The 144,179-nt window shown below is 45.1% G+C and overlaps 1 protein-coding gene across 1 annotated transcript; it reads right to left on the bottom strand.

The window, feature by feature from the left end:
• Positions 1-10,198: 10,198 nt before the first annotated feature.
• On the bottom strand, positions 10,199-111,997 carry CHST1 (carbohydrate sulfotransferase 1). The gene is made up of 2 exons (XM_073658835.1): positions 111,604-111,997; positions 10,199-12,243 (listed from the first exon to the last, which is right to left on the bottom strand). Exon 2 carries the CDS (start codon positions 12,190-12,192, stop codon positions 10,930-10,932), a length of 1,263 nt encoding a protein of 420 aa, XP_073514936.1. The 5' UTR covers positions 12,193-12,243; positions 111,604-111,997; the 3' UTR covers positions 10,199-10,929.
• Positions 111,998-144,179: the final 32,182 nt, after the last annotated feature.

Genomic DNA, 144,179 nt, shown 5'->3' on the forward strand with positions numbered 1-144,179 from the left:
GGTGTGTCAATGGGTTGTTGTCCGTGTACACGGTGAACTTGGAAGAGGCAAGGTAATGTTTAAAGCGCTCAGTCACTGCCCATATCACCGCAAGGAACTCTAGCTTGAAGGAGCTGTAATTTTCAGGATTCCTTTCTGTGGGCCGGAGCTTCCTGCTGGCATAAGCGATTACCCGTTCTCTGCCCTGTTGGATCTGGGACAGCACCGCCCCTAGCCCGATGTTGCTTGCGTCCGTGTGGAGAATAAAAGGCTGGCCGTAATCAGGGTACGCCAGGATTTCATCCCCTGTGAGGGCCATCTTCAACCGGCGGAAAGACTCATCCTCCAGCTTGTCTCATTTGAAGGGCGGCTTCTGGTTTTTGGCCTTCCCGGACTGGCCTATCAGGAGGTCCTGCATAAGAGCTGCCATTTTGGTGAACCCGGAGATGAATCTTCGGTAGTAGCCTACGAACCCGAGGAACTGTCGCACTTCCTTTATGCTGGAGGGTCTTGGCCAGTCCTTAATCACTGTGATCTTATCAAGGTCTGGAGCTACTCCGTCAGCACTCACCACGTGTCCCAGGTACTGTACCTTCGGCTTCAGTAGATGACACTTGGAGGGTTTCACCTTTAGGTCGTAGCCTGCCAGGGCGTCAAACACTTCTGCCAGGTGTTTCAGATGGTCCTCATATGTTTTGGAATACACGATAACAACGTCCAGGTATAGCAGGACCGTCTCGAAATTCCTGTGCCCCAGACAGCACTCCATCAACCGCTGGAAGGTTCCTGGTGCGTTGCAGAGCCCGAATGGCATACAGTTGAATTCACTGAGACCCATCGGGGTGGTGAAGGCGGTCTTCTCCTTGTCTGACTCTGCTACAGGAACCTGCCAGTACCCGCTAGTAAGATCCAAAGTGGAGAAGAAGTTAGCAGACTTTAATGCAGCTAAAGATTCCTCTATCCTAGGTAACGGGTACGCATCTTTGTGTGTGATACGGTTGACCTTTCTGTAATCTACACACATTCTCATGGTGCCATCTTTCTTTTTCACAAGAACTAGAGGAGCTGCCCAGGGGCTACAGCTATCCCTGATCACCCCTGCCTCCTTCATTTCTCGCAACATTCCCTTGGCATTCTGATAGTGTGCAGGGGGTACAGGTCGGTATCTTTCCTTTATGGGTGAATGGTCTCCCATGGGCATGTGGTGTTCTACCCCATTTACTTGCCCAAAGTCTAGTGGGTGTTTGCTAAAGACTCTTTCGTACTCCTGCACCACCCGGTAGACTCCCTGTTTTCGGTGTGAGGGAGTGGAGTCGGTGCCCACATGCAGCTTCTGACACCAGTCCTCCATTTGTTTCTTGGAGCCGTTACCCTCCTCTGGTTGAGATGGAGGCAATGGTTCCACAGCCTTTACAGAGTTTTGGTTAACGGTGAACAATTTGGCTAGAGTGGCATACCGGGGCAAATATACTTCTCTCTCCTCAATGTTTAGGATACGGACGGGTACCCTCCCATGGCGTACATTGACCACCCCCCGTGCTGTGAAAATGGTGGGCCTACTGTCTGAGTAGACGGGTTCTACAATGGCTTGGTAGTCCCTTCCTCTTAACCCGATTGCAGTCCGGCACCAGATCATCATCTCACTTTTTGGGGGCATGGCGATAGGGAACGGGTCACTCATCCTTACACTACCAATCTCACCACCAGACAGTTCTACCTGTTGCCGCTTCATCAGGGCTCTGATCTCTTTTTGTAGGACACGCTGCTGGCTGGAGCTGGCATTCACCGCAACCTGCTGTAATATGAGAATTATCTTTGCAAGACAATTTTCAATAACATTAGTACCCAAGGTTATCTTAGGGTGGCTTTCACGACGGTCAATGTCCACAATAATCAGTCCCTGCGCCGGCAGTTCAACTTTACCGATATTTATGGTCACCTCCTTGAATCCCACCTGCGGTACGGGCTGACCATTGCTGGCGATGATGCTCAAATCGTCATCTAGGTAGCGGGTAATATCCAAGTCATTCCAGTACCGCTTAAAAAGCACATAGGGGATGGTGGTTACCTGTGACCCGGTGTCCAGTAGTGCACTCATAGGAATGCCATCCAGCACCACAGGCAAGACCGGTCGTCCCCCTACGTACTTATCACGCCAGCTCGATGGGCCTGATGATCTTATGCCTGGGGGTCGGCCCTTTGCCTCAGGTTGTGCCCGTTTAAATGACAGTACTTTGCCATATGTCCTGGTTGGTTGTAGCGGCGGCAGATGGGTTGTCAGTCCTGGTTGTAGCGGTCGCTGGGCCTTCCTCTGGACGATGGGATCCTCCTCTGTCGACTCCAAGGGACGTCCTCCGGACTGGAAGCCAGCTGGATCTTTCCTGGGGGGGGCACCTGTAAAGACTGCACAGTTCTGGTTAGCGCGGCAACGCTTTTGGTCAGTTCTTGGACCTGATGGTGCAGGTCTGCAGCCGGGTCTTTGTCCAAAGCCTGTGCATCAGCTCCCACAGGCTCTGCAGACAAGGGCGCCTCCTCCTGGTGATAGGTGATAGCTGGGCGCCGGTGGGTTACAGCGCCACCTGGTGCCGGTTCTCGGAGCACCCGGATGGCCCTGTCTTTGAACTGCGCAAAGTCCAAATCAGGGTTCTGCAAGGCCATTACACGCAACTGGGTTCGGTGGGCGCTGGACTGTAGACCCTCAATGAACTGTTCAGTCAATAGCTTATCCTCATTCCACACGCTGTCCGGGTCTGCCTGCTTAATGGCTCTCAGGGCCTCCTGCAAATTCAAAGCATAGTCCCGTATACTGTCTTGCGCCCACTGTTTGCATCCATAAAATTTTAGTTTAATCTCTGCTGATGTGCGGGTATCAAAAGTGTCCTTTAGACGGGCCAGTATTTCCTTTACAGTCCCCTTTTCCCTGGCTGACCAGGACTTCATTTCTCTTTGGGCTGCTCCGATTAACTGACCTATCAGGATGCTCACTTTTTGTTCCTCGGACAGGGGGTATACTTTGAATAGGCTATACACACTTTCTTTAAAGTCGCTCAGGATATGGGACTACCCTGAGTACTGGGGTAACCATGCCGCTCCGGGGATATACGGCATCGTGAACGGCATCACTGCGGAAGCAGCCGCGCTGGCGGTGGGAGCTCCCTCCATTCCTGGTGTCTTCCTCCCCCCTAGTTAACCGTGGCCTACCTTCCGTTGCTTCTTCTCCGTAGGCCGCGGCTCCGCAGGCGATCGTCGGGGTCGAGGACCTTGCGTTGCGCGCTTGTGACATCGGCGTCCGCTGGGCTCCTTCCAGGACCTTACACAGCGTCAGTGCGTAAGGCGGGGCTTCAGCTCTCGCGCGCTTTTGGCATCCACGCCCCTCTTCTTCCCGCGCGGCGTCCCAGAAATGGCGCCCAATGGCGGGAAAATGGCTGCGGATGGCGGGAAAACGGCTGCGGATGGCGGGAAACTTCAGCACGGTAAGTATCACAGTCTTTCTTCAGGCATACAGTACCCCGTGGTTGCGGGCACGAAATCCTGCCGACTACGCCAAAGTTGACGCGCCCCCTGGGCCGTGTGTGTAGGGGAATACCCGGAGCCGGGTCTCTGTGTAATGCTGGGGGTTGTAGTCTCCGTGGCGGCGACCCGGTCCCGTGGCTCAGGGTGGTCAAACCAGTGGCGGATCTGTTTACTTGGTTTTTACTGTTTAAATGTCCGACTACGCCACCCGTGGATTGCGGTCACTGAGAGCCGCCGCTGCGGGGCAGACCGCCGAGGCTGATGTTGTGTGCGCAGCAGAGGGTAGTATAACTCCCCACGGGAGGAGTATAGCCTCAGGGCAGCGTCTATAGATGGTGAGGGTTGTGGTGCGTGGGCGCAGCAGAAATGACTCAGAGTCCGTGCAGTACAGTTCAGGGTCTTTACTGTTGGTAATGAAGAAGGCCCTGCCGGGAGTACTGACTAACATTAGAGGCCTGGTCAGTCTGTGAGCGAACAAGAGTCCCCCTGGCCAGGTGGAAGTATAGGCCTTCCCGTCTGACTGCACTCTTCCTGGCTACCCTGCTGTAGTCGTGTAGTAGCCCACGTCCCTGAGTGTACCGTGTGGTGCTCACCCGTATGGCTGGTGACTTGGGGCCTTTGGTTCCTTCCGCTCCTCGATGGCGGTGCCGGTCCCTGGCGTGTGACTGAGCCTCCGGGCTTTCTATGGCCAGAGGACCTGAAATCCCCTGCCAGGTGGTTTCTGGTGCTGGATGTTAATATTCTCACAGCCTCGGACTCCAGTGTCCGGTTCTCTGCGTCTTCTGCCAGGACGAGCTCTGCTGCTCCAGTCCCTGGTCTTCAGCTCCTGGCTGCTACAGAGCTCCTTGCTGCTGCTCTGTCCCTTCCTCTGGAACTCAACCGTCTAACCCCGCCCCAGATCCAGTTTATAAAGGGCAGGTTCCTCCCCTACCTGGATTGGGCAGGAGGTGTGGCATGCAATAATGCTCCTGACCAGGAAAACCCTTGCTCGCTCTCAGACATGGTATTTCTACCACTCTGGCAACCAGACCCCTGGGGTGCCACATTTCCATACCCCGGCAGAATTTTTGCTTTTTTGCCCTTGTTTCAGAGAATATGAATGATAACAAAAAAACATTTTCTCCACTCATGGTTATTGGTTGGGTGAAGCCATTTATTGTCAAACTACTGTGTTTTCTCTTTTTAAATCTTAACGACAACCAAAAACATCCAAATGACCCTGATCAAAAGTTCACATACCCTGGTGATTTTGGCCTGATAACATGCACAGAATTTGACACAAATGGGTTTGAATGGCTACTAAAGGTAACATCCTCACCTCTGACCTGTTTGCTTGTAATCAGTGTGTGTGCATAAAAGCTGAGTGAGTTTCTGGGATCCAGACAGACTCTTGCCTCTTTCATCCAGCCACTGACGTTTCTGGATTGTGAGTCATGTGGAAAGCAAAAGAATTGTCAACGGATCTAAGGGAAAAGGTAGTTGAACTGTATAACACAGGAAAGGGATACAAAAAGATATCCAAGGAATTGATAATGCCAGTCATCAGCATTCAAACTGTGATTAACAAATGGAAAATCAGGGGCTCTGTAAAAACCAAACCACGGTCAGGTAGACCAACAAAAATTTCGGCCACAACTGCCAGGAAAATTGTTCGGGATGCAAAGAAAAACCCACAAATAACATCAGCTGAAATTCAGGACTCTGAAAACTAGCGGTGTGGCTGTTTCAAGATGCACAATAAGGAGGCACTTGAAGAAAAATGGGCTGCATGGTCGAGTCATAGTAACATAGTTTTTAAGGTTGAAGGAAGACTAAGTCCATCTAGTTCAACCCATAGCCTAACATGTTGATCCAGAGGAAGGCAAAAAATCCCATGTGGCAAACACTAAGCTCCACATTGGGGAAAAAAATTCCTTCCCGACTCCATACGACAATCAGACTAGTTCCCAGGATAAACGCCCTATCAAGGAATCTAGTATATATAACCTGTAATATTATACTTTTCAAGAAAGGCATCCATGCCCTTCTTAAATTTTAGTAGTGAATCCCTCATTACAACATCAGGCGGCAGAGAGCTCCATAGTCTCACTGCTCTTACAGTAAAGAATCCCCGTCTGTGATTATGATTAAACCTTCTTTCCTCCAGACGTAGAAGATGCCCCCTTGTCCCCGTCTCAGGCCTCAGAGTAAAAAGATCAGTAGACAGGTCTTTGTACTGTCCCCTCATATACTTGTACATAGTAATAAGATCACCCCTAAGCCTTTGTTTTAACAAACTAAATAACCCCAAGTGTAATAACCTGTCTTGGTATTGCAGACCCCCCAGTCCTCTAATAACCTTGGTCGCTCTTCTCTGCACCCGCTCTAGTTCAGCTATGTCTTTCTTATACACCAGAGACCAGAACTGTACACAGTATTCTAAGTGTGGTCGCACTAATCACTTGTATAGAGGTAAAATTATCTTCTCCTCATGAGCATCTATGCCTCTTTTAATGCATCCCATTATTTTATTTGCCTTTGCAGCAGCAGCCTGACACTGGCCACTAAACGTGAGTGTAGTGCCGGCGTCCCTGCCCTCTGCTAGGCAGGGACGCTGCTCCCCTCACCGCTCTGCTCCGTGCCCGGCATCCTCCCCCCGCTCTGCTGTCAGCGCGCGCTCCGTCCCGGCGTCCTCCTCCTGCTCTGCTCTCAGCGCGCGCTCCTTCCCGGCCCCTGTGCTTAGGGCGCGCGCGCGCGCGCTCCCCTCCTCTTAAAGGGGCCGCGCGCGCCGCCCTAAAGAGTCCCCGGCCAATGGCCGGAGGACTTCATCATATATAAGGCACCTCCTCCAAAATGGAGGTGCCCGAGCAATGTTGTTTGCACCTGTGTCTCACCTGTGCTTCAGCCCTCAGGTCCCGCTGCCAGTTACCTGCCAGTTTCCTGCCAGTTACCTGCCTGATTCCTGCCTGAATACTTGTTACCTGTCTGCCAGTCTGAGGTCTGACGGTCTGCCTTACTACTCCTGTCAGTCTGTCTAAAGGACCAGCCTGCCCGCTCACCTGGGAGCGCACATCAGCTACCTGCCTGCTTTCCTGAGGTCCGACGGTCTGCCTTACAACTCCGGTCAGTCTGTCTATGGACCAGCTTGCCCGCTCACCTGGGAGCGCTTCTCTGTTACCTGCCTGCTTGCCAGCCCGGAGGCTCCGTTGTCACGTGCTGTGACCACCAGCTATTCCAGACTCTTGCCCGCTCACCTGGGAGCGCTTCTCTGTTACCTGCCTGCTTGCCAGCCCGGAGGCTCCGTTGTCACGTGCTGTGACCACCAGCTATTCCAGACTCTTGCCCGCTCACCTGGGAGCGCTTCTCCGTTACCTGCCTGCTTGCCTACCTGGAGGCTCCGCCGTCACGTGCTGTGACCACCAGCTATTCCAGACTCTTGCCCGCTCACCTGGGAGCGCTTCTCCGTTACCTGCCTGCTTGCCAGCCCGGAGGTTCCGCCATCACGTGCCGTGACCACCTGCTATTCCAGAGACTCTCGCTTGCTCACCTGGGAGCACACATCTACCATCTGCCTGCTAGCCTACCCGGAGGCTCTGCCATCACAGGTCGTACCTACCCTTTACCCAGAGACTGCCCTGATCACTTGCCGTATCTCCCTGTCCGTTCATCCAGAGACTGCCACCCGCTCCCTTACAAGGGCCGCCCCCTTGTATAGTAGCTCAGAGGTTCCGCCTCCCAGACCCGTTACAGTGAGCTTGTTGTCCACCAATACACCCAGGTCTTTTTCAGTTACAGTTTTGCCCAGTGTTTTACAATTAAGCATATAATTATACATTTTATTTCCTCTGCCCAAGTGCATTACCTTACATTTATCCCCATTAAAGCTCATTTGCCATTTATCAGCCCAAGCTTCTAGTTTACATAGATCCTCCTGTAATATAAAATTGTCCTCCTCTGTATTGATTACCCTGCAGAGTTTAGTGTCATCTGAAAATATTGAAATATTACTCTGTATGCCCCCTACAAGGTCATTAATAAATAAGTTAAAAAGAAGCCGGCCCAATACTGACCCCTGTGGTACCCCACTGTTAACTGAGACCCAGTCTGACTGTTTTCCATTAATTACCACCCTTTGTTTCTTATCACTGAGCCAGTTCTTAACCCACATACATATATTTTCCCCTATCCCCATTGTTCTCATTTTATGTATCAACCTTTTGTGTGGAACCGTATCAAAAGCTTTTGAAAAGTCCATATACACAACATCCACTGCATTTCCTTGGTCCAGTCCAGAACTTGCCTCCTCATAAAACCTGATCAGATTAGTTTGACAGGAACGGTCCCTCGTAAACCCATGTTGATATTGGGTCATGAGGTTATTCTTCTTCAGATACTCTACCATAGCATCTCTTAGGAAACTCTCCAGGATTTTACCCACAGTAGAGGTTAAGCTTACTGGCCTATAATTTCCAAGTTCGGTTTTTGTCCCCTTTTTGAATATTGGCACCACATTTGCTATACGCCAGTCCTGGGGTACAGACCCTGTTATTATGGAATCTTTAAAGATTAAAAATAATGGTCTATCTATGACGTTACTTAATTCCTGCAGTACTCGCGGGTGTATCCCATCCGGGCCCGGGGATTTGTCAACTTTAGTGATTTTTAGATGCCGCCGTACTTCCTGCTGGGTTAAGCAAGTGACATTTAATGGAGAATTTTTGTTATCACTAATCATGTTTTCTGTCATGCGATTTTCTTGTGTAAATACGGTTGAAAAAAAATCACTTAGCATATTGGCTTTTTCCTCATCCTCATCCACCATTTCACCCAGACTATTTTTAAGGGGCCAACACTATCATTTTTTAGTTTCTTACTATTTGGGTAGTTAAAGAATATTTTGGGATTATTTTTACTTTCTCTGGCAATGAGTCTCTCTGCCTCAATCTTTGCTGCCTTGATTTTGTTTTTACAGAATTTATTTAATTTTCTGTATTTATTTAATGCCTCATCACTACCTACTTGCTTTAGTTCTCTAAATGCTTTCTTTTTGTCACTTATTGCGCCCCTTACAGCTCTATTTAGCCATAGTGGTTTCCTCCTATTGCTAGCATGTTTATTCCCTTAGGGTTTATATTGTGCACAGGTCCTATTCAGGATGCTAATAAATGTCTCCCATTTGCTTTGTGTAGTTTTATTGTAGTAGAGTTGCCAGAAGAAAGTCATTGCTGCGCAAATGCCACAAAGTATCTCTCCTACAATACACTAAACAGCACAGAGACAAGCCTCAAAACTTCTGGAACAAGGTAATTTGGAGTGATGAGACCAAAATTGAACTTTTTGGCCACAACCATAAATGTTACATTTGGAGAGAGGTCAACAAGGCCTATGATGAAAGGAACACCATTCCTACAGTAAAGCATGGAGGTGGATCGCTGATATTTTGGGGATGTGTGAGCTACAAAGGCACAGGAAACTTGGTTAAAGTTGAAGGAAAGATGAATGCAGCACGTTATCAGCAAATACTGGAGGCAAATTTGCACTCATCAGCCCGGAAGCTGCGGATGAGACGTACTTGGACACTCCAACATGACAACGATCCAAAACAGAAGGCCAAGTCGACCTGTCATTGGCTACAGCAGAACAAAGTGAAGGTTCTGGAGTGGCCATCTCAGTCTCCTGACCTCAATATTATTGAGCCACTCTGGGGAGATCTCAAGCGCGCAGTTCATGCTAGACAGCCCAGGAATTTACAGGAACTGGAGGCTTTTTGCCAAGAAGAATGGGCAGCTTTACCATCTGAGAAAATAACCTCGTCCACAACTACCACAAAAGACTTCAAGTTGTCACTGATATTAGAGGGGGCAATGCATAGTATTAAGAACTGGGGTATGTGAACTTTTGATCAGGGTCATTTGGTTGTTTTTGGTTGTCATTAAGATTTAAAAAGAGAAAACACAGTAGTCTGACAATAAATGGCTTCACCCAACCAATAACCATGAGTGGAGAAAAAGGTTTTTTGTTATCATTCATATTCTCTGAAACAAGGCCAAGAAAGCAAAAATTCTGCCGGGGTATGTAAACTTTTGAGCACAACTGTACACTACACTGACATTTAGGTGAACTGTTTTGTCTATTTTACAATAGAGGCAAAAATATAAATCAATTCTGAAGAGATCATGCAATTTATCAGCCGCATACTTTTTGTTTCCAACACACTTTTCAGAGCTCAAATTTGTGTAGTCCCTCTGTCACTGCCCATTGCTGAATGGTGATAGAGCGCAGTGCACACACTGTCACAATTCCTCCGTTTTCCCAGCGTAGTGATCACAAGTATGAGTTATGGTCACATGCCCACTAGAGTCTCAGACACTTCTCTGAGTAGCTCACTGCAAGAAGTGGTAGAGAATCTAGTCGGCATTTGACCACAACTATCCCATCATTACTCCGGCTTTATCTTTTTAAAGTCTTGTAACCTCTGCTCCCTTTATGAAGTAGCCATAGGTAAATACAAAAAAGATAGGCCGATGCTTATGGGCCACTGCGTTATGCTTGTCCCCTAGGCCAAAATTTGCCAGCCAGCCCCTGCCCGTCATCATCCGGACTTCCAATGATAACCCCTTTTTAATGTATTTTACCATATGAAGATGAAACACCCAAGAACGTGAAAGTCTCTGGCCACCCAAATCTAATTTTTTTTCCACTTGTTACCATTAACGGAAACATCATATTTATTGCTGACTTCCTTTTTATTTTCGAAATGTCACAGATAGAAATCCAACACAATTTTTGTTTATATTTTTCTACCGATCCAGAGCATTAAAAGACACAATAATCATCTTCAATGCATCTTTATAAACATTTATAAATAATACAACATGATCGCAAAAATTTGTGCAAATTCCTTCATCCAGAGTCCTATACAGTATAGACCAGACAGTCAGAGCCACCGCACGCGTCAGAGGAATATACCTTGTGTTTTGGTTTATGTAAACATTGTAACACCCTCTGCAACCATAGAAGAAAGAAGAAACTATTGTGACCATTGGGGGGGGGGGCGAGGAACCGACTAAATCTACGGAAGTTAGCTTGATAGGGTTATGGCACTGGCCAATCAACCAATGGCTTTCCATAAAATGCCTTCCTTCGCGTTGCTTTGTGTTGTGGAGAACAGTATGGGCCTTTTTTTTATGATACTTTTTGTATTGAACTGAATTACTAAAACATTTTCAAGTTTCGCAGAGATATAATCCCCCCCCCATTATGTTTTATGTGCTTTATTACCTCTCCCTTGGTAGTGCAATTTTTTTTTTTTTATTATTATTATTATTATTATTTCTTCCCTCAGAAGCAAGAAACCAAGATGAAGAAGGGAAATCTCTTATAAAAATATACTTTCCAACATAATTGTTTCTCTCGTTGGCAATTTCTCGAAGTCTTTCGTTACCATTAAATTAACCGTCACAAAAAAGGGGTAAAAGATCTGTCCTCGATGAGGCTGTAGGAAAGGTTCCTTAAGTCCTGGGAAGAAGTCACAGTTTTGTAACCCAGTTGGACCAGAACTTGTCGACAGGCATTCTGGGTGAATTCTACAATGTCATAGGACAATGTTAGCCTCCAGCTTTCAGCTGTGGCGGCAGAGTTCCTTAATGTGCCATATTTGTGTCTGGCGGAGGACTGATCTGCTCGGGTGTTATTTAGGATCCATCTTTCAACATTGGCATCCAGTGGAATCCCCACAAAGTCATAGATCTCCTCCATCTTTTTCATGGGGTTCCTAGCCAGATCTTCGTATCTCAAAAGCATGTATCGACCCTTTAACCAAAGAGGCCGGCTTAACCCTGTAGACACTGAATTTAAGAAGTCCTCACAGACTGTTGTCAGCTGGGTTGAGTCTAAATTATATGGTCTACGACCAGTGGCCCTCCAGATCCTCCACAACCTATATGTGTCCCTGAATGTCTCACTACGAGAAGCTAATATGCCTCTTGGGTCCCTGACCAACTGGATCACCTTTAAGTTAAGCCTGGGATCTTCCACCAATGCTCGTAGGTCACTGACCTCTGGAACACGCACTGTTTTGATGGCCACATGTCCATGCTCTTTGCAGGACTCCATTGCCAGAGTCAGATTTAAGTTACCACATTTCTTAACACAGTCTCCCTCTTCGAGGTAAATATCGGTGGGTCCCAGTGCGTCACAGACCGGGGGGGAGCACAAAGCTTTGCTGGATCCTCTTCTAAATAACCTGTCTGTACTATGGTTTGCTGGCTGCGGCTTTATATAGTTCTCCATAAAATACAAGTCACAGTCGTAAAGACTTCGTAAAAGGTCTCTGCTTGCACCCAACATCACTCGCCTATCCGTGGCACTCTTACTAGGAGTCATTTTGGGTATAAGTGTATACTGAACGTGGTAAAGTGGCTCAAACAAGTAGAAGACATCTGTGTGTTGATTAAACAGTTGCCCGACAAAGGAAGATCCACTCCGAGTGGTCGCCAAGATGAGGATGTGAGTCTTTCTCGAAATATTCAAAGTTATCAACTGCCCATCTTCACAGAGACGATCAGGAGATTCTGTTGGGTCTTGTCCAGGGCTACAATTATTTGGATTGGGGATTGGGCACATGTGAAAGGATTTGGTGGTAAATGTCCGAATGGCTGTGTACTGGATAGCAATTGAGGCTAGCGCTAGTAAGAGGACAGCCTTCCAAGAACATTGCATGGCTGGAAACCGTCATTGAGCCTCATCAAGGGATTCAGTTGATTACTTTACCTATAGAAGACACAAAAATATTTAATTACATAAAGGAAATACAACTCAACTATTACATAATTCATCAATATGGCAGCTTAGTAGTAAGAAGTCTCCGCATGGGTGTGGAAATCCCATGTAGTCAGTCTGCTGACTGTGACAGGGCAATCCTCGTAGAAATCAAAGTTTAAAAAACTTTTCAACAGTTGACAACCTTTTTCTGTATATTCTATTAGAGAGTGGTCCCAAATTAGGATCCTCCTCTGTCACCCAAAGAGCAAATGTAGAGCCCCTACAAACTAGAACAGTGCACCCCCATGCATTAAACAGAGGTTTGAGCATTGGTACAAATGTCAGGGTAAAAGAGAATATATATATTTGTAACTTTTATACTTTTGTAACTTTTATATGCTTTTTTGCTAATGTACTAACCACCATTTTGTGTCATATAACAATAAGCTTTCCTTGCTACGTAATACTCAAATCGAAACTTAAACTAAGACAGTTCCAGTGTTGCCAAGACTTATTTCAGAGAAACGAAACAAGATTATAAGCTGACGGCTGCAATATCTGCCCAGAGACTGAGATAAGGAGATGTGGACCAATCAGGAGTGGCCAGACACTGGACTTTCATGGCTTACCCCGCCCCGGACAACCCCTTTCCCCTCCCCATTATGTAGTGTATTTAGTTTTGTGTATGTAGGAATAAACACAGAACATTGCTGAGGACGTTGTCTGTAATAGCCTTCTGAGCATGCTCTGAGTTTGAACCAGCTTGTTGTCTGACTCATTCTTTGAATGGTTGACCCATGCTCATAGTTTGAATTTGGAGTGACTGGAGGACGAGTGGAATGTCATCACGACCCCCACAAATGGCGCCCAATGTGGGGCGTGGTTAGCGGTACGCCGCCCTCCCGGACCCATATTGCTGATTTCCCTGGTGGTGACCGCGGTGGCTGAATTTGAGGCCTGATCAACCTCCATCGAACACAGTAAGTTGAGATGTATTTTATATGTCTCACTTGCCTGTGTGTCAGCCGCAGCGGTTCCTGTTGGGTTGTCAGGTTGGATCTGGGTGGGTGATCGGTCGAGTGGTGAGACCTCAGGCGTCCCGCACCACGTCCTGAACCAGCAAGTGTTAAAACGAGTGACGTCGCATGCCTGCGCGTGCTCGTGTGAACACCACCTCCTCCTCCCCCGGTCACTGTACTTTTCTTAGATAGCTGCCTCCCGTAACTGATAGTCGAAGTTTCAAAGCATTCCTGAATTGTAGTGTAAGGGAGAAAGAATCTGTGACGAATTGAGGAGTGCTCTTCGTCTAACACAGAGACTGCTGTAAAGTCAAGGTCAGGAAACAGTGTATTGAGGTGTCTCTACACTGTCGGGTGGTGCTGTGGTAGGAAAGGAGATAGATTGAGAGGTGTCTCTCTATCTCAACAGTGTATTGAGGTGTCTCTACACTGTCGGGTGGTGCTGTGGTAGGAAAGGAGATAGATTGAGGTGTCTCTCTATCTCAACAGTGTATTGAGGTGTCTCTACACTGTCGGGTGGTGCCGTGGTAGGAAAGGAGATAGATTGAGGTGTCTCTCTATCTCAACAGTGTATTGAGGTGTCTCTACACTGTCGGGTGGTGCTGTGGTAGGAAAGGAGATAGATTGAGGTGTCTCTCTATCTCATCAGTGTATTGAGGTGTCTCTACACTGACGGGTGGTGACCTGTAGTCAGGGTGCCGTGGTGAGTCGCACTGTAAAGTCGCCATTCAAGGCTAGGAAAGGAGTTAGATTGAGGTGTCTCTCTATCTCATCAGTGTATTGAGGTGTGCTCTACACTGAGGAGTGGCGACCTGTGGACTGCACCAGTGATCTGAGTCGCGACAGATCATTGCATTCTATAAGAAAATGTTGCGTATATTCAAATTTGAAAGATCTCGTAAGTTGCGGAATGCTGCTGTAGGAGTTAAGCCAATTAGTGGAGTTACGGGAAGGCAAGAAGGCAAGAAGAATGTTAGGAATTTGTATAACATGATAAGCTTATCCAGTACAGGCAGGCTTTAGTTTTCAGTGTAGAAAGAATGTGTTACACAGAGAAAGGGAAAGTTGAGTGATTTAGGACTTCTGCACCAGGCTCAAGCACATTTTAGAGTAGCGAGTGATTTGAAGTCTGAAGGCTGGAAAAAGGTAGATGGTGTAGGGGGGAACAGAGAATGCCGAGCCTTTGTTTGGATACATGAAAGCTGCAGAATGTGATTTGTTATGTGACCCTAAATTGGCCGTAACCCCGTTGATGCCTGTCACTACACCGAGCCCTCAGCCACCACCCTATAATGGCGCCGACGCTAAATCATCGGAAGGATGGACGTGTCGTATGTGCTGACAGCAAAACCCGCCCTGGGCGAAGTTCTGCTGTGTCTGTGGGGGGGGGGCCGCCCATGGCACGATGCCCAGCCTGCCTCCAAGAACAATCCCACTCCACCTCCTCCCTCCAACGGCCATCTTGCTACACCTCTTACTTGTTGTGGGAGGCCCGGAAAGCCCCAATCCGGCCTATATCCACTACTAGATCTGTCCGGTGTATATTACCAGCCACCAGCACAGGTGGAAAAGCCCGCAGTCCCAGAGCACCCATCTGAAACTAATGTGACACCCTCTGCTCCAGTCCACGATGCTGAGGCGCTCCCTCTGTTTCCTATGGGAGTCACTCACAACCCTGGGGATATCCTCCTCAACTCCCCAGAATTTCAGGCCAGACTGCTCTCCCTCCGCCAACATACTGTTACTCAAGACGATACGGAGCCAGATGAGGGATGGGCTCAAAATACTCCAGCCCCCCCCTCCTTTACCCCATACGTCTCCTATGGCATCCTCCACCCCACATCCATTACCCGTACTCCGGCCCTTGCTCCAAGCAACTGCTGAAAGAACACCACCCCCCAGCCTCTCAGAAGTTTGGGACCCCTGCCGCTCCCGTAATCTAGTAGACCCATCAGGACGCCCTGTCACTCTGTCAATAGGCTATGGTGACATCCTTACATATCGGGTGGGGGCCATAGTCAACCCTGCAAACACCTGTATGAGCCATGTTGGAGGATTGGCTCGCAAAATTTCCCTTGCTGCTGGTTCTACTCTGGCTGCAGAATGCCAGGCTCACTTAGCCGAAAACGGAGAGCTTTCAAAAGGCCATGGATTCCACAAAAGCAGGATCTCTTAGTACGTATGAATCCGGCCTAGAATACATGAAACAGTTAAAGGCCTGGGCTCAGGATCGCTTGTCAGATCAATCTGGGTCTGTACAAGATGTTCAACAAGACCCTGATGAATCTGTGGAAAGATATGCTGCAAGACTCAGCATGCATTTTGAGGATCTCGGATACAGTCCTCACGTCAAGACGCAGGCCGTCCTGTTGGTTCAGGCCCTAGTAGATGGCCTACAAGACGTTTTCAGAGATGAAGTCCTGAGAGTACGGCCCGAGATTCGTTCTTCTTCCTTCAACGACGTGGTGGACATCGTTAAAGTTTTCCAAAAATCAATGCTAAAAATGGAAAAGGATACTAAGCCAAAAAAGAAAACCGCTCCGGGAGAGCCTCCAAGATACCGGTTGGTTCAGGATCTCAAAGCCGTCAATGCAGCTACCATTTTAGGAACTCCAGTGGTACCCAACCCAAACACCCTCTTGTCTCAGCTGCCTCCAACGGCCACCTTGTTTACGGTGTTAGATCTGGCCAACGCCTTTTTCAGTATACCCTTACATGAAGATTCGTGGTTTCTTTCTGCCTTCACCTTTCAAGGAGCACAGCTTACATGGACCAGGACTCCACAAGGAGCCCAGAACTCTCCTAACCAATTCACTCATTCTATGAAGTCTATTCTGGAGCCATGGGTTCAAGAGAACCCTCAGGTCACCCTTCTACAGTATGTGGATGATCTTTTACTCTGTGGCACTGAAGAAAATTTGCCAGAGATGTCAGCATCCCTTCTCTGGTTTCTTCACTCAGCTAACTGTAAAGTCTCAAAAGGCAAAGTCCAATGGTGTCTGCCCAAGGTCATTTTCCTCGGATATTGTTTATCACAAGGTACTAAACATCTGACTGAAGAAAGAAAACAAGCCATCATGGATATCACCTTCCCAACCACCTACTCCGCTATGCAGACTTTCCTTGGCCTCATCACTTACTGCAGGCAATGGATCCCTGATGCCTCAAAGCTCATGCAATCTCTGTACGACTGTCTCAAGAATGAAGGCTCAGTTTGGCTTCATGCTGAAGATCCACGTGTTTCTCATCAACACAGACTATGTTTTGACCGTCTTAAACAGGCTGTTGTCTCTGCCCCGGCCTTGGGCTTACCAGACTATACTCAGCCATTTCACTTTTTTTGTCTCGGAATCGGAAGGTCATGCCTCTGGAGTTCTAGCACAACGCTATGATCTTAAGTATCGGCCTTTGGGCTACTACTCAGCCCGCCTGGACCCTGTTGCCCGAACTGCCCCCACGTGCCTTAAGGCGGTCCACGCTGCTCACATTCTCCTTGACAAGTCAGCTGATATCATCCTTGGACATGATCTAGTTATACAGGCCGGCCATGATCTCTCAGCTGTTCTGCAACAAACATCTCCGAAACATCTAACCAACCAAAGACACCTGCGGCTGCAGTGTTCCCTATTGTTGCCCTCCAATATAACATTTACCAGATGTCTGACTATCAATCCTGCCACTTTGCTTCCACCTTCTAGGGGGGAAGGTGAAGAGGGTGAAGGTCCATTGGTGGAACCTCATGATTGTATAAAAATTTTGCAGGAAGAGACTTCTGCTCCAGAGAATATGGTGGCACATCCGCTCGCACACCCTGCCATGCACCTATGGACTGATGGATCCCGTTTCGCAGACCCTCAAGGGAAGTTCCACACGGGATATGCTGTCACAACAGACCTAACAGTTCTGAAGGCTGAAGCTCTACCACCATACATGTCTGCACAAGAAGCTGAACTTGTGGCTCTCACAGAGGCCTGCCACCTGGCAGCAGGAACAAAGGCGAATATATATATATACCGATTCCAGGTATGGACATGGAATTTGCAATGATTCTGGATTCTTGTGGAAGTCTAGAGGATTCATCACAGCTGCAGGTACACCAGTGAAACATGTCTCATGGATTAAGGCCCTAATGAAGGCCCTGGAACTACCCATTCAGGTTGCTGTTATCAAGGTCAAAGCTCATGGAAGACTAGAATCCAGAGAAGCCAGGGACAACCACCTAGCTGACCAAGCAGCCAAGACTGCAGCAGTGGAGAATGTGTCATCAAAGTGGCAGGAAAAGGAAGAAGAGATGGGAGAAACCCTGCAAACCGTAGCTGTGGCGCTCACTAGAGCAAGAGCCAAAAAACAGCCGGCGGAAGACCATACAAGTCCAGCGGAGACACGAGTGGAATCCAGGGGGGTCAGGATGCCTGAAGAAAAATTGTGTGAGGAACAAAGGAAGACCCCCACTGAAGAAGTCAAGCAATGGAAAGCGGCAGGAGCTGTGCTGGCAGGTCGCAAAGATTCAAAGGTCAACTCGACTCTTTACCAAGTGGATGGGAAGCCTTGCTTGCCTAGACGCATGTACTCAGCTGTGGCAGCATGGGCTCACGGGCCTACACACAGAGGAAAGAATCAAGCCTTGGCATGTATCAAGAAACTGTACTTTGCACCCGGAATCTCTTCCACTGTGACTGCATACTCAAAATCCTGCTCTGTCTGCGCTATCTGCAACCCAACGTGTACGGCACGGGTCCCTCTCCAACACCTGGCTAAACCAGACTCCCCTTGGCAGAGAATACAAGTCGACCATATCCAAATGCCTAAAGCAGGAAAATAGGAGTACGTTTTGGTAGCCGTGGATATGTTCTCAGCCTGGCCCGAGGCCTACCCGTTTGTCAACATGACTGCTAAAGTCACAGCCAAGAAACTGATCACCGAAATTGCCTGCAGATTTGGAGTTCCCCAAGTCATAGAATCGGATCAAGGACCAGCTTTCACAGCAAATATCTACAAAGAACTCTGGAACATGTTGGGAACAGATTTGGGCCTCCACACTCCATACCATCCTGCCAGTTCAGGCAAAGTGGAAAGGATGAATTCCACACTCAAGACCCAGCTCTTGAAAATGACCTAAGATCATCCCCTCCCCTGGCCCGACCTACTCCCTATAGTATTGTATCATATCACACATATTCCTCAGGCCAAACATGGGCTGACTCCCTATAAAATTTTGTTTAGGACCCCACCCAAGATAGGAGAGATTAGGCCCCAAGAGTTGTCTGAAACATATGATAGAGTAGTAAAATTTGTGATTGCTCTGTCTAAAGAATTGACTAACACCCGCTCTCCAGTATCTGCTTCTCTCCCAAAATCTACAGGTGATGCAGTACATGATTTCATCCCAGGCGATCTAGTGTATGTGAAGAAGTTTGTCCGGAAAGACTGCCTCCAGCCGCGGTTCGAGGGACCGTACACTGTGCTTCTCACCACCCCGACGGCTCTGAAGCTTGAGGGCAAGAGCACCTGGATTCACGCCTCCCACTGCAAGAAAGACAGAACGAGTCTATAAAAGATGACTACCTTCTTCTATATCCTTTCCATATGCTTACTGTCTGTCCCAAGGTGGACAGCTACCACACAGGGGTAGATACCTCCTTCTTCTCAGGTTGGTCGGGAGGGCTCAAGGGATTCCTCCAACAAGTTTGTCTAGTAATGGGAGGTCTACTAGTATTGGGCCTGGTGGTCCTGTGCTGCATAGTCCCCTTATACAGGAAAGCTATAACCAATGCTGTCCCAACCTCCGGGACCTTTCTGAATCAAAGGAAGATATGGAGAAATACACTCCTTTGAACAAGCCTGACCAGACCCCCCATGACAGAGTCCAACTGAAAGATTTAGTTTAGGGACAGTTGGGAGAACTCCATGTGTCACCCAGGATAGGGCTCGATTGTCTGGGGGCGTCCCATAAGGGGGCAGCTTCTAAGATGATTGGGTGAAGAAATCCACCTCCCCTCTCCCCACACATGGACAGTCTCAAAGGCCCCGAAGCAAAGGAAAGCTTAGTGTTTAGGGGGGAATGTCAGGGTAAAAGAGAATATATATATTTGTAACTTTTATACTTTTGTAACTTTTATATGCTTTTTTGCTAATGTACTAACCACCATTTTGTGTCATATAACAATAAGCTTTCCTTGCTACGTAATACTCAAATCGAAACTTAAACTAAGACAGTTCCAGTGTTGCCAAGACTTATTTCAGAGAAACGAAACAAGATTATAAGCTGACGGCTGCAATATCTGCCCAGAGACTGAGATAAGGAGATGTGGACCAATCAGGAGTGGCCAGACACTGGACTTTCATGGCTTACCCCGCCCAGGACAACCCCTTTCCCCTCCCCATTATGTAGTGTATTTAGTTTTGTGTATGTAGGAATAAACACAGAACATTGCTGAGAACGTTGTCTGTAGTAGTCTTTTGAGCATGCTCTGAGTTTGAACCAGCTTGTTGTCTGACTCATTCTTTGAATGGTTGACCCATGCTCATAGTTTGAATTTGGAGTGACTGGAGGACGAGTGGAATGTCATCACGACCCCCACACAATCATCTCCAGTGGTCAGCCAGTGGCCATCTGACAGGCATCCACATCCTTGCTTGAAAAGTCTACCTGCGACAAAACAAACTTTCGTGCATCATTTTTATGCTGTATAATCATTATTACAGGAAATACATGTGAATGTGTTTGATTCAGTCACTATGCTTTGGGGTATACTCTGTACTGTGAGAACGCTGATTGATTGACCACCATGAGTGGTCGAGAGCTCAAAAAGGAGGAATCTGCTAAGAACGAACTATGGAAAGTGTGAAGTGTCTCTGGAATAAGAGATGAGCCCTTACTTGTTAACAGTTGGTGATTCCAGAAGTGGAGAAAAACTTTGACTAAAATGATTAACTCTGGCCAAGTACTATAATAAAGTGACCGAAAGTGATCAACCACACCAACATGCCTGCCCTGAGACCAGATTTGATGAAATTGTGAAACTGTGAAGAACTATGACCTGTGACGAGTTCAGCAATGGCCTCAGACAACTTCCATGCCCCGTTGTGTCCTGCATCTGTGAGTATTCAGTATGGACTGTGTCAGGAATATTATAAAATATTAATATCAGGAAAATGTCCCTCCATCTGCGTGACGCACATGTTCACCCCCCTCCCTTATATTCCCTTTCTGCTCAGCACAAAAGCCCCAATTAACGCACGACTGATAAATAGTTATTCACACACGGCCAGGGAAGAAGTGTGAAAACTTCATAGGGAACCAAGCCTCTTGTCTCTGAGAGCAGGGGGTAATTACTATGCGGGCTTGCGCTAATTTACATGTAACTGTTGAAGACCAGTTCCCCTGCTTCAAAGGGGAATTTGCAGACATGATGACTCCTATATTAGATATGAAATAATATGAGTTCCATAGGTCCGACAATGACGGGACCCATATGTGGAGTAACCAAATCGGCCCCGGAATATGCAGGTATTTTTCCACGGCCGTACCCAACATCGGGGGGCCGTAGTGCAAAAACACCCGAATAGTAGACTGCAGCTCTGTGATACGTGATATCAAAAGAAACATAAAATCATGAGGGAAAATATGGAGTATGTTGCGAGCTTCTGCGATTAACGGGCGATGAGTTATCGCAAAAGTCAGCATTTCTAATAAAAATCTACAGGCTGAAGACCGGCCCACATGATGTCACCGCAAGGGGCGTGTGGCCAGGTCTCTCCTTAGGTATAAAGTAATCTAGGGGGAAGACAGAAGCACTCATTGCTGGGGGGAATACGAATTATACGCAAAGGGTCCTGTTCAATAACAGCAATCTGGAGAACCCCCCCTCCCACTATATTGAATCGTCTCCGCGGTCGTGTAGTGTAAGTAATTTTCACTCTTTCCTCCTGTTTATTTTATGTATCTGCGTATGTATTTTAATGCCCACTTTGTAACATCCTTATGTATATATTTTTCCTAAACACTGCCTCCCTTTTGGATTAAATATAAAATTTAATAGTTCTGTTTCTTTTGTTCTGTAATCGTTCTCCTCCCCGAAGCCATAAACGCTAACGGGTTGGTTCCTGACCCGATACAAGTCCATTAATACCGGGCTGTATCAAACCAGAACTGGTGGCAGCATACCATCTGGGGGATTTGAGGAAGGCTGGCAGTGACGGTCGGAGGTGTGGATATATATTACTGGCGCAGCCAGGGAAATATATATATACCGCCCTCACTGCAGAGGGCCTCAAATACCCAGTGGGCTACAGGACAGCCTCTCCGGCGACCACTCGCTCTAGGTGCAGTACCTTGACTGACCTGAGAGGCGAGGGGGCGCCAGAGAGTTGTGCCTGTATTGTGGCGTCACGGATTGGTGACGTGTAAGGGATAACACACCACCGTGTTTTCCCCCGCTGGTAGCGGCTTCCTGGCACTACTTACTCTAGGTGCAGTACCTTGACTGACCTGAGAGGCAAGGGGGCGCCAGAGAGCTGCACCCACCGGCCGGCAAGTTTTCCTGACAAATTGGTGGCAGCGGTGGGATTCCTGACAAATTGGTGGCAGCGGTGGGATATTACAGAACATCAGTGGCTGGATTGAGCAATCATTCCTGTCACTGAAAACTTGCACGGTTCTTGCGAGAATTCTGTGCAGAGTTTTAAGAAATCAGACTCAGTGTTGTAATAATTTTTTTATCTGGGATTACTATACGTGTAGCAGTTGCATCCCCTCCCTTCTCTTGTTTTTCTATCCTATCTTTTATTTGGCAATAATGGCTACACGAGGAGAGAACTGGTATAACCAGCAGACGAAGCCCACTCTCATCGCCCTCTGTGAGCTGAGGCAGATTGACCCCACGGGCAAAAACAAGGCCCAAATGATTGCTGAACTATTGCAAGGTGATGCAGAGCCCGTCCGACAGCAGAGTCCTGATGATGGGGCGGCCAGCCAAGGCCCGGATGGCGCTGCTGCAGGGGTCCCACCTGTGATGGCCAGCCATACCCGCAACCAGGGTAGTGTGGACCCCCACCTGCAGATGGACTTGGAGCAGCTCGCCGCAGACGATCGTGACGGACGACTGCAGCTGATCCTGAAATTCCAGGAGCGAGCAGAGCGCCAGGCCCAAGCTGACCGAGAGGAGCGACAAGCTGACCGAGAGGCTGCTGAGCGACAAGCTGACCGACAACACCAGCTGGAGCTAGCCCAGATTCAGAAGGAGTCATCCTCTACGCAGACCCGTGAGTCCAACAGTGCCAGCTGCATTAAACCTCGTCCTGAGCACTTCCCTGTGATGGAAAAGGATGGGGACTTGGACACATTTTTGCGAGGCTTTGAAAAGGCCTGCAGGCAGTATCAGCTGCCCACCGACCAGTGGGCAAAATATTTAACTCCAGGGCTCCGAGGAAAAGCCTTGGAGGTGTTTGCTTCCCTCCCTCGAGAACAAGATGGAGACTATGAGGCCGTCAAGCAGGCCCTGATAAAAAAGTACCTTGACTGACCTGAGAGGCAAGGGGGCGCCAGAGAGCTGCACCCACCGGCCGGCAAGTATTCCTGACAAATTGGTGGCAGCGGTGGGATTCCTGACAGACTGCTTCTGTGATAGAACAATTGTGGACTGATGTGAGTGTGATATGCTGCAAGGTGTGCAGTGATGCCCTCCTAAACCATGTTGTGTTTGTTGACGAAGGAAACCACCTTCTGTTTGTGTAGTAATTATTAATAACTATAATAAGACTCCTGTAAATTACTGACTGTGCTTCAACCTCCATGCCACAGTATAGTAGTGTAACCGTCAAGCACTGTGCCATAACGTAGTAGTGGAACTGCCAAGCTCTGCAACACAGTAGTGTAACTTCGAATTTCTGCATCACAGTATAGTAGTGTAACGGCCAAGCTCCGTGCCACAGCATAGTAAGGAACGGCCAAGCTCTGCGCCACAGTATAGTAAGGAACGGCCAAGCTCTGTGCCACAGTATAGTAAGGAACGGCCAAGCTCTGTGCCACAGTATAGTAAGGAACGGCCAAGCTCTGCGCCACAGCATAGTAAGGAACGGCCAAGCTCTGTGCCACAGTATAGTAAGGAACGGCCAAGCTCTGTGCCACAGTATAGTAAGGAACGGCCAAGCTCTGTGCCACAGTATAGTAAGGAACGGCCAAGCTCTGTGCCACAGTATAGTAAGGAACGGCCAAGCTCTGTGCCACAGTATAGTAAGGAACGGCCAAGTTCTGTGCCACAGTATAGTAAGGAACGGCCAAGCTCTGTGCCACAGTATAGTAAGGAACGGCCAAGCTCTGTGCCACAGTATAGTAAGGAACGGCCAAGCTCTGTGCCACAGCATAGTAAGGAAAGGCCAAGCTCTGCGCCACAGTATAGTAAGGAACGGCCAAGCTCTGTGCCACAGTATAGTAAGGAACGGCCAAGCTCTGTGCCACAGCATAGTAAGGAACGGCCAAGCTCTGCGCCACAGCATAGTAAGCAACGGCCAAGCTCTGTGCCACAGTATAGTAAGGAACGGCCAAGCTGTGTGCCACAGTATAGTAAGGAACAGCCAAGCTCTGTGCCACAGTATAGTAAGGAACGGCCAAGCTCTGTGCCACAGTATAGTAGTGTAACTTCCAAACCCTGTGCCACAGTATAGTAAGGAACGGCCAAGCTCCGTGCCACAGTATAGTAGTGTAACTTCCAAGCCCTGTGCCACAGTATAGTAAGGAACGGCCAAGCTCCGTGCCACAGTATAGTAGTGTAACTTCCAATCTCTGTGCCACAGTATAGTAAGGAACGACCAAGCTCTGTGCCACAGTATAGTAAGGAACAGCCAAGCTCTGTGCCACAGTATAGTAAGGAACGGCCAAGCTCTGTGCCACAGTATAGTAGTGTAACTTCCAAGCCCTGTGCCACAGTATAGTAGTGTAACTTCCAAGCTCTGTGCCACAGTATAGTAAGGAACGACCAAGCTCTGTGCCACAGTATAGTAATATAATCACCCAGCTCATTGCCACAGCAGAACAGTTTAACTGCCAAGTTCCATGCTACAGTTCAGTGGTGTAACGTCCAAGCTCTGCGCCACAGTACAGTAAGGAATGGCCAAGCTCTGTGCCATTATGTAGTAGTGTAACGGCCGACCTCTGTGATGTGGCACAGAACTTAGTAATGTAATCACATTGGCTTAGTAATGTAATCACTCAGCTCATTGCCACAGTACAACAGTTTAACTGCCAAGTTCCATGCTACAGTACAGTAGTCTAACTTTCAAGCTCTGCACCACTGTATAGTAAGGAACGGCCAAGCTCTGTGCCACAGTATATTAATATAATCAGACAGCTCATTGCCACAGCAGAATAGTTTAACTGCCAAGTTCCATGCTACAGTTCAGTGGTGTAATGGCCAAGCTCTGCGCCACAGTATAGTAGTGTAACAGCCAAGATCTGCGCCACAGTATAGTAGTGTAACTTCCAAGCTCTGCGCCACAGTATAGTAGTGTAACAGCCAACCTCTGCGCCAGAGTATAGTAGTGTAACAGCCAAGCTCTATGCCACAATATAGTAGTGTAAAAGCCAAGCTCTGAGCCACAGTATAGTAGTGTAACTTCCAAGCTCTGCGCCACAGTATAGTAGTGTAACAGCCAAGCTCTGCGCCACAGTATAGTAGTGTAACTTCCAAGCGCTGCGCCACAGTATAGTAGTGTAACAGCCAAGCTCTGCGCCACAGTATAGTAGTGTAACAGCCAAGCTCTGCGCCACAGTATAGTAGTGTAACGGCCAAGCTCTGCGTCACATTATAGTAGTGTAACAGCCAAGCTCTGTGCCACAGTATAGTAGTGTAACAGCCAAGCTCTATGCCACAATATAGTACTGTAACTGCCAAGCTCTGCGCCACAGTATAATAGTGTAATGGCCAAGCTCTGCGCCACAGTATAGTAGTGTAACAACCAAGCTCTGCACCACAGTATAGTAGTGTAACTTCCAAGCTCTGCACCACAGTATAGTAGGGTAACGGCCAAGCTCTGTGCCACAGTATAGTAGTGTAACAGCCAAGCTCTGCGCCACAGTATAGTAGTGTAACAACCAAGCTCTGCGCCACAGTATAGTAGTGTAACATCCAAGCTCTGCACCACAGTATAGTAGTGTAACAGCCAAGCTCTGCGCCACAGTATAGTAGTGTAAGAGCCAAGCTCTGCGCCACAGTATAGTAGTGTAACATCCAAGCTCAGCACCACAGTATAGTAGTGTTACAGCCAAGCTCTGTGCCACAGTAAAGTAGTGCAATAGCCAAGCTCTGCGCCACAGTATAGTAGTGTAAAAGCCAAGCTCTGCGTCACAGTATAGTAGTGTAACGGCCAAGCTCTGCGACACAGTATAGTAGTGTAATGGCCAAGCTCTGCGCCACAGTATAGTAGTGTAACGGCCAAGCTCTGCGCCACAGTATAGTAGTGTAACGGCCAAGCTCTGCGCCACAGTATAGTAGTGTAACGGCCAAGCTCTGCACCACAGTATAGTAGTGTAACAGCCAAGCTCTGTGCCACAGTATAGTAGTGTAATAGCCAAGCTCTGCGCCACAGTATAGTAGTGTAACGGCCAAGCTCTGACCCACAGTATAGTAGTGTAATGGCCAAGCTCTGCGCCCTAGTATAGTAGTATAACGGCCAAGCTCTGCGCCACAGCATCGTAGTGTAACAACCAAGCTCTGCACCACAGTATAGTAGTATAACTTCCAAGCTCTGCGCCACAGTACAGTAGAGTAACGGCCAAGCTCTGCACCACAGTATAGTAGTGTAACTTCCAAGCTCTGCACCACAGTATAGTAGTGTAACAGCCAAGCTCTGTGCCCCAGTATAGTAGTATAATAGCCAAGCTCTGCTCCACAGTATAGTAGTGTAACTTACAAGCTCTGCACCACAGTATAGTAGGGCAACAGCCAAAGCTCTGCTCCACAGTATAGTAGTGTAACAGCCAAGCTCTGCGCCACAGTATAGTAGTGTAACAGCCAAGCTCTGCAACACAGTATAGTAGTGTAATGGCCAAGCTCTGTGCCACAGTATAGTAGTGTAACAGCCAAGCTCTGCGCCACAGTATAGTAGTGTAACAGCCAAGCTCTGCGCCACAGTATAGTAGTGTAACGGCCAAGCTCTGCACCACAGTATAGTAGTGTAATGGCCAAGCTCTATGCCACAGTATAGTAGTGTATCGGCCAAGCTCTGCGCCACAGTATAGTAGTGTAACGGCCAAGCTCTGCGCCACAGTATAGTAGTGTAACAGCCAAGCTCTGCACCACAGTATAGTAGTGTAACGGCCAAGCTCTGCACCACAGTATAGTAGTGTAACGGCCAAGCTCTGCGCCACTGTATAGTAGTGTAACGGCCAAGCTCTGCGCCACAGTATAGTAGTGTAACAGCCAAGCTCTGCGCCACATTATAGTAGTGTAACGGCCAAGCTCTATGCCACAGTACAGTAGTTAATGGCCAAGCTCTATGCCACAGTACAGTAGTGTAACGGCCAAGCTCTGCGCCACAGTATAGTAGTGTAACGGCCAAGCTCTGCGCCACAGTATAGTAGTGTAACGGCCAAGCACTATGCCACAGTACAGTAGTGTAACGGCCAAGCTCTGCGCCACAGTATAGTAGTGTAACGGCGAAGCTCTATGCCACAGTACAGTAGTGTAACGGCCAAGCTCTGTGCCACAGTATAGTAGTGTAACGGCCAAGCTCTGCGCCACAGTATAGTAGTGTAACTGCCAAGCTCTGCGCCACAGTATAGTAGTGTAACAGCCAAGCTCTGCACCACAGTATAGTAGTGTAACTTCCAAGCTCTGCACCACAGTATAGTAGTGTAACAGCCAAGCTCTGTGCCCCAGTATAGTAGTGTAATAGCCAAGCTCTGCGCCACAGTATAGTAGTGTAACTTACAAGCTCTGCACCACAGTATAGTAGGGTAACAGCCAAGCTCTGCTCCACAGTATAGTAGTGTAACAGCCAAGCTCTGCGCCACAGTATAGTAGTGTAACAGCCAAGCTCTGCAACACAGTATAGTAGTGTAATGGCCAAGCTCTGCGCCACAGTATAGTAGTGTAACAGTCAAGCTCTGGGCCACAGTATAGTAGTGTAACGGCCAAGCTGTGCGCCACAGTTTAGTAGTGTAACAGCCAAGCTCTGCGCCACAGTATAGTAGTGTAACGGCCAAGCTCTGCACCACAGTATAGTAGTGTAACGGCCAAGCTCTGCACCACAGTATAGTAGTGTAACAGCCAAGCTCTGCGCCACAGTATAGTAGTGTAACAGCCAAGCTCTACGCCACAGTATAGCAGTGTAACGGCCAAGCTCTGCGCCACATTATAGTAGTGTAACGGCCAAGCTCTATGCCACAGTACAGTGGTTAATGGCCAAGCTCTGCGCCACAGTACAGTAGTGTAACGACCAAGCTCTGCGCCACAGTATAGTAGTGTAACGGCCAAGCTCTGCGCCACAGTATAGTAGTGTAACGGCCAAGCTCTGCGCCACAGTACAGTAGTGTAACAGCCAAGCTCTATGTCACAGTACAGTAGTGTAACGGCCAAGCTCTGCGCCACACTATAGTAGTGTAACGTCCAAGCTCTGCTCCACAGTATAGTAGTGTAACAGCCAAGTTCTGCGCCACAGTATAGTAGTGTAACGGCCAAGCTCTGCTCCACAGTATAGTAGTGTAACGGCCAAGCTCTGCGCCACAATATAGTAGTGTAACGGCCAAGCTCTGAGCCACAGTATAGTAGTGTAACTTACAATCTCTGCGCCACAGTATAGTAGTGTAATGGCCAAGCTCTGTGCCACAGTATAGTAGTGTAACAGCCAAGTTCTGTGCCACAGTATAGTAGTGTAACGGCCAAGCTCTGTGCCACAGTATAGTAGTGTAACTTCCAAGCTCTGCGCCACAGTATAGTGGTGTAACTTCCAAGCTCTGCGTCACAGTATAGTAGTGTAACTTCCAAGCTCTGTGCCACAGTATAGTAGTGTAACTTCCAAGCTCTGCGCCATAACATAGTTCTGTATCCACCAAGTTCCTTTTATTGTTTTACTTCCAAGTTTCGAGACTTAACATTGACATTTGACTATCAAGAACTGTGTCTTTGCGGCTGTGTAACCGTGAAGCTGGTGCCCTCATTGAAAGACTCTAACCATTAGATTTGCCTTTCTAACTTTGAGTAAAAGTTTGATTTCAACTCTGCCATGTCTCCGTCTTTCTTGAGCTCGGAGCCGCGCCAAGGGTCAAATGGCCGCACCTATCGTCTGACCCACGTAAAGTAGCCTCATTGAATGTGTTGGTGACTTATGTAGGAAGGAACCTATATACATATATAGAGTAGCTATCAGACGGGGCCGTGGGGCACGTGCTAAAGGGGGCACCAGCAAGCCACTTCATCATAGGCAGAGTATAGGGCTGGGGCGGTGAACTAAACCTTTGCACCAGGTAATGGAAGTTTGTGGTTTCAATTTTGCACTTCGGGCAGGAGACTTTCTTTGCGGATGGTATTTTTTAAACCCACCCCACTAGTTTTGTTATTGACTTATTGAGAGGACACAATTGCACTTGTGACAACAGAACTAAGGGGGACACCACACATTGCATTTGGCCGCGCAGCCAGAAAATCCTAGATGCGCGGTGGCCAACGGCTGCAGATTTTTAAGGAAAATTCGACGCCTCACAAGACCCCTGTATAGAGGGAAGCTTGATGTTTTCCTCCACCAATAATTGCCTCTGGAGCCTCCTGCTCCTTGTTACAAGATATTTTGTGACTTTTCGACAAAATTTGATGTAATGATCTAATTGATAACATTTTACTTTAGAGTCTTCAACTCAGCAACAAAGAACAGAAGGCACCTTGTGCCGCGGCCGCTGCTTCTACGGCCTTGTTAAATTCCTCCATGAGACTCGGACATAAAAAGATTTCAGTTTTATGGATTAAGAGCCGTGGAGAAGACTCATTTAATGGGTAGAAGAAAAAAAATAAAAATCTTTTCCTCCCTGCAAAGGAATCAAATTCTCCATCACCTTGGAGGTAATGAGATGCTCTTCTCACTCTTTACTTGCACCTTTCATATGAAGGAATATTCAGTCTGCACCAGATCTTATCCAGAATATCAAGCGGCCGCACGTTCTATCCGGACCGTCACTATCAGTTTTGGAGCATTGCCATATATTTGTAGCATATTTCTGCATTGAAATCACTAAACTGAAAATTTTGATTTGATTTTCGGTCTGGAATTGAAGGTGTGAACACGTTCGTTCTGCCTCTACCTGCGGCTCTGCTGCGCCGCCCTGCTGGAAGGACGACGCGCATAAGGAACAAGACCGATCGACACCGAAAAACATGCACATTACTGAAATATGCCTGTACAAACGCTGAGCGTTATACAAGTGTCACTTGATTAAAAGGACTCGTACGTGTTGTTTTTTATGAGTAGCCCAGAAAGAAGAGTCAGAGCTCGAGCACTTAAAGCAGAAGCATCACAACGTCGACGCACAAGTCACTGACCCAACGCCCAAGGCACAGGTCCCGAAGCAACACACTAGGTATGCCCCTGCCTTATTATAACCTCTGCAGAGGTATTAAAACATTAACAAACACAGGAGAGATGATAAATGCACAAGTGCTTCTCACAAAATTAGAATATCATCAAAAAGTTAATTTATTTCAGTTCTTCAATACTAAAAGTGAAACTCCTATATTATATAGAGTCATTACACACAGAGGGATCTATTTCAAGTGTTTATTTCTGTTAATGTTGATGATTATGGCTTACAGTCAATGAAAACAGTAAAGTCGTTATCTCAGTAAATTAGAATAATTAACAAAAAACACCTGCAAAGGCTTCCTAAGCGTTTAAAAAAGGTCCCTTAGTCTGTTTCTGTAGGCTCCACAATGATGGAGAAGACTGCTGACTTGACAGATGTCCAGAAGGCAGTCATTGACACAATTCACAAGGAGGGTAAGAAACAAAAGGTCATTGCTAAAGAAGCCGGCTGTTCACAGAGTGCTGTATCCAAGAATATTAATGGAAAGTTGACTGGAAGGAAAAAGTGTGGTAGAAAAAGGTGCGCAAGCAACCGGGATAACCGCAGCCTTGAAAGGATTGTTAAGAAAAGGCCATTCAAGCATTTGGGTTAGATTCACAAGGAGTGGACTGCTGCTGGAGTCATTGCTTCAAGAGCCACCACACAGACGTATCCAGGACATGGGCTACAAGTGTCACATTCCTTGTGTCAAGCCACTCATGACCAATAGACAACGCCAGAAACGTCTTACCTGGGCCAAGGAGAAGAAGACCTGGACTGTTCTCAGTGCTCCAAGGTGTTGTTTTCAGATGAAAGTAAATTTTGCATTTCATTTGGAAATCAAGATCCCAGAGTCTGGAGGAAGAGTGGAGAGGCCACAATCCAAGCTGCTGGAGGTCTAGTGTGAAGTCTCCACAATCAGTGATGGTTTGGGGGGCCATGTCATCTGCTGGTGGAGGTCCACTGTGTTTCATCAAGACCAAAGTCAGCGCAGCCGTCTACCAGGACATTTTACAGCACTTCATGCTTCCCTCTGCCGACAAGCTTTATGGAGATGGAAATGTCATTCTCCAGCAGGACTTGGCCCCTGTCCACACTGCCAAAAGTACCAATACCTGGTTTACACACAACAGTATCACTGTGCTTGATTGGCAGCAAACTCGCCTGACCTTAACCCCATAGAGAATCTATTATAGAGAATCTATGGGGTATTGTCAAGAGGAAGATGAGAGACCCCAGACCCAACAATGCAGACGAGCTGAAGGCTGCTATCAAAGCCACCTGGGCTTCCATAACCCCTCAGCAGGGCCACAGGCTGATCCCTCCATGCCACAGGCTGATCCCTCCATGCCACATTGATGCAAGATGAGCCCGATCAAGTATTGAGGCATTTACTGAACAGACATTTCACTAGGACAACATTTCGGATTTTAAAAACATTTTTCAAGCTGATATAAAGTATTCTAATTTACTGAGATAATGACTTTTGTGTTTTCATAGGCTGTAAGCCATAATCATCAACATTAACAGAAATAAACATGTGAAATAGATCCCTCTGTGTGTAATGACTCTATATAATAGATCCCTCTGTGTGTAATGACTCTATATAATAGATCACTCTATGTGTAATGACTCTATATAATAGATCCCTGTGTGTAATGACTCTATATAATAGATCACTCTGTGTGTAATGACTCTATATAATAGATCCCTCTGTGTGTAATGACTCTATATAATAGATCCCTCTGTGTGTAATGGCTCTATATAATACATCCCTCTGTGTGTAATGGCTCTATATAATAGATCCCTCTGTGTGTAATGACTCTATATAATAGATCCCTCTGTGTGTAATGACTATATAATAGATCCCTCTGTGTGTAATGACTCTATATAATAGATCACTCTGTGTGTAATGACTCTATATAATAGATCCCTCTGTGTGTAATGACTATATAATAGATCACTCTGTGTGTAATGACTCTATATAATAGATCACTCTGTGTGTAATGACTCTATATAATAGATCCCTCTGTGTGTAATGACTCTATATAATAGAACACTGTGTGTAATGACTCTATATAATAGATCCCTCTGTGTGTAATGGCTCTATATAATAGATCCCTCTGTGTGTAATGACTCTATATAATAGATCCCTCTGTGCGTAACGACTCTATATAATAGATTCCTCTGTGTGTAATGACTCTATATAATAGATCCCTCTGTATGTAACGACTCTATATAATAGATCCCTCTGTGTGTAATGACTCTATATAATAGATCCCTCTGTGTGTAATGACTCTATATAATAGACGCCTCTGTGTGTAATGACTCTATATAATAGATCCCTCTGTGTGTAATGACTCTATATAATAGATCCCTCTGTGTGTAATGACTCTATATAATAGATCGCTCTGTGTGTAATGACTCTATATAATAGATCCCTCTGTGTGTAATGACTCTATATAACAGATCCCTCTGTGTGTAATGACTCTATATAATAGATCGCTCTGTGTGTAATGACTCTATATAATAGATCCCTCTGTGTGTAATGACTCTATATAAAAGATCCCTCTGCGTGTAATGACTCTATATAATAGATCCCTCTGTGTGTAATGACTCTATATAATAGATCCCTCTGTGTGTAATGGCTCTATATAATAGATCCCGCTGTGTGTAATGGCTCTATATAATAGATCGCTATGTGTGTAATGACTCTATATAATAGATACCTCTGTGTGTAATGACTCTATATAATAGATCGCTCTGTGTGTAATGTCTCTATATAATAGATCCCACTGTGTGTAATGACTCTATATAATAGATCCCTCTGTGTGTAATGACTCTATATAATAGATAGCTCTGTGTGTAATGTCTCTATATAATAGATCCCTCTGTGTGTAATGACTCTATATAATAGATAGCTCTGTGTGTAATGACTCTATATAATAGATACCTCTGTGTGTAATGACTCTATATAATAGATCCCTCTGTGTGTAATGACTCTATGTAATAGATAGCTCTGTGTGTAATGTCTCTATATAATAGATCACTCTGTGTGTAATGACTCTATATAATAGATCCCTGTGTGCAATGACTCTATATAATAGATCCCTCTGTGTGTAATGACTCTATATAATAGATCACTCTGTGTGTAATGACCCTATGTAATAGATCACTCTGTGTGTAATGACTCTGTATAATAGATCCTTCTGTGTGTAATGATTCCATATAATAGATCACTGTGTGTAATGACTCTATATAATAGATCCCTCTGTGTATAATGACTCTATATAATAGATCCCTCTGTATGTAATGACTCTATATAATAGATCCCTCTGTGTGTAATGACTCTATATAATAGATCCCTCTGTCTGTAATGACTCTATATAATAGATCCCTCTGTGTGTAATGACTCTATATAATAGATCCCTCTGTGTGTAATGACTCTATATAATAGATCGCTCTGTGTGTAATGACTCTATATAATAGATCGCTCTGTGTGTAATGACTCTATATAATAGATCGCTTTGTGTGTAATGACTCTATATAATAGATCGCTCTGTGTGTAATGACTCTATATAATAGATCCCTCTGTGTGTAATGACTCTATATAATAGATCCCTCTGCGTGTGATGACTGTATATAATAGATCCCTCTGTGTGTAATGACTCTATATAATAGATCATTCTGCGTGTAATGATTCTATATAATAGATCCCTCTGTGTGTAATGACTCTATATAATAGTTCCCTATGTGTGTAATGACTCTATATAATAGATCCCTCTGTGTGTAATGACTCTATATAATAGATCCCTCTGTGTGTAATGGCTCTATATAATAGATTCCTCTGTGTGTAATGGCTCTATATAATAGATCCCTCTGTGTGTAATGACTCTATATAATAGATCCCTTTGTGTGTAATGGCTCTATATAATAGATCCCTCTGTGTGTAATGGCTCTATATAATAGATCCCTCTGTGTGTAAAGGCTCTATATAATAGATCCCTCTGTGTGTAATGACTCTATATAATAGATCCCTCTGTGTGTAATGACTCTATATAATAGATCACTCTGTGTGTAATGACTCTATATAATAGATCCCTCTGTGTGTAATGACTCTATATAATAGATCACTCTGTGTGTAATGACTCTATATAATAGATCCCTCTGTGTGTAATGACTCTATATAATAGATCCCTCTGTGTGTAATGACTCTATATAATAGATCCCTCTGTGTGTAATGACTCTATATAATAGATCCCTCTGTGTGTAATGACTCTATATAATAGATCCCTCTGTGTGTAATGACTCTATATAATAGATCCCTCTGTGTGTAACAACTCTATATAATAGATCCTTCTGTGTGTAACGACTCTATATAATAGATCCCTCTGTGTGTAATGACTCTATATAATAGATCCCTCTGTGTGTAACGACTCTATATAATAGATCGCTCTGTGTGCAATGACTCTATATGATAGATCCCTCAGTGTAATGACTATAATAGATCCCTCTGTGTGTAATGACTCTATATAATAGATCCCTCCATGTGTAATGACTCTATATAATAGATCCCTGTGTGTGTAATGACTCTATATAATAGATCCCTCCGTGTGAAATGACTCTATATAATAGATCCCTCCGTGTGTAATGACTCTATATAATAGATCCCTCTGTGTGTAATGACTCTATATAATAGATCCCTCTGTGTGTAATGACTCTATATAATAGATCCCTCTGTGTGTAATGACTCTATATAATAGATCCCTCTGTGTGTAATGACTCTATATAATAGATCCCTCTGTGTGTAATGACTCTATATAATAGATCGCTCTGTGTGTAATGACTCTATATAATAGATCCCTCTGTGTGTAATGACTCTATATAATAGATCCCTCTGTGTGTAATGACTCTAGATAATAGATCGCTCTGTGTGTAATGACTCTATATAATAAATCCCTCTGTGTGTAATGACTCTATATAATAGATCCCTCTGTGTGTAATGACTCTATATAATAGATCCCTCTGTGTGTAATGACTCTATATAATAGATCGCTGTGTATAATGACTCTATATAATAGATCCCTGTGTGCAATGACTCTATATAATAGATCCCTCAGTGTAATGACTATAATAGATCCCTCTGTGTGTAATGACTCTATATAAAAGATCCCTCTGTGTGTAATGACTCTATATAATAGATCCCTCCGTGTGTAATGACTCTATATAATAGATCCCTGTGTGCAATGACTCTATATAATAGATCCCTCTGTGTGTAATGACTCTATATAATAGATCGCTCTGTGTGTAATGACTCTATATAATAGATCCCTGTGTGCAATGACTCTATATAATAGATCCCTCAGTGTAATGACTATAATAGATCCCTTTGTGTGTAATGACTCTATATAATAGATCCCTCTGTGTGTAATGGCTCTATATAATAGATCCCTCTGTGTGTAATGGCTCTATATAATAGATAGCTCTGTGTGTAATGTCTCTATATAATAGATCCCTCTGTGTGTAATGACTCTATATAATAGATCCCTCTGTGTGTAATGACTCTATATAATAGATAGCTCTGTGTGTAATGTCTCTATATAATAGATCCCTCTGTGTGTAATGACTCTATATAATAGATCGCTCTGTGTGTAATGACTCTATATAATAGATCCCTCTGTGTGTAATGACTCTATATAATAGTTCCCTCTGTGTGTAATGACTCTATATAATAGATAGCTCTGTGTGTAATGTCTCTATATAATAGATCACTGTGTGTAATGACTCTATATAATAGATCCCTGTGTGCAATGACTCTATATAATAGATCCCTCTGTGTATAATGACTCTATATAATAGATCACTCTGTGTGTAATGACCCTATGTAATAGATCACTCTGTGTGTAATGACTCTATATAATAGATCACTCTGCGTGTAATGACTCTATATAATAGATCCCTCTGTGTGTAATGACTATATAATAGATCCTTCTGTGTGTAATGATTCTATATAATAGATCACTGTGTGTAATGATTCTATATAATAGATCACTGTGTGTAATGACTCTATATAATAGATCCCTCTGTGTATAATGACTCTATATAATAGATCCCTCTGTGTGTAATGACTCTATATAATAGATCCCTCTGTGTGTAATGACTCTATATAATAGATCCCTCTGTCTGTAATGACTCTATATAATAGATCCCTCTGTGTGTAATGACTCTATATAATAGATCCCTCTGTGTGTAATGACTCTATATAATAGATCGCTCTGTGTGTAATGACTCTATATAATAGATCCCTCTGTGTGTAATGACTCTATATAATAGATCGCTCTGTGTGTAATGACTCTATATAATAGATCGCTCTGTGTGTAATGACTCTATATAATAGATCGCTCTGTGTGTAATGGCTCTATATAATAGATCGCTATGTGTGTAATGACTCTATATAATAGATCGCTCTGTGTGTAATGGCTCTATATAATAGATCCCTCTGTGTGTAATGACTCTATATAATAGATCCCTCTGCATGTGATGACTGTATATATGTTAGAACCTTGCTGTTAGGTTTTTTTTCCTTTGCTGGTCACATGACTTTGTTGGCCTATTTAATCCTGCTCCGCCCTTCTGGCTTTGCTGGACTTCATTGTATATCTACTTTCTAGCTAGCCTGTGCTCTGTATCTAACTCTGTTAGTTTGCTTGGTCTACGGACCTCTATGTTCTATCTATTTTGTTTGTTCGTCTGTCTGCTACTATTTCTGTTAGGAGGTGTCCCATATTCCTCCCAGTCCTTAGTTCTTGTAGGGATTCCCTCCCCACATCTATAGGTCTTCGTACAGACTAGATTAGGACTTTAGCAGGTCTGATCGCAGGATCAGGTTCCCTGTTACATCGTAGGGATTCAGCTGAGTCTTATAGTAGGGACAGATCTCCTCTCTTTCCTTAGCTTTGGTAGCAGAACATAACAGTAAGTCCAGCCTGCAAATTCTCTAAGGAAAGATTTTTCTGTTCCATCATGGTGTCGGTTCAGGATTTGGCTCATCGCCTGCAGGGACTCTCTCTGGAGGTGGCCGAGCTCCGTCAGCACGTGAGTAACTGTCCTGGAGCACATTTCTTGGAGCCTAAGGTATGTTTGCCGGATTTATTTTTTGGTGAACACCGAGAATTTTTTTCATTTAAAAATGCTTGCTTATTGTATTTTCGTTTGAGACCTAAGTCCTCTGGGGATGAATCCCAGCGCGTAGGGTTCATAATGTCTCTTTTGCGCAAAGAGCCTCAGGAGTGGGCCTTTTCTTTGCAACCTAGTGATTCATGCTTCAGATCAGTGGATAGTTTTTTTTCTGCTTTGGGACTATTATATGATGATCCTGACCGTGTCGCATCAGCTGAGACTGAGTTGAGACGTCTAAAACAAGGATCGGGTAATGTGGAAAAATATTGTACTCATTTTCGTCGTTGGTCCACTCAAACAGGGTGGAACGATTCTGCTCTGAAAAGTCTATTTCTTGCTGGGCTCAGTGAAAGGGTTAAAGACCTGCTAATTGCTTATCCTACACCTGAGGATTTGCAACAGGCTATGCAATTAGCTATACGGGTGGATAGAAGACTGCGTGCTAGGGTTAATGACAGCAAATCCTCTGCTATGTCAGTTTCTGGTTATGATAATGTGTGTACTAACAGTGGTGAACCGATGGAGATTGGATCGGTGGCACCTCGCTCTCAAGAAAAAGACCGTCGTTTTTCAGAAGGCTTGTGTTTCTATTGCGGAAAATCTGGTCATTTGATTAAAGGCTGTGAGCTTCGTATGAAGAAAGAAAAAAAAATGGTCAGTCACGCCCGTATTGCCTGTTTAAATTCCAAGGGTATATTTTTAGCTGCTTCCACGATTGCTCAGGAAAAATTAATGGAATTTCGGGTGTTTGTTGATTGCGGGTCTACACTGAATGTAATTGATGGGGGATTCGTGGAAAAACTCAATTTAAAACCTGAACCTTTGTCATCCCCCATTGCTGTGGTTTCTGTGGATGGCTCCCCTTTGAAGAATATTACTCTCAAGGTCTGTGAATTTCCTCTCACTATTAATGGTGTTCACCATGAGAAATTGGATTTGGTAGTGTTGAATAACTTGCCTTCTCCAGTAATATTGGGTTTGCCCTGGTTAAAATTTCACAATCCTGTACTGGATTGGTCTACCAGTGAAATTAAATCCTGGAGCCATAAATGTTATGACAAGTGTTGTAACGGGCGTATTGCAGCTTTGGATAGGGGAGAATTGCCTGTTCCTATTCAGGATTTTTGGAGAGTTTTTTCTGAGAAGGAATCGCAGGTTTTGCCTCCCCATAGAGACTATGATTGTTCTATTGAATTTGTCCCTGGAGCGACTCTTCCTAAGAGTCGTTTATTTAACCTTACTATTCCTGAGAGGAAGGCTTTGGAGGAATACATACAGACAAGTTTGGCCGCCGGTCACATTAGGCCCTCTAAGTCTCCTGTGGCGGTTGGATTTTTTTTTGTAAAAAAAAAGGACGGCGGTTTACGTCCTTGTCTGGATTTTCGTGAGATTAACAAAATTACGGTACGCAATCCTTACCCACTGCCATTGATTCCTGATCTGTTTAACCAGTTATTGGGGGCCAAGTGGTTCTCTAAAATTGACCTTAAGGGGGCATACAATCTGTTGCGCATGAAGGAGGGTGATGAATGGAAGACTGCTTTTAACACTCCTGTGGGTCATTTTGAGAATCTGGTTATGCCTTTTGGTCTTACTAATGCTCCTGCATTTTTTCAGAATCTGATTAATGACATCCTTAGACCTTTGATCGGTAAAAATGTGGTTGTGTATTTGGATGACATTTTGATTTATTCGCCAGATCTGGAGTCTCATTGGCGGAGCGTGCGTGAGGTATTACAGTTATTAATGGACAATTCGCTTTTTGCTAAGCTGGAGAAATGTGAGTTCGCTGTACAGAGAATTAGTTTTTTGGGCTACATTATCTCCAGCAAAGGTTTTGAGATGGATCCGGTTAAGGTTCAGGCTGTGCAGGAATGGCCTAGGCCTATTGGTTTGAAATCGATACAGAGGTTTTTGGGTTTCGCCAATTACTACAGAAAGTTCATAAAAAATTTTTCTAGTATTGTCAAACCTCTGACTGATCTCACCAGGAAAGGTGCTGATGCGGTTCAGTGGTCTTCTGAGGCCATTGAAGCTTTTGTGTATCTCAAGGAGAGGTTCACCTCTGCTCCCATCCTTATGCAGCCTGATGTTACTAGGCCGTTTTTGGTTGAGGTTGATGCTTCCTCTGTGGGGGTTGGCGCAGTATTGTCTCAGGATAACGGGGATGGATTACATCCCTGTGCCTTTTTTTCAAAAAAATTTTCGGAGACTGAACTGAATTACGATATTGGTAATCGGGAATTATTGGCTATTAAACTCGCATTTGAACACTGGCGCCACTTCTTGGAAGGTGCGGAATTTCCCGTTCAGGTTCTTACGGATCATAAAAATCTGATATATCTTGATGCTGCCAAGCGCCTGAATGCCCGTCAGGCTAGGTGGGCACTGTTTTTCTCGCGGTTTAATTTCTCCGTTACTTACATCCCTGGTACTAAGAATGTTAAGGCGGATGCCTTGTCTCGCAGTTTTTCTCCCATAGTCGGTGCTGAGAAAGAGGAAAACATTTTACAAGAAGGTGTTGTGATAGCTGCTTTAGACTCCGTTTTGGAAGATGAGATTCTTAAGGCTCAGGAGAATGCCCCATCTAACACTCCTCATGGGAGGTTGTTTGTGCCTGGGACCTTTAGGAGAGATTTGTTTGTTGAGTGTCACGAATCTCGGTTGGCAGGTCATCCCGGAATCTCTGAGACCAAGAGACTGGTGGGTCGCAGTTTTTGGTGGCCTGGATGGCAGAAGGAAGTCATTAAGTGGGTGCGCCAATGTACTATATGTGCTAGATCTAAGTCCTCACATACTCCTGCTGCGGGGTTGCTTTGTCCTTTGGAGGTCCCCAGTGCTCCTTGGACACATTTGGCTATGGACTTTATAACTGACCTTCCCCCCTCTGAGGGTTTTACTGTCATCTGGGTGGTCGTGGACCGTTTTAGCAAGATGTGTCACTTGGTTCCCTTCGTCAAACTGCCCTGCGCTAAAACTCTCGCTAAGGCCTTTGTCAAGGAAATTGTCAGACTTCATGGCGTTCCTACTGACATTGTTTCTGATAGGGGTCCTCAGTTCGTGGCTCGTTTTTGGCGTGCCTTTTGTGACAGGTTGGGAATTCATTTGTCGTTTTCGTCCGGATATCATCCTGAATCTAATGGCCAGACAGAAAGGAAAAACCAGGATGTTGAGCAGTTCTTGCGTTGTTTTGTGGCAGACAATCAAGAGGGGTGGTCTGAGTTTCTGCCACTTGCCGAATTTGCTCTGAACAATCATACATCTTCTTCTGCTGGTTGTTCGCCTTTTTTTTGTTGTTCTGGGAGACATCCGTCGTTTGGGTCGTTCTCCAAGTTGGGATCTGCCGTGCCTGAGGAGGAGAATTTTTCCGGTGATTTGGAAAGAGTTTGGACGGATGTGCGTGGTAATCTTCAGGAGGCCAACAGAAAATCTAAAGACTACTTTGATAGGAAACGACAGGAGGTTTTGTTCGCTGTTGGTGACATGGTTTGGTTGTCCTCTAGGAATCTGCGGTTGAGGATTCCTTCTAAGAAATTGGGTCCCAAGTTTGTAGGGCCCTTTAAGGTGCTTCAGGTTGTCAACCAATCTGCTGTTAGGTTGGAGGTTCCTACCTCCTGGAGAATTAATCCGGTCTTTCATGTCTCTCTGTTAAAAAAAGCTGTTGTGTCGGATGGTGACGCCTCTGCCTCTGTTCCTCCGGTGGTGGAGGACGGGGAATATGAAATTTCTCGCATCCTTGACTCTAGACGGTATAGAGGTAGTTTGCAGTATCTTGTGGCCTGGAAAGGTTTCGGACCCGAGGATAACTCTTGGGTGAGGTCAGATGATGTTTCCGCGTCCAGACTTATCAGAGCGTTTCACAGGAGATTTCCTGATAAGCCTGGTCCTAGGGGATCCGGAGGATCCTCTTAGAAGGGGGGGTACTGTTAGAACCTTGCTGTTAGTTTTTTTTTCCTTTGCTGGTCACATGACTTTGTTGGCCTATTTAATCCTGCTCCGCCCTTCTGGCTTTGCTGGACTTCATTGTATATCTACTTTCTAGCTAGCCTGTGCTCTGTATCTAACTCTGTTAGTTTGCTTGGTCTACGGACCTCTATGTTCTATCTATTTTGTTTGTTCGTCTGTCTGCTACTATTTCTGTTAGGAGGTGTCCCATATTCCTCCCAGTCCTTAGTTCTTGTAGGGATTCCCTCCCCACATCTATAGGTCTTCGTACAGACTAGATTAGGACTTTAGCAGGTCTGATCGCAGGATCAGGTTCCCTGTTACATCGTAGGGATTCAGCTGAGTCTTATAGTAGGGACAGATCTCCTCTCTTTCCTTAGCTTTGGTAGCAGAACATAACAATATAATAGATCCCTCTGGGTGTAATGACTCTATATAATAGATCACTCTGCGTGTAATGACTCTATATAATAGATCCCTCTGTGTGTAATGACTCTATATAATAGATCCCTCTGTGTGTAATGACTCTATATAATAGATCCCTCTGTGTGTAATGACTCTATATAATAGATCCCTCTGTGTGTAATGGCTCTATATAATAGATCCCTCTGTGTGTAATGGCTCTATATAATAGATCCCTCTGTGTGTAATGACTCTATATAATAGATCCCTCTGTGTGTAATGGCTCTATATAATAGATCCCTCTGTGTGTAATGACTCTATATAATAGATCCCTCTGTGTGTAATGGCTCTATATAAGAGATCCCTCTGTGTGTAATGACTCTATATAATAGATCCCTCTGTGTGTAATGACTCTATATAATAGATCACTCTGTGTTTAATGACTCTATATAATAGATCCCTCTGTGTGTAATGACTCTATATAATAGATCACTGTGTGTAATGACTCTATATAATAGATCCCTCTGTGTGTAATGACTCTATATAATAGATCCCTCTGTGTGTAATGACTCTATATAATAGATCCCTCTGTGTGTAATGACTCTATATAATAGATCCCTCTGTGTGTAATGACTCTATATAATAGATCCCTCTGTGTGCAACGACTCTATATAATAGATCCCTCTGTGTGTAACGACTCTATATAATAGATCCCTCTGTGTGCAATGACTCTATATAATAGATCCCTCTGTGTGTAACGACTCTATATAATAGATCCTTCTGTCTGTAACGACTCTATATAATAGATCCCTCTGTGTGTAATGACTCTATATAATAGATCCCTCTGTGTGTAACGACTCTATATAATAGATCGCTCTGTGTGTAATGACTCTATATAATAGATCCCTCTGTGTGTAATGACTGTATATAATACATCGCTCTGTGTGTAATGACTGTATATAATAGATCCCTCTGTGTGTAATGACTGTATATAATAGATCCCTCTGTGTGTAATGACTCTATATAATAGATCGCTCTGTGTGTAATGACCCTATATAATAGATCCCTCTGTGTGTAATGACTCTATATAATAGATCACTCTGTGTATAATGACTCTATATAATAGATCCCTGTGTGCAATAACTCTATATGATAGATCCCTCAGTGTAATGAATATAATAGATCCCTCTGTGTGTAATGACTCTATATAATAGATCCCTCTGTGTGTAATGACTCTATATAATAGATCCCTCCGTGTGTAATGACTCTATATAATAGATCCCTCTGTGTGTAATGACTCTATATAATAGATTCCTCTGTGTGTAATGACTCTATATAATAGATCCCTCTGTGTGTAATGACTCTATATAATAGATCCCTCTGTGTGTAATGACTCTATATAATAGATCGCTCTGTGTGTAATGACTCTATATAATAAATCCCTCTGTGTGTAATGACTCTATATAATAGATCCCTCTGTGTGTAATGACTCTATTTAATAGATCGCTCTGTATGTAATGACTCTATATAATAAATCCCTCTGTGTGTAATGACTCTATATAATAGATCCCTCTGTGTGTAATGACTCTATATAATAGATCCCTCTGTGTGTAATGACTCTATATAATAGATCGCTGTGTGTAATGACTCTATATAATAGATCCCTGTGTGCAATGACTCTATATAATAGATCCCTTAGTGTAATGACTATAATAGATCCCTCTGTGTGTAATGACTCTATATAATAGATCCCTCTGTGTGCAACGACTCTATATAATAGATCCCTCTGTGTGTAAAGACTCTATATAATAGATCCCTCTGTGTGTAATGACTCTATATAATAGATCCCTCTGTGTGTAACGACTCTATATAATAGATCCTTCTGTGTGTAACGACTCTATATAATAGATCGCTCTGTGTGTAATGACTCTATATAATAGATCCCTCTGTGTGTAACGACTCTATATAATAGATCGCTCTGTGTGTAATGACTCTATATAATAGATCCCTCTGTGTGTAATGACGGTATATAATACATCGCTCTGTGTGTAATGACTGTATATAATAGATCCCTCTGTGTGTAATGACTGTATATAATAGATCCCTCTGTGTGTAATGACTCTATATAATAGATCGCTCTGTGTGTAATGACCCTATATAATAGATCCCTCTGTGTGTAATGACTCTATATAATAGATCACTCTGTGTATAATGACTCTATATAATAGATCCCTGTGTGCAATGACTCTATATGATAGATCCCTCAGTGTAATGACTATAATAGATCCCTCTGTGTGTAATGACTCTATATAATAGATCCCTCTGTGTGTAATGACTCTATATAATAGATCCCTCCATGTGTAATGACTCTATATAATAGATCCCTGTGTGTAATGACTCTATATAATAGATCCCTCCGTGTGTAATGACTCTATATAATAGATCCCTCTGTGTGTAATGACTCTATATAATAGATCCCTCTGTGTGTAATGACTCTATATAATAGATCCCTCTGTGTGTAATGACTCTATATAATAGATCCCTCTGTGTGTAATGACTGTATAATAGATCGCTCTGTGTGTAATGACTCTATATAATAGATCCCTCTGTGTGTAATGACTCTATATAATAGATCCCTCTGTGTGTAATGACTCTATATAATAGACCGCTCTGTGTGTAATGACTCTATATAATAAATCCCTCTGTGTGTAATGACTCTATATAATAGATCCCTCTGTGTGTAATGACTCTATATAATAGATCCCTCTGTGTGTAATGACTCTATATAATAGATCGCTGTGTGTAATGACTCTATATAATAGATCCCTGTGTGCAATGACTCTATATAATAGATCCCTCAGTGTAATGACTATAATAGATCCCTCTGTGTGTAATGACTCTATATAATAGATCCCTCTGTGTGTAATGACTCTATATAATAGATCGCTCTGTGTGTAATGACTCTATATAATAAATCCCTCTGTGTGTAATGACTCTATATAATAGATCCCTCTGTGTGTAATGACTCTATTTAATAGATCGCTCTGTATGTAATGACTCTATATAATAGATCCCTGTGTGTAATGACTCTATATAATAGATCACTCTGTGTGTAATGACTCTATATAATAGATCGCCCTGTGTGTAATGACTCTATATAATAGATCCTTGTGTGCAATGACTCCATATAATAGATCCCTCAGTGTAATGACTATAATAGATCCCTCTGTGTGTAATGACTCTATATAATAGATCCCTCTGTGTGTAATGACTCTATATAATAGATCCCTCCGTGTGTAATGACTTTATATAATAGATCCCTGTGTGCAATGACTCTATATAATAGATCCCTGTGTGTAATGACTCTATATAATAGATCACTCTGTGTGTAATGACTCTATATAATAGATCGCCCTGTGTGTAATGACTCTATATAATAGATCCCTCTGTGTGTAATGACTCTATATAATAGATCACTCTGTGTGTAATGACTCTATATAATAGATCCCTCTGTGTGTAATGACTCTATATAATAGATCCCTCTGTGTGTAATAACTCTATATAATAGATCCCTCTGTGTGTAATGACTCTATATAATAGATCCCTCTGTGTGTAATGACTCTATATAATAGATCCCTCTGTGTGTAATGGCTCTATATAATAGATCCCTCTGTGTGTAATGGCTCTATATAATAGATAGCTCTGTGTGTAATGTCTCTATATAATAGATCCCTCTGTGTATAATGACTCTATATAATAGATCCCTCTGTATGTAATGACTCTATATAATAGATAGCTCTGTGTGTAATGTCTCTATATAATAGATCCCTCTGTGTGTAATGACTCTATATAATAGATCGCTCTGTGTGTAATGACTCTATATAATAGATCCCTCTGTGTGTAATGACTCTATATAATAGTTCCCTCTGTGTGTAATGACTCTATATAATAGATAGCTCTGTGTGTAATGTCTCTATATAATAGATCACTGTGTGTAATGACTCTATATAATAGATCCCTGTGTGCAATGACTCTATATAATAGATCCCTCTGTGTATAATGACTCTATATAATAGATCACTCTGTGTGTAATGACCCTATGTAATAGATCACTCTGTGTGTAATGACTCTATATAATAGATCACTCTGCGTGTAATGACTCTATATAATAGATCCCTCTGTGTGTAATGACTCTATATAATAGATCCTTCTGTGTGTAATGATTCTATATAATAGATCACTGTGTGTAATGATTCTATATAATAGATCACTGTGTGTAATGACTCTATATAATAGATCCCTCTGTGTATAATGACTCTATATAATAGATCCCTCTGTGTGTAATGACTCTATATAATAGATCCCTCTGTGTGTAATGACTCTATATAATAGATCCCTCTGTCTGTAATGACTCTATATAATAGATCCCTCTGTGTGTAATGACTCTATATAATAGATCCCTCTGTGTGTAATGACTCTATATAATAGATCGCTCTGTGTGTAATGACTCTATATAATAGATCCCTCTGTGTGTAACGACTCTATATAATAGATCGCTCTGTGTGTAATGACTCTATATAATAGATCGCTCTGTGTGTAATGACTCTATATAATAGATCGCTCTGTGTGTAATGGCTCTATATAATAGATCGCTATGTGTGTAATGACTCTATATAATAGATCGCTCTGTGTGTAATGGCTCTATATAATAGATCCCTCTGTGTGTAATGACTCTATATAATAGATCCCTCTGCATGTGATGACTGTATATAATAGATCCCTCTGGGTGTAATGACTCTATATAATAGATCACTCTGCGTGTAATGACTCTATATAATAGATCCCTCTGTGTGTAATGACTCTATATAATAGATCCCTCTGTGTGTAATGACTCTATATAATAGATCCCTTTGTGTTTAATGACTCTATATAATAGATCCCTCAGTGTGTAATGGCTCTATATAATAGATCCCTCTGTGTGTAATGGCTCTATATAATAGATCCCTCTGTGTGTAATGACTCTATATAATAGATCCCTCTGTGTGTAATGGCTCTATATAATAGATCCCTCTGTGTGTAATGACTCTATATAATAGATCCCTCTGTGTGTAATGGCTCTATATAAGAGATCCCTCTGTGTGTAATGACTCTATATAATAGATCCCTCTGTGTGTAATGACTCTATATAATAGATCACTCTGTGTTTAATTACTCTATATAATAGATCCCTCTGTGTGTAATGACTCTATATAATAGATCACTGTGTGTAATGACTCTATATAATAGATCCCTCTGTGTGTAATGACTCTATATAATAGATCCCTCTGTGTGTAATGACTCTATATAATAGATCCCTCTGTGTGTAATGACTATATAATAGATCCCTCTGTGTGTAATGACTCTATATAATAGATCCCTCTGTGTGCAACGACTCTATATAATAGATCCCTCTGTGTGTAACGACTCTATATAATAGATCCCTCTGTGTGTAATGACTCTATATAATAGATCCCTCTGTGTGTAACGACTCTATATAATAGATCCTTCTGTCTGTAACGACTCTATATAATAGATCCCTCTGTGTGTAATGACTCTATATAATAGATCCCTCTGTGTGTAACGACTCTATATAATAGATCGCTCTGTGTGTAATGACTCTATATAATAGATCCCTCTGTGTGTAATGACTGTATATAATACATCGCTCTGTGTGTAATGACTGTATATAATAGATCCCTCTGTGTGTAATGACTGTATATAATAGATCCCTCTGTGTGTAATGACTCTATATAATAGATCGCTCTGTGTGTAATGACCCTATATAATAGATCCCTCTGTGTGTAATGACTCTATATAATAGATCACTCTGTGTATAATGACTCTATATAATAGATCCCTGTGTGCAATGACTCTATATGATAGATCACTCTGTGTATAATGACTCTATATAATAGATCCCTGTGTGCAATGACTCTATATAATAGATCCCTCTGTGTGTAATGACTCTATATAATAGATCCCTCCGTGTGTAATGACTCTATATAATAGATCCCTCTGTGTGTAATGACTCTATATAATAGATCCCTCTGTGTGTAATGACTCTATATAATAGATCCCTCTGTGTGTAATGACTCTATATAATAGATCGCTCTGTGTGTAATGACTCTATATAATAGATCCCTCTGTGTGTAATGACTCTATATAATAGATCCCTCTGTGTGTAATGACTCTATTTAATAGATCGCTCTGTATGTAATGACTCTATAATAAATCCCTCTGTGTGTAATGACTCTATATAATAGATCCCTCTGTGTGTAATGACTCTATATAATAGATCCCTCTGTGTGTAATGACTCTATATAATAGATCGCTGTGTGTAATGACTCTATATAATAGATCCCTGTGTGCAATGACTCTATATAATAGATCCCTCAGTGTAATGACTATAATAGATCCCTCTGTGTGTAATGACTCTATATAATAGATCCCTCTGTGTGCAACGACTCTATATAATAGATCCCTCTGTGTGTAACGACTCTATATAATAGATCCCTCTGTGTGTAATGACTCTATATAATAGATCCCTCTGTGTGTAACGACTCTATATAATAGATCGCTCTGTGTGTAATGACTCTATATAATAGATCCCTCTGTGTGTAACGACTCTATATAATAGATCGCTCTGTGTGTAATGACTCTATATAATAGATCCCTCTGTGTGTAATGACGGTATATAATACATCGCTCTGTGTGTAATGACTGTATATAATAGATCCCTCTGTGTGTAATGACTGTATATAATAGATCCCTCTGTGTGTAATGACTCTATATAATAAATCCCTCTGTGTGTAATGACTCTATATAATAGATCCCTCTGTGTGTAATGACTCTATATAATAGATCCCTCTGTGTGTAATGACTCTATATAATAGATCGCTGTGTATAATGACTCTATATAATAGATCCCTGTGTGCAATGACTCTATATAATAGATCCCTCAGTGTAATGACTATAATAGATCCCTCTGTGTGTAATGACTCTATATAAAAGATCCCTCTGTGTGTAATGACTCTATATAATAGATCCCTCCGTGTGTAATGACTCTATATAATAGATCCCTGTGTGCAATGACTCTACATAATACATCCCTCTGTGTGTAATGACTCTATATAATAGATCGCTCTGTGTGTAATGACTCTATATAATAGATCCCTGTGTGCAATGACTCTATATAATAGATCCCTCAGTGTAATGACTATAATAGATCCCTCTGTGTGTAATGACTCTATATAATAGATCCCTCTGTGTGTAATGGCTCTATATAATAGATCCCTCTGTGTGTAATGGCTCTATATAATAGATAGCTCTGTGTGTAATGTCTCTATATAATAGATCCCTCTGTGTGTAATGACTCTATATAATAGATCCTTCTGTGTGCAATGATTCTATATAATAGATCACTGTGTGTAATGACTCTATATAATAGATCGCTCTGCGTATAATGACTCTATATAATAGATCCCTCTGTGTGTAATGACTCTATATAATAGATCACTCTGTGTGTAATGCCTCTATATAATAGATCCCTCTGTGTGTAATGACTCTATATAATAGATCCCTCTGTGTGTAATGACTCTATATAATAGATCACTCTGTGTGTAATGACTCAATATAATAGATCACTCTGTGTGTAATGACTCTATATAATAGATCGCTCTGTGTGTAATGACTGTATATAATAGATCACTCTGTGTGTAATGAGTCTATATAATAGATCCCTCTGTGTGTAATGACTCTATATAATAGATCCTTCTGTGTGTAACGACTCTATATAATAGATCCCTCTGTGTGTAATGACTCTATATAATAGACCCCTCTGTGTGTAATGACTCTATATAATAGATCCCTCTGTGTGTAATGACTCTATATAATAGATCCCTCTGTGTGTACTGACTCTATAGAATAAATCCCTCTGTGTGTAATGACTCTATATAATAGATCCCTGTGTGTAATGTCTCTATATAATAGATCCCTCTGCGTGTAATGACTCTATATAATAGATCCCTCTGTGTGTAATGGCTCTATATAATAGATCCCTCTGTGTGTAATGACTCTATATAATAGATCCCTCTGTGTGTAATGGCTCTATATAATAGATCCCTCTGTGTGTAATGGCTCTATATAATAGATCCCTCTGTGTGCAGTTATTCTATATAATAGATCCCTCTGTGTGTAATGACTCTATATAATAGATCCCTCTGTGTGCAATGACTCTATGTAATAGATCACTGTGTGTAATGACTCTATATAATAGATCACTCTGTGTGTAATGACTCTATATAATAGATCCCTCTGTGTGTAATGACTCTATATAATAGATCACTGTGTGTAATGACTCTATATAATAGATCCCTCTGCGTGTAATGACCCTATGTAATAGATCACTCTGTGTGTAATGACTCTATATAATAGATCCCTCTGTGTATAATGATTCTATATAATAGATCCCTGTGTGTAATGACTCTATATAATAGATCCTTCTGTGTGTAATGATTCTATATAATTGATCACTGTGTGTAATGACTCTATATAATAGATCCTTCTGTGTGTAATGATTCTATATAATAGATCACTGTGTGTAATGACTCTATATAATAGATCCCTCTGCGTATAATGACTCTATATAATAGATCCCTCTGTGTGTAATGACTCTATATAATAGATCACTCTGTGTGTAATGGCTCTATATAATAGATCCCTCTGTGTGTAATGACCCTATGTAATAGATCACTCTGTGTGTAATGACTCTATATAATAGATCCCTCTGTGTGTAATGACTCTATATAATAGATCACTGTGTGTAATGACCCTATGTAATAGATCACTCTGTGTGTAATGACTCTATATAATACATCCTTCTGTGTGCAATGACTCTATATAATAGATCACTGTGTGTTATGACTCTATATAATAGATCCCTCTGCATGTAATGACCCTATGTAATAGATCACTCTGTGTGTAATGACCCTATGTAATAGATCACTCTGTGTGTAATGACTCTATATAATAGATCCCTCTGTGTGTAGTGACTCTATATAATAGATCACTCTGTGTATAATGACCCTATGTAATAGATCACTCTGTGTGTAATGACTCTATATAATACATCCTTCTGTGTGCAATGACTCTATATAATAGATCACTGTGTGTAATGAATCTATATAATAGATCCCTCTGCGTGTAATGACCCTATGTAATAGATCACTCTGTGTGTAATGACTCTATATAATAGATCCCTCTGTGTGTAATGACTCTATATAATAGATCCCTGTGTGTAATGACTCTATATAATAGATCCTTCTGTGTGTAATGATTCTATATAATTGATCACTGTGTGTAATGACTCTATATAATAGATCCTTCTGTGTGTAATGATTCTATATAATAGATCCCTCTGTGTGTAATGACTCTATATAATAGATCCCTCTGTGTGTACTGACTCTATAGAATAGATCCCTCTGTGTGTACTGACTCTATAGAATAGATCCCTCTGTGTGTAATGACTCTATATAATAGATCCCTGTGTGTAATGACTCTATATAATAGATCACTCTGTGTGTAATGACTCTATATAATAGATCCCTCTGTGTGTAATGACTCTATATAATAGATCCCTCTGTGTGTAATGACTCTATATAATAGATCGCTCTGTGTGTAATGACTCTATATAATAGATCACTCTGTGTGTAATGACTATATAATAGAACCCTCTGTGTGTAATGACTATATAATAGATCCCTCTGTGTGTAATGACTCTATATAATAGATCCCTCTGTGTGTAATGACTCTATATAATAGATCACTCTGTGTGTAATGACTCTATATAATAGATCCCTCTGTGTGTAATGACTCTATATAATAGATCACTCTGTGTGTAATGACCCTATGTAATAGATCACTCTGTGTGTAATGACTCTATATAATAGATCCCTCTGTGTGTAATGACTCTGTATAATAGATCACTCTGTGTGTAATGACCCTATGTAATAGATCACTCTGTGTGTAATGACTCTATATAATAGATCCCTCTGTGTGTAATGACTCTATATAATAGATCCCTCTGTGTGTAATGACTCTATATAATACATCCTTCTGTGTGCAATGACTCTATATAATAGATCACTCTGTGTGTAATGACTCAATATAATAGATCTCTCTGTGTGTAATGACTCTATGTAATAGATCGCTCTGTGTGTAATGACTGTATATAATAGATCACTCTGTGTGTAATGACTCTATATAATAGATCCCTCTGTGTGTAATGACTCTATATAATAGATCCTTCTGTGTGTAACGACTCTATATAATAGATCCCTCTGTGTGTAATGACTCTATATAATAGACCCCTCTGTGTGTAATGACTGTATATAATAGATCCCTCTGTGTGTAATGACTCTATATAATAGATCCCTCTGTGTGTACTGACTCTATAGAATAAATCCCTCTGTGTGTAATGACTCTATATAATAGATCCCTGTGTGTAATGACTCTATATAATAGATCCCTCTGCGTGTAATGACTCTATATAATAGATCCCTCTGTGTGTAATGGCTCTATATAATAGATCCCTCTGTGTGTAATGACTCTATATAATAGATCCCTCTGTGTGTAATGGCTCTATATAATAGATCCCTCTGTGTGTAATGGCTCTATATAATAGATCCCTCTGTGTGCAGTTATTCTATATAATAGATCCCTCTGTGTGTAATGACTCTATATAATAGATCCCTCTGTGTGCAATGACTCTATGTAATAGATCACTGTGTGTAATGACTCTATATAATAGATCACTCTGTGTGTAATGACTCTATATAATAGATCCCTCTGTGTGTAATGACTCTATATAATAGATCACTGTGTGTAATGACTCTATATAATAGATCCCTCTGCGTGTAATGACCCTATGTAATAGATCACTCTGTGTGTAATGACTCTATATAATAGATCCCTCTGTGTATAATGATTCTATATAATAGATCCCTGTGTGTAATGACTCTATATAATAGATCCTTCTGTGTGTACTGATTCTATATAATTGATCACTGTGTGTAATGACTCTATATAATAGATCCTTCTGTGTGTAATGACTCTATATAATAGATCGCTCTGTGTGTAATGACTGTATATAATAGATCACTCTGTGTGTAATGACTCTATATAATAGATCCCTCTGTGTGTAATGACTCTATATAATAGATCCTTCTGTGTGTAACGACTCTATATAATAGATCCCTCTGTGTGTAATGACTCTATATAATAGACCCCTCTGTGTGTAATGACTCTATATAATAGATCCCTCTGTGTGTAATGACTCTATATAATAGATCCCTCTGTGTGTACTGACTCTATAGAATAAATCCCTCTGTGTGTAATGACTCTATATAATAGATCCCTGTGTGTAATGACTCTATATAATAGATCCCTCTGCGTGTAATGACTCTATATAATAGATCCCTCTGTGTGTAATGGCTTTATATAATAGATCCCTCTGTGTGTAATGACTCTATATAATAGATCCCTCTGTGTGTAATGGCTCTATATAATAGATCCCTCTGTGTGTAATGGCTCTATATAATAGATCCCTCTGTGTGCAGTTATTCTATATAATAGATCCCTCTGTGTGTAATGACTCTATATAATAGATCCCTCTGTGTGCAATGACTCTATGTAATAGATCACTGTGTGTAATGACTCTATATAATAGATCACTCTGTGTGTAATGACTCTATATAATAGATCCCTCTGTGTGTAATGACTCTATATAATAGATCACTGTGTGTAATGACTCTATATAATAGATCCCTCTGCGTGTAATGACCCTATGTAATAGATCACTCTGTGTGTAATGACTCTATATAATAGATCCCTCTGTGTATAATGATTCTATATAATAGATCCCTGTGTGTAATGACTCTATATAATAGATCCTTCTGTGTGTACTGATTCTATATAATTGATCACTGTGTGTAATGACTCTATATAATAGATCCTTCTGTGTGCAATGATTCTATATAATAGATCACTGTGTGTAATGACTCTATATAATAGATCGCTCTGCGTATAATGACTCTATATAATAGATCCCTCTGTGTGTAATGACTCTATATAATAGATCACTCTGTGTGTAATGCCTCTATATAATAGATCCCTCTGTGTGTAATGACTCTATATAATAGATCCCTCTGTGTGTAATGACTCTATATAATAGATCACTCTGTGTGTAATGACTCAATATAATAGATCACTCTGTGTGTAATGACTCTATATAATAGATCGCTCTGTGTGTAATGACTGTATATAATAGATCACTCTGTGTGTAATGAGTCTATATAATAGATCCCTCTGTGTGTAATGACTCTATATAATAGATCCTTCTGTGTGTAACGACTCTATATAATAGATCCCTCTGTGTGTAATGACTCTATATAATAGACCCCTCTGTGTGTAATGACTCTATATAATAGATCCCTCTGTGTGTAATGACTCTATATAATAGATCCCTCTGTGTGTACTGACTCTATAGAATAAATCCCTCTGTGTGTAATGACTCTATATAATAGATCCCTGTGTGTAATGACTCTATATAATAGATCCCTCTGCGTGTAATGACTCTATATAATAGATCCCTCTGTGTGTAATGGCTCTATATAATAGATCCCTCTGTGTGTAATGACTCTATATAATAGATCCCTCTGTGTGTAATGGCTCTATATAATAGATCCCTCTGTGTGTAATGGCTCTATATAATAGATCCCTCTGTGTGCAGTTATTCTATATAATAGATCCCTCTGTGTGTAATGACTCTATATAATAGATCCCTCTGTGTGCAATGACTCTATGTAATAGATCACTGTGTGTAATGACTCTATATAATAGATCACTCTGTGTGTAATGACTCTATATAATAGATCCCTCTGTGTGTAATGACTCTATATAATAGATCACTGTGTGTAATGACTCTATATAATAGATCCCTCTGCGTGTAATGACCCTATGTAATAGATCACTCTGTGTGTAATGACTCTATATAATAGATCCCTCTGTGTATAATGATTCTATATAATAGATCCCTGTGTGTAATGACTCTATATAATAGATCCTTCTGTGTGTAATGATTCTATATAATTGATCACTGTGTGTAATGACTCTATATAATAGATCCTTCTGTGTGTAATGATTCTATATAATAGATCACTGTGTGTAATGACTCTATATAATAGATCCCTCTGCGTATAATGACTCTATATAATAGATCCCTCTGTGTGTAATGACTCTATATAATAGATCACTCTGTGTGTAATGGCTCTATATAATAGATCCCTCTGTGTGTAATGACCCTATGTAATAGATCACTCTGTGTGTAATGACTCTATATAATAGATCCCTCTGTGTGTAATGACTCTATATAATAGATCACTCTGTGTGTAATGACCCTATGTAATAGATCACTCTGTGTGTAATGACTCTATATAATACATCCTTCTGTGTGCAATGACTCTATATAATAGATCACTGTGTGTAATGACTCTATATAATAGATCCCTCTGCATGTAATGACCCTATGTAATAGATCACTCTGTGTGTAATGACCCTATGTAATAGATCACTCTGTGTGTAATGACTCTATATAATAGATCCCTCTGTGTGTAGTGACTCTATATAATAGATCACTCTGTGTATAATGACCCTATGTAATAGATCACTCTGTGTGTAATGACTCTATATAATACATCCTTCTGTGTGCAATGACTCTATATAATAGATCACTGTGTGTAATGAATCTATATAATAGATCCCTCTGCGTGTAATGACCCTATGTAATAGATCACTCTGTGTGTAATGACTCTATATAATAGATCCCTCTGTGTGTAATGACTCTATATAATAGATCCCTGTGTGTAATGACTCTATATAATAGATCCTTCTGTGTGTAATGATTCTATATAATTGATCACTGTGTGTAATGACTCTATATAATAGATCCTTCTGTGTGTAATGATTCTATATAATAGATCCCTCTGTGTGTAATGACTCTATATAATAGATCCCTCTGTGTGTACTGACTCTATAGAATAGATCCCTCTGTGTGTACTGACTCTATAGAATAGATCCCTCTGTGTGTAATGACTCTATATAATAGATCCCTGTGTGTAATGACTCTATATAATAGATCCCTCTGCGTGTAATGACTCTATATAACAGATCCCTCTGTGTGTAATGGCTCTATATAATAGATCCCTCTGTGTGTAATGGCTCTATATAATAGATCCCTCTGTGTGTAATGATTCTATATAATAGATCCCTCTGTGTGTAATGACTCTATATAATAGATCCCTCTGTGTGTAATGACTCTATGTAATAGATCACTGTGTGTAATGACTCTATATAATAGATCACTCTGTGTGTAATGACTCTATATAATAGATCCCTCTGTGTGTAATGACTCTATATAATAGATCCCTCTGTGTGTAATGACTCTATATAATAGATCCCTCTGTGTGTAATGACTCTATATAATAGATCCCTCTGTGTGTAATGACTCTATATAATAGATCCCTCTGTGTGTAATGACTCTATATAATAGATCGCTCTGTGTGTAATGACTCTATATAATAGATCACTCTGTGTGTAATGACTATATAATAGATCCCTCTGTGTGTAATGACTATATAATAGATCCCTCTGTATGTAATTACTCTATATAATAGATCCCTCTGTGTGTAATGACTCTATATAATAGATCCCTCTGTGTGTAATGACTCTATATAATAGATCACTCTGTGTGTAATGACTCTATATAATAGATCCCTCTGTGTGTAATGACTCTATATAATAGATCACTCTGTGTGTAATGACCCTATGTAATAGATCACTCTGTGTGTAATGACTCTATATAATAGATCCCTCTGTGTGTAATGACTCTATATAATAGATCACTCTGTGTGTAATGACCCTATGTAATAGATCACTCTGTGTGTAATGACTCTATATAATACATCCTTCTGTGTGCAATGACTCTATATAATAGATCACTGTGTGTAATGACTCTATATAATAGATCCCTCTGCGTGTAATGACCCTATGTAATAGATCACTCTGTGTGTAATGACTCTATATAATAGATCCCTCTGTGTGTAATGACTCTATATAATAGATCCCTGTGTGTAATGACTCTATATAATAGATCCTTCTGTGTGTAATGATTCTATATAATTGATCACTGTGTGTAATGACTCTATATAATAGATCCTTCTGTGTGTAATGATTCTATATAATAGATCACTGTGTGTAATGACTCTATATAATAGATCCCTCTGCGTATAATGACTCTATATAATAGATCCCTCTGTGTGTAATGACTCTATATAATAGATCACTCTGTGTGTAATGCCTCTATATAATAGATCCCTCTGTGTGTAATGACTCTATATAATAGATCCCTCTGTGTGTAATGACTCTATATAATAGATCACTCTGTGTGTAATGACTCAATATAATAGATCACTCTGTGTGTAATGACTCTATATAATAGATCGCTCTGTGTGTAATGACTGTATATAATAGATCACTCTGTGTGTAATGAGTCTATATAATAGATCCCTCTGTGTGTAATGACTCTATATAATAGATCCTTCTGTGTGTAATGACGCTATATAATAAATCACTGTGTGTAATGACTCTATATAATAGATCCCTCTGCGTGTAATGACCCTATATAATAGATCACTCTGTGTGTAATGACTCTATATAATAGATCCCTCTGTGTGTAATGACTCTATATAATAGATCCCTCTGTGTGTAATGACTCTATATAATAGATCCTTCTGTGTGTAATGATTCTATATAATAGATCACTGTGTGTAATGACTCTATATAATAGATCCCTCTGTGTGTAATGACTCTATATAATAGATCCCTCTGTGTGTAATGACTCTATATAATAGATCCCTCTGTGTGTAATGACTCTATATAATAGATCCCTCTGTGTGTAATGACTCTATATAATAGATCACTCTGTGTGTAATGACCCTATGTAATAGATCACTCTGTGTGTAATGACTCTATATAATAGATCCCTCTGTGTGTAATGACTCTATATAATAGATCACTCTGTGTGTAATGACCCTATGTAATAGATCACTCTGTGTGTAATGACTCTATATAATAGATCCCTCTGTGTGTAATGACTCTATATAATAGATCCCTCTGTGTGTAATGACTCTATATAATACATCCTTCTGTGTGCAATGACTCTATATAATAGATCACTGTGTGTAATGACTCTATATAATAGATCCCTCTGCGTGTAATGACCCTATGTAATAGATCACTCTGTGTGTAATGACTCTATATAATAGATCCCTCTGTGTGTAATGACTCTATATAATAGATCCCTGTGTGTAATGACTCTATATAATAGATCCTTCTGTGTGTATTGATTCTATATAATAGATCACTGTGTGTAATGACTCTATATAATAGATCTTTCTGTGTGTAATGATTCTATATAATAGATCACTGTGTGTAATGACTCTATATAATAGATCCCTCTGCGTATAATGACTCTATATAATAAATCCCTCTGTGTGTAATGACTCTATATAATAGATCACTCTGTGTGTAATGCCTCTATATAATAGATCCCTCTGTGTGTAATGACTCTATCTAATAGATCCCTCTGTCTGTAATGACTCTATATAATAGATCCCTGTGTGTAATGACTCTATATAATAGATCCCTCTGTGTGTAATGACTCTATATAATAGATCCCTCTGTGTGTAATGACTCTATATAATAGATCCCTCTGTGTGTAATGACTCTATATAATAGATCCCTCTGTGTGTAATGACTCTATATAATAGATCCCTGTGTGTAATGACTCTATATAATAGATCCTTCTGTGTGTAATGATTCTATATAATTGATCACTGTGTGTAATGACTCTATATAATAGATCCTTCTGTGTGTAATGATTCTATATAATAGATCACTGTGTGTAATGACTCTATATAATAGATCCCTCTGCGTATAATGACTCTATATAATAGATCCCTCTGTGTGTAATGACTCTATATAATAGATCACTCTGTGTGTAATGCCTCTATATAATAGATCCCTCTGTGTGTAATGACTCTATATAATAGATCCCTGTGTGTGTAATGACTCTATATAATAGATCACTCTGTGTGTAATGACTCAATATAATAGATCACTCTGTGTGTAATGACTCTATATAATAGATCGCTCTGTGTGTAATGACTGTATATAATAGATCACTCTGTGTGTAATGAGTCTATATAATAGATCCCTCTGTGTGTAATGACTCTATATAATAGATCCCTCTGTGTGTAATGACTCTATATAATAGATCCTTCTGTGTGTAATGATTCTATATAATAGATCACTGTGTGTAATGACTCTATATAATAGATCCCTCTGTGTATAATGACTCTATATAATAGATCCCTCTGTGTGTAATGACTCTATATAATAGATCACTCTGTGTGTAATGTCTCTATATAATAGATCCCTCTGTGTGTAATGACTCTTTATAATAGATCCCTCTGTCTGTAATGACTCTATATAATAGATCCCTGTGTGTAATGACTCTATATAATAGATCCCTCTGCGTGTAATGACTCTATATAATAGATCCCTCTGTGTGTAATGACTCTATATAATAGATCACTCTGTGTGTAATGACTCTATATAATAGATCGCTCTGTCTGTAATGACTCTATATAATAGATTCCTGTGTGTAATGACTCTATATAATAGATCCCTCTGTGTCTAATGTCTCTATATAATAGATCCCTCTGTGTGTAATGACTCTATATAATAGATCCTTCTGTGTGTAATGATTCTATATAATAGGTCACTGTGTGTAATGACTCTATATAATAGATCCTTCTGTGTGTAATGATTCTATATAATAGGTCACTGTGTGTAATGACTCTATATAATAGATCCCTCTGTGTATAATGACTCTATATAATAGATCCCTCTGTGTGTAATGACTCTATATAATAGATCCCTGTGTGTAATGACTCTATATAATAGATCCTTCTGTGTGTAATGACTCTATATAATAGATCACTGTGTGTAATGACTCTATATAATAGATCCCTCTGTGTATAATGACTCTATATAATAGATCCCTCTGTGTGTAATGACTCTATATAATAGATCACTCTGTGTGTAATGCCTCTATATAATAGATCCCTCTGTGTGTAATGACTCTATATAATAGATCCCTCTGTCTGTAATGACTCTATATAATAGATCCCTGTGTGTAATGAATCTATATAATAGATCCCTCTGTGTGTAATGTCTCTATATAATAGATCCCTCTGTGTGTAATGACTCTATATAATAGATCCCTCTGTGTGTAATGACTCTATATAATAGATCTCTCTGTGTGTAATGACTCTATATAATAGATCCCTCTGTGTGTAATGACTCTATATAATAGATCCCTCTGTGTGTAATGACTCTATATAATAGATCCCTCTGTATGTAATGACTCTATATAATAGATCCCTCTGCGTGTAATGACTCTATATAATAGATCCCTCTGTGTGTAATGACTCTCTTTAATAGATCCCTCTGTGTGTAATGACTCTATATAATATATGAGCTTCACTTTTTGTATTGAAGAACTGAAATAAATTAACTTTTTGATGATATTCTAATTTTGTGAGAAGCACCTGTATGATCACTGACAATTCAACTGCTGAGTGCCCTACTATCCTGAGAATGTGGAGCCCAAAGTCCCTAATGTGCATGGAGCGGTAGTGAGCGTGTGCGACCACCACCCCTATATACAGTGACTGGAGCGGTAGTCGCACATGTGCACTACCTCTCCATTCATACAGGAGACTTACGATATGTACACATCGATTTTTTTTTTTTTATGGAGTCATTTGGAGCAAAAGACACCTGAAAAATCGCTCAAAAACGGTTTAATGAGTCTTCTTATTCATTTCTAGTGTAAAATCACTTTGTTGTCTTTTTCAGCCTTTTTTTTTCAGCTTCAGGTTTTGAAAAATGCCTGGTGCGAACACAAGAAAGTGCTCATCACTCTGGATGGATTCTGCCCCAAACTACACATTGTCCAATCAGAAGTCTGCAAAAAATCCTTCAGGAAATTAAAAACTCCTACAAAAAGTTGCCAAAGGAGCCTCAATAAAAAGAAAATAAAACTCTGTGCACATACTCTGAGGCTTTGTGCAGACTGAGGGGTTTTTTTTTAGGAGGTTTCGTAGCGCAAACTCTGCAAAAAGACTCCATGCATGATGTATGAACCATCAACAATATGTCACTTGGAACAATCCCTTTAAGGCCCCCTTCACACGTCCGTTTTTTAAGGACTGCAAATCCAGACTCGCGCACACTCATTGTATTTAATTGTGTTGCGCACATGTCAGGAAGTTCTCACGATGCGAGCGGTGACGTCAGTAAGGTTACCGCAGTTCACAGGCCTGCTCACACTGAGGTTACAGTGAGAACCGCCGCCTGTGACCTGCGGTAACCTTAATTACGTCACCGCTCGTCACTGCAGCCGCGTTCTCACGTTACTGGCAGTGTGTTTTGGCGGCCATGCTGAGCGGTCACATTACTGATGTCACAGCTCAGCACTGCATCCGGATGCAGCAGAGTCAGGGATCAGCGTGAGATGGATTTATGGCGGACCACTTTGGATTATTATTTTTTTGTATGGTAATAAATGGGTAAATGATGGTCGGGGAGTGCTTTTAACAATTAACGGACTTTTCTCTGTGTGTTTGTTTATTACTTTCGACTACATGAGGTTAGTAATGGGTGTGCGCTCCATTACTAACCCCTGGGCTTGGTGTCAGCGGACATTACATAGCTGACATGAACCCCAAAACCATTACCCCACTTGCCAACACACCAGAGCAAGCGGGAAGAGCCAAGGCTAAGCGTCAGAATTGGCGCATTTGATGGACGCGCCATTTCTGGGGGGGGGCTGAGGGCTGGCGTTATTAGTCTGGGAGGGGACCAATATCCATACCCATTTCCCAGCCTATTAATATCAGCCCTCAGCGGTCTACTTAGCCTTTGCTGGTTTTTAAAAATATTGGGGACCCCATGTCATTTTTTGGGGTCATCCCTTTTTAATAACCAGTAAAAGCTACGCAGACAGCTGTGAGCTGTTATTAATAGGCTATGGATATTGGCCCCTTCCCAGAACAATAACACCAGTCCCCCGCTGTCTGCTTTCCCTCAGCTGGGGGCTGGTGTTATTATTCTGGGAAGAGACCAATATCCATAGCCTATTCATAACAGCTCACAACTGTCTTTTTTTTAAATTAATTTATTTTTTTAATTTATTTATTCAAAATACAAGTACAGAAAACTACACTCGCAAAGCACTGATTATACAGGTGCATCTCACCCAATCATCAGGTGTTTTTTTGTTAATTATTCTAATTTACTGAGATAATGACTTTGGTGTTTTCATTGGCTGTAAGCCATAATCATCAACATTAGCAGAAATAAACACGTGAAATAGATCACTCTGTGTGTAATGACTCTATATAATAGATCCCTCTGTGTGTAATGACTCTATATAATAGATCCCTCTGTGTGTAATGACTCTATATAATAGATCACTCTGTGTGTAATGACTCTATATAATAGATCCCTCTGTGTGTAATGACTCTATATAATAGATCCCTCTGTGTGTAATGACTCTATATAATAGATCCCTCTGTGTGTAATGACTCTATATAATAGATCCCTCTGTGTGTAATGACTCTATATAATAGATCCCTCTGTGTGTAATGACTCTATATAATAGATCACTCTGTGTGTAATGACTCTATATAATAGATCCCTCTGTGTGTAATGACTCTATATAATATAGGAGTTTCACTTTTTGTATTGAAGAACTGAAATAAATTCACTTTTTGATGATATTCTAATTTTGTGAGATGCACCTGTATATTACACTGACATATTTCTATCTATCTATGTTCCTCATCTATATCTGTCTTTGAACATCTTTAATACCTAACACTTTAATTTCTATGCTGCATTTCATTCCATACGTGTCACACTGACAGCACACGGATACAGACAGCACACGGATGTCACATACGTACACACGGACATGGACCATGGATCTCACCAGTACCGGAAACACCAGGACATGTGAAGGGGCCTATCTCAGAGGTCAATGCATAGTAGATGACCCAAATTCTCCTGTTCTCGTTGGTTAGGGTAAATGGTCGTGTTCATGTTAATCTTCCCAGTGGATCGCACTCACCTGTATGTATACCTGGCATTTTACAGCCTTACTTTTCCCCTCCACCTCCATAATCTCAGTTTTAGTATATCCCTGCACATTTCACTCCGTGCACGCAGTTTGTGAACACCGGAGTCATTTTGCTGTTCTATATCTGGGTCTTGGCACCTACAACCAGGTGACTGTAATCCTGAATACCCTTCACTTTGGAGACCTCCCTTCCAACAGCAGAGTTTGTGTTCGGACCGCTTCCCCTGGGTGTCTGTCCGAGGTCCATCACAATGCAGACTTTGTACAGCGGCTGCTGCATGTTCACCCTTCCACCTCCTCCGCTAGTGGAATGAAATCAGCCGAAATCAGCAGCACACCTCCCCCAGAGTTTCTCTTAAAATCCTGCATATTATAAAGTACTGAAATGCATGTAGTTATATGAAAAACAATCATCTCAACCCCATAATAAAAAAAAGGAAAAATTATAGGGCACCCGAAAAATGTTACTGACCATCGATCAAATCTCTCCTTATATTCCCGATAATACCCAGTGCCTTGAATCATCCGTGCAGAGAAGAGATATATATCCATTATTGGCACACACCATATGTCAATGGCATAATCAGTCTGTGACCAAACACTTTTAAGAAGCCACGTTCCTCGCCGCCCCACGCTCATTTCATGATCGATTCCTCGCTGCCCCACGTTCATTTCATGACAGTTCCACGCCTATCCATGTTCATTTCATGACGGTTCCTCGGCTCCCCATGCTCATTTCATGACAGTTCCTCGGCTCCCCATGCTCATTTCATGACGGTTCCTCGCCTTCCGACACTCATTTCATGATGGTTCCTTGGCTCCCCACGCTCATTTCATGACGGTTCCTCGGCTCCCCATGCTCATTTCATGATGGTTCCACGCCTATCCACGTTCATTTCATGACGGTTCCTCGGCTCCCCATGCTCATTTCATGACAGTTCCTCGGCTCCCTACGCTCATTTCATGACGGTTCCTTGGCTCCCTATGCTCATTTCATGATGGTTCCACGCCTATCCGCGTTCATTTCATAACAGTTTCTCGGCTCCCCATGCTCATTTCATGACGGTTCCTCGGCTCCCCACACTCATTTCATGACGGTTCCTTGGCTCCCCATGCTCATTTCATGATGGTTCCACGCCTATCCACGTTCATTTCATAACAGTTCCTCGGCTCCCCATGCTCATTTCATGACGGTTCCTCGGCTCCCCACGCTCATTTCATGACGGTTCCTTGGCTCCCCATGCTCATTTCATGATGGTTCCACGCCTATCCACGTTCATTTCATAACAGTTCCTCGGCTCCCCATGCTCATTTCATGACGGTTCCTCGGCTCCCCACGCTCATTTCATGACGGTTCCACGCCTATCCACGTTTATTTCATGACGGTTCCTCGGCTCCCCATGCTCGTTTCATGACAGTTCCTCGGCTCCCCATGCTCATTTCATGACGGTTCCTCGGCTCCCCATGCTCATTTCATGACGGTTCCACGCCTATCCACGTTCATTTCATGACGGTTCCTCGGCTCCCTATTCTCATTTCATGACGGTTCCTCGGCTCCCCACGCTCATTTCATGATGGTTTCTCGGCTCCCAATGCTCATTTCATGACGGTTCCTCGGCTCCCCATGCTCATTTCATGACGGTTCCTCGGCTCCCCATGCCCATTTCATGACGGTTCCTCGGCTCCCCATGCTCATTTCATGACGGTTCCTCGGCTCCCCACGCTCATTTCATGACGGTTCCTCGGCTCCCCATGCTCATTTCATGACGGTTCCACGCCTATCCACGTTCATTTCATGACGGTTCCTCGGCTCCCTATGCTCATTTCATGACGGTTCCTCGGCTCCCCACACTCATTTCATGACGGTTCCTCGGCTCCCCACGCTCATTTCATGATGGTTCCACGCCTATCCATGTTCATTTCATGATGGTTCCTCGGCTCCCCATGCTCATTTCATGACAGTTCCTCGGTTCCCCATGCTCATTTCATGACGGTTCCTTGGCTCCCCATCCTCATTTCATGACGGTTCCACGCCTATCCACGTTCATTTCATGACGGTTCCTCGGCTCCTCATGCTCATTTCATGATGGTTCCTCGGCTCCCCACACTCATTTCATGACGGTTCCTTGGCTCCCCATGCTCATTTAATGACGGTTCCACGCCTATCCACGTCCATTTCATGACGGTTCCTCGGCTCCCCATGCTCTTTTCATGACGGTTCCTCGGCTCCCCATGCTCATTTCATGACGGTTCCTCAGCTCCCCACACTCATTTCATGACGGTTTCTCGGCTCCCCACGCTCATTTCATGACGGTTCCACGCCTATCCACGTTTATTTCATGACGGTTCCTCGGCTCCCCATGCTCGTTTCATGACAGTTCCTCGGCCCCCATGCTCATTTCATGACGGTTCCTCGGCTCCCCATGCTCATTTCATGACGGTTCCACGCCTATCCACGTTCATTTCATGACGGTTCCTCGGCTCCCCATGCTCATTTCATGACGGTTCCTCGGCTCCCCACGCTCATTTCATGACGGTTCCTCGGCTCCCCACGCTCATTTCATGACGGTTTTTCGGCTCCCCATGCTCATTTCATGACGGTTCCTCGGCTCCCAATGCTCATTTCATGACGGTTCCTCGGCTCCCCATGCTCATTTCATGACGGTTCCTCGGCTCCCCATGCTCATTTCATGACGGTTTCTCGGCTCCCCATGCTCATTTCATGACGGTTCCTCGGCTCCCCACGCTCATTTCATGACGGTTTCTCGGCTCCCCATGCTCATTTCATGACGGTTCCTCGGCTCCCCATGCTCATTTCATGACGGTTCCTTGGCTCCCCATGCTCATTTAATGACGGTTCCACGCCTATCCACGTCCATTTCATGACGGTTCCTCGGCTCCCCATGCTCTTTTCATGACGGTTCCTCGGCTCCCCATGCTCATTTCATGACGGTTCCTCAGCTCCCCACACTCATTTCATGACGGTTTCTCGGCTCCCCACGCTCATTTCATGACGGTTCCACGCCTATCCACGTTTATTTCATGACGGTTCCTCGGCTCCCCATGCTCGTTTCATGACAGTTCCTCGGCCCCCATGCTCATTTCATGACGGTTCCTCGGCTCCCCATGCTCATTTCATGACGGTTCCACGCCTATCCACGTTCATTTCATGACGGTTCCTCGGCTCCCCATGCTCATTTCATGACGGTTCCTCGGCTCCCCACGCTCATTTCATGACGGTTCCTCGGCTCCCCACGCTCATTTCATGACGGTTTTTCGGCTCCCCATGCTCATTTCATGACGGTTCCTCGGCTCCCCATGCTCATTTCATGACGGTTCCTCGGCTCCCCATGCTCATTTCATGACGGTTCCTCGGCTCCCCACGCTCATTTCATGACGGTTTCTCGGCTCCCCATGCTCATTTCATGACGGTTCCTCGGCTCCCCACGCTCATTTCATGACGGTTTCTCGGCTCCCCATGCTCATTTCATGACGGTTCCTCGGCTCCCCATGCTCATTTCATGACGGTTCCTCGGCTCCTCATGCTCATTTCATGACGGTTCCTCGGCTCCCAATGCTCATTTCATGACGGTTCCTCGGCTCCCCATGCTCATTTCATGACGGTTCCTCGGCTCCCCATGCTCATTTCATGACGGTTCCTCGGCTCCCCACGCTCATTTCATGACGGTTCCACGCCTATCCACGTTTATTTCATGACGGTTCCTCTGCTCCCCATGCTCGTTTCATGACAGTTCCTCGGCCCCCATGCTCATTTCATGACAGTTCCTCGGCTCCCCATGCTCATTTCATGACGGTTCCACGCCTATCCACGTTCATTTCATGACGGTTCCTCGGCTCCCCATGCTCATTTCATGACGGTTCCTCGGCTCCCCATGCTCATTTCATGATGGTTCCTCGGCTCCCCATGCTCATTTCATGACGGTTCCTTGGCTCCCCACGCTCATTTCATGACGGTTTCTCGGCTCCCCATGCTCATTTCATGACGGTTCCTCGGCTCCCCACGCTCATTTCATGACGGTTTCTCGGCTCCCCATGCTCATTTCATGACGGTTCCTCGGCTCCCCATGCTCATTTCATGACGGTTCCTCGGCTCCCCACGCTCATTTCATGACGGTTCCTCAGCTCCTCATGCTTATTTCGTGACGGTTCCTCGGCTCCCCATGCTCATTTCATGACGGTTCCTCGGCTCCCCATGCTCATTTCATGACTGTTCCTCTCCTCCCCACTCTCCGTTTTCTGTGTCCAAGTGAAGAAACCTTCCAGATTATCATTTTCCATGAGATTTCAGTCAGGTTTTTCGGCTCTGGGCAGTTTCCTTTTATTCTGGAAGCCCCCTCCCAGACATTCCCATAAAGTTATGGGACAATCTTGTACCGCCCCCTTATCCATGATGTAAAGCTGCACATATCTGTTGTCTGACTCCACCATATATATATGTATATATACACTTTAAGCTTGGCATGTAAAACTAAATATTGAGGGTGGGCAAAGAGGGAGTCTGGTGATCTTCAAATGGTATGGCCAATCCTGCTAAAGCTGACGAGCCTCATGCAGTGTGATCCCACAGTCATGATCCTATAGGATGCCTGTTTGCATCTGCAGAGTTTCTAATGCAGTCATCACTGTGTAGGCAGTGTGAAGGGATCTGGCATTGTAGGAGTTAATGGCGCTGAGCTGAGGAGCAATGTACCATATGAGCTGCAATGCCCGGGGGGCTTGTAGTCAGTCGCCCAATATTGACCATGCGATGTATTAGTAAATATTCTTCTTCCTGTATCTGACAGAACAGTCTATTGAAACAGCAGCGCACAAACCTCTGCAAACAGGGAGAAGCTCTGCGGACAGGAGAGGAGGAAATTTCCACATCTTATTAGCAGACAGCGTGTACAAGGAACAGCTGCCTCCCATCCAAAGCCCAATCTGTGTACAGTACGGCCATACAGGCGGCACACAGCGCTCCGTCATTATGTCACCAATCAACCCTGTGCTACAACAGTATCATACAGTCACACATTATAGAATATAACAGTATCATACAGTCACACATTATAGAATATAACAGTATCATACAGTCACACATCCAGGGGGGCCCTTGCCGGGCCGCTAATGATGAGGGTAATCTGGCCTGCTTCTCGGAGCCCCAGGCTCCGGGGGGCCCATGGCCAAATTGCCCTGATCATATGCGGCAGGCAGGGAGCGGAGCTGCAGGGATCCGTCCTCACCTCTGCTTCCTGCCCGGCGCTACCTCCCTGACACAGGCCCGCACTGCTTGCTGACGTCATCATGCAGCGCGGGCCTGTGTCAGGGAGAACGTTACTGGAGACTAGGAGGATGCTGCAGGGGAGCGGGCTGAGAGGTAAGTTGTGTGTGTTTTTTCTCTATACTGAAACAGTGGGAGAGGAACAGGAGAATGAGGGGAGGCGGGCGAGAGCAATGATGGGGCTGGGGTGAGCAATGACGGGGATGGGGAGAGAAATGATGGGGCTGGGGTGAGCATTGACGGGGCTGGAGAGAGCAATGACGGTGCTGGAGAGAGCAATGACGGGACTGGGGTGAGCACAGACGGGGCTGGGGTGAGCAATGATGGGGCTGGGGAGAGCATTGACGGGGCTGGGGTGAGCAATGACGGGGCTGGGGAGAGCAATGATGAGGATGGGGAGAGAAAGTATGGCTCTGGGGTGAGCAATGACAGGGCTGGGGTGAGCAATGACAAGGTTGGGGTGAGCAATGATGGGGATGGGGAGAGAAATTATGGGGCTGGAGTGAGCAGTGATGGGGCTGGGAAGAGCAATGGTGGGGATGGGGAGAGCAATGACGAGGATGGTGGGGATGGGGAGAGCAATGATGAGGATTGGGAGAGCAATGATGGGGATGCTGGGAAAGAGCAATGATGGGGGTGCTGGGACAGAGCAATGATGGGGGTGTTGGGACAGAGCAATGATAGGGGTGCTGGGACAGAGCAATGATAGGGGTGCTGGGAGAGAGCAATGATAAGGGTGCTGGGAGAAAGCAATGATAAGGGTGCTGGGAGAGAGCAATGATGGGGGTGCTAGGAGAGCAATGATGGGGTGCTGGGAGAGAGCAATGATGGGGGTGCTGGGAGAGAGCAATGATGGGGGTGCTGGGAGAGAGCAATGATGAGGGTGCTGGGAGAGAGCAATGATGAGGGTGCTGGGAGAGAGCAATGATGAGGGTGCTGGGAGAGAGCAATGATGAGGGTGCTGGGAGAGAGCAATGATGAGGGTGCTGGGAGAGAGCAATGATGAGGGTGCTGGGAGAGAGCAATGACGGGGGTGCTGGGAGAGAGCAATGATGGAGGTGCTGGGAGAGAGCAATGATGGGGGTGCTGGGAGAGAGCAATGATGGGGGTGCTGGGACAGAGCAATGACGGGGGTGCTTGGAGAGAGTAATGATGGGGGTGCTGAGAGAGAGCAATGATGGAGGTGGTGGGAGAGAGCAATGACGGGGGTGCTGGGAGAGAGCAATGACGAAGGTGCTGGGAGAGAGCAATGATGGTGGTGCTGGGAGAGAGCAATGATGAGGGTGCTGGGAGAGAGCAATGATGAGGGTGCTGGGAGAGAGCAATGATGAGGGTGCTGGGAGAGAGCAATGACGGGGGTGCTGGGAGAGAGCAATGATGGAGGTGCTGGGAGAGAGCAATGATGGGGGTACTGGGAGAGAGCAATGATGGGGGTGCTGGGACAGAGCAATGACGGGGGTGCTTGGAGAGAGTAATGATGGGGGTGCTGAGAGAGAGCAATGATGGAGGTGGTGGGAGAGAGCAATGATGGGGGTGCTGGGAGAGAGCAATGATGGGGGTGCTGAGAGAGTGCAATGACGAAGGAGCTAGGAGAGAGCAATGACGAGGGTTCTGGGAGAGAGCAATGATGGGGGTTTCACTTTGTACTGTGAAGCCTTGTATGTTTTCCGTGTGCACATAGCCTTACAGTTAATTGGGGAGAGCAATGATGAGGATGGGGAGAGAAAGTATGGCTCTGGGGTGAGCAATGACAGGGCTGGGGTGAGCAATGACAAGGTTGGGGTGAGCAATGATGGGGATGGGGAGAGAAATTATGGGGCTGGAGTGAGCAGTGATGGGGCTGGGAAGAGCAATGGTGGGGATGGGGAGAGCAATGACGAGGATGGTGGGGATGGGGAGAGCAATGATGAGGATTGGGAGAGCAATGATGGGGATGCTGGGAAAGAGCAATGATGGGGGTGCTGGGACAGAGCAATGATGGGGGTGCTGGGACAGAGCAATGATAGGGGTGCTGGGAGAGAGCAATGATAAGGGTGCTGGGAGAAAGCAATGATAAGGGTGCTGGGAGAGAGCAATGATGGGGGTGCTAGGAAAGCAATGATGGGGGTGCTAGGAGAGAGCAATGATGGAGGTGCTGGGAGAGAGCAATGATGGGGTGCTTGGAGAGAGCAATGATGGGGGTGCTAGGAGAGAGCAATGATGGGGGTGCTGGGAGAGAGCAATGATGGGGGTGCTGGGAGAGAGCAATGATGGGGGTGCTGGGAGAGAGCAATGATGGGGGTGTTGGGAGACAGCAATGATGGGGTGCTGGGAGAGAGCAATGATGGAGGTGCTGGGAGAGAGCAATGATGGGGTGCTGGGAGAGAGCAATGATGGGGGTGCTAGGAGAGAGCAATGACGGGGGTGCTGGGAGAGAGCAATGACGGGGGTGCTAGGAGAGAGCAATGATGGGGTGCTGGGAGAGAGCAATGATGGGGGTGCTGGGAGAGAGCAATGATGGAGGTGCTGGGAGAGAGCAATGATGAGGGTGCTGGGAGAGAGCAATGATGAGGGTGCTGGGAGAGAGCAATGATGAGGGTGCTGGGAGAGAGCAATGATTGAGGTGCTGGGAGAGAGCAATGATGAGGGTGCTGGGAGAGAGCAATGACGAAGGTGCTGCGAGAGAGCAATGATGGGGGTGCTGGGAGAGAGCAATGATGAGGGTGCTGGGAGAGAGCAATGATGAGGGTGCTGGGAGAGAGCAATGATGAGGGTGCTGGGAGAGAGCAATGACGGGGGTGCTGGGAGAGAGCAATGATGGAGGTGCTGGGAGAGAGCAATGATGGGGGTACTGGGAGAGAGCAATGATGGGGGTGCTGGGACAGAGCAATGACGGTGGTGCTTGGAGAGAGTAATGATGGGGGTGCTGAGAGAGAGCAATGATGGAGGTGGTGGGAGAGAGCAATGATGGGGGTGCTGGGAGAGAGCAATGATGGGGGTGCTGAGAGAGAGCAATGACGAAGGAGCTAGGAGAGAGCAATGACGAGGGTTCTGGGAGAGAGCAATGATGGGGGTTTCACTTTGTACTGTGAAGCCTTGTATGTTTTCCGTGTGCACATAGCCTTACAGTTAATTGGGGAGAGTCACAGAGACTGAATAATTTATATTATTGGCTGGTGGAGATTATAGTTAATGGGGGGCACAGTGCTGCTTATCACTTTATATTTTGATTACTAAGTGGCTAATAGTATATTAATGGGGGGGTACATATCTGTATTCAAGGGCGCAGAGCGGGGGAGACACATGTATGCATATAATATGTGACCTTGTTATTTTCTAGGCTGGAGATCATTGTGACAAGACGAGTCGTGGCTGGGAGATGTCGACATGAAGGTCTGACCAGATGGAGAAGAAGCAGCAGATACCGACTTTGATCAGATGAGACGTCAGCGGTAAGGGCCTGGATGTAAATATTATTCTGTATCTGCACTGTGTGACTTGGAGGGATAATGTTATCTGTAAAATCCCTTAGGCCACATTCTCACATTCCTGTGAAATGTCCGTGTGCTGCCAGATCTTTTTATCGGATGGTCCACGGACTCGTACAGTTTTATAGATCCATTCCCACATCCATGAAAATCACGGATCTGAGAATGAGATCTAAGAGGGTCAGAGAATGTCCTGTTCTGATCCGATTTTGAGGATATGCTCAATGCGTCTGTAAAACAGGGAAGCACATCGACACTGCACACAGATGCAGGAATGTAGCCTTATTATGTATAGCACAGTCCCTTCGTATACAGTGTACTCACTTATTATGTATAGCACAGTCCCTTAGTCTATAGTGTACTCACTTATTATGTATAGCACAGTCCCTTAGTATATAGTGTACTCACTTATTATGTATAGCACAGTCCCTTAGTCTATAGTGTACTCACTTATTATGTAGAGCACAGTCCCTTAGTATATAGTGTACTCACTTATTATGTATAGCACAGTCCCTTAGTATATAGTGTACTCATTTATTATGTATAGCACAGTCCCTTAGGATATAGTGTACTCACTTAATATGTAGAGCACAGTCCCTTAGTCTATAGTGTACTCACTTATTATGTATAGCACAGTCCCTTAGTATATAGTGTACTCACTTATTATGTATCGCACAGTCCCTTAGTATATAGTGTACTCACTTATTATGTAGAGCACACTCCCTTAGTATATAGTGTACTCACTTATTAAGTAGAGCACAGTCCCTTAGTATATAGTGTACTCACTTATTATGTAGAGCACAGTCCCTTAGTATATAGTGTACTCACTTATTATGTAGAGCAGTCCCTTAATATATAGTGTACTCACTTATTATGTAGAGCACAGTCCCTTAGTATATAGTGTACTCACTTATTATGTATAGCGCCATCCTTAGTTACATAGTTTCCTCTTTTATTATGTATAACACCGTCCCTTATTACGTACCATCCTCTCTAGTTATATATGGCTCTTATTATATAGCTTCCTCTGCTGTTATGTACAGTGCTGTCCCTTACAATAGCGTATTCTTGCTATTTTTGTCAGTCATCGCACCCTCTTTTATTACATAGTCATCTCTTGTTAGATATATAATGACGGCTGATGGAGCAGCCGGGGACCAGAAGATCAGTCCATCAGCTCCTCCATCAGAAAAGAAGCTTTCCCTTGCTCCATCAGCCGTCATTGCATTATATGTCTAACAAGAGAGGACGCTATGTAATAACAAACAGGGCGCTATAGATAATCCAATATGTAAGGGACGGTGCTGTATATAACAAGAGAGGGCACTGTGTAACAAGGGACGGCAATATACATAATAAAGGAGGCTATGTACAGTAAGAGGTATACAGTCATATGAAAAAGTTTGGGCACCCCTATTAATCTTAAGCTTAATGTTCTATAAAAATTGGTGTTTTTGCAGCAGCTATTTCAGTTTGATATATGTAAAAACTGTTGGACACAGTAATGTTTCTGCCTTGAAATGAGGTTTATTGTACTAACAGAAAATGTGCAATCTGCATTCAAACAAAATGTGACAGGTGCATAAGTATGGGCACCTCACCAGAAAAGTGACATTAATAGTTAGTAGATCCTCCTTTTTCAAAAATAACAGCCTCTAGTCGCTTCCTGTAGCTTTTAATGATTTCCTGGATCCTGGATGAAGGTATTTTTGACCATTCCTCTTTACAAAACAATTCCAGTTCAGTTAAGTTTGATGGTCGCCGAGCATGGACAGCCCTCTTCAAATGATCCCACAGATGTTCAATGATATTCAGGTCTGGGGACTGGGATGGCCATTCCAGAACATTGTAGTTGTTCCTCTGCATGAATGCCTGAGTAGATTTGGAGCGGTGTTTTGGATCATTGTCTTGCTGAAAGATCCATCCACTGCGTAACTTCAACTTTATCACTGATTCTTGAACACTATTGCCAAGAATCTGCTGATACTGAGTGGAATCCATGCGTCCCTCAACTTTAACAAGATTCCCAGTGCCAGCATTGACCACACAGCCCCAAAGCATGATGGAACCTCCACCAAATTTTACTGTGGGTAGCAAGTGTTTTTCTTGGAATGCTGTGTTTTTTTGCCGCCATGCATAACGCCTTTTTGTATGACCAAATAACTCAATCTTGATTTCATCAGTCCACAGAACCTTCTTCCAAAAAGAAATTGGCTTCTCCAAATGTGCTTTTGCATACCTCAGCCAACTCTGTTTGTGGCGTGCTTGCAGAAACGGCTTCTTTCGCATCACTCTCCCATACAGCTTCTCCTTGTGCAAAGTGCCTTGTATAGTTGACCGATGCACAGTGACACCATCTGCAGCAAGTTGATGCTGCAGCTCTCTGGAGGTGGTCTGAGGATTGTCCTTGACTGATCTCACCATTCTTCTTCTCTGCCTTTCTGATGTTTTTCTTGGCCTGCCACTTCTGGCCTTAACAAGAACTGTCCCTGTGTTCTTCCATTTCCTTACTATGTTCCTCACAGTGGAAACTGACAGGTTAAATCTCTGAGACAGCTTTTTGTATGCTTCCCCTGAACAACTATGTTGAATAATCTTTGTTTTCAGATCATTTGACAGTTGTTTTGAGGAGCACATGATGCCACTCTTCAGAGGAGATTCAAACAGGAGAACAACTTGCAAGTGGCCACTTTAAGTAGCTTTTCTCATGATTGCATACACCTGGCTATAAAGTTCAAAGCTCCATGAGGTTACAAAACCCAAAAAAGTGCTTTAGTAAGTCAGTAAAAAGTAGGTAGGAGTATTTAAAACAAGAAAATGATAAGGGTGCCCATACTTATGCACCTTTCAAATTTTGTTTGAATGCAGATTGCACATTTTCTGTTAGTACAATAAACCTCATTTCAAGGCAGAAACATTACTGTGTCCAACAGTTATTACATATATCAAACTGAAATAGCTGCTGCAAAAACACCAATTTTTATAAAACATTAAGCTTAAGATTAATAGGGGTGCCCAAACTTTTTCATATGACTGTATATGTGTGTGTGGCTATATATACATCTGTAGCTTTGTTGCCATAAAAGGTGGGGGTCCCAGACACATTTCTTGCACGGGGGCCCCAAGCAGTCAGTGTCCGCCCCTGCGCACATCATAGGATATAACGGTATGATACAGTCACACATCATAGGATATAACGGTATGATACAGTCACACATCATAGGATATAACGGTATGATACAGTCGCACATCATAGGATATAACGGTATGATACAGTCACACATCATAGGATTTAACGGTATGATACAGTCGCACATCATAGGATATAACGGTATGATACAGTCACACATCATAGGATATAACGGTATGATACAGTCACACATCATAGGATATAACGGTATGATACAGTCACACATCATAGGATATAACGGTATGATACAGTCACACATCATAGGATATAACGGTATGATACAGTCGCACATCATAGGATATAACGGTATGATACAGTCACACATCATAGGATATAACGGTATGATACAGTCGCACATCATAGGATATAACGGTATGATACAGTCGCACATCATAGGATATAACGGTATGATACAGTCACACATCATAGGATATAACGGTATGATACAGTCACACATCATGGACTATAATGGTATGATACAGTCGCACATCATAGGATATAACGGTATGATACAGTCGCACATCATAGGATATAACGGTATGATACAGTCACACATCATAGGATATAACGGTATGATACAGTCACACATCATGGACTATAATGGTATGATACAGTCGCACATCATAGGATATAACGGTATGATACAGTCGCACATCATAGGATATAACGGTATGATACAGTCGCACATCATAGGATATAACGGTATGATACAGTCACACATCATAGGATATAACGGTATGATACAGTCACACATCATAGGATATAACGGTATGATACAGTCGCACATCATAGGATATAACGGTATGATACAGTCACACATCATAGGATATAACGGTATGATACAGTCACACATCATAGGATATAACGGTATGATACAGTCACACATCATAGGATATAACGGTATGATACAGTCACACATCATGGACTATAATATCAGCCAATCCAGAAGGGACCGTATGGTAACATCCAACAAGAGAAGGTCTGCTGGGTGAAGTGTATAAGGAATACAGTCGCCTCTCACTTCTTGGGGGTGTCAGCTGTAGATCTTTGTATTCATGTCGGCCGCCGTTACCTTCAGCTCACACACTAACATTACACGTAATGTACACGGTCAGCACTAGGGGGCTCCACTGTTTTCCTACAGTCACACGAGGATGACGCATTTTTCCCATTATTTTTTTTTTTTACCTAATTGACGAATGTGTAACTAAATTAAGTAGAAATGATTCAGGTTTGGCAGATTTTCTTTCCATCACTTCCTGGAATCTGTCTCACAATGTTCATCTGCCACTGAATCATTTTAAGGTAATTATGTAGCGTAATTATCTCATCATTTTAGTCATTCGCACTGAATTAAAGGGGCCTGGAGAGCGATGGTGGCACAGTCCTGGGCAGCATGATGGGCAGATGAGAATAATTGTCCATTGTGAAGTCTGGTGACTCCTCACTGCGGCTCATCCAGAGCGTATAGCACTAACAGAATCAGTCTCTTAAAGGCAAATCGCCCTAACATGGTACAACCTGCATGTACTCCGGTAGCCGGGGCGTGTAGAGATATCGTGCTTCCACAAAGTCAAATGATAAAGTTCTGACTTTCTGAAGTTACCACTAGGTGGCGCTCACAGCATACAGATTTATACAGTTCCTATTGGATCCATGGGAGGTGTAAAGCTCTGTATTCCAGCGTTTCCCATCCAGGGAGCCCTTCATCAGGGGGCACCAAAAACAAGACCTGTCATTTTTACAATACAGAAGACAGAATATTTTCAGATTTCTCATGGAGTATTAACCATTTCTGAGCAAAATTATAACACTGGATAAGAATCACAGAATGCTTTTCCCGGCCGTCTCATACATACAGGCAGGGGGGTGGCGTTTAGGATCCCCAGGACTGGACACATTTTTAGGGGCTTCCCTGCTGTAATGGCTGGGAATCATTGCTGTATGCAGAGAGGTCCCCCTAGTGGTGGCTGCAGGTAATCAATATCCCCACCCTGAAAGGAAGCCGCGGTGCAATCTTCCATCACTGCTACTGCGACATTGTAGCTGAACAAACTACAAAAAAAGGTCCATGGAAAAATACAAAATGACAAGAAATGAATGCAAATATTTCATAGAAGGCTATAAATTGTAATGGTGCATGGATGCCCCGACAGGGCGTCTGTGCTTGGCACATCAGGGCAGCTATTTGGGCGATCTATCCTAAAAAGGATTGGAAATCCCTTTACAAGGATTAGATACTTTCCTTCAGTCCTAAAAACAAATGGAGCCTTCCCTTGTCTCTGCTTCTGTTCGTCAGTCTGTCAAGCTGCATACAGACATGACAGGGAGGCTGCCATTCAGATGGGGGAGACCAGTGAAAAATGACAGGAGGAAATGCATGCTGGGAAGAGAGGGAAAGGAAGTTCCAGCACCTATAGTACTGGTAGAGTGCTGATGAAGAGGAACCTCCCACTGAAAAAGAGTGGATGACAAGTGTCTGAGCTTGAAGTTGGGGACAATTCCTGGACTTATTATACTTTTATCATATAGGCTTTCTCCTAGAACGCCCACAAACTTCACTGAACAGACACATATGGCCCCCGCTTTACTCAGGCTCAGTGTGAATGCAGCCCCCCGCTCAGTTTACAGGACAGGGGTCAGGGGAGGCATATGTGATGCACAAAGCTTTACTATGCAGAAGTCTATGGAGCTCACTGACAATCTCAGTCTGTGGCACCATATGGCGGTGTGCGGACATCCCATTGCTGTATACTATGAAGTGACCCAGCTTTTACACATGTTCGTGCGGCTTCAGCGACACCTCATAGAAATGTATAGTTGGCGCCATTTCATAGTGACTGCGCTCTGCTCTTACTGTGCTCCAATGTGCAAGGCGTCAACCGGAACATTGCGGCACAGCAGTGCCAACATAGCGCTCATTCACTAGTCACAGAGCTCATTCACTAGTCACAGAGCTCATTCACTAGTCACAAAGCACATTCACTAGTCACAGAGCTCATTCACTAGTCACAAAGCACATTCACTTGTCACAGAGCTCATTTACTAGTCACAGAGTTCATTCACTAGTCACAGAGCTCATTCACTAGTCACAAAGCACATTCACTAGTCACAGAGCTCATTCTCTAGTCACAGAGCGGCGCTCATTCACTAGTCACAGAGCTCATTCACTAGTCACAGAGCACATTCACTAGTCACAGAGCTCATTCACTAGTCACAGAGCTCATACACTAGTCACAGCGGCGCTCATTCACTAGTCACAGAGCTCATTCACTAGTCACAGAGCACATTCACTAGTCACAGAGCTCATTCACTAGTCACAGAGCTCATACACTAGTCACAGAGCGGCGCTCATTCACTAGTCACAGAGCACATTCACTAGTCACAGAGCTCATTCACTAGTCACAGAGCACATTCACTAGTCACAGAGCTCATTCACTAGTCACAGAGCTCATTCACTAGTCACAGAGCTCATTCACTAGTTTCAGAGCTCATTCACTAGTCACAGAGCTCATTCACTAGTCACAGAGCACATTCACTAATCACAGAGCTCATTCACTAGTCACAGAGCGGCGGTCATTCAGTAGTCACAGAGCACATTCACTAGTCACAGAGCTCATTCACTAGTCACAGAGCTCATTCACTAGTCACAGAGATCATTCACTAGTCACAGAGCTCATTCACTAGTCACAGAGATCATTCACTAGTCACAGAGCACATTCACTAGTCACAGAGCTCATTCACTAGTCACAGAGCACATTCACTAGTCACAGAGCTCATTCACTAGTCACAGAGCTCATTCACTAGTCACAGAGCGGCGCTCATTCACTAGTCACAGAGCTCATTCACTAGTCTCAGAGCTCATTCACTAGTCACAGAGCTCATTCACTAGTCACAGAGCACATTCACTAGTCACAGAGCTCATTCACTAGTCACAGAGCTCATTCACTAGTCACAGAGCGGCGGTCATTCACTAGTCACAGAGCACATTCACTAGTCACAGAGCTCATTCACTAGTCACAGAGCTCATTCACTAGTCACAGAGCTCATTCACTAGTCACAGAGCTCATTCACTAGTCACAGAGATCATTCACTAGTCACAGAGCTCATTCACTAGTCACAGAGCACATTCACTAGTCACAGAGCACATTCACTAGTCACAGAGCTCATTCACTAGTCACAGAGCGGCGCTCATTCACTAGTCACAGAGCTCATTCACTAGTCTCAGAGCTCATTCACTAGTCACAGAGCTCATTCACTAGTCACAGAGCACATTCACTAGTCACAGAGCACATTCACTAGTCACAGAGCTCATTCACTAGTCACAGAGCACATTCACTAGACACAGAGCTCATTCACTAGTCACAGAGCACATTCACTAGTCACAGAGCTCATTCACTAGTAACAGAGCTCATTCACTAGTCACAGAGCTCATTCACTAGTTTCAGAGCTCATTCACTAGTCACAGAGCTCATTCACTAGTCACAGAGCACATTCACTAGTCACAGAGCTCATTCACTAGTCACAGAGCGGCGGTCATTCAGTAGTCACAGAGCACATTCACTAGTCACAGAGCTCATTCACTAGTCACAGAGCTCATTCACTAGTCACAGAGATCATTCACTAGTCACAGAGCTCATTCACTAGTCACAGAGATCATTCACTAGTCACAGAGCACATTCACTAGTCACAGAGCTCATTCACTAGTCACAGAGCACATTCACTAGTCACAGAGCTCATTCACTAGTCACAGAGCTCATTCACTAGTCACAGAGCGGCGCTCATTCACTAGTCACAGAGCTCATTCACTAGTCTCAGAGCTCATTCACTAGTCACAGAGCTCATTCACTAGTCACAGAGCACATTCACTAGTCACAGAGCTCATTCACTAGTCACAGAGCTCATTCACTAGTCACAGAGCGGCGGTCATTCACTAGTCACAGAGCACATTCACTAGTCACAGAGCTCATTCACTAGTCACAGAGCTCATTCACTAGTCACAGAGATCATTCACTAGTCACAGAGCTCATTCACTAGTCACAGAGATCATTCACTAGTCACAGAGCTCATTCACTAGTCACAGAGCACATTCACTAGTCACAGAGCACATTCACTAGTCACAGAGCTCATTCACTAGTCACAGAGCGGCGCTCATTCACTAGTCACAGAGCTCATTCACTAGTCTCAGAGCTCATTCACTAGTCACAGAGCTCATTCACTAGTCACAGAGCACATTCACTAGTCACAGAGCACATTCACTAGTCACAGAGCTCATTCACTAGTCACAGAGCACATTCACTAGACACAGAGCTCATTCACTAGTCACAGAGCACATTCACTAGTCACAGAGCTCATTCACTAGTCACAGAGCACATTCACTAGTCACAGAGCACATTCACTAGTCACAGAGCACATTCACTAGTCACAGAGCTCATTCACTAGTCACAGAGCACATTCACTAGTCACAGAGCGGCGCTCATTCACTAGTCACAGAGCACATTCACTAGTCACAGAGCTCATTCACTGGTTACAGAGCACATTCACTAGTCACAGAGCTCATTCACTAGTCACAGAGCACATTCACTAGTCACAGAGCACATTCACTAGTCACAGAGCTCATTCACTAGTCACAGAGCGCCGCTCATTCACTAGTCACAGAGCTCATTCACAAGTCACAGAGCGCCGCTCATTCACTAGTCACAGAGCACATTCACTAGTCACAGAGCTCATTCACTAGTCACAGAGCTCATTCACTAGTCACAGAGCACCGCTCATTCACTAGTCACAGAGCTCATTCACTAGTCACAGAGTACATTCACTAGTCACAGAGCGCCGCTCATTCACTAGTCACAGAGCTCATTCACTAGTCACAGAGCACATTCACTAGTCACAGAGCACATTGACTAGTCACAGAGATCATTCACTAGTCACAGAGCGCCGCTCATTCACTAGTCACAGAGCTCATTCACTAGTCACAGAGCACAATCACTAGTCACAGATCACATTCACTAGTCACAGAGCACATTCACTAGTCAAAGAGCGCCGCTCATTCACTAGTCACAGAGCTCATTCACTAGTCACAGAGCTTATTCACTAGTCACAGAGCTCATTCACTAGTCACAGAGCTCATTCACTAGTCACAGAGCACATTCACTAGTCAAAGAGCGCCGCTCATTCACTAGTCACAGAGCTCATTCACTAGTCACAGAGCACATTCACTAGTCACAGAGCGGCGCTCATTCACTAGTCACAGAGCACATTCACTAGTCACAGAGCTTATTCACTAGTCACAGAGCTCATTCACTAGTCACAGAGCTCATTCACTAGTCACAGAACTCATTCACTAGTCACAGAGCTCATTCACTAGTCACAGAGCTCATTCACTAGTCACAGAGCACATTCACTAGTCACAGAACTCATTCACTAGTCACAAAGCGCTGCTCATTCACTTGTCACAGAGCTCATTCACTAGTCACAGAGCTCATTCACTAGTCACAGAGCACATTCAATAGTCACAGAGCTCATTCACTAGTCACAGAGCTCATTCACTAGTCACAGAGATCATTCACTAGTCACAGAGCACATTCACTAGTCACAGAGCTCATTCACTAGTCACAGAGCACATTCACTAGTCACAGAGCTCTTTCACTAGTCACAGAGCTCATTCACTAGTCACAGAGCGGCGCTCATTCACTAGTCACAGAGCTCATTCACTAGTCTCAGAGCTCATTCACTAGTCACAGAGCACATTCACTAGTCACAGAGCACATTCACTAGTCACAGAGCTTATTCACTAGTCACAGAGCGGCACTCATTCACTAGTCACAGAGCACATTCACTAGTCACAGAGCACATTCACTAGTCACAAAGCTCATTCACTAGTCACAGAGCACATTCACTAGACACAGAGCTCATTCACTAGTCACAGAGCACATTCACTAGTCACAGAGCTCATTCACTAGTCTCAGAGCTCATTCACTAGTCACAGAGCTCATTCACTAGTCACAGAGCATATTCACTAGTCACAGAGCGCCGCTCATTCACTAGTCACAGAGCACATTCACTAGTCACAGAGCGGCGCTCATTCACTAGTCACAGAGCACATTCACTAGTCACAGAGCTCATTCACTGGTTACAGAGCACATTCACTAGTCACAGAGCACATTCACTAGTCACAGAGCGGCGCTTATTCACTAGTCACAGAGCACATTCACTAGTCACAGAGCTCATTCACTGGTTACAGAGCACATTCACTAGTCACAGAGCTCATTCACTAGTCACAGAGCACATTCACTAGTCACAGAGCACATTCACTAGTCACAGAGCTCATTCACTAGTCACAGAGCGCTGCTCATTCACTAGTCACAGAGCGCCGCTTATTCACTAGTCACAGAGCTCATTCACTAGTCACAGAGCACATTCACTAGTCACAGAGCACCGCTCATTCACTAGTCACAGAGCTCATTCACTAGTCACAGAGCACATTCACTAGTCACAGAGCTCATTCACTAGTCACAGAGCTCACTCACTAGTCACAGAGCACATTCACTAGTTACAGAGCTCATTCACTAGTCACAGAGCTCATTCACTAGTCACAGAGCACATTCACTAGTTACAGAGCTCATTCACTAGTCACAGAGCACATTCACTAGTCACAGAGCGGCGCTCATTCACTAGTTACAGAGCTCATTCACTAGTCACAGAGCTCATTCACTAGTCACAGAGCGCCGCTCATTCACTAGTTACAGAGCTCATTCACTAGTCACAGAGCACATTCACTAGTCACAGAGCGGCGCTCATTCACTAGTTACAGAGCACATTCACTAGTTACAGAGCTCATTCACTAGTCACAGAGCACATTCACTAGTCACAGAGCGCTGCTCATTCACTAGTCACAGAGCGCCGCTCATTCACTAGTCACAGAGCACATTCACTAGTTACAGAGCACATTCACTAGTTACAGAGCTCATTCACTAGTTACAGAGCACATTCACTAGTTACAGAGCTCATTCACTAGTCACAGAGCGGCGCTCATTCACTAGTCACAGAGCTCTTTCACTAGTCACAGAGCACATTCACTAGTCACAGAGCTCATTCACTAGTCACAGAGCTCATTCACTAGTCACAGAGCACCGCTCATTCACTAGTCACAGAGCTCATTCACTAGTCACAAAGCACATTCACTAGTCACAGAACTCATTCACTAGTCACAGAGCGGCGCTCATTCACTAGTCACAGAGCTCATTCACTAGTCACAGAGCACATTCACTAGTCACAGAGCTCATTCACTAGTCACAGAGCGGCGCTCATTCACTAGTCACAGAGCTCATTCACTAGTCACAGAGCACATTCACTAGTCACAGAGCTCATTCACTAGTCACAGAGCACATTCTCTAGTCACAGAGCTCATTCACTAGTCACAGAGCGCCGCTCATTCACTAGTCACAGAGCTCATTCACTAGTCACAGAGCACATTCACTAGTCACAGAGCTCATTCACTAGTCACAGAGCGCCGCTCATTCACTAGTCACAGAGCTCATTAACTAGTCACAGAGCTCATTCACTAGTCACAGAGCGCCGCTCATTCACTAGTCACAGAGCTCATTCACTAGTCACAGAGCACCGCTCATTCACTAGTCACAGAGCTCATTCACTAGTCACAGAGCACATTCACTAGTCACAGAGCACATTCACTAGTCACAGAGCAGATTCACTAGTCACAGAGCGCAGCTCATTCACTAGTCACAGAGCTCATTCACTAGTCACAGAGCACCGCTCATTCACTAGTCACAGAGCTCATTCACTAGTCACAGAGCACATTCACTAGTCACAGAGCACATTCACTAGTCACAGAGCACATTCACTAGTCACAGAGCGCCGCTCATTCACTAGTCACAGAGCTTATTCACTAGTCACAGAGCGCCGCTCATTCACTAGTCACAGAGCTCATTCACTAGTCACAGAGCTCATTCACTAGTCACAGAGCGCCGGTCATTCACTAGTCACAGAGGTCATTCACTAGTCACAGAGCACATTCACTAGTCACAGAGCGCCGCTCATTCACTAGTCACAGAGCTCATTCACTAGTCACAGAGCTCATTCACTAGTCACAGAGCGCCGCTCATTCACTAGTCACAGAGCTCATTCACTAGTCACAGAGGTCATTCACTAGTCACAGAGGTCATTCACTAGTCACAGAGCTCATTCACTAGTCACAGAGCGCCGGTCATTCGCTAGTCACAGAGCTCATTCACTAGTCACAGAGGTCATTCACTAGTCACAGAGCTCATTCACTAGTCACAGAGCTCATTCACTAGTCACAGAGCGCCGCTCATTCACTAGTCACAGAGCTCATTCACTAGTCACAGAGCTCATTCACTAGTTATACAGCACATTCACTAGTCACAGAGCTCATTCACTAGTCACAGAGCTCATTCACTAGTCATACAGCACATTCACTAGTCACAGAGCACATTCACTAGTCACAGAGCTCATTCACTGGTTACAGAGCACATTCACTAGTCACAGAGCTCATTCACTAGTCACAGATCACATTCACTAGTCACAGAGCACATTCACTAGTCACAGAGCTCATTCACTAGTCACAGAGCGCTGCTCATTCACTAGTCACAGAGCGCCGCTTATTCACTAGTCACAGAGCTCATTCACTAGTCACAGAGCACATTCACTAGTCACAGAGCACCGCTCATTCACTAGTCACAGAGCTCATTCACTAGTCACAGAGCACATTCACTAGTCACAGAGCTCATTCACTAGTCACAGAGCTCACTCACTAGTCACAGAGCACATTCACTAGTTACAGAGCTCATTCACTAGTCACAGAGCTCATTCACTAGTCACAGAGCACAATCACTAGTTACAGAGCGGCGCTCATTCACTAGTTACAGAGCTCATTCACTAGTCACAGAGCTCATTCACTAGTCACAGAGCGCCTCTCATTCACTAGTTACAGAGCTCATTCACTAGTCACAGAGCACATTCACTAGTCACAGAGCGGCGCTCATTCACTAGTTACAGAGCACATTCACTATTTACAGAGCTCATTCACTAGTCAAAGAGCACATTCACTAGTCACAGAGCGCCGCTCATTCACTAGTCACAGAGCGCCGCTCATTCACTAGTCACAGAGCACATTCACTAGTTACAGAGCACATTCACTAGTTACAGAGCTCATTCACTAGTTACAGAGCACATTCACTAGTTACAGAGCTCATTCACTAGTCACAGAGCGGCGCTCATTCACTAGTCACAGAGCTCTTTCACTAGTCACAGAGCACATTCACTAGTCACAGAGCTCATTCACTAGTCACAGAGCTCATTCACTAGTCACAGAGCACCGCTCATTCACTAGTCACAGAGCTCATTCACTAGTCACAAAGCACATTCACTAGTCACAGAGCTCATTCACTAGTCACAGAGCGGCGCTCATTCACTAGTCACAGAGCTCATTCACTAGTCACAGAGCTCATTCACTAGTCACAGAGCACATTCACTAGTCACAGAGCTCATTCACTAGTCACAGAGCGGCGCTCATTCACTAGTCACAGAGCTCATTCACTAGTCACAGAGCACATTCACTAGTCACAGAGCTCATTCACTAGTCACAGAGCGCCGCTCATTCACTAGTCACTGAGCTCATTCACTAGTCACAGAGCACATTCACTAGTCACAGAGCTCATTCACTAGTCACAGAGCGCCGGTCATTCACTAGTCACAGAGCTCATTCACTAGTCACAGAGCTCATTCACTAGTCACAGAGAGCCGCTCATTCACTAGTCACAGAGCTCATTCACTAGTCACAGAGCACCGCTCATTCACTAGTCACAGAGCTCATTCACTAGTCACAGAGCACATTCACTAGTCACAGAGCTCATTCACTAGTCACAGAGCGCAGCTCATTCACTAGTCACAGAGCTCATTCACTAGTCACAGAGCACCGCTCATTCACTAGTCACAGAGCTCATTCACTAGTCACAGAGCACATTCACTAGTCACAGAGCACATTCACTAGTCACAGAGCTCATTCACTAGTCACAGAGCACATTCACTAGTCACAGAGCTTATTCACTAGTCACAGAGCTTATTCACTAGTCACAGAGCGCCGCTCATTCACTAGTGACAGAGCTCATTCACTAGTCACAGAGCTCATTCACTAGTCACAGAGCGCCGGTCATTCACTAGTCACAGAGGTCATTCACTAGTCACAGAGCACATTCACTAGTCACAGAGCGCCGCTCATTCACTAGTCACAGAGCTCATTCACTAGTCACAGAGCTCATTCAGTAGTCACAGAGCGCCGCTCATTCACTAGTCACAGAGCTCATTCACTAGTCACAGAGGTCATTCACTAGTCACAGAGGTCATTCACTAGTCACAGAGCTCATTCACTAGTCACAGAGCGCCGCTCATTCACTAGTCACAGAGGTCATTCACTAGTCACAGAGCTCATTCACTAGTCACAGAGCTCATTCACTAGTCACAGAGCGCCGCTCATTCACTAGTCACAGAGCTCATTCACTAGTCACAGAGCTCATTCACTAGTTATACAGCACATTCACTAGTCACAGAGCTCATTCACTAGTCACAGAGCTCATTCACTAGTCACAGAGCTCATTCACTAGTCATACAGCACATTCACTAGTCACAGAGCTCATTCACTAGTCACAGAGCGCTGCTCATTCACTAGTCACAGAGCTCATTCACTAGTCACAGAGCACATTCACTAGTCACAGAGCTCATTCACTAGTCATACAGCACATTCACTAGTCACAGAGCGCTGCTCATTCACTAGTCACAGAGCTCATTCACTAGTCACAGAGCTCATTCACTAGTCACAGAGCGCTGCTCATTCACTAGTCACAGAGCTCATTCACTAGTCACAGAGCTCATTTACTAGTCATACAGCACATTCACTAGTCACAGAGCTCATTCACTAGTCACAGAGCTCATTCACTAGTCACAGAGCGCCGCTCATTCACTAGTCACAGAGCTCATTCACTAGTCATACAGCACATTCACTAGTCACAGAGCTCATTCACTAGTCACAGAGCTCATTCACTAGTCATACAGCACATGCACTAGTCACAGAGCTCATTCACTAGTCACAGAGCGCTGCTCATTCACTAGTCACAGAGCTCATTCACTAGTCACAGAGCGCTGCTCATTCACTAGTCACAGAGCTCATTCACTAGTCACAGAGCACATTCACTAGTCACAGAGCTCATTCACTAGTCATACAGCACATTCACTAGTCACAGAGCGCTGCTCATTCACTAGTCACAGAGCTCATTCACTAGTCACAGAGCTCATTCACTAGTCACAGAGCGCTGCTCATTCACTAGTCACAGAGCTCATTCACTAGTCACAGAGCTCATTCACTAGTCATACAGCACATTCACTAGTCACAGAGCTCATTCACTAGTCACAGAGCGCCGCTCATTCACTAGTCACAGAGCTCATTCACTAGTCATACAGCACATTCACTAGTCACAGAGCTCATTCACTAGTCACAGAGCTCATTCACTAGTCATACAGCACATGCACTAGTCACAGAGCTCATTCACTAGTCACAGAGCGCTGCTCATTCACTAGTCACAGAGCTCATTCACTAGTCACAGAGCACATTCACTAGTCACAGAGCTCATTCACTAGTCACAGAGCGCTGCTCATTCAGATACATTTTATGTCACCTTGCTGTATGGAGACTGTACTGCAGGGATGTAACAACAGAGGGGGGAGATGGAAATGTTGCACCCGGCCCTGTTGATACTGTTTATAGGAGGCTTTCATATAGTACAAAACTCTGCTGCTGTCACTGTTTATGGGGGCACCCTGCAGACAGTATTGTTTATTGTTGGTAATGTTTACTTACGGGGGCACTCTGCTGGCAGTATTGTTTATATTCTGCACTGATTATGGGGGCACACTGCTGGCAGTATAATTTAATTTTGACATTGGTTATGGGGTCACTGCAGCCATGATCATTTATTTCTAGCAATGTTTATGGGGGCACCCTGCTGACAGTATTGTTTATTCCTGGAACCCATTATGGGGCACTTTGCTGGCAGTATTATTTTTTTATGGCACTGATTATGGGGGTACTCTTCCTTCAGTATTGTTTCTGACACTGATTATGGGGGTACTCTTACAGTATTATTTATTGCTGACACTGATTATGGGGGTACTCTTTTTACAGTATTGTTTCTGACACTGATTATGGGGGCACTCTTCTTTCAGTATTGTTTATGACACTGATTATGGGGGCACTCTTCTTTCAGTATTGTTTCTGACACTGATTATGGGGGAACTCTTCTTTCAGTATTGTTTCTGACACTGATTATGAGGGCACTCTTCTTTCAGTATTGTTTCTGACACTGATTATGAGGGCACTCTTCTTTCAGTATTGTTTCTGACACTGATTATGGGGGTACTCTTCTTTCAGTATTGTTTCTAACACTGATTATGAGTGTACTGTTACAGTATTATTTATTTCTGACACTGAATATGGGGGCACTCTTCTTTCAGTATTGTTTCTGACACTGATTATGAGGGCACTCTTCTTTCAGTATTGTTTCTGACACTGATTATGGGGGAACTCTTCTTTCAGTATTGTTTCTGACACTGATTATGAGGCACTCTGCTGACAATATTATTTATTCCTGGCACTGATTATGGGGGAACCCTGTTGACAGTATTGTTTATTGCTGGTACTATTTATGGGAGAATCCTGGTGGCAGTATTATTTATTTATGGCACTGTTTATAGGGCACCCTGATGGTGTTGGAGTGGAGGCACCTTGGCTATCCTTATGGACGGTTCTGCTTAAATTAGCAATGGTATGAAGAACCGGACACCCCAGCGGGCACTGAATATGTGGGGCAGTTTTATGTGGGTCACTGGTTACAATGTATATGGAGGGCTTTCATTGTTATTTCGGGTCACAGTACTGATAGTGGTCATCATGGGGCTGATCTCCATCTCAGCAGAAGACCACCCTAATGATGTGACCAAATCTTGAGCTGTCGGCCCACTCTGTGCCGGTAGCCCCTTTCTTTATATGACGACCAGCCCATCATTATCTTCTGGCTTTTGCAGTTTATTTATCAGTCATATTTGCTCATTTCCACTTTCACGATTCATTAAGTCCATAACATTCACACCGGCTCAATTAGATCGACATCTGCCCCCGATCCACCTGCAGCCCCCCCGCTCCGGATATTTACATAATTACTTCTGTATCCAAACAATCGTCAGATACAAAATAACGAGAAGTAAATAACATTGTGCGGAAACATAAAGTGTCGGAAAGTGAAGGATCAGCGCAGAAATGTGGCGGATCACATCAGCGCCAGCGCTCGCTGCTTTCCGCAGAGCTGCATGGACGGTCACAGGGAAGTGCTGGAGGGTCCGGGGGGGCATCACTGCTTTTATTTATTGTTTCTAAACCAGTCTGAAGTGTCCAGTATTAGAAAAACAAGCAGCAGAACACTCAATGCAGTGAAGCTGAGCTGCAATACCAGACACAACCTATGAACAGGAGTGGCGCTATACGTATAGAATTTAATAGCGGAGCTGTGGAAACAATTGATTTTGCCTCATGCAGACGAATGGCTGACAATGTAATACATGGAAGAGCTTAGATTCCCAGAACAGCAGCTCTGCGCCCCGGCTCATAAAGGGGTCCCAAGCTCAGGATGACTCTGTGGCTGAGACTTGGCCTCTTTATATATAAAAGCTGAAGTATCTGCAGATATATATATAGTTCAGTTACAGTCCTTATTATACTCCAGAGCTGCATATACAATCCTGCAGGAAACAGAGCTGAAATCTCCCAGACGTCTCTGTTAGCTCAGTCCATGAAATGAAGTGGTAAGTACTAAGATGAACACTGAGGACTGGTTTATAGACGAGAACAGTCACCTGATGACACCTCTGCATTACAGCAGCTCAGCTAAGCAGAATAGTGAGTGCAGCTCTGGAGTATAATACAGGAGGTAACTTAGGATCAGTAATGTAATATATGTACACAGTGACTCCACCAGCAGAATAGTGAGTGCAGCTCTGGGGTATAATACAGGATGTAACTCAAGATCAGTATGTAATGTATGTACACAGTGACTGCACCAGCAGAATAGTGAGTGCAGCTCTGGAGTATAATACAGGAGGTAACTCAGGATCAGTACAGGATCAGTAATGTAATGTATGTACACAGAGACTGCACCAGCAGAATAGTGAGTGCAGCTCTGGAGTATAATACAGGGTGTAACTCAGGATCAGTAATGTAATGTATGTACACAGTGACTGCACCAGCAGAATAGTGAGTGCAGCTCTGGTGTATAATACAGGGTGTAACTCAGGATCAGTAATGTAATGTATGTACACAGTGACTGCACCAGCAGAATAGTGAGTGCAGCTCTGGAGTATAATACAGGAGGTAACTCAGGAGCAGTAATGTAATGTATGTACACAGTGACTGCACCAGCAGAATAGTGAGTGCAGCTCTGGAGTATAATGCAGGATGTAACTCAGGATCAGTAATGTAATGTATGTACACAGTGACTGCACCAGCAGAATAGTGAGTGCAGCTCTGGTGTATAATACAGGGTGTAACTCAGGATCAGTAATGTAATGTATGTACACAGTGACTGCACCAGCAGAATAGTGAGTGCCGCTCTGGAGTATAATACAGGATGTAACTCAGGATCAGTAATGTAATGTATGTACACAGTGACTGCACCAGCAGAATAGTGAGTGCAGCTCTGGAGTATAATACAGGGTGTAACTCAGGATCAGTAATGTAATGTATGTACACAGTGACTGCACCAGCAGAATAGTGAGTGCAGCTCTGGTGTATAATACAGGGTGTAACTCAGGATCAGTAATGTAATGTATGTACACAGTGACTGCACCAGCAGAATAGTGAGTGCAGCTCTGGAGTATAATACAGGAGGTAACTCAGGAGCAGTAATGTAATGTATGTACACAGTGACTGCACCAGCAGAATAGTGAGTGCCGCTCTGGAGTATAATACAGGATGTAACTCAGGATCAGTAATGTAATGTATGTACACAGTGACTGCACCAGCAGAATAGTGAGTGCAGCTCTGGAGTATAATACAGGATGTAACTCAGGATCAGTAATGTAATGTATGTACACAGTGACTGCACCAGCAGAATAGTGAGTGCAGCTCTGGAGTATAATACAGGGTGTAACTCAGGATCAGTAATGTAATGTATATACACAGTGACTGCACCAGCAGAATAGTGAGTGCAGCTCTGGTGTATAATACAGGGTGTAACTCAGGATCAGTAATGTAATGTATGTACACAGTGACTGCACCAGCAGAATAGTGAGTGCAGCTCTGGTGTATAATACAGGGTGTAACTCAGGATCAGTAATGTAATGTATATACACAGTGACTGCACCAGCAGAATAGTGAGTGCAGCTCTGGTGTATAATACAGGGTGTAACTCAGGATCAGTAATGTAATGTATGTACACAGTGACTGCACCAGCAGAATAGTGAGTGCAGCTCTGGAGTATAATACAGGAGGTAACTCAGGAGCAGTAATGTAATGTATGTACACAGTGACTGCACCAGCAGAATAGTGAGTGCAGCTCTGGAGTATAATACAAGATGTAACTCAGGATCAGTACAGGATCAGTAATGTAATGTATGTGCATAGTGACTGCACCAGCAGAATGGTGAGTGCAGCTCTGGAGTATAATACAGGATGTAACACAGGATCAGTAATGTAATGTATGTACACAGTGACTGCACCAGCAGAATAGTGAGTGCAGCTCTGGAGTATAATACAGGAGGTAACTCAGGAGCAGTAATGTAATGTATGTACACAGTGACTGCACCAGCAGAATAGTGAGTGCAGCTCTGGAGTATAATACAAGATGTAACTCAGGATCAGTACAGGATCAGTAATGTAATGTATGTGCATAGTGACTGCACCAGCAGAATGGTGAGTGCAGCTCTGGAGTATAATACAGGATGTAACACAGGATCAGTAATGTAATGTATGTACACAGTGACTGCACCAGCAGAATAGTGAGTGCAGCTCTGGAGTATAATACAGGATGTAACTCAGGATCAGTAGTGTAATGTATGTACACAGTGACTGCACCAGCAGAATAGTGAGTGCAGCTCTGAAGTATAATACAGGATGTAACTCAGGATCAGTAATGTAATGTATGTACACAGTGACTGCACCAGCAGAATAGTGAGTGCAGCTCTGGAGTATAATACAGGATGTAACTCAGGATCAGTAGTGTAATGTATGTACACAGTGACTGCACCAGCAGAATAGTGCAGTGCAGCTCTGGAGTATAATACAGGATGTAACTCAGGATCAGTAGTGTAATGTATGTACACAGTGACTGCACCAGCAGAATAGTGAGTGCAGCTCTGGAGTATAATACAGGATGAAGCTCAGGATCAGTAATGTAATGTATGTACACAGTGACTGCACCAGCAGAATAGTGAGTGCAGCTCTGGAGTATAATACAGGATGTAACTCAGGATCAGTAATGTAATGTATGTACACAGTGAGTTCAACAGCAGAATAGTGAGTGCAGCTCTGGAGTATAATACAGGATGAAGCTCAGGATCAGTAATGTAATGTATGTACACAGCGACTGCACCAGCAGAATAGTGAGTGCAGCTCTGGAGTATAATACAGGAGGTAACTCAGGATCAGTAATGTAATGTATGTACACAGTGACTGCACCAGCAGAATAGTGAGTGCAGCTCTGGAGTATAATACAGGAGGTAACTCAGTATCAGTAATGTAATGTATGTACACAGTGACTGCACCAGCAGAATAGTGAGTGCAGCTCTGGAGTATAATACAGGATGTAACTCAGGATCAGTAATGTAATGTATGTACACAGTGACTGCACCAGCAGAATAGTGAGTGCAGCTCTGGAGTATAATACAGGAGGTAACTCAGGATCAGTAATGTAATGTATGTACACAGTGACTGCACCAGCAGAATAGTGAGTGCAGCTCTGGAGTATAATACAGGATGTAACTCAGGATCAGTATGTAATGTATGTACACAGTGACTGCACCAGCAGAATAGTGAGTGCAGCTCTGGAGTATAATACAGGATGTAACTCAGGATCAGTATGTAATGTATGTACACAGTGACTGCACCAGCAGAATAGTGAGTGCAGCTCTGGAGTATAATACAGGATGTAACTCAGGATCAGTATGTAATGTATGTACACAGTGACTGCACCAGCAGAATAGTGAGTGCAGCTCTGAAGTATAATACAGGATGTAACTCAGGATCAGTAATGTAATGTATGTACACAGTGACTGCACCAGCAGAATAGTGAGTGCAGTATCGGGGTCTCTGGATCTATTAGAAGATTTACCTGTGATCTCACTGCAGACTGTAATTCTATCATTCTAGTAAATCTACAATAATCTTGTATAATCCTCTGTAAACCCTGAGTCTCCTGTAGGAATAAACTGTCACTTATCAGTTCCATACACTTTCACTGTGTTTTCCACGGCAGAAGTGCGGTCACTGGGGGGTCTCGATGTATAAAGTGCATGTTTCTGTGCCCTCCTGCAGCGCTCATCCTCTCTGCCTACAATGGGGGTGACATACTGATCCACGTGGACTTCATACTAGAAAATCTACTGGAAATGCCGACGTTCGGTCTTTTTCTCCAACCATCAGATAGATTGACGTTCACTGGAGGTTTTATAACGGACGACGGACAAGAATCATTTTCCCCTTCTCTAAATAAATAATTGCTAAGTGACCATCAAACTGCTAATTTGTAAGAAATCTTCTCTCCTAGACCACCTCAGCTCCTCGATACCCCGTCCACATCTCGTATCCTCCTCACCAGACCACATCTCCGTTTCCACCACTATGCCTTCCCAGCCCTTTTTTGTTTCCCCCGACCCCGGTTTCTCCATTTCTTGTGTGTCAGATTGTGACGCCCGAATCTTCATTGCTCCATCACTTCTAATCAATGCTAAACTATCAGACTTGCTGGAAGAGGATCTGTCATCAAGTGAAAAGTCTCCTGTTTTTTTTATCTTATTTTATTCTCGCTGCTTCGCAGATTATTCCTCTTCTTGTTGTTTTTATATCCAATATACGGTTCCAGAGATGTGGGCCTTTTTATTCATTGCTCAACGTGATAGTTTCACAAGGGGGCGTGTCTCACAGATCCTTGGGGGCATGTCTCATAGGATATCCGGGGAGTCTCTTGCAAGATCCTCAGAGGTGTGTCTCGCAGGATCCTCGGGGGGCATGTCTCACAGGATCCTCAGGGGGTGTCTCGCAGATCCTCGGGAGGTTGTATCACAGGATCCTCGGGGGCGTGTCTCGCATGATCCTCAGGGGTGTGTCTCGCATGATCATCGGGGCGTGACAGCAAAGATACTTGGGGGGCGTGTCTCGCATGATCCTCGGGGGGGTGTCTCGCAGGATCCTCGGGGCGTGTCTGCAAAGATCCTCAGGGCGTGTCTCACATGATCCTCGGGCGCGTCTCACAGGATCCCCGGGGCGCGTCTCACAGGATCCCCGGGGCGCGTCTCACAGGATCCCCGGGGCGCGTCTCACAGGATCCTCGGGGCGTGTCTCACAGGATCCTCAGGGGCGTGTCTCACAGGATCCTCAGGGCGTATCTCACAGGATCCTCGGGGCTGGTCTCACAGGATCCTCGGGGCGTGTCTCGCATGATCCTCGGGGGGGTGTCTCGCAGGATCCTCGGGGCGTGTCTGCAAAGATCCTCAGGGCGTGTCTCACATGATCCTCGGGCGCGTCTCACAGGATCCCCGGGGCGCGTCTCACAGGATCCCCGGGGCGCGTCTCACAGGATCCCCGGGGCGCGTCTCACAGGATCCTCGGGGCGTGTCTCACAGGATCCTCAGGGGCGTGTCTCACAGGATCCTCGGGGCGTATCTCACAGGATCCTCGGGGCTGGTCTCACAGGATCCTCGGGGCGTGTCTCACAGGATCCTCGGGGCGTATCTCACAGGATCCTCGGGGCTGGTCTCACAGGATCCTCGGGGCGTGTCTCACAGGATCCTCGGGGCGTGTCTCACAGGATCCTTGGGGCGTGTCTCACAGGATCCTCGGGGCGTATCTCACAGGATCCTTGGGGCGTGTCTCACAGGATTCTCGGGGCATGTCTCACAGGATTCGTGGAGGTGTCTCACAGGATCCTCGGGGGCGTGTCTTTAGGCTGTATAATTACCTTGTGAGCTACACCCCCCATGTAAAAAACATTAAATTATCATATCTCTGGCATCGTTTGGCAGAATTTAAAAAAGCAAAATACAGACTAATCTGGGGAGAAGCGGGAATAAAATAAGCAAAAGAACTGACCACTTTTGACTCTTTATAATCAGTTTCCAGTTGCATACAGTTCTATACTTTTCTAATATACTGTGACTTTGTAATACCTGAGCTTTCGTCAGTGACTAGAATACTGTTCCTGTCCTAATGCAGTGACCTGCGCAGGAAGCAGCCGGCCATGATCACAAGCGTTCAGTCTCTAACTCTGTGTAATGACTCTTTCTATTCATTAATACAAAGATCTCGAAACTGGTCAGAAAGCAAAAATCAAAGTCCATTGCAGGATCGGAGGCTTCCTTGGCTTTTCATTAGACGCTGCAGCCACAGAGGGTCCGGATTTGGGGGCACAGTGACGGTATTTTTCCGTCCGTTCAGTGAACCCTACAGCGAGTTTTCTTTTCCCAGGCATTTGTAGTGTTCATGACAACCACCCGCCGCCATTCCTTCATTACTTCATGGTTGTCGCGGTGATTATTTTGCTCCGCCAGCGATGTGATATATAAAAAGGCCCCGTCCTGGTGTCACCGATTGTTACCGGGTTTCACATGGAAAACTGGTTACATCACCGCGGGCTGGAGACACAAGCTGCCAACATTAGATCGTTAGACGCTAATTACATCGTTACTTCATCCTGTAGCCGAAAAAAGGACAAAACACAACACTTTACTCATTACTCCTAATTAATAATGCAGGACGACGAGGAGTACCAAAGACACAGGAAATCCTACAGTGTCCGTCCAAGACCTTCACCACAAAGACACGGAGGAAAGCCGAGCAACAGAACAACCACAACCATGGGGTGAACACCCCGCAAGACCCGCCGTATACCGGGAACACCCCGCAAGACCCGCCGTATACCGGGAACACCCTGCAAGACCCGCCGTATACCGGGAACACCCTGCAAGACCCGCCGTATACCGGGAACACCCCGCAAGACCCGCCGTATACCGGGAACACCCTGCAAGACCCGCCGTATACCGGGAACACCCCGCAAGACCCGCCGTATACCGGGAACACCCCGCAAGACCCGCCGTATACCGTGAACACCCCGCAAGACCCGCCGTATACCGTGAACACCCCGCAAGACCCGCCGTAAACCGAGAACACCCCTCAAGACCCGCCGTATACCGGGAACACCCCGCGAGACCCGCCGTATACCGGGAACACCCCGCAAGACCCGCCGTATACAGGGAACACCCCACAAGACCTGCTGTATACTGGGAACACCCCACAAGACCCGCCGTATACCGGGAACACCCCACAAGACCGGCCACATACTGGGAACACCCCACAAGACCCACTGTATACCGGTAACCCCACAAGACCTGCTTATACCGGGAACACCCCGCAAGACCTGCCGTATACCGGGAACACCCCGCAAGACCCGCCGTATACCGGGAACACCCCGCAAGACCCGCCGTATACCGGGAACACCCCACAAGACCTGCTGTATACTGGGAACACCCCACAAGACCTGTCATATACCGAGAACACCCCACAAGACCCACTGTATACCGGGAACACCCCACAAGACCTGCTGTATACAGGGAACACCCCACAAGACCTGCTGTATACCGGGAATACCCCACAAGACCTGCCATATACAGGGAACACCCCACAAGACATGCCACATACTGGGAACACTGCACAAGACCTACCGTATACTGGGAACACCCCACAAGGCCTGTCATATACCGAGAACACCCCACAAGACCTGCTGCATACTGGGAACACCCCACAAGACCTGCCGTATACCGGGAACACCCCACAAGACCTGCTGCATACTGGAACACCCCACAAGACCTACCGTATACCGGGAACACCCCACAAGACCTGCCGTATACAGGGAACACCCCACAAGACCTGCTGTATACTGGGAACACCCCACAAGACCTGCTGTATACCAGGAACACCCCACAAGACCGGCCGTATACCGGGAACACCCCAGAAGACTCGCCGTATACAGGGAACACCCCACAAGACCTGCTGTATACAGGGAACACCCCACAAGACCTGCCATATACTGGGAACACCCCACAAGACCGGCCGTATACTGGGAACACCCCACAAGACCGGCCATATACTGGGAACACTCCACAAGACCGGCCGTATACTGGGAACACCCCACAAGACCCGCCGTATACCGGGAACATCCCACAAGACCTGCTGTATACAGGGAACACCCCACAAGACCTGCTGTATACAGGGAACACCCCACAAGACCTGCTGTATACCAGGAACACCCCACAAGACCTGCCATATACAGGGAACACCCCACAAGACCTGCTGTATACCAGGAACACCCCGCAAGACCCGCCGTATACCGGGAACACCCCACAAGACCCGCCGTATACCGGGAACACCCCACAAAACCTGCCGTATACTGGGAACACCCCACAAGACCTTCTGTATACAGGGAACACCCCATAAGACCTGCCGCATACCGGGAACACCCCACAAGACCTGCTGTATACCGGGAACACCCCACAAGACCTGCTGTATACTGGGCACACCCCACAAGATCCGCCGAGAACACCCCACAAGACCTGTTGTGTACCGGGAACACCCCTCAAGACTCGCCGTATACCAGGAACACCCCACAAGACCGGCCGTATACCGGGAACACCCCACAAGACTCGACGTATACAGGGAACACCCCACAAGACCTGCTGTATACAGGGAACACCCCACAAGACCTGCCATATACTGGGAACACCCCACAAGACCGGCCGTATACTGGGAACATCCCACAAGACGTGCTGTATACAGGGAACACCCCACAAGACCGGCCGTATACTGGGAACATCCCACAATACCTGTTGTATACCGGGCACACCCCACAAGACCCGCCGTATACCGGGAACACCCCAGAAGACCTGCCGTATACCGGGAACATCCCACAAGACCTGCTGTATACAGGGAACACCCCACAAGACCTGCTGTATACAGGGAACACCCCACAAGACCTGCTGTATACCGGGAACACCCCACAAGACCTGTCATATACCGAGAACACCCTACAAGACCTGCTGTATACCGGGAACACCCCGCAAGACCCGCCGTATACCGGGAACACCCCGCAAGACCCGCCGTATACCGGGAACACCCCACAAGACCTGCTGTATACAGGGAACACCCCACAAGACCTGCTGTATACCGGGAATACCCCACAAGACCTGCCATATACAGGGAACACCCCACAAGACATGTCACATACTGGGAACACTGCACAAGACCTACCGTATACTGGGAACACCCCACAAGGCCTGTCATATACCGAGAACACCCCACAAGACCTGCTGCATACTGGGAACACCCCACAAGACCTGCCGTATACCGGGAACACCCCACAAGACCTGCTGCATACTGGAACACCCCACAAGACCTACCGTATACCGGGAATACCCCACAAGACCTGCCGTATACAGGGAACACCCCACAAGACCTGCTGTATACCAGGAACACCCCACAAGACCGGCCGTATACCGGGAACACCCCACAAGACTCGCCGTATACAGGGAACACCCCACAAGACCTGCTGTATACAGGGAACACCCCACAAGACCGGCCATATACTGGGAACACCCCACAAGACCGGCCGTATACTGGGAACACCCCACAAGACCGGCCATATACTGGGAACACCCCACAAGACCGGCCGTATACTGGGAACACCCCACAAGACCCGCCGTATACCGGGAACATCCCACAAGACCTGCTGTATACAGGGAACACCCCACAAGACCTGCTGTATACTGGGAACACCCCAGAAGACCCGCCGTATACCAGGAACACCACACAAGACCTGCTGTATACAGGGAACACCCAACAAGACCTGCTGTATACCAGGAAAACCCCACAAGACCTGCCATATACAGGGAACACCCCACAAGACCTGCCATATACTGGGAACACCCCACAAGACCTACCGTATACTGGGAACACCCCACAAGGCCTGTCATATACCGAGAACACCCCACAAGACCTGCTGCATACTGGGAACACCCCACAAGACCTGCCGTATACCGGGAACACCCCACAAGACCTGCTGCATACTGGGAACACCCCACAAGACCTACCGTATACCGGGAACACCCCACAAGACCTGCCGTATACAGGTAACACCCCACAAGACCTGCTGTATACTGGGAACACCCCACAAGACCTGCTGTATACTGGGAACACCCCACAAGACCTGCTGTATACCAGGAACACCCCACAAGACCGGCCGTATACCGGGAACACCCCACAAGACTCGCCGTATACAGGGAACACCCCACAAGACCTGCTGTATATAGGGAACACCCCACAAGACCTGCCATATACTGGGAACACCCCACAAGACCGGCCGTATACTGGGAACATCCCACAAGACCTGCTGTATACAGGGAACACCCCACAAGACCGGCCGTATACTGGGAACATCCCACAATACCTGTTGTATACCGGGCACACCACCACAAGACCCGCCGTATACCGGGAACACCCCACAAGACCTGCCGTATACCGGGCACACCCCACAAGACCTGCCGTATACCGGGAACATCCCACAAGACCTGCTGTATACAGGGAACACCCCACAAGACCTGTTGTATACCAGGAACACCCCACAAGACCTGCCATATACAGGGAACACCCCACAAGACCGACCATATACTGGGAACACCCCACAAGACCTACCGTATACTGGGAACACCCCACAAGGCCTGTCATATACCGAGAACACCCCACAAGACCTGCTGCATACTGGGAACACCCCACAAGACCTGCCGTATACCGGGAACACCCCACAAGACCTGCTGCATACTGGGAACACCCCACAAGACCTACCGTATACCGGGAACACCCCACAAGACCTGCCGTATACAGGGAACACTCCACAAGACCTGCTGTATACTGGGAGCAACCCACAAGACCGGCTGTATACAGGGAACACCCCACAAGACCTGCTGTATACCGGGAACAACCCACAAGACCTGCTGTATACAGGGAACACCCCACAAGACCTGCTGTATACCGGGAACACCACACAAGACCTGCCATATACCGGGAACACCCCACAAGACCTGCTGTATACCGGGCACACCCCACAAAACCTGCCGTATACTGGGAACACCCCACAAGACCTTCTGCATACAGGGAACACCCCATAAGACCTGCCACATACCGGGAACACCCCACAAGACCTGCTGTATACCGGAAACACCCCACAAGACCTGCTGTATACCGGGCACACCCCACAAGATCCGCCGGGAACACCCCACAAGACCTGTCGTGTACCGGGAACACCCCACAAGACTCGCCGTATACCGGGAACACCCCACAAGACCGGCCGTATACTGGGAACACCCCACAAGACTCGCCGTATACAGGGAACACCCCACAAGACCTGCTTTATACAGGGAACACCCCACAAGACCTGCCATATACTGGGAATACCCCGCAAGACCGGCCGTATACTGGTAACATCCCACAAGATCTGCTGTATACAGGGAACACCCCACAAGACCCGCCGTATACCGGGAACATCCCACAAGACCTGCTGTATACAGGGAACACCCCACAAGACCTGCTGTATACAGGGAACACCCCACAAGACCTGCTGTATACCGGGAACACCCCACAAGACCTGTCATATACCGAGAACACCCTACAAGACCTGCTGTATACCGGGAACACCCCGCAAGACCCGCCGTATACCGGGAACACCCCGCAAGACCCGCCGTATACCGGGAACACCCCACAAGACCTGCTGTATACAGGGAACACCCCACAAGACCTGCTGTATACCGGGAATACCCCACAAGACCTGCCATATACAGGGAACACCCCACAAGACATGTCACATACTGGGAACACTGCACAAGACCTACCGTATACTGGGAACACCCCACAAGGCCTGTCATATACCGAGAACACCCCACAAGACCTGCTGCATACTGGGAACACCCCACAAGACCTGCCGTATACCGGGAACACCCCACAAGACCTGCTGCATACTGGAACACCCCACAAGACCTACCGTATACCGGGAATACCCCACAAGACCTGCCGTATACAGGGAACACCCCACAAGACCTGCTGTATACCAGGAACACCCCACAAGACCGGCCGTATACCGGGAACACCCCACAAGACTCGCCGTATACAGGGAACACCCCACAAGACCTGCTGTATACAGGGAACACCCCACAAGACCGGCCATATACTGGGAACACCCCACAAGACCGGCCGTATACTGGGAACACCCCACAAGACCGGCCATATACTGGGAACACCCCACAAGACCGGCCGTATACTGGGAACACCCCACAAGACCCGCCGTATACCGGGAACATCCCACAAGACCTGCTGTATACAGGGAACACCCCACAAGACCTGCTGTATACTGGGAACACCCCAGAAGACCCGCCGTATACCAGGAACACCACACAAGACCTGCTGTATACAGGGAACACCCAACAAGACCTGCTGTATACCAGGAAAACCCCACAAGACCTGCCATATACAGGGAACACCCCACAAGACCTGCCATATACTGGGAACACCCCACAAGACCTACCGTATACTGGGAACACCCCACAAGGCCTGTCATATACCGAGAACACCCCACAAGACCTGCTGCATACTGGGAACACCCCACAAGACCTGCCGTATACCGGGAACACCCCACAAGACCTGCTGCATACTGGGAACACCCCACAAGACCTACCGTATACCGGGAACACCCCACAAGACCTGCCGTATACAGGTAACACCCCACAAGACCTGCTGTATACTGGGAACACCCCACAAGACCTGCTGTATACTGGGAACACCCCACAAGACCTGCTGTATACCAGGAACACCCCACAAGACCGGCCGTATACCGGGAACACCCCACAAGACTCGCCGTATACAGGGAACACCCCACAAGACCTGCTGTATATAGGGAACACCCCACAAGACCTGCCATATACTGGGAACACCCCACAAGACCGGCCGTATACTGGGAACATCCCACAAGACCTGCTGTATACAGGGAACACCCCACAAGACCGGCCGTATACTGGGAACATCCCACAATACCTGTTGTATACCGGGCACACCACCACAAGACCCGCCGTATACCGGGAACACCCCACAAGACCTGCCGTATACCGGGCACACCCCACAAGACCTGCCGTATACCGGGAACATCCCACAAGACCTGCTGTATACAGGGAACACCCCACAAGACCTGTTGTATACCAGGAACACCCCACAAGACCTGCCATATACAGGGAACACCCCACAAGACCGACCATATACTGGGAACACCCCACAAGACCTACCGTATACTGGGAACACCCCACAAGGCCTGTCATATACCGAGAACACCCCACAAGACCTGCTGCATACTGGGAACACCCCACAAGACCTGCCGTATACCGGGAACACCCCACAAGACCTGCTGCATACTGGGAACACCCCACAAGACCTACCGTATACCGGGAACACCCCACAAGACCTGCCGTATACAGGGAACACTCCACAAGACCTGCTGTATACTGGGAGCAACCCACAAGACCGGCTGTATACAGGGAACACCCCACAAGACCTGCTGTATACCGGGAACAACCCACAAGACCTGCTGTATACAGGGAACACCCCACAAGACCTGCTGTATACCGGGAACACCACACAAGACCTGCCATATACCGGGAACACCCCACAAGACCTGCTGTATACCGGGCACACCCCACAAAACCTGCCGTATACTGGGAACACCCCACAAGACCTTCTGCATACAGGGAACACCCCATAAGACCTGCCACATACCGGGAACACCCCACAAGACCTGCTGTATACCGGAAACACCCCACAAGACCTGCTGTATACCGGGCACACCCCACAAGATCCGCCGGGAACACCCCACAAGACCTGTCGTGTACCGGGAACACCCCACAAGACTCGCCGTATACCGGGAACACCCCACAAGACCGGCCGTATACTGGGAACACCCCACAAGACTCGCCGTATACAGGGAACACCCCACAAGACCTGCTTTATACAGGGAACACCCCACAAGACCTGCCATATACTGGGAATACCCCGCAAGACCGGCCGTATACTGGTAACATCCCACAAGATCTGCTGTATACAGGGAACACCCCACAAGACCCGCCGTATACCGGGAACATCCCACAAGACCTGCCGTATACCGGGCACACCCCACAAGACCTGCCGTATACCGGGAACATCCCCCAAGACCTCCTGAATACAGGGAACACCCCACAAGACCGGTCGTATACCGGAAACACCCCACAAGACCCGCCGTATACAGGGAACACCCCACAAGACCAGCTGTATACTGGGAACACCCCACAAGACCTGCTGTATACTGGGAACACCCCACAAGACCTGCTGTATACTGGGAACACCCCACAAAACCTGCCGTATACTGGGAACACTCCACAAGACCTTCTGTATACAGGGAACACCCCATAAGACCTGCCGCATACCGGGAACACCCCACAAGACCTGCTGTATACCGGAAACACCCCACAAGACCTGCTGTATACCGGGCACACCCCACAAGATCCGCCGGAAACACCCCACAAGACCTGTCGTGTACCGGGAACACCCCACAAGACTCGCCGTATACCGGGAACACCCCACAAGACCGGCCGTATACCGGGAACACCCCACAAGACTCGCCGTATACAGGGAACACCCCACAAGACCTGCTTTATACAGGGAACACCCCACAAGACCTGCCATATACTGGGAACACCCCGCAAGACCGGCCGTATACTGGTAACATTCCACAAGACCTGCCGTATACCGGGAACACCCCACAAGACCTGCTGTATACCGGGAACATCCCACAAGACCTCCTGTATACAGGGAACACCCCACAAGACCGGTCGTATACCGGAAACACCCCACAAGACCCGCCGTATACAGGGAACACCCCACAAGACCAGCTGTATACTGGGAACACCCCACAAGACCTGCTGTATACTGGGAACACCCCACAAGACCCGCGGTATATCACTGAACAGTTCAACTCTGCTGTCAGTCAGTGCTGGGGATGCGGTTACAGCCGCTGCTGACTATGCATTGAGCGGTGACAAGCTCGGCCGGCCGCACCCCAATGACTGAAAGCCCGGGAGGAATAAATTGAGGCTGTGTGCCCACATTGTGGATTACAAGCGTTTTTGATGCGGAATTTCCGCAGCGGAAACGCTTGTAAAACGCTAGGTAATCCGCTCCCCATGGTCCCCAAGGGGATTCCGCAAGTTCTATGCACATGCTGCGGATTTTTCCGCAGCGTTTATGCTGCGTTCAAAAATCCGCAGCATGTCAATTAATTTTGCGTTTCCGCAAGCGGAATTGCCTTGAGCAATGCATTAAAAACGCAAGGCAATTCCGCATGTGGAAAACGCGCGATAAACGCACGAAAAACGCGCGATAAACGCGTGTGGAATTCCGCATGCGTTTTCCCGGGAGAGGACTTGCAGAAATGAAGCAGAAATTTTCTGCTTCATTTCTGCAACGTGGGCACATAGCCTTAATTTCCTCCTGGCAGTGGGGCTCTCAGTGCAGGCGCCGGGCAGCTTCAGAAGGCTATTAACCTATTACTATCTGCAGGTCAATAGCGTTATGTTTACATGACAGGTTCCCTTTAAAGGTGTTGTCCAGGATTTGATTTCCTATCCTTTAGATAGGTCATGGATATCAGATCGGTGGGGAACCGACACCCGCCATCATCAACTATCAGCTGTTTGCAGGTGAGGAGTGGAAGTAATTTGTATAGATCCGAAACAGCACCGCTCCGTACACTGTGTAGTGGCCGTTCACGGTACTGCAGCTCAGTTCCTATTAAAGTGAATGTGGTCTGAGCTGCAGTACCAAGAGCAGCCACTACACGGTGTATGGCGCTGTGCTATTCCGACTCTGTACACTGTTTAGTTGTGAATGATGGCGGACCTGCTAACAACTGATTGGTAAGTGTCAGAAGTGATAAGTCAACTATATGTAAGTCCCAGACAAGCCTATTAAAGGGGACCTGTCACTCGCCATATGTAATTTTTGTTCCCGGTGTAAATGCCGCTGTTCTCCTGACTCCGATTATGTTTTTCTTTTGTTCCTGCTCCTCTCCGTTCCTGAGATATTGGCTCCTCTTCCCTGTGTATAACTCTAGTCTTTATATCCAAGTGGGCGTGGACCTCATATTTTTTTTCCTGTGGTTGTTTTCTTGAGGACCACACCCACTTGGTATAAAGACTAGAGTTATACACAGGGAAGAGGAGCCAATATCTCAGGAACGGAGAGGAGCAGGAACAAAAGAAAAACATCATCGGATTCAGGAGAACAGCGGCTTTTACACCAGAAAGAAAACTTACATATTTATGGCGCAGGACTATAATAGATATGTAGCATAAAGAAATCCACAGCAAAACGTCCTATTTTACTCCATTACAAAGGAATCAACATAAATAGATACATTTTTCCCGCTTGTATTTGGAGCTTTGCTGCAGTTTTGCACAATGTCAGGTCAATTGTTTCAGCGTTTTTGCAGCGTTTTTCACCCATTCAAACAAATACCAAAAAAATGCAACTAAAAATATCAGAGAAGCAGGGAAAACGGGCGTAATGTAAGCAGTGCTTTTCATATCAACACCTCTGCTTTCATGCAAAAATGCCCTCTGTGACCATATCTTTATCAGGAGAAATAAGCCCCCACCAGAGGCCATTTGGCAGCGGTTTCTGATGACTTATGGACGCTCAGCAGCACTGAGCATGCACAGGTATGGGGACCAGGAGAGCGAAATCCATGTACTGCCATCTAGTGCTCCAGCGGTGAACCCCATAACATGGCTCTAGTCGCACCGGGTTACATTACGACCCATAAGTTTCTCTATGGTCCACTTTATGGAGGAGCCGTACTATCGCTGTGTGCACAAAGATCTATTTTCGTTCCAATGTATCAGTTGCCCGAGGTCTGCATGTGACCTTACAGCAATTAACATTAAGCTGCAGACGCCACTTATCCCCTTGTACCATCCAAAATAATGTCTCTATTACCTACTTAGAAAATCTCCTTCTCGCTCCTAAGCTCGTTCATCTCTCCGATTACCACATTCTTTCCACAGTCCTCCTGATCCCCGCAGGGTGATCTCGGGTATTAACCAGTGTCCTTTTATTGCCATTTGTATGACCCCAATGGATCTTATTCTTGTCTTAGTGATGATAAACTTTTAGTGTAGATGCAGCAGAGCTGATCCTGGAGGATGCAGCAGAGCTGATCTTGTAGGATGTAGCAGAGCTGATCTTACAGGATGCAGCAGAGCTGATCTTGGAGGATGCAGCAGAGCTGATCTTACAGGATGCAGCAGAGCTGATCTTGTAGGATGTAGCAGAGCTGATCTTACAGAATGCAGCAGAGCTGATCTTGGAGGATGCAGCAGAGCTGATCTTGTAGGATGCAGCAGAGCTGATCTTGGAGGATGCAGCAGAGCTGATCTTGGAGGATGCAGCAGAGCTGATCTTACAGGATGTAGCAGAGCTGATCTTACAGGATGTAGCAGAGCTGATCTTACAGGATGTAGCAGAGCTGATCTTGGAGGATGCAGCAGAGCTGATCTTGGAGGATGCAGCAGGCCTGATCTTACAGGATGCCGCAGAGCTGATCTTACAGGATGTAGCAGAGCTGATCTTGGAGGAAGTAGCAAAGCTGATCTTACAGGATGCCGTAGAGCTGATCTTATAGGATGTAGCAGAGCTGATCTTGGAGGATGCAACAGAGCTGATCTTGGAGGATGCAGCAGAGCTGATCTTGGAGGATGCAGCAGACCTGATCTTACAGGATGTAGCAGAGCTGATCTTACAGGATGTAGCAGAGCTTATCTTGGAGGATGTAGCAGAGCTGATCTTACAGGATGCCGTAGAGCTGATCTTACAGGATGTAGCAGAGCTGATCTTGGAGGATGCAGCAGAGCTGATCTTGGAGGATGCAGCAGAACTTATGTTGGAGGATGTAGCAGAGCCAATCTTGGGTGATGCATCAGAGCCGATCTTGGAGGATGCAGCAGAGCTGTGTTTTTCATGTGGCACGGATCTTGATGACAGAGAGTTCCGGTTGAATAAAGAACTGCAGGTAGGATCAATTACATAAACCAAAGTATATAAGGGTTAACTGCCTGGCAAAGTCAGCTCTGCTACATCTAGGCTGAGCAATAAAGTTCTACTTAAAGTGAACCTGACTCCTCTTCTATTTTAGAGAATAATTGCATTTCTCATAAAACAGAAGTTCTGGAAAAGCTTTTCTTATAATTCTGCGATGATCTGTTCCTCGGTTATTCCTCCTAGAAATTTGAGAATAAATTCACAGCTGGGTGTTGGGGGCGTGTCCCTGCACACTCTGATACTGTCCAATCACATCGGTTCGTTTCAGACTATGTGAGGACACGCCCCTTTGAAAAGGAAAATGGCAGCATCTAGTTACTTTATACATTTAATTCTAGGAGGAATAACTAAGGAACGGCACAACATGGAGCGATGAGAAACGATTCACAGGATTGTTATTTTGTGGGGAACATAAATATTTACTAACGTAAGCAGATCAGGAATGGTGACACTTCCCCTTTAAATCCTCTGCAAAGCCAAACTTCTCAGCACAGTCATCCTCTGCAGTAGGTGCACTCAGGACATAAAACAGATCATTTGTGATTGCAAATTCTGCAGGATACATAATTACAGACCAGATCAGGGGTCCGGCCCACCTCGAATTTAACATACTGCACCAAAAGCAGGTGGCCTGTGCCGGGAGCCCATCTGCTACGTCAAGAAGTCTTGTGGATAATCCACAGCTTAGAAATGCATGTGAATAGTCGCTGAAATTAATAACGCGCTGGAACATGAAGCAGATGTAGCAGAGCTGAACCGGGTGTAAAGGTCCTCAGTGTTATGTCTAAAGAGACACGTCTGAGTATGCTGTGCCAGATCTACCTGCAGTCCTATGTAAAGGTCCACTTTCTGCTGAACTGTTCAAAATGACAAACTCACCTCTGCTACATCTGTGACATGTGCAAACATTCCCATCCAGAATGAGCTGAAGTTCAGGCCTTTTTTATGTGCAAATATCCGAAATATATATAGAAATATACATACATCAACTAAAGGAGCACATATGCATATATCCAAGCACCGCTATAACACAGGCGCCGCTATAACATAGGAGCTAATATAACATAGGTGCTGCTATAACATAGGTGCTGCTATAATACAAATGCCGCTATAACACCGGAGCTGCTATAACATAGGTGCTACTCTCACACAAATGCCGCTATAACATAGGAGCTGCTATAACATAAATGCTAATATAACATAGGTGCTGCTTTAACATCAGAGCTGCTATAACATAGGTGCTGCTATAACATAGGAGCTGCTATAACACAGGTGCCGCAATAACATAGGTGCTGCTATGACATAGGTGCTGCTATAACATAGGTGCTGCTATAATACAAATGCCACTATAACATCGGAGCTGCTATAACATAGGTGCTAATAAAACATAGGTGCTGCTTTAACATCGGAGCTGCTATAACATAGGTGCTAATAAAACATAGGTGCTGCTTTAACATCGGAGCTGCTATAACATAGGAGCTGCTATAACACAGGTGCCGCTATAACATAGACGCTGCTATGACTTAGGTGCTGCTATAACATAGGAGCTCCTATAACATAGGTGCCGCGATAACATAGGAGCTGCTATAACATAGCTGCTGCTATAACATAGGTGCTGCGATAACATAGGTGCTGCTATAACATAGGAGCTGCTATAACATAGGAGCTGCTATAACATAGGTGCCGCGATAACATAGGAGCTGCTATAACATAGGTGCCGCAATAACATAGGTGCTGCTATAACATAGGAGCTGCTATAACATAGGTGCTGCAATAACATAGGAGCTGCTATAACATAGGTGCTGCTATAACATAGGAGCTGCTATAACATAGGTGCTGCTATAACATAGGTGCCGCAATAACATAGGAGCTGCTATAACATAGGTGCCGCAATAACATAGGAGCTGCTATAACATAAGTGCTATCTATCTATGTCAGGCTAGTTGCAGGATGAAGGACAACTCTGCCAGATATTGTGGTTTGTCTTTATTACTCTCCTGTCACCTGTTTAGTGGATAAATGTGTCAGAGGGCAAATAGTCTGGAATAAATGTGATTTGTAGAATAGTTATGTGCCTGCGGCGGGTGATTATAAGTGGGATCTACATCTATAGATGAGGGGACCCAGAAAGAGTCACATACTGGAGACCAAACTAGGGTGGGAAATAGATAGATAAATAGATAGATAGATGGATAGATAATAGATGGATAATAGATAGATAATAGATAGATAATAGATAGATAGATAGATAGATAATAGATAGATAGATAATAGATAGATGATAGATAATAGATAGATAATAGATAGATAGATAGATAGATAATAGATAGATGATAGATAGATGATAGAAAATAGATAGATGATAGATAATAGATAGATAATAGATAGATAGATAGATAATAGATAGATGATAGATAGATGATAGATAATAGATAGATGATAGATAATAGATAGATAATAGATAGATAGATAGATAGATAGATGATAGATAGATGATAGATAGATGATAGATAGATAATAGATAGATAGATAATAGATAGATGATAGATAGATGATAGATAGATAATAGATAGATAATAAATAGATGATAGATGATAGATAGATGATAGATAATAGATAGATAATAGTTAGATGATAGATGATAGATAATAGATAGATAGATAATAGATAGATGATAGATAGATGATAGATAGATAGATAGATAATAGATAGATAATAGATAGATGATAGATAGATGATAGATAGATAGATAGATGATAGATAATAGATAGATAGATAATAGATAGATAATAGATAGATGATAGATAATAGTTAGATGATAGATAGATAATAGATAGATGATAGATAGATAGATAGATAGATAATAGATAGATAATTGATAGATAATAGATAGATAGATAATAGATAGATAATAGATGATAGATAATAGATGATAGATAGATAATAGTTAGATGATAGATAATAGATAGATAATAGATAGATAATAGATAGATAATAGATAGATAGATGATAGATAGATAATAGATAGATGATAGATAGATAGATAGATAGATGATAGATAGATGATAGATAGATAGATAATACATAGATTCATAGATAATGATAGATAATAGATAGATGATAGATAGATAATACATAGATAGATAATAGATAGATAATAGATACATAGGTGGATAGATAGATAATAGATAGATAATAGATAGATAATAGATAGATAATAGATAGATGATAGATAGATAATAGATAGATAATAGATACTATATAGATGATAGATAATAGATAGATAATAGATAGATAATAGATAGATGATAGATAGATAATAGATAGATGATAGATAGATAATAGATGATAGATAATAGATGATAGATAATAGATAGATAATAGATAGATATATAGATGATAGATAGATGATAGATAATAGATAATATATAGATAATATATATAGATAGATAATAGATACTATATAGATAATATAGATAATAGATAGATAATAGATAGATAATAGATAGATGATAGATAGATAGATAGATAATAGATGATAGATAGATAATAAATAGATAGATGATAGATAATAGATAGATAATAGATAGATAATAGATAGATGATAGATAGATAAGAGATAATAGATAGATAATAATATAGATAGATAGATAATAGATAGATAGATGATAGATAATAGATAGATAATAGATAGATGATAGATGATAGATAATAGATAGATAATAGATAATAGATAGATGATAGATAGATAGATAGATAATAGATAGATAGATAATAGATAGATAATAGATGATAGATAATAGATAGATAATAGATGATAGATAGATGATAGATAGATGATAGATAATAGATAGATGATAGATAGATGATAGATAGATGATAGATAATAGATAGATAATAGATAGATGATAGATAGATAATAGATGATAGATAAATGATAGATAGATGATAGATGATAGATAATAGATAGATGATAGATAATAGATAAATAATAGATAGTTAATAGATGACAGATAATAGATAGATATATAATAGATAGATAGATAATAGATAATGATAGATAATAGATAGATGATAGATAATAGATGATAGATAGATAATAGATAATAGATAGATAATAGATAGATAATAGATAGATAATAGATAGATGATAGATAGATAATAGATAGATGATAGATAGATAGATAATAGATAATAGATAGATGATAGATAGATAATAGATAATAGATAGATAATATAGATAATAGATAGATAATTGATAGATAATAGATAGATAATAGATATTAGTCGGATCCTTCCGCCGTTTCTCGCTGTCACATTATTCTCCACATTCTTTGCTTCTTTTGCTCATTGTCACCTTGTTGCATCCAGACATTTCCCTTTTCTGTGTTTGGCCCCAGTGCCCCCCTGAAGCCCCCAGTTGTGCCCCCCACGTCCCACCCAGGATGTGATGACTGCAGTCCTTACCTTCCAGGCTGTGCTGCAGGATGCCGGGGGGACCGCACCGGGGGTCCTTACTGAGCCTGCAGAGAAGCGCGTAGAAGCTTCTTGGCGTTTTTTCCACCATGGTCAGCGCCGGACCCCCAGCCTGTGACACTCATCTGCTCCATCCTCTCTGTTTTTATATGTGGGGGGTATCATGCTCCAGGCAGGTGTCACTCAGGGAGACCCCCTCCTCCAGTATAGCTCCTAGTATCCACTGCAAATCACATGGGGACTAGTGATGGGGCCACAGGAGGGAGGCAGAGGAGCGGACAGATGCAGGCAGCACAGATCTCTGCAGTGTATGTGCACTGAGATATTACAGCAGGAGCAGCTGAGAGGGAAGGAGACAGGAGGCAGCGAGAGGGGAGGGAGCAGGAGACATCAGGGAGGGCAGAGAGGAAGGGAGGAGGGATGCCAGAAAGTGTCACATGGAGGATGGCGAAGAGCGGGGTGCCGGAGAGAAGAGGTGTGCGAGAGTAGGAAAAGGAGGGATGGAGGATTGGGGTTCTGCTTCTCATTGAGGAGACCCCGGCAATGCTCCATGGGAAAAAAGTATGCAAATTAGCTCTCCTCCAGAAGGAAAAAAATCTCTTGTCCAAACCAAAAACTTCTCCAGAAGGAAGAGAGACCACCCGAGAAATCACACGACCAGGGGCGTAACTATGATAGGACCCTGGAGGTCACTTTGGACCTCGATAGTTGGGGGCCCCATTGGAGATTTTGCATTGAGGCTCACGAACGTCACATTACTCGTCTGCACACCGCTGTCGTTCTTTACCCCTAACTTCAAAAGTATAACGCTTCCAGGTCGTGTTTTTGCCCCCTGACTGATGATTAAAGGTGTCCAGCGAGGATGAGACAATAGTCAGAGGGGCCGAGGTGAGGATAGTCACCGGTCAATGCCAGGAAGGTGGGCAAAAGTATAAAGGAACTGGGGTGCGATGGCCGCAATCACAACAGGGCCCCCGATGTGTGACTTGGGCTATAATTGATGCATAATAGTTGGGGGTCCTAGTTACATTGTAGCCAAAAAAACATAACCTTTAAGGGGATATTCACAAACAGCATTAATCATTCATCCACGTGTGGTCGCTTGGAGTCTGACGTTGGGATCCCCACTAATCCGGAGAGCAGGGGGTCCCAAAGTCCTGTTCGTGGAGCAGCAGTGCGCATGTGTGACCACAGCTCCATTCACGTCTATGGGCCTATGGGAATGACAGTGAAGGCACCTGTGTGACCACCACCCTTATAGACCGTGAGGGTCTCTTCATTAAAGAAGCAACATCTGGAGGACCAAGGACAACATAACAAGACCACCACTGGAGATGCCATCAGATATCACAGAATTGGGTTAATAGAAAGATCCCCGGAGAAGAACAAGTTCCTTTCCTCTTCGGTGGACATTGGTGGTCTAGGACGTCTCCGGCGTTTCCTTGGTCGGTTGTAGTTGATGCGCTCTATGTTTTGTATTTAGTGCTGCTCTTTCCAGCGGTTCTGTGCCTCGAAGCAAGCTGGCCTTTTAAATAGCGAGTTACATGGCTGAGGTCCCTCCGTGCTCCGGTAGCCGCAGGCTCCGTGCAGCGGGGACAGAACCCTGTGCTCTCACTTACTCGGCTTGTATGTTTGGCATTGTCTGATCTCCTTACACATCTGTCAGTCTTTTCCTTATCACCTTAGGCTCCGGCTTTATTTCTGCATTTGATGTGAATTTGTTCTCTAAAGGAAGATTCTCGTTCAGCTTGAAGGAACGCAAATCATCCTGACCCCGATGTGATGCCCGATCCGAACCTGACGTGTGACCGTCCATGGATGTGAGTAGTGATGACAGTGCCCTCGCCAGCACTTCCAAGATTTAATTTGTAGTTGGCTTTGCCCAATAATTAGGAAAACACCCGAAACTACAAGAGCACCACCATGTCCTAATCTTTCCCTCAGTTTGGTTTCGATCCTCACTCATTGGCCTGAAGGTAAAGTATCCACAAAGAACGTCTTCCATCCTGGAGGACCCGACACGTCCGTAGATTATACAGGAAAATATAGCTGCACTCTGAAATGCTAAGAATAATACATTTAGAAAATTGTAACTGCATTACTGCCATAGAAAATAGGTAAATGCTACATTACTTACATATGGAATATTGGAAGAATGGAACTGAAATATTGCTAAAGAAAAATTACAGAAAAAAGAAGGTACATAGAGCATAAATTGGCTAATATATGAGAGCCAATTTATAGGGCAGGAAGGTAGTTTTAATTAGCTGGTTCCTTCCTGCAATATAAATTGTAGGCTCTTCAGCCCAGGAGAGGCGACTTATCAGGTTAGGGTCCCAACAATGAGGTTCGCCTTGACAATGGTTGTTGGGCTCACATATATTGGCCAATATATGCACTAAGTACCTTCTTTTTTCTGTAATTTTTCTATAGCAATATTGCCGTTCCATTCTTCCAATATTCCATGTGTACATAATGTAGCGTTCACCTATTTTCTATGACAGTAAAGCAGTTCCAATTTTCTACATGTATTATTCTTAGCTTTTCAGAGTGCAGCTGTATTTTCCCATAGATTTATTGTCTTAGCTGGCACCTGTACACACTAGTTTGGATGTGCTGGTCTGTTTTTCTGTTCGTATATTATACAGACACACTGTTGACTTCAATGGGCATTGTGTAATGCTTCATTCCTCCTGTGGTGGCACTGCAGGTAAAATCAAACTCTTGCAATCAGGTTCCCTGAAAGATTACAACTCATCCCTGGAGGTCTCTTCATAGATACACTGTAATAACTGTGCTGATCTATTATAAGAATTAGTTATAGCTGCAACACGTCACACAAACAAAAAGGTTATCAGTTACATGGTGACATCACAGCCAAGGGATAAAGGGGCAAGAACAATTCTGCCCTCCTGAGGACGCATCTTTAATTTTCAGTTGTGTCTGAGCTAGTGGGTGGAGATTAGGATGTCTCCTATACACAGCACACACAAAAGTGAGAGATTCCAGCTTTCCTCTCGCTATGTAGCACATGTTCAGGTGATATTGTACAGCAGTACTGAACATTGTAGCTGTGACTGCAGTCTAGTACTGGATTGATTTAGTAGCTACTGAAAGTAACAGCATGGAGGATATTATACACCAGTACTGGGCAGTGTAGCTATAAATCCAGCTGTAGGGTGAGATAAAATGTTTAACAGAAAGTAGCATCACCATCATTATATAGGAGTAGGGAGCTGTGTAGCTGTGAATCCAGCTTTGGATCAAGTGAAACTGGAATGCAGCAGGACATTATGCAGCGGTATTGAGCAGAGTAGCTGTGAAACCATCTCTGAGTGAGATAAACACCTAGAACATAAACTTTCTTATGTTCACTTGTACTGGGACAACTGATTACTACCATGCAAGTATCATTTTTACTGTTGAAATAGGATCAATTTTGCTATACCACCAGCTTCATTAGTAAAATGTAGCATGTTGCCCTAATAAACAGTGCAATTGAGCTGTCAGCCAGAAGGAATAATCCATCTCGCTAATCTAAGGCCGCTCATAGAAAGCCCCTCTATAAGTCAATATACCACCCTCATGAGGCCAGTATCTTCTCTATTTGCCGACAGCTGTTTCGGCGTTCTTGCCCCTCATCAGTACTGGCACTGCGGGTACTAGTTGTCTGGGCAAGATGCTTTGGATGTAGAACATATTGATACTGGCAAGGCTCTGCTGTGGAGTAAGGATTTTTAACAGTACCCCTTTAAACTTTTGGATAATTCTTTGTACGGTGTAGGCCATTGATTTTTGTGCGGAGCAGTGGGGGTCCAGGTCCTGAGACCCCAATCGATTGCTCCGCTCAGGAGGCAACAGCACAGATAGGGGAGTATGAACTCCTCCTTTGCTCCTCCTGAACTTCTCATTTCTAAAAAGTCTTTTGAGCAACCGCTGGGGGTCTCAGGACCCGGACCCCAACAGATCTGCACAGAATAAGTGGGCTTATAACATAAAAAAAAAAGTTTAGTTATACTTTAAGAGCTGTATGAACGGGCTCTCACCCAACTAACCAGAACCCTCCTCTATACTGGCGAGAGGCGAGAACGGTGAAACAGCAGAGGGCGACCTCTTCCTCTTGGAGGAGATTCAGGTTTGGCTAAAATAACAAGTCACAGTTCAAGGCTCTATAATAAAATCAAACACTGCCCTACACAGGAACTACCTGTAGGTGGCACTAGAGAGACGGTTTGATTCCTTTGGGAGGAGAGCTCATTTGCATATATTTTCCCAGGAAGCATTGCCTGGCATATAAGGCTCCCAAGGCCAGCTGATGGTCTCCACAAGAAGAGGCATGAAAAATACGTGAGAATGAAAATGCCTCCTTGGCCAAATAGAACTGGATGAATCCAATGGAGGCACCAGTATAACCAGTATCAGCCGCATTCATCAGCCTGCTCCATGGATGCTTATTGGGGGCAGATGTACCCCCTAAATTGTTTTAACCCCTTCCCAACATTTGTCAACCATATACGGCACATATCGCGTGGCGTTGGCTGCTAACCCCTTAAATGCCGCAGAAAAAAAAATGCCAGATTTGCCCTTTTTCTGTCGAGCACTTGACCCCCCAAAATTAAGTAAAAAGTGATCAAAACATTATATGGACCTCAAATCAGTAGCAATAAAAACGTCTTGTCACCGCACAAAAAAAAAACAAGTTCTCCCTCAACTCCATCTATGAAAAAATAAAAAAGTTACGGGTCTTAGAAAATGGCGACACAAATTTATTATTTTTTTTTCACAAAATGTAGAATTTTTTTTATTAACCAATTTAAGAAAAACAAGAATTTAAAGCGCAAAAATGAACACTGGTAATGCAGGGGTTAATGAGCGCTTATTACGGCGCTGCCATTTTTTATGCGTCCGGTCAGATGCGTTGTTTCTCCGGAGCAGAATTGATGTTGCTGTCGGAGAAGGCGATGGTCGAGTTTATGAAGTTACTGACACGATCCCTTCTTATCTGCGTGACGGTCGGACAGCTGCGCGCGGTATCGGTGGGCCGTCTATCTCGTCCGCCAGAGCTCGCGGGGGGATCGCTGTGTACACGGCCGCTATCTCTCCTCACTGCACACAGTCTGGATAAACAATTATGGGCGATTTCAATATTGAAGCAGAAGGAGAATAAAGTCACCTTCTAAAAGGGACATCAGATTTAAAGGGGTAAATAAGTGCAGGAAAAGTGAGGACCCCCAAGTGTCACAGCACTGGGAGAAAATTGTGCCCCTATATGGGACCAGTGGCGTAACCTGAGGCTTGTGGACCCCAACGCAAAATCTCCAATAGGACCCCAACTATCAGGTCATCTCATAAAGGCACCAGGACACGGGTGCAACTGCAACTCCTGCACCCACCATAGTCGTATCCCTGTATAGCACCATGTCAGATCTCCGCCACTGCTGAGCCCCCAAATACCGTAGGAATATTTACTAATTATAAAAAAAAGTGCTCCCAGTTATGGGTCATTTATTATCTACAGAGCGGAAAAGAGAGATTTACATTATATTGTCTTTTGGGTATTTTTTTAAAGCAATTATATATATATATATATATATATATATATATATATATATATATATATATCTTTTTTTATGTATTTTATTATTTATATTTCTTTTTATTACATTTTTTTATATTTTTTATTAAAACATTTTTATATTTTTTATTAAAACTATTTTAGATTTATTTTTTATTAAAACATTTTTATATTTTTTATTAAAATTATTTTAGATTTATTATTTTATTAAAACTATTTTAGATTTATTTTTGATTAAAACATTTTCATGTTTTTTATTAAAACTATTTTAGATTTATTTTTGATTAATACAATATTTAATTTTTATTAAAACATTTATTTGTTTTTTACTAAAACATTTTTAGATTTATTTTTTATTAAAACAATTGTATATTTCTTATTTTTTTTATTAAAACATTTTTATTAAAACATTTTTATATTTTTTTATTACAATTATTTTATATTTATTTATTTTTCATTAAAATTATCTTTTTATTAATGTACTTACGTTAATTTATTTTTAACTAAAACAATTTTTCAGTGATTTATTATTTTCCTGTCGCTTTGGGACGCGAACCTGTGACCACTGGCGTGATACCCTGTAACACTTCCATATACTTCTGACATCTCCTGTACATATACAAGTTTTTCTCACTAAATTAGAATATCATCAAAAAGTTAATTTATTTCAGTTCTTCAATACAAACAGTGAAACTCCTATATTATATAGAGTCATTACACACAGAGGGGTCTATTTCAAGTGTTTATTTCTGTTAATGTTGATGATTATGGCTTACAGCCAATGAAAACACAAAAGTCGTTATCTCAATAAATTAGAATACTTAACAAAAAACACCTGCAAAGGCTTCCTAAGCGTTTAAAAAAGGTCCCTTAGTCTGTTTCAATAGGCTCCACAATCATGGGGGAGACTGCTGACTTGACAGATGTCCAGAAGGCAGTCACTGACACACTCCACAAGGAGGGTAAGCCACAAAAGGTCATTGGTAAAGAAGCTGGCTGTTCACAGAGTGCTGTATCCAAGAATATTAATGGAAAGTTCAGTGGAAGGAAAAAGTGCGGTAGAAAAAGGTGCAGAAGCAACCGGGAGCCTGGAAAGGATTGTTAAGAAAAGGCCATTCAAACATTTGTGGGAGATTCACAAGGAGTGGACTGCTGCTGGAGTCATTGCTTCAAGAGCCACCGCACACAGACGTATCCAGGACATGGGCTACAAGTGTCGCATTCCTTGTGTCAGACCACTCATCATGACCAATAGACAACGCCAGAAGCGTCTTACCTGGGCCAAGGAGAAGAAGACCTGGACTGTTCTCAGTGGTCCAAGGTGTTGTTTTCAGATGAAAGTAAATTTTGCATTTCATTTGGAAATCAAGGTCCCAGAGTCTGGAGGAAGAGTGGAGAGGCCACAATCCAAGCTGCTGGAGGTCTACTGTGAAGTCTCCACAATCAGTGATGGTTTGGGGGCCATGTCATCTGCTGGTGGAGGTCCACTGTGCTTTATCAAGACCAAAGTCAGCGCCGCCGTCTACCAGGAAATTTTACAGCACTTCATGCTTCCCTCTGCCGACAAGCTTTATGGAGATGGAAATGTCATTCTCCAGCAGGACTTGGCCCCTGTCCACAATGCCAAAAGTACCAACACCTGGTTTACACACAACAGGATCACTGTGCTTGATTGGCAGCAAACTCATCTGACCTTAACCCCATAGAGAACGCACCCCCTGGGCCGTGGGGTACCCGGTGCCTGACCGGTAGACGCTGGGGGAATGTCACAGTGGCGGTGACCCAGTCCGTGACCCGGGGCGGTCAATAAAGTGATGATGTATAGGGGATTTATAAAGTTTTTATAGAGTTCGTGACGCCACCTGTGGAATGCGGCTAGAGGGAGCCACCGCTGTGGAACAGTCCTTTGAAGCTGATGTTACTGCAGCAGGGATGGTGTGGCTCTCCACAGGAAGAGCTAGCTCCAGGGCAGTGTAGATGATGTTGGTTGTGCTGGGTGTTGTAGTGCAGGGGTAGATGACGCAGCAAGAAACACAGAGACAAGGTAGTGCAGTCCTCAGGGTCTTTACTCACAGTTATTGCAGTCCAAGTTACAGATATCAAAGTAACTTCCCGTGCCGTGCTGCGTTTACTCAGTGAGGGGCTCAGTCCACCCCCAGGTAACTCCGGAGTACATAGCAGGACCCAGTTCTGTGTCTTCTCTCTGGCTGTCTCCCTGAACCTCATACCAAGTGTCCCAGTCCAGTATCTGCAGGCTTTGGCGGGCGTCTGTTCCGTCCCCTGGGTCCTATATAGCTACCTTCCTGGTGAGACTGGTATGGATGGTTGGCTACAGGACATGAAATACTGCAGCCTCCAGTTTCTAGTTAAAACGTGCAATCTTTCGCTAGCTGAGGGACCGGTTCCCTTTATGCAGCCTGACCCCTCCACCTCCCGGTAGATGCGGGCATACGGGTGGCCTTCTGCACTGCCCGTATGACTCGCCCCCTGGGCCGTGGGGCACTCGGAGCCGGGCAACAGGGCAATAATGGGGGTAGTAGTGGCAACCCGGTCCGTGGCTCAGGGTGGTCAGACCAAACGTCGTGGCAGTCTATTTGTAGGGTTTTAAATGTCCGACTACGCCACCCGTGGATTGCGGTCAGGGTTAACCGCCGCTGCAGTGCAGACCGCTGGGGCAGATGTAGGTGTGCAGCACTAAGTAGTATAACTCCCCATGGGAGGAGTGTGGCCCCAGGGCAGTATATAGATGGATGATGGAGGGGATGATTCCGATCGCAATAGCCAGGAGAAGGAGGCCTCTTAAACAGTTCAGGGTCTTTATTAGAACAGGTGAGACGACCCAAAAACAGTCCCGGCTAGGAGGGGGCCTGGATGTCTGAGAACAAGTAGGAGGCTGGCCCTGGTCAGGGTGAGGGCTTCTTAGGCCAAGGGACATACAATCCCCTGCGGACTGGTTATTTGCTGTAGGACTTGAAATCCTAACAGCCTCGGACACCACAGTCCGGTAGTTCAGTTTCTCTCTCAACCAGGACAGGCTCCCCTCGCCTTCCGTCCCTGGCTCGTGACTCCTCTACTGCCACTCGTCCTCCTCAGCCTCAGCTGAACTGGCTCTCCCTTCTCTGGGACACCTCTCACTCCAGAGACAGGTCGTCCAGAACTCTCTAACCTTGCCCCCAGTTCCAGCTTTTATAGGGACAGCCTGCTCCCCCTACTGTGCTGGGACAGGAGGTGCTGTATGCTAATGGTCCCTGACCAGAGAACCTCCCCCTTGGTCTCAGACACAGCTTTATTATACATTTGTGGCATCCAGGCCAGGGTGACACATTCCCCCCTAGTAAGATTTAGTACTCCGGGACTAAACAAGAAACAAGAGTAATATGCATGACCATAAAAACATTATAAGGCAGGTAGAAACAAACGACGCACAGGTTGAGTTCTTAAGGTCACAGTGTGGTCTGTGACCGGGTGTCCATTTCACCAACAACAACGGGGAGCTTTAACCAGGTGGGGGGTCTGCCGTAGCCCCAAGTCTTTGACAGTCCTTGTTCCTTCCGTTGGTTAGCTCCAAACATATTTACAGGAAAGTCTCGGTTACTCACAGTTCATAACCTGTTAGTCCATGTATTAACTGAAAGAAACTGAGAAAACGCGTAGTTACTGGTCATGCAATTACATTTTAAACAATTCAACATTTTGCAGGTTATTTACATTTGCTATCACACCCTACACTCTCCAGCGAGCTGGTATTTGCCCCTTAGCGCTCCAGGTTGACCTACGTAACCCACTGTCTGGTGGTGGTCTAACCTGGTTTTTCTCACTAGCGCTCGGGGTGCAATCACTGGCTAGACTTACAGGCAGGGCAGGCAGCTATCTGCGGGTCCTCTGGCTTACCGCAGGCATGGCAGGCTCACTGTCAGCAGAGGGTTGACTCTCCTGGGCTGCTGGTACAGGCTCTGCTGCCTCTGGGGCTGCTTGTTCTTCTTCACCTTCCTGCTCTAGTGTAGGTTGTTGCTGAACTGGTTGCAGGAAATGCAGGACGGGTACCACTATGGCATCGTTTATTCGAGTCCAGGACTGAGAAAACTCTCCAAGAACTGTGCTGATCATTTCTTCCTTGTCCTCTGAGGGTTCAAGGTCACTTTGATCCTCTTCTGCACTTTGTAGTTGCTCGGGGCACCTTTTTAGGTGGTCTCTGGAGATGGTACTAGTGGTTTCTCCTCCATCCTTGGTGATCACGCATACCTTCGGGTTGTCGTGATCAGACTGCAGTACTGTGTAGGGTTCCCTTTCCCACTGGTCGTCCAGCTTGTGTAGCCTTCTCTTTCGCTTCAGGACCTGCTCACCAGGTTCTAGGGGACCAGCAGGGGCGTGTTGGTTGAAGAGTCTCTCTTGCCTTTTTCTTACCTGGGCCAGGCTCTTCTCCACACTCTCCTGTACATTCTTGTACTGCAGTCGCCTTTCCTTATCCCAGTCCGCATCTGGGGAGGTGTCCTCGGGTGTTAGGACTCCCATCTCCAGATCTATGGGCAGCTTACCTGGTCTGGCTCGCATCAGGTAAGCCGGGGTGCAGTTTGTAGCATTCACCGGGATATGGTTGTATAAGTCTACCAGGTCCGGCAGTTTTTCTGGCCACAGGCTGCGTTCCTCCAGGGGCAACATCTTCAGGAGATCAATGACTATATTGTTCATTTTCTCACACATCCCGTTGGTTTGTGGGTGGTAAGGCGTTGTCCGAATCTTCTTACAGCCATAGAGGTTGCAGAACTCTTGGAAGATTTCAGCCTCGAACGCTGGACCCTGGTCTGTCAGGACCTGTTCCGGATACCCATGTGGACGGCAGAAGTATTGCTGGAAGGCTCTGGCCGCCGTTTGAGCTGTCAAGTCTTTTACAGGGACCACCATTAGAAATCGGGAATAGTTGTTCACGATTGTCAGGGCAGAAACATATCCTGACCGGCTTGGAGCCAATTTGACGTGGTCCAGAGCTACCAGCTCAAGAGGCTGCTTGGTGACGATGGGCCTCAAGGGTGTCTTCTGGCTAGTGCGGTCCTTCCTCCTTAGATTACAAGGGCCACAGTCTCTCACCACTTCTCTACAGCCCCTCTCATGCCGATCCAGAAGAACCGTCCTCTTAGCAGGAACTCCAGTTTCTTCCAGCCGAAGTGCCCCGCTCTGTCATGGTAAGCCTCCAGGACCATAGCTGCATCTCGCCTTGGGACCACGACTTGCCAGGTCAGCTCGTGCGTCCGGTGGTTGACGAGTCTTCTGCACAGCTTACCCTCATAGAGGAACAGCCAGCTCTTCTCGTCCATAGCTGCTTGGCTTCCTCTGGAGCATCCGGATCTAGACGGGCGTCTTCTCGGGTCAGCAGGTCTTTCACCATGCGGATAGCAGGGTCACTATCTTGGGTCTCGGCCCAGCTGTGGTGAGGTAGGGGATTGATCATGATGGTTGTTAAGTCTTCCTCCTTCACGCGGTGGGAGTATTGAGTGGCTCCATACCGGTGAAACGCAGGGAGTTCTACCTCCTCCAGCTCTTCTGGGTCTTCGCCTCCGTCAGGTAAGTGAGGCATTCTTGATAGGGCGTCAGCGTTAGCATTGGTTCTGCCTGCCCGGTACTTGATCGTGAAGTCATAATTCGAGAGTCTTGCATTGTCCAGGTGTGTCAGCGGGTTGTTGTCCGTGTACACAGTGAACTTTGCGGAGGCCAGGTAGTGCTTAAACCGACACCACTGCCAAGAATTCTAGCTTGAAGGAGCTATAGTTCTCCGGGTTTCTTTCAGTGGGCCTCAGCTTCCGGCTGGCATATGCGATCACCCTTTCTCTGCCCTGTTGGTTTTGTGATAGTACGTCTCCCAGCCCCAAGTTACTGGTGTCTGTGTGGAGGATAAAAGGCTGGCCATAATCGGGGTAGGCCAGGATCTCATCCCCCGTGAGGGCCATCTTCAACTGGCGGAAGGACTCCTCTTCCGGCTTGTCCCACTTGAAGGGTGTTTTTTGACTTCTGGATTTGGATTGACCTATCAGGAGGTCCTGCATTCGAGCTGCCATCTTAGTGAACCTGGGGATGAACCTTCGGTAGTAGCCTACCAACCCGAGGAACTGCCTCACTTCTTTGATATTTGAGGGGCTTGGCCAGCTCTTGATTACTGTGACCTTGTCAGGGTCGGGGGCTACTCCTTCTGCACTCACCACGTGCCCTAGGTACTGGACCTTCGGTTTCAACAGGTGACACGTTGATGGTTTCACCTTCAGGCCATAGCCTGCCAGGGCTTCAAACACCTCTGCCAGGTGTTTTAGATGGTCCTCGTAGGTCTTCGAATAGACGATCACGTCGTCCAGGTAAAGTAGGACCGTCTCGAAGTTTCGGTGCCCTAGACAGCATTCCATCAGCTTCTGGAAGGTCCCTGGTGCGTTGCAGAGCCCGAAGGGCATACAGTTGAACTCGCTCAGTCCCATCGGGGTGGTGAAGGCGGTCTTCTCCTTGTCAGCCTCTGCCACAGGAACCTGCCAGTACCCGCTAGTAAGGTCCAAAGTAGAGAAGAAGTTAGCTGTTTTTAGGGCGGCCAAGGACTCCTCTATCCTAGGTAACGGATATGCGTCTTTATGGGTGATACGGTTGATTTGTCTATAGTCCACGCACATTCTCATGGTACCGTCTTTCTTTTTTACCAGAACCAAGGGGGCTGCCCAGGGGCTACAGCTATCTCTAATGACCCCGGCTTCTTTCATTTCTCTCAGCATGCCCTTTGCGTTCTGATAATGTGCAGGGGGTACAGGTCTGTGTCTCTCTTTTATTGGTGGGTGGCTCCCCGTGGGGATATGGTGTTCTATCCCTCTTACTCTGCCGAAGTCTAGCGGGTGCTTACTAAAGATTCTCTCGTACTACTGTACCACCCGGTAGACTCCTTGTTTTTGGTGCAGGGAAGTGGAGTCAGCACCCACATGGAGTTCCTGGCACCAGTCCTCCTTTTGTTTCTGGGAGCCATTACCCTCCGCCTGTGGAGATGGAGGCAAAGGCTCCACGGCCCTGATAGCTTTGTGTTCAACGGCAAACAGTTTGGCAAGTGTAGCGTACATGGGTAAGTGTACCTCCCTCTCCCCAATGTTGAGAATGCGAACGGGCACCCTCCCATGACGGACATCAACCACCCCCCGGGCTGTCAAAATGGTGGGCCTGCTGTCTGAGTACACGGGTTCTACCATGGCTTGGTAGTCTCTGCCTCTCAACCCGATTGCAGTCCGACACCAGATCATCATTTCACTTTTGGGAGGCATGGAAATGGGGAATGGGTCACTCATTCTTACGCTACCGATCTCACCACCAGACAGTTCTACCTGCTGCCGTCTCATCAGGGCTTTTATCTTCTTGTTGAGGACTCTCTGTTGGTTGGAACTAGCATTCATCGCCACTTGCTGCAAAATCATAATTACTTCTGAAAGACAGTTTTCAATCACGTTAGTACCCACAGTTATTTTAGGGTGACTCTCACGGCGATCAATGTCCACAATGATCACTCCCTGTGCCGGCAGTTCAACCTTACCAATCTTGATGGTCATCTCTCTGAACCCCACTTGCGGCACAGGTTGGCCATTGCTGGCGATGATGCTTAAGTCATCGTCTGGATAACGGGTTATATCCGCGTCATTCCAGTACCGCTTGAAAAGTACGTGCACTCATGGGGATACCGTCCAGCACTACGGGTAAGACCGGGCGTCCCCCCACGTACTTATCACGCCAATTAGACGGGCCTGGTGACCTTATGCCTGGGGGTTGGCCCTCTGCCCCAGGTCGGGCCCATTTAAAGTACAGTACCTTGATAGGTGTCCTGGCTGACTGCAACGGCGGCAAATCGGCTGTCCATCCTCAGTGTAGCGGTCGGCGGGCCTCCCTCTGAACGGCGGGATCCTCCTCTGTCGACGCCACGGGACGTCCTCCGGACTGGAAGCCAGCTTGATGGGTCCTGACGGGTCCACCTGTAACGACTGTACGGTCCTGGTCAATGCAGCAACACTTCTGGTTAGTTCCTGGACCTGACGGTGCAGGTCTGCAGGCTGGGATGGGCTTGAGACCTGCGCATCAGCCCCCACAAGGCCTGCAGGGTAGGGTGCTGCCCCCTGGTGGTAAGTAATGGCAGGGCGCTGGGAAGTTACAGCGCCACTTGGTGGGGGTTCTCGGAGCACCCGGATGGCCCTATCCTTGAACTGCGCAAAAGTCAAATCGGGGTCCTGTAGAGCCATGAGGCGCAGCTGGGTCCTGTGGGCGCTGGACAGCAGACCTTCTATGAACTGGTCAGTTAACAGCTTATCGGTGTCCTGCACGCTACCAGGGTCAGCTTGTTTGATAGCTCTCAGGGCTTCTTGCAGGTTCAAGGCATAGTCTCTGATATTATCCTGGGCCCGCTGCTTACAGCCATAGAACCGCATTTTTATTTCTGCTGAGGTACGGGTATCAAAGGTACTCCGCAGCCGGGTCAGAATGTCCTTTACTGTCCTTTTCTCCTCATCTGACCATGATTTCACTTCCCGCTGGGCTGAACCGGTTAGCTGCCCCGTTAGAATGCTCACTTTCTGTTCTTCTGTCAGGGGATAAACTTTAAATAAACTGTGCAGTCTTTCCTTAAAGTCAGTTAAGGTATGGGGGTCCCCTGAGTATTGGGGCAGCCAGGCTGCTCCGGGGATGTAGGGCATGGAGAACGGCATCACCGATGCTGCAGCCACGCTGGTGGTAGAAGGTCCCTCCGCGTCCGACATCTTCCTCCCCCCTAGTTAAGCGTGGCCTACCTTCCGACGATCCTCTTCTGTAGGCCGCGGCTCCGCTGGTGCTGCTCAGGACGAGGACCTTGCGTCGCATCCTGGTGACGTCAGCATTGCTCTCTCTCCCTTCCAGGACCTTGCGCAGCATCGGTGCGTAGGGCGGAGCTTCAGGTCTCGCGCGGTTTGGACGTCCACGCCCCTCTTCTTCCCGTGCGGCGTCCTGAAGATGGCGTCCGATGGCGGGAAAATGGCTGAAGATGGCGGGAAACTGCTGAAGATGGCGGGAGACGGCTGAAAATGGCGGGAAACGGCTCCAGATGGCGGGAAACCTCTTTTTTTAAGGTACGTGTACAGTCTTTTTCAGGCACGCAATACCCGTTTGTGGCGGGTTGGTCACAATCCTGCCGACTACGCCAAAGCTGACTCGCCCCTGGGCCGTGGTGCACTCGGAGCCGGGCAACAGGGCAATAATGGGGGTAGTAGTGGCAACCCGGTCCGTGGCTCAGGGTGGTCAGACCAAACGTCGTGGCAGTCTATTTGTAGGGTTTTAAATGTCCGACTACGCCACCCGTGGATTGAGGTCAGGGTTAACCGCCGCTGCAGTGCAGACCGCTGGGGCAGATGTAGGTGTGCAGCACTAAGTAGTATAACTCCCCACGGGAGGAGTGTGGCCCCAGGGCAGTATATAGATGGATGATGGAGGGGATGATTCCGATCGCAATAGCCAGGAGAAGGAGGCCTCTTAAACAGTTCAGGGTCTTTATTAGAACAGGTGAGACGACCCAAAAACAGTCCCGGCTAGGAGGGGGCCTGGATTTCTGAGAACAAGTAGGAAGCTGGCCCTGGTCAGGGTGAGGGTGCAGGCTTACCGTATTCTCTGCGCTCTTTCTGGCTATTTCCCTCCTGGTGGTGTAACAGCCCACGTTCCTGAGCTCGGCGTGTCTTCTCGCCCGTATGGCTTGCAACTTGGGTTCCTTTCTATTCTTGGGCTGGTGCAGCTTTGCTGGTCCCTTCTGCTGTGGCGGAACCTCCGGGCTTCTTAGGCCAAGGGACATGCAATCCCCTGCGGACTGGTTATTTGCTGTAGGACTTGAAATCCTAACAGCCTCAGACACCAAAGTCCGGTAGTTCAGTTTCTCTCTCAACCAGGACAGGCTCCCCTCGCCTTCCGTCCCTGGCTCGTACTCCTCTACTGCCACTCGTCCTCCTCAGCCTCAGCTGAACTGGCTCTCCCTTCTCTGGGACACCTCTCACTCCAGAGACAGGTCGTCCAGAACTCTCTAACCTTGCCCCCAGTTCCAGCTTTTATAGGGACAGCCTGCTCCCCCTACTGTCCTGGGACAGGAGGTGCTGCATGCTAATGGTCCCTGACCAGAGAACCTCCCCCTTGCTCTCAGACACAGCTTTATTATACATTTGTGGCATCCAGGCCAGGGTGACACACGTACCCCTAGGGTCCTTTCCTCCTGCTCCCTCTCCTCTCTTCTCTCCTTCCTCTCAGACTTGGGCCACACTGTCTAGGCCCGCCTCTGGAGCAGAGCTCCTGCAGAGCCTCTTCTCCTGTCACTTTCCTCCTCTGACTAATTTGTCTTTTTAAGATGGCTTCTCTACTTATATCTTCCTTCTATGTGCTCCCCTTAACTACTTCCTCCACCCACACCCATTATGTGGTTCCCCTTACCAGCTAGGTTCCCCCCACTCCAGCCAGGAAAGGGGCTCAGCAAGAAGCAGAGGCATCTTGCCCCTCCTGCTGGCCTGGAGTGGTGTGTTGGATGCAGGTGTTAGGGTCCTGAGCTGTACTCCTTCCTTACCTGAGAGTGAGATGCAACACCTCTGTGGCGACCGAACCCTCAGGGGCGCCACACTATTATAGAGAATCTATGGGGTATTGTCAAGAGGAAGAGGAGACCCCAGACCCAACAATGCAGACGAGCTGAAGGCTGCTATCAAAGCCACCTGGGCTTCCATAACCCCTCAGCAGGGCCACAGGCTGATCCCTCCATGCCACATTGCCGCATTGATGCAGTAATTGATGCAAAAGGAGCCCGACCAAGTATTGAGGCATTTACTGAACAGACATTTCACTAGGACAACATTACAGATTGTAAAAACATTTTTCAAGCTGTTATAAAGTATTCTAAATTACTAATAAAGAATGTGAGAATGCGCTGCAATGCTACTCATATATACAATGCTCAAAAAATAAAGGGAACAGTGAAATCCCCCATCCTAAATCTGAATGAATGAAATATTCTCATTGAATACTTTGTTCTGTACAAAGTTAAATGTGCTGACAACAAAATCACACAAAAATCATCAATGGAAATCACATTTATTAACCAATGGAGGCCTGGATTTGGAGTCACCCCCAAAATTAAAGGGAAAAACACACTACAGGCTGATCCAACTTTGATGTAATGTCCTTAAAACAAGTCAAAATGAGGCTCAGTATTGTGTGTGGCCTCCACGTGCCTGTATGACCTCCCTACAACGCCTGGGCATGCTCCTGATGAGGCTGAGTATTGTGTGTGGCCTCCACGTGCCTGTATGACCCCCCTACAACGCCTGGGCATGCTCCTGATGAGGCTGAGTATTGTGTGTGGCCTTCACGTGCCTGTATGACCTCCCTACAACGCCTGGGCATGCTCCTGATGAGGCTGAGTATTGTGTGTGGCCTCCACGTGCCTGTATGACCTCCCTACAACGCCTGGGCATGCTCCTGATGAGGCTGAGTATTGTGTGTGGCCTCCACGTGCCTGTATGACCCCCCTACAACGCCTGGGCATGCTCCTGATGAGGCTGAGTATTGTGTGTGGCCTCCACGTGCCTGTATGACCTCCCTACAATGCCTGGGCATGCTCCTGATGAGGCTGAGTATTGTGTGTGGCCTCCACGTGCCTGTATGACCTCCCTACAACGCCTGGGCATGCTCCTGATGAGGCTGAGTATTGTGTGTGGCCTCCACGTGCCTGTATGACCTCCCTACAACGCCTTAGCATGCTCCTGATGAGGCTGAGTATTGTGTGTGGCCTCCACGTGCCTGCATGACCTCCCTACAACGCCTGGGCATGCTCCTGATGAGGCTCAGTATTGTGTGTGGCCTCCACGTGCCTGTATGACCTCCCTACAACGCCTGGGCATGCTCCTGATGAGGCTCAGTATTGTGTGTGGCCTCCACGTGCCTGTATAGCCTCCCTACAACGCCTGGGCATGCTCCTGATGAGGCTGAGTATTGTGTGTGGCCTCCACGTGCCTGTATGACCTCCCTACAACGCCTGGGCATGCTCCTGATGAGGCTGAGTATTGTGTGTGGCCTCCACTTGCCTGTATGACCGCCCCTACAACGCCTGGGCATGCTCCTGATGAGGCTGAGTATAGTGTGTGGCCTCCACGTGCCTGTATGACCTCCCTACAACGCCTGGGCATGCTCCTGATGAGGTTGCGGATGGTCTCCTGTGGGATATCCTCCCAGACCTGGACTAAAGCATCCGCCAACTCCTGGACAGTCTGTGGTGTGACGTTGGTGGATGGAGCGAGATATGATGTCCCAGATGTGCTCAATCGGATTGAGGTCTGGGGAACGGGCGGGCCAGTCCATAGCTTCAATGCCTTCATCTTGCAGGAACTGCTGACACACTCCAGCCACATGAGGTCTGGCATTGTCCTGTATTAGGAGGAACCCAGGGCCAACCGCACCAGCATATGGTCTCACAAGGGGTCTGAGGATCTCATCTCGGTACCTAATGGCAGTCAGGCTACCTCTGGCGAACACATGGAGGGCTGTGCGGCCCTCCAAAGAAATGCCACCCCACACCATTACTGACCCACTGCCAAACCGGTCATGCTGAAGGATGTTGCAGGCAGCAGATCGCTCTCCACGGCGTCTCCAGACTCTGTCACGTCTGTCACATGTGCTCAGTGTGAACCTGCTTTCATCTTTGAAGAGCACAGGGCGCCAGTGGTGACTTTGCCAATCCTGGTGTTCTGTGGCAAATGCCAAGCATGCTGCACGGTGTTGGGCTATGAACACAACCCCCATCTGTGGACGTCGGGCCCTCATACCACCCTCATGGAGTCGGTTTCTAACCGTTTGTGCAGACACATGCACATTTGTGACCTGCTGGAGGTCATCTTGCAGGGCTCTGGCAGTGCTCCTCCTGTTCCTCCTTGCACAAAGGCGGAGGTAGCAGTCCTGCTGCTGGGTTGTTGCCCTCCTACGGCCCGCTCCACGTCTCCTGGTGTACTGGCCTGTCTCCTGGTAGCGCCTCCAGCCTCTGGACACTATGCTGACAGACACAGCAAACCTTCTTGCCACAGCTCGCATTGATGTGCCAACCTGGATGAGCTGTACTACCTGAGCAACTTCTGTGGGTTGTAGAGTCCGTCTCATGCTACACGAGTGTGAAAGCACAACCAACATTCAAAAGTGACCAAAACATCAGCCAGAAAGCATTGGTACTGAGATGTGGTCTGTGGTCCCCACCTGCAGAACCACTCCTTTATTGAGGGGGTCTTGATAATTGCCAATAATTTCCATCTATTGTCTATTCCATTTGCACAACAGCATGTGAAAGTGATTGTCAATCAGTGTTGCTTCCTAAGTGGACAGTTTGATTTCACAGAAGTTTGATTTACTTGGAGTTATATTCTGTTATTTAAGTGTTCCCTTTATTTTTTTGAGCAGTGTATATATAAGAAATGTTAGACAAGTGGTCGTACTTGTCACCCGAAATACCTGTGCACAGGAAAAAGTGATGAGCCTTCCAAACTCTGCAGTGAATGCTCCAAACAGTGGGGGAGTACAACACAATGCTGGACACGGACTGTCAGTGCACTGTCCACCTGGATAGCCGCTGAGGACTGTGAGCATGCAGAGGGTACTGCCGTGGATAGGAATAGCATTCAAGGTGCCGGCAGGAGATCTGGATCTGTGGCTGCTGGATGATGTGTGGATGTCCAGGGCCGATGAAGCAGCCACACCACATGCTCACAGTCCTGAGCGGTGTTCTTTTTTTTTTATATAGTGTTTACAGTACAGAATAAATAGTTTTAGATTTTGATAGATTGGACTTTTTTATTTTTTAATATTTTTTACATTTATTTTTTAATAGGGGATAGGGGGCAATTTAATTGATTTAATATTTTAAAACTTTTTTTTTTCACTTTTTCCTTAATTTTTTTAGTCCAGGGACTAGATTGACAGCAGCGTTTAAGGTGTTAGATGGCAGCGATGGGAACACCAGTCGCCGCTGTTATAGACAGATGCCGGCTGTATAACACAGCTCCTGACCCGCTCCGTACACCCATTCCCTGGTGAAACATTGTCATGTAACTGGAAGGGGTTAATGGCTAAATCCACGCCAAACCCTCTGGTCGGTGGCAAGAAGTCGCTGTGCTGCATCCTCTTCATTTTATTCCATGCACAGCGCCATATATCTGGTAGTGGCAGCACTTGGTACTGCAGTTCAGTTTCATTCACTTGAATGGGACTGAGTTGCTCTGAGCCGCAGTACCCTGCACAGCCACAACCAGATGTGTGGCGCTGTGCATGGTAAATAATAACCAGGACTCATTACTATTTGTGTCCCTGTGGTCGGCCTCATCCTCTGCCCTGCAGCTCTTTAATCTCATCTTGATGAATATATTCTCCATTTATTGCAGGTCAGGCAGTTTGGCGCAGACACATTATTAACCATTGATTACTCCCTATAAATAATCAGCCCGGAGACACTTGTGTCTGATTATTAAGGAGAATGGATGAGAGCAGCGATATCAGCCGAGGTAACGAGGGCAGCAGGGGGCGTCCCACTCATGGTAATATAAGATCAGGGTCTGTCCTGGAGGAATAGAAATATCCACCTGTCAATATCTGCAAGATATCAATGCCCTGCTCATACACCTCAGCTCAGCTGCTGCAGAACCTCATCACACACCTCAGCTGCTGCAGAACCTCATCATACACCTCAGCTGCTGCAGAACCTCATAATACACCTCAGCTGCTGCAGAACCTCATCATACACCTCAGCTCAGCTGCTGCAGAACCTCATCACACACCTCGGCTGCTGCAGAACCTCATCACACCTCGGCTGCTGCAGAACCTCATCCTACACCTCAGCTGCTGCAGAATCTCATCATACAATTCGGCTGCTGCAGAACCTCATCCTACACCTCAGCTACTGCAGAACCTCATCACACACCTCAGCTGCTGCAGAACCTCATCATACACCTCGGCTGCTGCAGAACCTCATCATACACCTCAGCTGCTGCAGAACCTCATCATACACCTCGGCTGCTGCAGAACATCATAATACACCTCAGCTGCTGCAGAACCTCATCATACACCTCAGCTGCTGCAGAACCTCATCATACACCTCAGCTGCTGCAGAACCGCATCACATACCTCAGCTGCTGCAAAACCTCATCACACACCTCGGCTGCTACAGAACCTCATCACACACCTCGGCTGCTGCAGAACCTCATCACACACCTCGGCTGCTGCAGAATCTCATCATACAATTCGGCTGCTGTAGAACCTCATCCTACACCTCAGCTGCTGCAGAACCTCATCACACACCTCAGCTGCTGCAGAACCTCATCACACACCTCGGCTGCTGCAGAACCTCATCACACGCCTCGGCTGCTGCAGAACCTCATCACACACCTCGGCTGCTGCAGAATCTCATCATACAATTCGGCTGCTGCAGAACCTCATCCTACACCTCAGCTGCTGCAGAACCTCATCACACACCTCAGCTGCTGCAGAACCTCATCACACACCTCGGCTGCTGCAGAACCTCATCACACACCTCGGCTGCTGCAGAACCTCGTCCTACACCTCAGCTGCTGCAGAACCTCATCACACACCTCAGCTGCTGCAGAACCTCATCATACACCTCGGCTGCTGCAGAACCTCATCATAGACCTCAGCTGCTGCAGAATCCTCATCATACACCTCAGCTGCTGCAGAACCTCATCATACACCTCGGCTGCTACAGAACCTCATCATACACCTCAGCTGCTGCAGAACCTCATCATACACCTCAGCTGCTGCAGAACCACATCACATACCTCGGCTGCTGCAGAACCTCATCATACACCTCGGCTGCTGCAGAACCTCATCATACACCTCATCTGCTGCAGAACCTCATAATACACCTCAGCTGCTGCAGAACCTCATAATACACCTCAGCTGCTGCAGAACCTCATCATACACCTCAGCTGCTGCAGAACCTCATCATACACCTCAGCTCAGCTGCTGCAGAACCGCATCACATACCTCAGCTGTTGCAAAACCTCATAATACACCTCAGCTGCTGCAAAACCTCATAATACAACTCAGCTGCTGCAGAACCTCATACTACATACTATACCTAAGCTGCTGCAGAACCTCATCATACACCTCGGCTGCTGCAGAACATCATAATACACCTCGGCTGCTGCAGAACATCATAATACACCTCGGCTGCTGCAGAACCTCATATTACACCTCAGCTGCTGCAGAACCTCATAATACACCTCAGCTGCTGCAGAACCTCATAATACACCTCAGCTGCTGCAGAATCTCATAATACACCTCAGCTGCTGAAGAACATCATAATACACCTCAGCTGCTGCAGGACATCATAATACACCTCAGCTTCTGCAGAACCTCATCATAGACCTCAGCTGCTGCAGAATCCTCATCATACACCTCAGCTGCTGCAGAACCTCATCATACACCTCGGCTGCTACAGAACCTCATCATACACCTCAGCTGCTGCAGAACCTCATCATACACCTCAGCTGCTGCAGAACCACATCACATACCTCGGCTGCTGCAGAACCTCATCATACACCTCGGCTGCTGCAGAACCTCATCATACACCTCATCTGCTGCAGAACCTCATAATACACCTCAGCTGCTGCAGAACCTCATAATACACCTCAGCTGCTGCAGAACCTCATCATACACCTCAGCTGCTGCAGAACCTCATCATACACCTCAGCTCAGCTGCTGCAGAACCGCATCACATACCTCAGCTGTTGCAAAACCTCATAATACACCTCAGCTGCTGCAAAACCTCATAATACAACTCAGCTGCTGCAGAACCTCATACTACATACTATACCTAAGCTGCTGCAGAACCTCATCATACACCTCGGCTGCTGCAGAACATCATAATACACCTCGGCTGCTGCAGAACATCATAATACACCTCGGCTGCTGCAGAACCTCATATTACACCTCAGCTGCTGCAGAACCTCATAATACACCTCAGCTGCTGCAGAACCTCATAATACACCTCAGCTGCTGCAGAATCTCATAATACACCTCAGCTGCTGAAGAACATCATAATACACCTCAGCTGCTGCAGGACATCATAATACACCTCAGCTTCTGCAGAACCTCATAATACACCTCAGCTGCTGCAGAACCTCATAATACACCTCAGCTGCTGAAGAACATCATCACACACCTCAGCTGCTGCAGAACATCATAATACACCTCGGCTGCTGCAGAACATCATAATACACCTTGGCTGCTTCAGAACCTAATATTACATCTCAGCTGCTGCAGAACCTCATCATACACCACAGCTGCTGCAGAACATCATAATACACCTTGGCTGCTGCAGAACATCATAATACACCTCGGCTGCTGCAGAACCTCATAATACACCTCAGCTGCTGCAGAACCTCATCATACACCTCGGCTGCTGCAGAACCTCATAATACATCTCAGCTGCTGCAGAACCTCATCATACTCCTCGGCTGCTGCAGAACCTTGTCATACACCTCAGCTGCTGAAGAACATCATCACACACCTCAGCTGCAGCAGAACATCATAATACACCTCGGCTGCTGCAGAACATCATAATACACCTTGGCTGCTGCAGAACCTCATATTACATCTCAGCTGCTGCAGAAACTCATCATGCACCATAGCTGCTGCAGAACATCATAATACACCTCGGCTGCTGCAGAACCTCATCATACACCTCGGCTGCTGCAGGACCTCATCATACACAACAGCTGCTGCAGAACATCATAATACACCTCGGCTGCTGCAGAACCTCATATTACACCTCAGCTGCTGCAGAACCTCATAATACAACTCAGCTTCTGAACAGCCTCATAATACATTTCAGCTGCTGCAGAACCTCATAATACACCTCAGCTGCTGCAGAACCTCATCACAAACACATCAGCTGCTGCAGAACCTCATCATACACCTCAGCTGCTGCAGAACCTCATAATACTTGTAAGAGTGAATGAGAGGCAAAAATAGGGGTCTTAACAGGAAGTTGAATTTTTTAATGAAAAATTTTCCAACCTCAATAAGTAAAAATTAACTAAGATATTAGACATTACTACGAAAACAATTCCTTGCTTTCTTCCAGAAACAGCGCCACTCTCATCCGTGGGCTATGTCCGGTATTGCAGCTTCTCTCAAATCAATAAACCAGAGCTGCAATACCAGGCACCGCCTGTGGAAAAAAAGGGGCGCTGTTTCTGGAAAAAATATATATATATTTTTTTAGTAGTTTGACACATCCCCTTTACTTTCCTGTTACTGTAAGGGGAATCTCTCTACTTCACCTGAGTGGCGAGGTGAATCTTAATATTGCATGAGGACTATTTGCAGGCCACTTTACAGATCTTGTAGAAGGAGTTGTGTAGAATCATTGGGTTTGTGAATGAACATCCGGCAGACGTATGCTGACAGCTGTCTACAGAGAGGAGCCGTCACGTCGCGGGCAGTCACGTCGGCAGGCTGCGGTTCTAGACTTTGCTGTTGCCACCGCATTCTGCTCCTTAGAGATAATAATCAGTTAAACATGTCATTGCCATTAATATACTTTGCTCCTATGAGGAACTAATCCGTTAAACATGTCACATCCATTAATATACCCCATTCCTTGAAGGGAGTAATCCATTAAGCATGGCACTGTCATTAATATTCTCCGGTCCTTAGAGGGACACATTTGTTAAATATGTTTCTTCCATTAGCAAAATGTATCTCTTAAATATTCCCCTTTATAAACTGCTCTTCTCCAATGGCTGCACGGATATTTGGGTTATTATGTAACTCGCTACTTCTAAGTGCAAGTGAACTGATGGGAAGGAAGACATGCAGGAACAATGACCATTGTTTTGTAAACTGCTGGGACGTTCAGGTAAAAAAATATTGGGTATCAGCCGAAAAAAAGATAAAATAACATATAGTCAATTCTTCGCTGATGCTCTAGTGGGCCTCACCAGTCTTTTTTTTTTTACTTTTCTATAACTATCATGTGATCCATGCAAAGAGTCAGTGAAATCAGCAGTCTTGTACTGTACATCTAAGGGCATTGATTGGCTGCAGCGGTCACATCCATGTACATTAGATAATCAATGCATGGAAGTAAACAAAGTGTGGAAGGGGCCACTGGAGCATCAGCACTGGAGCTGCAGGGGATTAAAAACTTATGTATTGGTTATTTTTTCATTTTGTCCCATTTACTGCTGTTATCCAAATGTTTGAAGAGTAAGGCCTCCAAAAGTCTAAAGACTTGGGAACATTTTTTTCACATACCTGTGTAAACCCAAAGAGATTCAAGTTGCATGATGCTGTTGACTGATTTAGGCTATGATTTTTTCATTTCTGAGTCCTGCTTTCTATGAAATGGCTGCATGTGAAGACTCAAACTATAATTTTGCCTGTGAAGCTGCAAGCTCTGAGCTCAGATGGTATTCCCTGTAAAGCTGCAGGCTCTAAGCTCAGAGGGCATTCCCTGTGAAACTGCAAGCTATTAGTTCAGTGAGCATTTCCTTTGAAGCTGCACACTCTGAACTCAGTGAACATTCTCTGTAAAGCGCAGTGGAATTAATGGCACTATATAAGTGAGTAACATAAATAAATAATCTGCAGGCACTGAACTCAGTGAACATTTCCTGTGATGCTGCATACTCTGATCACAATGGCAATTCCCCATGAAGCTGCATTCTGACCTCAATGGACATTCCCTGTGAAGCTGCAAGCTCTGAGCGCATTGAGCATTCACTGTGAAACTGCAATCTCTGAACGCAGTGAATATTTCCAGTTAAGCTACACACTCTGATCACAATGGGCATTCCCCGTGAAGCTGCACACTCTGGCCTCAATCTGCATTCCCCATGAAGCTGCACACTCTGATCACAATGGGCATTCCCTGTGAAGTTGCCCACTCTGAGCTCAGTGAGCATTCTGTTTAAAGCTGCAAACTTTGAGCTCAGTGGACATTCACTGTGAAGCAGCACACTCTGAGCTCAGGAGGAATTCCCTGTGAAGCTGCAAGCTCTGACCACAGTGTGCATTCCCTGTGAAGCTGCAAGCTCTGACCACAGTGTGCATTCCATGTGAAGCTGCAAGCTCTGGGATCAGTAACCAAAATGCGGTCACAATCTGGGTTGAGTACACATTCCCTCTGAAGATGCAAGCTCTCAGCTCAGTTGGCATTCCCTGTGAAGCTGCGCATTCTCAGCTCAGATGCATTTGCTGTGAAGCTGGAAGCTCTGAGCTCGGAGGCCATTCTCTTTTAAGCGGTTCCCCATCATCTCCTCCATTCTCTGTGTCCTCTTCCATCTCCTTCTCTGCCTTCACTGTCATGACTGTGCAAGCTGATATTTCTTGGAGAAAATGCAAGAAATCAGAGACACCTCTAGAAATTATTATTTTATATGCAAATAATGCTGATATTCCCTAGTCACACTTGCCTTAACAATTCTCAGGAGCAGGTTTGAAGGGAAGTAATACGTCTCTGTAGGATTAGACTATACAAAAGAAACCACAGAGCAGCAGCTGCATTAACCTATTATACAAAGGACTGCATAGGAGCTGTGCACAAAATTCGGTAGGGTATTTTGAAATAAGATTGATTGCAAAGTTGCTCCTTTTTTTTTCTTCTTCATTTTAAATGCATTACTTAGATGATGTAGTACTTAGTCTATAGTTAGGTTGGACACAGCAGTCAATCTGACAAATCAGTGCTGCAGGGTAAAGCACTGAGCAATAGCCAGAGCTTCCACACAGTAGATGGATTTCAAAGTAATTTAGACTGTCATTATGCAATGCATCTAAGCTGGATCCGCAGATCATTGCTGCGCTGCAATAGAGCAGAGCTAAAGAGCAGCCAAGATGCCAGCACCGAGTGCAATAAATAGCGAGTTAGTGCCGCCAATAACTAGTGGCTTACACTTCATTATCCAGACTGTACATCCACTCTAAAAAGGGCGCAATTACTTTGTGTTTTCCTAATGTTGCTTTTATCTGAAATGCCAGGTAAAAGTTTACTAAAAGGTGCACACTTTTTGTTTTTCACAAACCTAGACGTATTGATAGACTTCCGATCAATGCCTCGTCTCGGAGCAATGTTCGCCAAGAAATCAAAGGATTCTAAAGAAACAATCGCAGTTATTAGAGCGATTGCACTTATTACAACAGTTGCACTTATTAGAGCAGTTGCAGTTATTGCAACAGCCGCAGTTATTACAACAGCCACAGTTATTACAACGGGCGCAGTTATTAGAGCAGTCGCAGTTATTACAACAGCCGCAGTTATTACAACGGTCGCAGTTATTACAACAGCCGCAGTTATTACTACAGTCGCAGTTATTACAACGGTCGCAGTTATTACAACAGCCGCAGTTATTACTACAGTCGCAGTTATTACAACGGGCGCAGTTATTACAACAGTCGCAGTTATTAAAGCAGTCGCATTTATTACAACAGTCGTAGTTATTACAACAGTTGCAGTTATTACAACAGCCGCAGTTATTACAACAGTCACAATTATTACAACAGCCGCAGTTATTACAACAGCCACAGTTATTACAACGGTCGCAGTTATTACAACGGTCGCAGTTATTTCAACAGTCGCAGTTATTAGAGCAGTCGCAGTTATTACAACAGTCATAGTTATCAGAGCAGTCGCAGTTATTACAACAGTTGTAGTTATCAGAGCAGTCGCAGTTATTACAACAGTTGTAGTTATCAGAGCAGCCACAGCTATTAGAGCAGTCGCAGTTATTAGAGCAGCTGCACTTATTACAACAGCCGCAGTTACTACTACAGTCGCAGTTATTAGAGCAGTCGCAGTTATTAGAGCAGCTGCAGTTATTACAACAGCCGCAGTTATTAGAGCAGTCGCAGTTATTAGAGCAGCTGCAGTTATTACAACAGTTGCAGTTATTACAATAGCTGCTGTTATTAGAGCAGCCACAGTTATTACAACAGTTGCAGTTACTAGAGCAGCTGCAGTTATTACAGCAGTCACAGTTATTACAGCAGTCGCAGTTATTACAACAGTCACAGTTATTAGAGCAGTCGCAGTTATTACAACAGTCACAGTTATTAAAGCAGTCGCAGTTACTACAACAGTCGCAGTTACTACAACAGTCGCAGTTACTACAACAGTCGCAGTTATTAGAGCAGTCTCAGTTATTACAACAGCCACAGTTACTACAACAGTTGCAGTTACTACAACAGTCGCAGTTATTACAACAGTCGCAGTTACTAGAGCAGCCGCAGTTATTACAACAGTCGCAGTTATTAGAGCAGTCGCACTTATTACAACAGTCACAGTTATTACAACAGTCGCAGTTATTAGAGCAGTCGCAGTTATTACTTCGGTCGCAGTTATTACAACAGTCACAGTTATTAGAGCAGTCGCAGTAATTACAACAGTCGCAGTTATTAGAGCAGTCACAGTTATTAGAGCAGTCGCGGTTATTACAACAGTCGCAGTTATTAGAGCAGTCACAGTTATTAGAGCAGTCGCAGTTATTAGAGCAGCGGCAGTTATTAGAGCAGCCGCAGTTATTACAACAGCCGCAGTTATTACAACAGGCGCAGTTATTAGAGTAGCTGCAGTTATTAGCAACAGCCGCAGTTATTACAACAGTCGCAGTTATTAGAGCAGCCGCAGTTATTACAACAGTCGCAGTTATTACAATCATCGCAGTTATTACAAAAGTCGCAGTTATTAGAGCAGTCGCAGTTATTAGAGCAGTGGCAGTTATTAGAGCAGCCTCAGTTATTACAACAGCCGCAGTTATTATGTGTCACCCCAGGCCTGGATGCCACAAATATTAAAGGCTATGTCTGAGAGCAGGAGGGAGGATCCCTGGACAGGGACCATTGGCATGCAGCACCTCCTGTCCCAGGCCAGTAGGGGGAGCAGGCTGCCCCTATAAAAGCTGGAACTGAGGGCAGGGTTAGAGAGACCAGGACCCACTTCTGAAGCATCCAGAAGGGTTCCCAGAGGAAAGGGACAGGTCAGCAGCAGCTGAGGAGTCCGGGAGGCAGAGGAGGAACAGCAAGCCAGGGACAGAGGCGACGAGAGCCGGTCCTGGCTGAGAGAGAACTACACAACCGGACACTGGGGTCCAAGGCTGTCAGGGTTGCAAGCTCGGCAGCAGATAACCGACCTGCGAGGGATTTCAGGTCCCTTGGCCTAAGAAGCCTGGAGGCTCCACCACACAGAGGGACCGGTACAGCACAGAGAAGCAACAGGTACCTAAGGCCCGAGTCGCAAGCCATACAGGCGTAGTACACGGCCAGCTCAGACGTGGGCTATCACACCACGAAAAGGGGGATAGTCAGCAAGGGCAGAGAGAGAACGGTAGGCCTTCACACTCACCCTGACCAGTGGGGCTCGCCCGAATGCTCTCAGACACCCAGGCCCATTCCTACCCTGTACTCCTGTTGGGTCATTAGTACTAACTACAATAAAGACCCTGGACTGTTTGAAGCAGACTCTGAACTCTTATTATTGCGGCTTGCACCATCACCCCCAGCATCCTATTACACTGCCCTGAGGCTACACTCTTCCCGTGGGGAGTTATCCAATCCCTTGCTGCATACCAACATCAGCCTCAGTGGTCTGCCTTGCAGCGGCGGTCATCCCTGACCGCAATCCACGGGTGGCGAAGTCGGACATTCAGAACCCTACAAATAGACTGCCACAGCATTTGGTCTGACCACCCTGAGCCACGGGATCGGGTTGCCACTACTACCCCCAACATTGCACCGAAGCCCGGTTCCGGGTGCCCCACGGCCCAGGGGGCGAGTCAATTACAATAGCCGCAGTTATTACAACAGCCGCAGTTATTAGAGTAGCTGCAGTTATTACAACAGCCGCAGTTATTACAACAGTCACAGTTATTAGAGCAGCCGCAGTTATTACAACAGCCGCAGTTATTACAACCGTCGTAGTTATTACAACAGTCGCAGTAACTAGAGCAGCCGCAGTTACTACAACAGTCACAGTTATTAGAGCAGCTGCAGTTATTAGAGCAGCCACAGTTATTACAACAGCCGCAGTTACTACAACAGTCGCAGTTATTACAACAGCTGCAGTTACTACAACAGTCGCAGTTATTACAACAGCTGCAGTTATTACAACAGTCGCAGTTACTAGAGCAGCCGCAGTTATTACAACAGTCACAGTTATTACAGCAGTCGCAGTTATTAGAGCAGTCGCAGTTATTACAACAGTCGCAGTTATTACAACAGTCACAGTTATTACAACAGTCGCAGTTATTAGAGCAGTCGCAGTTATAACAACAGTTGCAGTTATTACAGCAGTCGCGGTTACTACAACAGACACAGTTATTAGAGCAGTCACAGTTATTAGAGCAGCGGCAGTTATTACAACAGCCGCAGTTATTACAACAGTCGCAGTTATTACAGCGGCGGAAGTTATTACAACAGCCGCAGTTATTACAACAGCCGCAGTTATTAGAGCAGCCGCAGTTATTACAACAGTCGCAGTTATTACAACAGCCGCAGTTATTACAACGGTCGCAGTTATTAGAGCAGCCGCAGTTATTACAACCGTTGCAGTTATTAGAGCAGTCGCAGTTATTAGAGCAGCCACACTTATTACAACAGCCGCAGTTACTAAAACAGTCACAGTTATTACAACAGCTGCAGTTATTACAACAGTCACAGTTACTAGAGCAGCCGCAGTTATTACAGCAGTCACAGTTATTACAGCAGTCGCAGTTATTAGAGCAGTCGCAGTTATTACAACAGTCGCAGTTATTAGAGTAGTCGCAGTTATTACATCGGTCGTAGTTATTACAACAGTCACAGTTATTAAAGCAGTCGCAGTTATTAGAGCAGTCGCAGTAATTAGAGCAGTCGCAGTTATTAGAGCAGTCACGGTTACTAGAACATTCGCAGTTATTAGAGCAGTCACAGTTATTAGAGCAGCGGCAGTTATTACAACAGCCGCAGTTATTACAACAGCCGCAGCTATTACAACAGTCGCAGTTATTAGAGCAGCGGCAGTTATTACAACAGCCGCAGTTATCACAACAGCCGCAGTTATTAGAGCAGCCACAGTTATTACAACAGTCGCAGTTATTACAACAGCCGCAGTTATTACAACAGTCGCAGTTATTACAACAGCCACAGTTATTACAACGGTCGCAGTTATTACAACCGTCGCAGTTATTACAACAGTCGCAGTTACTACAACAATCACAGTTATTAGAGCCGCTGCAGTTATTAGAGCAGCCACAGTTATTACAACAGCCGCAGTTACTACAACACTCGCAGTTATTACAACAGCTGCAGTTATTACAACAGTCACAGTTACTAGAGCAGCCACAGTTATTACAGCAGTCACAGTTATTAGAGCAGGCGCAGTTATTACAACAGCCGCAGTTATTAGAGCAGCCGCAGTTATTAGAGCAGCGGCAGTTATTACAACAGCCGCAGTTATTAGAGCAGCCGCAGTTATTAGAGCAGCCGCAGTTATTACAGCAGTCACAGTTATTACAGCAGTCGCAGTTATTAGAGCAGGCGCAGTTATTACAACAGTCGCAGTTATTAGAGTAGTTGCAGTTATTACATCGGTCGCAGTTATTACAACAGTCAAAGTTATTAAAGCAGTCGCAGTTATTAGAGCAGTCGCAGTTATTAGAGCAGTCGCGGTTACTACAGCAGTCGCAGTTAGTAGAGCAGTCACAGTTATTAGAGCAGCGGCAGTTATTACAACAGCCGCAGTTATTAGAGCAGCCGCAGTTATTAGAACAGCCGCAGTTATTACAACCATCGCAGTTATTAGAGCAGCGGCAGTTATTACAACAGCCGCAGTTATTAGAGCAGCTGCAGTTATTAGAGCAGCCGCAGTTTTTAGAGCAGCCGCAGTTATTACAACAGTCACAGTTATTACAACAGCCGCAGTTATTACAACAGTCGCAGTTATTACAACAGCCGCAGTTATTACAACCGTCGCAGTTATTAGAGCAGCTGCAGTTATTACAACCGTCGCAGTTATTACAACCGTCGCAGTTATTACAACAGTCGCAGTTACTAGAGCAGCCACAGTTACTACAACAGTCGTAGTTATTAGAGCAGTCGTAGTTATTAGAGCAGTCGCAGTTATTAGAGCAGTCGCAGTAATTACAACAGTCGCAGTTATTACAACAGTCGCAGTTATTATAGCAGCCGCAGTTATTACAACAGTCGCAGATATTAGAGCAGTTGCAGTTATTAGAGCTGCCGTAACAAATTCACTAACGAATGACACAAAACAATTCAGAATGAATCTAGCAGTCTATAACACATGGATACACTCTGATTAGCCATTTCCGTATCGGGGGCACATTCCAAGTTTAGAAAACTTTTCTCTTAGCTGTTGTGGGCTTGATAACTGCGGTGCCGCCCTCCATGACCTGTCGGTGTTCCACCGTCTATGACATTCAGTCGCTCAGTGCACAAATGACCATACAGTACTTAAAGGGGTTGTCCATTTCTCATATAGCCTTATATCCAATATCAGACATCCTACACCCCAGCACATCAGAAATTTACAGCTCTGCGGCGGCTAGAAGTAAACAGTGTGCGGAGCTGGAACAACACAGCTCCTCTCACTGTTTCGTGGCCATTTTCGGTAGTGCAGCTCAGCTCCTATTGAAATAAATGTGATCTGAGCTGAAGTACAGAGAATGGCCATTATAAAGTATCGGGCTGTGGCTGTTCCGGCTCCCTATGCTGTTTAAGCTCCAGGCAGCTGATCGATGGGGGTGCCAGGAGAGAACGATTAGGCAGATGAATTTCAACATGTCTGATCCTTTCATTCTCAGGGAAGATAAGCAGCCACCAGAGATATCACCACTGTGAACGCATGCACAGTCGGTCGAGTTGGAAGTCCATGTGTATGTGGGGGTCAGGAGGGGTAGCTTCAAGGTGTATGGCCAGGACTTTTATATTGATGACCTATCCT

This window comes from Phyllobates terribilis, unplaced genomic scaffold (assembly GCF_046119375.1).
Source record: "Phyllobates terribilis strain yellow unplaced genomic scaffold, ASM4611937v1 Scaffold_13__5_contigs__length_258822181, whole genome shotgun sequence".
In the NCBI taxonomy this organism is placed as follows: Eukaryota; Metazoa; Chordata; class Amphibia; order Anura; family Dendrobatidae; genus Phyllobates; species Phyllobates terribilis.

Excerpts from the sequence above, each read along its gene's own strand:
- CHST1 (XM_073658835.1), bottom strand. The coding sequence starts at position 12,192 with ATGCAATGTTCTTGGAAGGCTGTCCTCTTACTAGCGCTAGCCTCAATT.